General features: G+C 46.6%; 6 protein-coding genes and 1 long non-coding RNA gene across 16 annotated transcripts; 4 read left to right on the top strand and 3 right to left on the bottom strand.

The window, feature by feature from the left end:
• Positions 1 to 371: 371 nt before the first annotated feature.
• Positions 372 to 9,384, bottom strand: LOC310684329 (interferon-gamma-inducible GTPase 10-like). 3 transcript variants are annotated; one of them, XM_083455303.1, is made up of 3 exons: positions 9,190 to 9,384; positions 4,281 to 4,983; positions 372 to 3,538 (listed from the first exon to the last, which is right to left on the bottom strand). In XM_083455303.1, exons 2-3 carry the CDS (start codon positions 4,973 to 4,975, stop codon positions 2,371 to 2,373), a joined length of 1,863 nt encoding a protein of 620 aa, XP_083311429.1. In that variant the 5' UTR covers positions 4,976 to 4,983; positions 9,190 to 9,384; the 3' UTR covers positions 372 to 2,370. The 3 variants fall into 3 exon arrangements, with proteins under 3 accessions (XP_083311429.1, XP_083311430.1, XP_083311428.1); XM_083455304.1 differs by lacking the exon at positions 9,190 to 9,384 and adding an exon at positions 8,719 to 8,843; XM_083455302.1 differs by lacking the exon at positions 9,190 to 9,384 and adding an exon at positions 7,615 to 7,655.
• Positions 9,238 to 18,621, top strand: LOC310684292 (interferon-inducible GTPase 5-like; the record flags this gene model as incomplete). Of its 3 annotated transcripts, none has more annotated exons than XM_083455186.1 (4): positions 9,238 to 9,508; positions 10,254 to 10,881; positions 14,112 to 16,668; positions 17,981 to 18,621. In XM_083455186.1, 3 exons carry the CDS (start codon positions 9,238 to 9,240, stop codon positions 15,313 to 15,315), a joined length of 2,103 nt encoding a protein of 700 aa, XP_083311312.1. In that variant the 3' UTR covers positions 15,316 to 16,668; positions 17,981 to 18,621. The 3 variants fall into 3 exon arrangements, with proteins under 3 accessions (XP_083311312.1, XP_083311311.1, XP_083311310.1); XM_083455185.1 differs by having other exon boundaries at positions 14,112 to 16,690; XM_083455184.1 differs by having other exon boundaries at positions 14,112 to 17,096; positions 17,330 to 18,621.
• Positions 18,622 to 20,450: 1,829 nt separating this feature from the next.
• On the top strand, positions 20,451 to 33,401 carry LOC310684567 (phospholipase A2 inhibitor NAI-like). Of its 2 annotated transcripts, XM_083455909.1 has the most exons (8): positions 20,451 to 20,895; positions 22,157 to 22,350; positions 23,718 to 23,837; positions 25,322 to 25,456; positions 27,228 to 27,368; positions 28,406 to 28,549; positions 29,450 to 29,587; positions 32,449 to 33,401. In XM_083455909.1, exons 2-8 carry the CDS (start codon positions 22,302 to 22,304, stop codon positions 32,652 to 32,654), a joined length of 933 nt encoding a protein of 310 aa, XP_083312035.1. In that variant the 5' UTR covers positions 20,451 to 20,895; positions 22,157 to 22,301; the 3' UTR covers positions 32,655 to 33,401. The 2 variants fall into 2 exon arrangements, with proteins under 2 accessions (XP_083312035.1, XP_083312036.1); XM_083455910.1 differs by lacking the exons at positions 20,451 to 20,895; positions 25,322 to 25,456.
• Positions 33,402 to 34,581: 1,180 nt separating this feature from the next.
• LOC310684537 (urokinase plasminogen activator surface receptor-like) lies at positions 34,582 to 65,875 on the top strand. Of its 5 annotated transcripts, XM_083455853.1 has the most exons (10): positions 35,295 to 35,393; positions 36,008 to 36,696; positions 54,640 to 55,095; positions 57,108 to 57,221; positions 57,921 to 57,956; positions 58,255 to 58,401; positions 59,420 to 59,557; positions 60,726 to 60,902; positions 62,075 to 62,206; positions 64,444 to 65,875. In XM_083455853.1, the coding sequence occupies exons 3-10, from the start codon at positions 55,014 to 55,016 to the stop codon at positions 64,656 to 64,658; spliced, it is 1,041 nt and encodes a 346-aa protein (XP_083311979.1). In that variant the 5' UTR covers positions 35,295 to 35,393; positions 36,008 to 36,696; positions 54,640 to 55,013; the 3' UTR covers positions 64,659 to 65,875. The 5 variants fall into 5 exon arrangements, with proteins under 5 accessions (XP_083311980.1, XP_083311979.1, XP_083311976.1 ...); XM_083455854.1 differs by lacking the exons at positions 35,295 to 35,393; positions 36,008 to 36,696 and adding an exon at positions 34,582 to 34,602; XM_083455850.1 differs by lacking the exons at positions 35,295 to 35,393; positions 36,008 to 36,696 and adding an exon at positions 36,709 to 37,002.
• Positions 39,352 to 51,810, bottom strand: LOC310684563 (urokinase plasminogen activator surface receptor-like). The gene is made up of 7 exons (XM_083455903.1): positions 51,479 to 51,810; positions 48,268 to 48,396; positions 45,822 to 45,959; positions 44,745 to 44,888; positions 43,425 to 43,571; positions 42,431 to 42,562; positions 39,352 to 40,649 (listed from the first exon to the last, which is right to left on the bottom strand). Exons 1-7 carry the CDS (start codon positions 51,525 to 51,527, stop codon positions 40,432 to 40,434), a joined length of 957 nt encoding a protein of 318 aa, XP_083312029.1. The 5' UTR covers positions 51,528 to 51,810; the 3' UTR covers positions 39,352 to 40,431.
• Positions 65,876 to 74,006: 8,131 nt separating the features above from the next.
• On the top strand, positions 74,007 to 87,179 carry LOC310684081 (protein RoBo-1-like). Its single transcript, XM_083454547.1, has 5 exons — positions 74,007 to 74,392; positions 81,511 to 81,630; positions 82,310 to 82,465; positions 83,987 to 84,130; positions 85,558 to 87,179. Exons 1-5 carry the CDS (start codon positions 74,347 to 74,349, stop codon positions 85,758 to 85,760), a joined length of 669 nt encoding a protein of 222 aa, XP_083310673.1. The 5' UTR covers positions 74,007 to 74,346; the 3' UTR covers positions 85,761 to 87,179.
• A 7,018-nt stretch (positions 87,180 to 94,197) lies between these two features.
• Positions 94,198 to 101,238, bottom strand: LOC310684941. Its single transcript, XR_014514990.1, has 3 exons — positions 101,162 to 101,238; positions 97,233 to 97,379; positions 94,198 to 94,554 (listed from the first exon to the last, which is right to left on the bottom strand). It is a non-coding gene; the product is annotated as an uncharacterized lncRNA (long non-coding RNA).
• Between the last annotated feature and the right edge of the window lie 14,030 nt (positions 101,239 to 115,268).

The following is a 115,268-nucleotide window of genomic DNA, read 5'->3' as shown; positions in this document are numbered from 1 at the left end:
GGAAGACGAAAAACTCGCAAGACGAAAGAGTTTTTCGTTTTCTGAGTTGCTTCGCAAGACGGATTTCCCTATGGGCTTGCTTCGCAAGACGAAACGTCTTGCGCCTTTTTTTTTTAAACCGCCAATGCATTCCTATGGGAAACCATCAATACACATTGGTGCTTCGCAAGACGAAAAAATTCGTAGAATGAAAAAACTCGCGGAACGAATTAAGTTCGTCTTGCGAGGCACCACTGTACATCCCTAGCTAGCAGGACCAGTGGTTAGGGATGATGGGAATTGCCATCCAAAAACAGCTGGAGACCCAAGTTTGGGAAACCCTGGTGTAAAATTAATAACCAAGTAAAGATTTCAATAATGAAACATCAACATTTCCCACCATTTCACAACTTTATTTATCATATAGGTAACAGCAAGCGATGCCACATAAACAACAGTTCTTGCATTGAGCTGAGCAAGTGCCGGATGAGAGACTCGCGAATAAACAGCTGTTTGGGCTCCACCCCAGCATCAGCATCCTATTACTGAGCAAGCAATTAATAAGGAATGGCAGGCCGTTCTAGCAGCATCTTGCAGCATGACTTAACAAATACATAACATGCCATAGATAATGAGTGGCTGGCTAATAACTCTTCCTTGTGCCCATCAACAACTTGTGTTTGCCTTTTAAAAAAAAAACCAGTTAGTTTGAACAACACAAAGCCTCTGAGGCTCCATTCCCAATACAGGCACAGTGGCTCTTCTGTTCCTCGAAAGAACAAATACTTCTGAAAAGGAAGAGCACATGTCAATCCCTCTGGGTGCATAGATCAGGGTCCCAGAAGAAAAGAAAAGATGCACACCTAGTTTTGTGCAAACAAAGAGGTTTTGCACTTTCATTCTCCCTCCCACCTCCACTCCTTGTCTGCCATTCAAAGCCAAGCAAGGGTTGGGCTGTGATTTAAGGTATTTGTTTGTTTCTAAACCAAGGGTTTCTAAACCAAGGCCAAGCAGTGCTCCTAAGGCAACTTGCTTTTTGCACGTTGAAAGTTACCCTCAATCAGAACAATTAGTCAAAAGTTGCTCTTCGGAGGGTTCTTGAATTCACAAGTAAGTTGTGGCTGATGGTGCCCACTGGGGATGGAAGGCAGCGAGACCAGCAGTAGATGGAGCCTGAGCCAATGAGCACCAAATAAAATTGTCTTCCTCCTCCTCCCTTTGTTGAGTTACGCAAAGCCAACCCTGAAACTGAGGAGAAGGAAGCTGGCAGCCATGGACTGCTTGAAAAGGAGGTGGCAGGCAGGTGGGTGCACTCAACGTTAGTGAGGGAGTGCTCCACTTGACCTGTGCCAGCCTCCGCTGTAATAAGATTATTGAAACAAGATCACACAACAAGCAACCAAAGACAAGGAAATACAAGGAGAGGTGGAAGGGAGGGAACAGGAATCCAGCTGGCTCTGCCCTGTGGCTGAGGCTAATATGTGCAACATTTCTGCCTACGTGGTTTGAACTGGGCAGCAAGGAGCGTTTAGACAATCTTCCCCTCTTCCATTCATTACAGTCCTAAAACGAGAACCGGCACCCTTTCAGGGGGACATTTTCAAGGCGAGACCAGTGTGAGCCCAATGGATCGGTAAGCACTGCAAAAGGGCAATGAATGACTCTCACAGGCAATGCTTAACAATGCATGAGCTGAGTTCAAAAAGGATTTGTTTTGAACTGGCTCTGTTAAAAAAAAAAAAAATCATGTAAGATGGTAAAGTTGTCCTTGTGCTAGGCTTGCCGTATGTCAGGAACATTCCAGACATGTCCTGGTTTTCAGCTGTAAAAGTGGCAAAAATCTTGAATCTGCAAAATGTCAGGGAAACCAGGGATGTATGACAATGCAATGCAATAAACAGCAAAAACAGCTCAAAAAGCGTATCTTCGGGGGAGGTTTCCCCAAAGAAGCTCAACAATTCTGGGGTTTCAACAACTTTGTGCACACTGTACCACTGGGGGCTTACAGAACTGACTCTTCATCCCCTCCCCTCCCAACAGAAGGCTGGTGTTGTCAAGAAATTAGCATAGCTGCCTCAGCAGATAGTTGCGGTGAATCGTGTGACACCCGTCTTCCCTGCAACCCAGTTTGTCGCTTCTCATCTCAGCGACAAATAGACCCCCCCCCCTTTTCATAGCCAAGTTCTGCCACAAGTCTTGGTCTCAGATGGTCATGATGGTATATAACCAAGGCAGTTGGACGCTTCACTTTTTAAAATCCATCATAATGCCACTCTCCTTGGAGAGCCTTGGTCTTGTTCCATCTCGTCCTCCTTATGCTCTACGTTGATAGGTTATATTGTTAAGGGTGGTGTGCAGCGTCGCACCCTCTAAATCAGTTCCTACCCAGTTCTATTTCTCTGTGTAGGCCAGCAGCAGCACCGCCTCTGCATTCTCAGACAGTTCCACCACAGCTCGCCTCAACATCTGGTAGGTGGACTCAAAGGAGATTTCGGGCTCCACCTTGACACCCCGCCCCAAATAGGGCACATAGCTCCATGCCCAGCTGGTCAGGGAGGTCGGCTTGGTGATGAGGCTGTGCACGTACGCAGGGTCCAGTGGTTTAGCAAAGGGGCTTTGGATCACTGCCTGAAGCAGCCGGCGGGTTGTGCCGGTAGCCTCGGCAGTGTACTCTAAGGAGGCCTCATCCAGGCCAAACTCTATGCAGAAGCTGGCAATGGTGGTGGTGAGGCTGTCGACCACGTCCGGCTGGGGATGCTCCACACAGAAGAGGCAGCTCTGAAGGGCCTTCCCCCACACATCTTTCATCAACACTTTGGCTTTCCGCCTAACCACTCGGGAGAGGACGGTTGGCAGGGCTTTCCTCAGAGCTTTCTTCTTCAAGTCCGGAGCGTTGCTGCTGAGGGCTCCCAGGAGGAGCGGCAGGTCGAAGGCATCTGGCTTGAGGCAGGAGACCAGGAAGACCTGTGGGGAGTCCACGCCGTCCTTCTTCAGAGCTTCCTCGCAGCTCTTCCGCACCTGACTCTGCACTTCCTCTTTGGCGACAGGTTGGCTCCCAGGCCGGGTCTCCACATCCACATCTATCTTGCTCCTCACAAAGAAGAACTGCTTCCCTGCTGAGGTGATGGCTCTGGCCAGGCAGCTGTGGGTGTGCTTATAGCGCTCGGAGGCCACCAGCAGGAAGAAGTCGTAGCGGCTGAGATCCAGGTGGCTCACGTCTTCCTCTGTCAGCCCCACTCCTGGCAAGTCCCAAAGGTAAAGGTTGGGGACAGCTGGGAGCAGGTAGGGCACGGCTTTCTTCGTCATCTCGGTCACCCCAGTGGGGGCCGCATCTGGCTCCCCACAGCCCACCCCCCTCAGAACATTAACCAGCGAGGACTTCCCTGAGCCAACTTCACCTATCACGGCGACGTCCAGTCGTATTTGTGTGGGGTCCGTCAAAACGGATGAGATCACAGTTGGGACTTCTGACAAGGTGCCGTCCTGGCAGATCGCGTACAGCTCCTTGATCTTCTTCTGGCTCACTTTGTTCAAATCCTCCAGGCTTCCATCGTGAGTTCTAGAGAGGAGTGAGAACAGAATAATAAATATCCACAGTCCGGGGCTGCATTTCCTCAGGAGTTGCACATTGGCAGTTGGCAAGGCCGAAGCCAGTGGTGTAGTAGTCTGGGGTCGGAGGGGATGGCCGACCCATCGGTATTTCTGCAGCAGAGTCCCAGCACTCTCCCTGTCTCCAGCTTCCTAGGGCCACCCAATGAGAAGGAAAGGGGAGCTTTTTAGCTACGGTATGCTCCAAAGTGAGGCACTTAGGAACACTGAAAAGGTAAGGTGCTCCCATTTCAAGAGAATGGGCTGCAAGTACAATGGGACTTTGAGGAAAACACAACTCCAAAAGAAGATACTGGAGGACTCCAAATCACTGCCCGTGTAAATAGTGGATCTAGCTAAAAGGCAACACATAGGAGTTCTGCATTGATTGTTGCAATGCATCCCTAATTATGATTATTATTGTAAAATAATTCTAAGATGGTGGCATAGTCTTAGAAGAGAGCATGGCTGTGAGGGGACATCTTCAAATATCTAATGGCTGTGACAAAGAAGAAGATGGAGCAAGCTTGTTTGGAGCAAGTTAAATAAAAAAAATCATTTTTTGAAAAAAAACCCATACTTGGCTGTTCTTGCACTCTTTTTATTTTAGCTGTTTTTAAGGATATCTCTGTAAATTGCTTTGGAGCGTAGATATTGGTGGCAACTCACAAATAAATAAGTGAATCAAGAGAGGCACCCTCTTCCCGACTCACCTCTTCAAATTGAGCACCTCTCCTTCCAGGCTGTCTTCAAAGCGTGCAAACTCATATCTGTCCGTCTCCAGCCCTGACACCAAGAATACCTTCTTGGGGTCCATCCCATGCTTGGTCAAGACACCTGCCAGTTCCTTCCGGATCAGCCCCAGCTGCTCGGATGGATTGTACCTGGATCTGAGCCGCCGCTCGGCTGTGTGCAGGTCCAAGTCCACCTTGGTGCGTGCCAGGATGAGGCCTTTCCCCTTCTGCTTGATGGCCTTGAGGACTTGGAGGTGGCTGTCCCTCAAGCCTCCAGCCCCGACCACCACCACAAAGCAGCTGAATTTGCTCAGGTCGCCCAAGCGTTTGAGGTAGGCGGACGGCTTCTCCGACACCTCGAAGCCTGGCAGGTCGTGCAGGGTGAGGTCGGGGAAGATGGGGTGAGCGTGGACAACCGGCTGCTTCGTGGTCTCAGGGGCCTCTCGGAGATAAGCCCATGGATCCGTCACCCGGCGGGGCTTGTCCAGGAGAGCCCCGACCAGAGTGCTCACCCCTGAGCCACGCTCTCCCAGGATCCCGACCTGGATCTTGAGGGTGTTCACACAGTCCACCAGAGCCTGGATTTGGGAAGCGGCACCGCTGGCGTTCTGGGCCTCATACTGGGCCTTCAGGATCTTCAGGTGCGATTCGTCCAGGACGGAGGAACCGGCCATGGCTGGAGCTGCAAAGAGGACGTGGGAGATTACAAGGGGTCAAAAAAAATGGATGTACCGTGCTATATTAGAAGCAAAAAAACTTGTTTTGATGAATTGGAAGAGCCGCAAAAAGATTCCTTTGAGCACATGGATTGATAATATGGACAGATTACCATATTTTTCGCTCTATAGGACGCACCTTGTTTTGGGGGGGAGAACAAGAAAAAAAAAAAACTCCCCTCTCTGCTCAGCATCCCTTCAGCGAAGCGGCAGGAGAAACGGAGCCCCTTCCATTTCTCCTCCCGCTTGGCTGAAGGGGCGCTGCGCAGCTCTCCCTCTCTGCTGAAGCCAGGAGAGTCTTGCTCTCCCGGCTTCAGCGAAAGGAACCTGAAGCCTGCGGAGCGCAGCGGGAACTCGAACTGTGCTCCGAAGGCTTCAGGCAGCTATCCCTGAAGCCTCCAGAGCGCAGAGGGGTCGGTACACACCGACCCCTCTCGCTCTCCAGGCTTCAGCGAAAGCAACGCGAAGCTTCCAGAGCGCAGAGGGAGCGATCCATCTGCACTTTGGAGGCTTCGCGTTGCTATCGCTGAAGCCAAGGAGCCTGTATTCGCTCCATAGGACGTACACACATTTCCCCTTAATTTTTTGGAGGGGATAGAAGCTACAAATATGAGTCTGACCAAATTGCAGGATGCAGTGGAAGACAGGAGTGCCTGGCGTGCTCTGGTCAATGGGGTCACGAAGAGTCGGACACAACTAAACGATTAAATAACAAATAGAGCGAAAAATACGGTAGCTACATACGAACGAATTGCATGTCGACGCAAATTAAAAAGGGATAAATATGAAGAAATCTGGAAGGAATATTTAAGCTATAACGTGGATAGTGGTGGGAAGTAGGGGGAGGAGAGAGTGGTGGGAAAATATTGTTAAAAAGGTTTAGTCATAGGTATACCAGTGTATTCAAATCTGAATTGTCAAATTGTGTTATTAGTATTATTATGGTTTTGTTGTATGTGTCTTTTGTGGTTGTTGTTTGTATTGAAAAATGATTAAATAATTTTTTTTTAAAAAAAAAGAGGATGGAGGAAAAAAAAGAGAATGCTAACTGCAGTTCTCAGTGTGCTCTTTAGGGATGCATGGGCAGATGCTTATCTCTGCCTGCCTCCCTCCTTCCCTCTCTCACACATATATGTATTGACCATCCATACAGTGAGTTGAGGAAGTGGGGGGGCCATCCATTTGTGATCTATCTCAGAGCCACTTCCTTGCTTACCTTAATGGCCCATGCTTTGAGGGCCATTACCTCACCAGGAAGCTAGCCTGGGCTATTCCAGGAAATGAATGTTGTGCTGGATCCAGGAATTAGGCGGGCGCTCAAGCACATATCCTACCCTACGCCCCCAAAGGAAAAAATCATAATATATGCTTATGTTTGTAGTATGGTTAGATTCCTCTTTGTAGAGTGCTCTCCCCAAGGAGGCTCACCTGGCGCCTTCATTCCATATCTTTAGGTGCCAAGCAAATAACGTTCCTGTACAAGGTAAAGGACTCCTGGATAGTTAAGTCCAGTCAAAGGCGGCTATGGGGTTGCGGTGCTCATCTTGCTTTCAGGCCGAGGGAGCCGGCGTTTGTCCACAGTCAGTTTTCTGGGTCATGTGGCCAGCATGACTAAACTGCTTCTGGCGCAACCCGACACCGTGACGGAAACCAGAGCGCACGGAAATGCCATTTACCTTCCCGCCACAGCGGTACCTATTTATCTACTTGCACTGGTGTGCTTTCGAACTGCTAGGTTGGCAAGAGGTGGGACAGAGCAACGGGAGCTCACACCATCACAGGGATTTGAACCGCCAACCTTCTGATCGGCAAGCCCTAGGCTCTGTAGTTTAACCCACAGCGCCACCTGCGTCCCTGTACAACCAGGCCTTTGGCCAATTAAACAATCTACGGTCTTTAAAACTGTGAGGGGAATCTATTGTTTTTGCTTGTTGCTATGTTATGTATTTGTTGGTGTTTTCATATTGTAAGCTGCCCTGTAGTCCTCGGATAAAGGAGAGGAAGAAAGGCAAATTTATATAAGTGACAATAATAACAACAACAAAGAGTTGCTAGGCACTGTCTGCAGTTAAAAGCTCTGCCAGCAGGCTTATAATCTAATAGCAACCAGAGTCAAAAGGGAGGAAACTGGATAGTAAGGGATGCACCAGTCCCCAAACGACAGGGGAAAAGTGCCTAGAAAAAGAACCCAGTAAGTCAGCCTATATAAAGAAAGACGACTTTGGCTCCAGCATCTGACCACTAAAAATATGTCCCAGTCAGGAGTCCTGTTTCCAAAGCAAAGCCACCTCTGCCCACTTTAAACAAACAAAGCCAGCCCACGAGCCCAACAGAGAAAAATCAAATATTTGGTTTCTTTCTTCCTGTCAAAAACTAAGGGCTGCATCCAACCTCTACTCAGAGCAGTTCCGATGAAATCAGTGGGCCTCAGTTAGCCACATCCCATTAATTTCAATGGGTCTCCTTCTGAGCAAACCAGCACTGGATAGAACTCTAAATTTTGTTAAAGGAACACTCCTTAGCCCCTGGGGGAAACCTAGAGGTTGTAAGAGAAGAACTAAGAACTACTCTCCTGGATCAGACCATGAAAGGCCTACCTTGTCCAGAAGCCTGTTCCCACATTGGCCAACCAGACACCAAAGGGAAGCCTGCAAGGGTGAAGTGAGAGCAATAAGCACAAGAATGGGCCTTCTCAGTTGTGGCTCCCCAGTTATGGAACACTCTCCCCATCATTACCTATATTTAGGCAACAGGCCACAAACCTTTCTTTTCTGCCTGGTCTTCAGCTTTTAATTATCCGATGCGTATTATATATAATATGTACGTGTTTTCAGCTTAAAGGGGGTTAATCAAATTAATGGAGGAGAAAACTCTCAGTGGTCACAATGGTTATATGCAACTTTCAGGATCAGCAGCAGAATATCAGTTCTATGAGGGATTATTATTATTAATCCTTTATTTAGTTATCAAACTTATCGGTCACTTAAAAAACAACAAATGAAAAGCAACTCAAAAAGCGACTTATACATTAAACCAAAACAGCCCCTAAAAGCCTGATTTCTTAACTAGTGCAAACAGAGTGTTATGTCACTTGGCACCCGCAAGAGTGCCAGTTCTGCAGATCAAAGCATTTATGGGATGAGGTTGACCCTGCAGGTAAACTGGCCCCAAGCAGTTAAGGGGCTTTATGTGCTAATAGTAACATGTCAAAACTAACCAGTAGCAAACTGGCTGCCAGTGCAGATCACAGAGCAGAGGAGTTATAGGCTGACAGGGTCTCACTCCTGTCAGGAAACATGTCACAACTTTCTGAGTTGGTGGCCAAATCACGCTCCGAGCTGTTGGTTCATAGCTCAGAAGCGCCTACACTGACTGGCAGCAGCTATCTAGAGGACATTCCCAGGCCTACCTGAAGACGCTGCCAGGCATTGAACCTAGGAATTTCTGCCTGCAAAGCAGATGCTCTACCAGCTGAGCTACAAGCCCTTCCCTGTGACAGCAAATGCTATAAGAACAGGTGTGTTTTGCTGGAGGCACATCTGGGGAACTGCTAGGCTTTCCCAAACATGGGGGTCAGCCAACGGCTTCTTTGTCACAGAATCCTGGTTGTAACCCAAGACCTTGAGAGAGACGTTTAATAATCAAAACAAGCCTGCCGGCCTCCATCTTGATAGATGCAGGCCTTTCTGAGCACAACACACCGTCAATAATTGCCCTTGTTCGTTTGACTGCTCTCTTTCCGTTTGTTTTTGAACATCAAGCCTGATGCGGAAGAACGCCGAAGAGCTCAAAAGCTTGCTCACTATTTTGTGATCTTTTGCGGGGTTGTTCCTAATACAAATAAAGTAAAATCAACGTGAGGATTTTGGATCCTGGACAAACGCGGCTATGATATTTATATTTTAATTTATTTTTTAAAAAACAGATTTAATTAGGCGCTGTGTGCATAAATATGCTCTCTTTTGCGTGTCCCGGATCCCCACCCCCGACTCCGGTTTTGGTCTTACAGGATAGGGAGAATGCCTGCTACAAAAGCAAAAACACCAACTTCTCCGTTTCCCCGTTTCCCTCCAACAAAAGGAACCCAGGAGTCCTGGATGGCTGCCAGCCAGCCAACCCCACCCGGCCGCCCCCCAAAATGAAAAGGGAGGCGTCCCAGGGGCAAGACCTACCCGTCCGTCGCCCGCCTCTCCGGGTCTTCCGTGCGCGGCGAGGCTTGGATGCTGCTGCGCCCCTGCGCCCCGGCTCCAGATGACGCGCAAAGCAAAAGCTGGGAAATAGAAACCTATTGGAGGTGGGGCGGAGACGGCGGATCCTCCTCTTCCTCCCGGCTGGCTGTGCTTGTCAGGCGGAAAGGCTCGTCTGACGTCTCTGGGATGCGCAGGGAAAACAGATCAGAGCAACGGCAGGCGGGTGGGAAGAGGAAGCAGCCAAAGGGGGACAACGCCAGGGAAGCCGAGCGAGCGGTCCCGGGGCGCAGCCTTGTAGCGGGTAAGCAAGCCCAGGCCGACGGGTGTCTCCCCATCTTCTTCAGCTTCCCAAAAACGAAGTATCAGACGGCGGGTCGTTCTGACTGCCTGAAGATCTTCTCCCCGGCCTGATGGAAAAGGCAAAAATACTTTCCGGCCTCTTTCCGTATTAGTGCGCCGCTGTGTCTGCCAGATCGCTTAATTCAACCTGGTTTCTTGCCTAAGAATCAGCAGCCCTCTTACGCCATAGGCTCAACCCTTACACCAAAACTAGGATAGGAGAAGGGTCGCGTCTTTTGCTGGCGGGGGGTGACCGACTTCAGGGGCTGGTGATTTCAAGGCTGGATTACTGCAATGCTCTTTTTGTGGGGCTTCTCTTGCAACTTGATCTGGAAGCTGCAGAATGCTGCAGGAGTGAGGCCCTGTTAGCATATAGCACTCCTGCTCAGTGATCTGCACCGGCTGCCCGTTTGGGGTGAAACCGCCCCCCCCCCCAGCATATAACACCTTGTTTGCGGGGGTTGTACTGCTGATCTGCTACCCAGGTTCAAGAGTATACCAGCTCATACCATTCAGGTCCAGGTTACCTGGGAGATACACCATGGCTGTGGTCCTCAGCTTGAGGCCAGGCTCATTCCATTTTGGTGGTTTATGTGTGTGTGGACTTAAATTATATACAGCCAAGTTCATTGTGTTTAATCACAGCCTCTGAGTAATGTTGTTTTTCTCTCTCCTTCCATCTCTCCCCTTTCCTTATGTTTCCACAGCATCCCTCAAGAAGCCCTGTTTCCCTGCACCCAACATGGCTCTAAAGGCCCCCCAGGGCTCTGCGCTGAGCTCCCCAGAGCAAGGGGATGTCTCCGTGGTCCTTGTGGGAAAATCTGGGGTAGGAAAATCGGCCCTCCTCAATGCCTTGCGTGGGATGACTGAAAACGATGTCGGATGTGCCCCGCTGGAGGCCCCGCCCAAATCCGGGGGGCCTGTCATGTACCCCGACCCATCCCACCCCAATTTACTGATATGGGAACTAGCTCTGGATTGTGATGGGCAGGCCGACCGGTGGCTGAAGGAGGCTGACGTTTTTGTCGTGGCGACAGACGGCAAGTTTGACGAGACTCATGCCCACCTGGCCGGGGAGGCCCGGGCGGCTGGCAAGAAGGTCTATTTTGCCCGCACCAAGGCCGATTTGGATCTTCATACCCTCAAGCGGTTGATGGGGGAGTGCTACAACCGACCCGAGGCCCTGCAGGCCCTGCGGGGTGTCTGTGCTGAGTCGCTGGGGGCCCACGGTCTCGGGGAGCCCTTTGTCTTCCTGATCTCTGCTTTTGAACCCTACGCCCTGGACTGCCCCCAGCTGCGAAAAGTGTTGCTGGAGGACGTCCACACGTATGAGAGGTAAGTCAGGCAAACCAGCTTAAGCAAACCGTAGGAACATAGAATCATTATCAATGAATGAACATGACTAAGATTCATGACGACGATAATAATATTGCGGAGCTAGAAAAGGGTTGCCGAAGTAATCAAGGGGATGAAGCCACTCCCCTATAAGGGTCGGGGCTTTTCAGTTTAGAAAAAAAGGTGATTAAAGGGAGAGGACATGATAGAGGTGAGTAAAATTAAGTGTGACACAGAGAAAGTGGATATTCATAATACAGTCGTACCTTGATTATCAAATGCTGTGGTACTTGGATGTTTTGGCTCCCGAACGCTGCAAACCCGGAAGTAAGTGTTCCAGTTTGTGAGCGTTTTTTGGAAGCTGAATGTCTGTTTTGGCTGTCGGCATTGTTTCCGGGGCCAATCAGCCAATCGGATCCACCAGGGCTCTTAGGTTCTTAAGTTTAATGGAAGAAGACCTACAGACACTTTGTGAACAGAGTTTTGAGGCCAGGTGCCTGCGGGCACGGGCACATCTTTCATAAGGACAAGGGCCTCTGGCTGATGTTCTTGTAGCGTGACAAGGAATGTAAATTACAGCCACAGGCCAATATTTATATCCTGGCGGCCTTTGCTCGAGTGTCATCAGGACTTTTGCTCGGAGCAAAGCAACCAGAGAAGTGGCCTAGTTGGTCTCCGTTTGTGCCTCCCCTGTGGAGAAAACAGTGTTTGTTTACAAGCAACAACCCCCACTGCCAAGATGCTCCTGTTACCCAGAGTTGTAATCAAATGAAACTGTGCAAATCTGGTGTAGCGTAGTGTTGACTTTCTCAGAATTCCAAAGGTGTCCACTGATCCAAAAAGGGTGGCAACCTTTTACAAGGCCACCACATATGAAAGAACGTTACCTCTACCTCTTTGGACCTGTAAAATGGTGAAAGAGTATTGGGAAATGATCCATAATGAATTGAAAAGTTTCAAAGTATTCCCCCCACCCCCAAACCAAAGTCCTTCCTGTCAGGGATAATTCAGACTGAAATTCCAAGGTGTCAAAAAAGGTTAGAATCATAGAATCATAGAGTTGGAAGAGACCACAAGGGTCATCGAGTCCAACCCCCTGCCAAGCAGGAAACACCATCAGAGCACTCCTGACATATGGTTGTCAAGCCTCTGCTTAAAGACCTCCAAAGAAGGAGACTCCACCACACTCCTTGGCAGCAAATTCCACTGTCGAACAGCTCTTACTGTCAGGAAGTTCTTCCTAATGTTTAGGTGGAATCTTCTTTCTTGTAGTTTGTATCCATTGCTCCGTGTCCGCTTCTCTGGAGCAGCAGAAAACAACCTTTCTCCCTCCTCTATGTGACATCCTTTTATATATTTGAACATGGCTATCATATCACCCCTTAACCTCCTCCTCTCCAGGCTAAACATGCCCAGCTCCCTTAGCCGATCCTCATAAGGCATTGTTTCCAGGCCTTTGACCATTTTGGTTGCCCTCCTCTGTACACGTTCTAGTTTGTCAGTGTCCTTCTTGAACTGTGGTGCCCAGAACTGGACACAGTACTCCAGGTGAGGTCTGACCAGAGCAGAATACAGTGGCACTATAACTTCCCTTGATCTAGATGCTATACTCCTATTGATGCAGCCCAGAATTGCATTGGCTTTTTTAGCTGCCGCGTCACACTGTTGGCTCATGTTAAGTTTGTGGTCAACCAAGACTCCTAGATCCTTTTCACATGTACTGCTCTCAAGCCAGGTGTCACCCATCTTGTATTTGTGCCTCTCATTTTTATTGCCCAAGTGCAATACTTTACATTTCTCCCTGTTAAAATTCATCTTGTTTGTTTTGGCCCAGTTCTCTAATCTGTCAAGGTCGTTTTGAAGTGTGATCCTGTCTTCTGGGGTGTTAGCCACCCCTCCCAGTTTGGTGTCATCTGCAAATTTGATCAGGATGCCCTTGAGTCCATCATCCAAGTCGTTGATAAAGATGTTGAATAAGACCGGGCCCAAGACAGAACCCTGTGGCACCCCACTAGTCACTCTTCTCCAGGATGAAGAGGAACCATTGATGAGCACCCTTTGGGTCCGGTCAGTCAGCCAGTTACAAACCCACTGAGTGGTAGCATAGTCAAGACCGCATTTTACCAGCTTCTTTACAAGAATATCATGGGGCACCTTGTCAAATGCCTTGCTGAAATCAAGGTAGACTACATCCACTGCGTTCCCTTCATCTACCAGGCTTGTAATTCTGTCAAAAAATGAGATCAGGTTAGTCTGACATGACTTATTTTTCAGAAATCCATGCTGACTATTGGTGATCACAGCATTCCTTTCTAGGTGCTCACAGATTGTTTGCTTAATGATCTGCTCCAGAATCTTCCCTGGTATTGATGTTAGACTGACTGGGCGGTAATTATTTGGGTCCTCTCTTTTCCCCTTTTTGAAAATAGGGACAACATTTGCCCTCCTCCAGTCTGCCGGGACTTCGCCTGTTCTCCAGGAATTCTCAAAGATGACTGCCAGTGGTTCTGAGATCACATCTGCCAGTTCTTTTAATACTCTTATTAAGGTTATTTATTGATGCAACAACAACTGCGGCCCATGTATTGTTAGCTCCCAAATGGAAAACGAGTGAGGTCCCAGCCAAAGAAGAATGGCAACTTAAGTTGACAGAATAGGCACAACTTGCAGACTTAACATATAGAATAAGAGAACAAGAAGAACATGCATTTAGAGAAGATTGGAAAACATTTATTGAATATATGGGAAATAATTGTGTACAGCTGAAAATGCTGACAGCTTTAAGATAAATTCAACAGTGTACCGTAAATAAGTTTTGATGGATGCAATAATGGAATACTGAATGGAATATTTTTTGTAAAATATGCAGGGATTTATGATACGTAAAATGAACCAGGGAAGAAGGGAAGTCATTGATATCTTAAGGATGTAAAAATGAGTGTTTAAAATTGTAAAATGGAAAATTTAACAAAAGTTGTATACAAAAAATGAAAAGGGTGGCAACCTCTGAATGAGCTTAATTGCTGTGGAATGCCTGCTGACCAATGAGAAATGGAAGGGGAATGGGAAATGGAATGGAGCACTCCACAATACAACTTTAATTTCATATGATATTAATTCTAGTCATTGGATACTGATGATGTTAATATAATAGGATATCAATTATAGTTAACAATATTAATCCCAGTTCTTCCTCCCTATCCTTTGCCGTGTCCTGTTTACCCTCACAGGGTCCTAAAGCCCACTCGCTTGGACTACGAGGTGATCAGCGAGCAGGAGATTGCAGAGATCCAGGAGGCCTATGAACTGGGAGGCCTCTCAGAAGTGGTGACCCGCATTCAGTGCAGCCTGGAGACCCTCTGGAATGCCCAACTTGACATTGGCGTCACGGGAGAGTCGGGCGCTGGGAAATCCACCTTTGTCAACGCCTTGAGGGGTGTGGGCGATGAGGAGGAGGGAGCCGCGGAGACGGGCGTGACGGAGACCACAGCCCAGCCTACGCCGTATCCTTACCCCGGCCACCCCAACGTCATCCTGTGGGATCTCCCTGGCATTGGCACGCCCAACTTCCAGGCCGAAAGCTACCTAGAAGCGGTGGAGTTTTCTCGCTACGACTTCTTCATCATCCTGGCCTCGGAGAGGTTTAAGGAGAACCACGTCCGTTTGGCCAAGGCCATTGTCAAAGAAGGCAAGCGGTTCTATTTTGTGCGCACCAAGCTGGACAACGACCTGGAGTCCATGAAGAGGCGTAAGAACCCTCCAACTGAAGAGGAAGTCCTGGAGGAGATCCGGACTGACTGCCGGGAGAAGCTCGCCAAGGCCGGGCTGGCAGACACCAAGGTTTTCTTGCTCAGCAGCTTCGAGATTGACAAGTTTGACTTCCAAGTCTTTGAGGAAACCCTGGAGCAAGAACTTCCGAGCCACAAGCGCCACGCCTTCCTGCTGTCGCTGCCCAATGTCTCCTCGGTCATCATTGACAAGAAGAGGCAGCTCCTTCACCAGGAGGTATGGAAGGTAGCTCTGATCTCCAGCTTGGTGGCCGCCGTCCCTTTGCCGGGCCTGGCCTTCACCTGTGATGTCTCCATTTTGCTGAGGAAGCTGTCCACCTACCGCCAGGACTTTGGCCTCGACGCAGCGTCCTTGACCCGTCTGGCCGAGCGGTCGGGGAAACCGCTGGAGGTCCTGAGGGCCGAAGTCCACAGCACTCTAGGCCGGAGCATCAACAGGGATGTGGTCATTGGGTTGCTGGGGAAGGCCACCGGGACAGGCTTGGTGGTGGCCAATTTCTTCATCCACCGGATCCCGATTTACGGAGCCCTGGCTTCCGGCGGGATTTCCTTCCACACCACTTACTACATGTTGAGCCAGTGTTTGGAAGAGCTGGCCAATGACTCCCAAAGGGTCCTCATGAAGGCCTTTGAAAGCGAAGTCTGAGGCAGCTGGAATAAGGCGGCAGTCCCTAGGCGCCTCTGTGACTCTTCCTCAGATGCCTTAGCACTGTTACGTTTCTGCTTTAGCTTCATCATGGCTGAACTCCTTGCTGATGTTTATGGAGTCATGGGACCATGATCTTGTTTTGGAACCTGGTTTTGACGAATGGGAGTTGCATGAGGCCGCCATCCCCCACTGGAACGAGAGCAAGATTTAGACGAGCAATTTCTGTGCAATATCCCAGAAAGCTCCACAGTACCCTGTTACTCAGGGGCGGCCAACCCTTCCAAATGTTGCTGAACCCATCACCGCTGCATGTAAGCCAGGGTTTCCGAAACTTGGGCCTCCTGCTGTTTTTGGACTACAACACCCATCATCCCTTGCCAGCAGGACCAGTGGTCAGGCATAATGGGAATTGTAGTCCAACACTGCTGGAGACCCAGGTTTGGGAAACCCTGGTGTAAACCATGCTGACTTGGGCTGATGGGAGCTGTAACCCAACGCCTGGAAGGCAATTGGTTCCCCGTCCTGTTTTATGATAAAGTTACATGACTAACCTGTGGCCTTCTGGATGCTGCTGAACCGCAACTCCCATCTTCCCTTTCTATTGGCCATGTTGACTTGGGGTGATGGAAGTTGTAGTCCTTTAACACTGTAGTCCGTCAACATCTGGAGGACCAAAGACTTGTCTGTTCTGTGCCGTTAAGCATTCAGTGGCAGGTTTAGTAACAGATGTGGTAGCTTCAGCTTTTGGAAACTGGAGCTCACTTTGCCTCAGATACGTGACATAATTTGGAATGTTTCCTAGAGATATGTCCATGGACATGGTGGAGGAAAGGAAACTAACGTATTATCAAACTTTCTACACCGTCTCATGCAGCTGATGGAATCGGACTCTGGCCCTCACATGCTTTTTTCCTGGCCACAATAAAACGTGTTAAGTGCTGTGATGCTGCTATGTTTTTACCTATTCTTACTTTTGTCTGTAAGCTTGTCTTGAGTCCCCATCAAGGAAAAAGGTGGGGTATAAATAAACATAGAACAAAAACGATACTTTTTGCAGGTTTCAAAAGTGGCAAACGTCGCACTGCTAACACTTTTGGGATTTTCCCATGTGGTTGTCCTTATAAATGCACATGGTTGAAATGTTGCAGAAGTTAAGGCTGGTGGAATTGGAGGGATGCAGCCTGGCCCTTTAAGAACAAAGGGCTGGTGTCTATGTGCTTTGTTTCCTTCGAAGCAGTGGAGTCAGAGCACCACCTGGTGGAGGGGAGCTCCATGGCACTTGAGACAACGCGGTGTATTGCAGCAGCCCAGTCCACTTGCTGGTGGAATCGAAAGAGTGGCTTGATGCAAGTATGGAGCCCCATGAAGCCTGGTCGATTAGGGTGACTGGCACACTGCCCTGCTCACCTCAAATCAGCACCCTGTTGGTCACCTCCTTATTCTTATTTATTTAATTTGTTTACCCGTGGATATCACGGCAGTTCACAACACAGCCTTTTGGGTGATGCTGGCTGTCAGCTGCCTCCTCTTTAGTTTTCAGGGGTTCCCTGGTGCAACTCAGCAGGGAGGTTGGTGTGGGTCAGACCTGGGATTAGTCGGCTCCACCTCAGCTGGATAGCTCAGGTGGTTCGAGCGCAGTGCTGATAACACCAAGGCTGCAGGTTCGATTCCCCGAAAGGGACAGCTGCCTATACCTTCATTGCAGGGGGGTGGACCTCTGGGGTCCCTTCGGGCTCTGTGATTCTATGAAAATAAGCTGTACACATGTTTCTTATTAGGTAAAGGTAAAGGTACCCCTGCCCGTACGGGCCAGTCTTGACAGACTCTAGGGTTGTGCGCCCATCTCACTTAAGAGGCCGGGGGCCAGCGCTGTCCGGAGACACTTCCGGGTCACGTGGCCAGCGTGACAAAGCCACATCTGGCAAGCCAGCGCAGCACACGGAAACGCTGTTTACCTTCCCGCCAGTAAGCGGTCCCTATTTATCTACTTGCACCTTATGTTTCTTATTAGGAACCTGCTATAGGCTCTGACTTTGCCTCCTGTTGGGCTCCCTTCTCCCTGCCCTACCAATTCCAGTCACTAGTGGATGGAGCAATCTGTCTCTCCTCCACCTGCCTGGTCACTCGATCTGCATGGAATTCCCGGTCACTTGCGGCGACCAGGCTAGCACTAAATTATAAGGCTGGGCTAGAAGATCCTGGGAAGCAGAGCTTTCAGTGGCCTCGCAAAGGAGCTACCCATTGGGGTAGGTGGCGGCCCATATGGTTGGAGTCCAGCTGTCATTATCCCTGACCACTTACTGGGACTGCAAGTCTAACAATGAAGTCATCTTAGCTTGGTAGAGCACGTGACTCTCAATCTCGGGGCTGTGGGTTTGAGCCCCACGTTGGGTGAAAGATTCCTGCGTCGCAGTGGGTTGGACTAGATGTTCCTGTTGACATTTCCATTCCACCTTAAGGAGCAGACGTGTGGAATTGTTGCGTGTCACATGTCTGTTTACATTCCAGCACAGCTTGCTGGGAACCTCCGTTGTGTATAGCTTTTGCTTTTTTCTCTGAGATGACGAGAGAGAGAGACATGTTTCTTTGTCCTGATCTATGATTAATAAATCTGTAATTGTAGTATGCTTTCACAAGCCTCACACCTATTCTGTGTGTACAGTTCAATCTGCTGATAGTGTGCCTTGGCTCAGAAGCCTGGATCACTGATTTACGTCGGAGCAGAGGTGATGGTCTTCGCAGCGGGATGGCTGGAAGGAGACGGCCCAGCCGGGGCTAGCCAGCTGGCCTCCTGGCCCTCTGCATGCCGACAGATCCTCGTGGTCCCTTCCAACTCTACCCTTATGATTCTATGATCTCGGTGGGCCCACAGACTGCTGACTGCAAGTGATGGACATTGTCGGAAAGCGGCTCATTTTACAGTGTGCAAGGAGGTGAGGGAAAGGGAGGGCAAAATACTTACCTGGACCATGAGATCCCATATGATCATTTCAGAATGCAATCCAAGGCATGGGCTGGAGGTTGGGGAGGAATGTTGTGCCTCTAGCAGCAGTTTCCCTAGTATGCCACTAGAGGGCAGGGCCATGCAGTTTCTGGAATAACACCTGCAAAATTTGCACTTGCAATCCTTTGCTTCATTGGAAGGAGAGAGAAAGGGGACTGTGTTTGTACGTGAGAAAATGCACGTTGAGGAAATTGCCAAATCAGGCAGTTTCTAATCACGTAGCTCCCCTTTCCCCATTTTCTCCTGTGGTGAAACACTCATATTTCCCTGCTACCATTAATAAAGTTGTTAAGGCATTATCTGTTGTCCTCATGCTTATTTGTGAAGTCTCTTGACTGTTTCTTTGGAGCTGTTTAGGTGTGGAAAGCTTTTCTAAAACCCTCAGTTACGAATAGCCATTTATAACCAAGCAACACACTTTAGCCTGTGAATAAGTCCATGAAAGTTAGTAGCTGACAGCAAAACATAATGCTTAGAATTGAGCCAGTTTGGGGTGTGCTGATTTCAAGGGGGGCGGGAATCCAATGAGAATCACATCAGCCATAAACTGGGAGGGTCTGATCTGATTTGGTGATGCTGTCATATTGCAAACCCTAATGGGTTACATGATTCCTGACTGGGCCACTTAGTAAAGAAGAATTTTTCTTTTAAAAAATGTACACAAAGCAATTATTGAGAGAGGCAGCCAAACAAGTGAAAATGAAATAAATGCAGGACTTTTTTTTTTTAAGGGAGAGCATTCAAGGTTCCTGTAACACCCTATTCTGGCATCGAAAATGCCCCTGGAAACTTGGCTAGGCTCCAGTTATTTACCTGCCTATGCTGAATCAGTGGCCTCAAAGAATCGCCTACAATTTCCATAGTTCCCTTCGTGGAGGAATTCATGGCTAAACTGCTCAGGGAATGGGAAACGGGTATCTCCTGACAACTCTCGGCACTCATAACAAACTATAAGTCCCATGGTTCTTTGGGGAAAGCCATGTCTGCTTAAAAGTGATATGATGATGCTTTAACTGTAAGGTGTGGATGTGGGCTGAGATTCAGCTGTCAGCCCACTCCACTTCTGTCTGAGGAATTCACTATTTTGTCCTTCACCTCAGATACCAAATAGTTCTGCAAAGGCCCTGTTCATCACAGATGAGCTAAACACACTACTTTTTGCTGTAATTTATTTGTAGATGACATAGGGCATACACGCCAAAAGTTATTAAGAACTTCTTTTACAAATTGATTTATTGGTATTACGTGATCTGTGCTACCTGCACCAGGGGCCTCCCAGCTTACATTTTTGGGGGACTTTCACTTCTGCCTCTGCTTTAGTACCATCAGCACTGACGAGGCCCTAATTTTAGACACAATTAACTGCTAGAGCAAAAACTGTGATGGTGACACAAGCACTTATATGGCCACCTTGCCCCGATTGCCCCACTCTGAGGACCCCATTGGTCCTTCCTAGAGCAGGGGAGGAGCTGGAGGTGGAGAGCCTCGCCTCTGGATTAAATTTTCTGTTTTTCCATTTCAAATACTCATTTTACATCCTTAAGATATCAATGGCATCGCTTGTTTTCGTTCCATGGTTCATTTTACATATCTTAAATCCCTGCATATTTTACAAAAGCTATACCAATCAGTTTTCCATTATTGCATCCATCAAAACTTATTTACACTGTTGAATTTATCTTAATGCTGCCAGCTTTTTCAGCTGGGCACAATTATTTCCCATATATTCAATAAACGTTTTCCAATCTTCTCTAAACGCATGTTCTTCTTGTTCTCTTATTCTATATGTTAAGTCTGCAAATTGTGCATATTCTGTCAACGTAAGTTGCCATTTTTCTTTGATTGGGACCTTGCTCGTTTTCCATTTTGGGTCTAACAAAACACAGGCGACAGTTGTTGCATACATAAATAACCTTTTTTGACACCTGGGGATTTCAGTCTGAATTATCCCCAAAGTACTTTTTTGGGGGAAGTACTTTTAAACATTTTCCCCCAATTCATTATAGATAATTTCCCAATACCCTTTTACATGTCCACCCCACCGCCTGAGGTCTTTGCCTCAGTCTGCCTAATAGAAGGGCTGGCCAACTTCTGTAATCCCGCAACACCACGAGGGCCACACTGGGCCCCTGACCTGGGTTTACATTTTAAGGCCGCTAGAAAGAGAGTTGGATAATTAATGACTGTTGGTCTGTGGCTGCTAAACAGAAACTGTTCTGATGAGGTTTTTCAAGATTGCCCAGACTTCCCAATCCTCGTGTGTTGGCCAAGTGGCGGCACATGTTGCAACAATCCAGTTCCTCAGAAATGACATGTTCCAACTTGGTGCAGTGAACTCGGTCGTATTTGGATATGATAAACGTTCTCGATTCATGGAAGTGCGGGAGTGGCATTGATGACGGGGAGGAAGGAGTGTGGGCCAGATGGCCAGGCCCCTGTGTGGATGGGAGGCAGAAGATAAGGCACGGAGATAGGTTTGGCATAAGCACATAACAGCATATGAACCACAAGGCAACGAGACTGACCTGCAGGGAGATCCATTTGTGCCTCTGCAAAAATCAGCCAATCAACTGGTAAGTGTTGGGGTGGAGCTGATCAGCGATTAAGTCATTTTCAGTAGCATTGGGTGGTATCCTGTTAAGTTTTACTCAGAGCAGACCACTGAAATTAATTTGCATGATTCTATTAAGCCCGTTAATTTCAATGGGTCTGTTCTGGATAAAACTTAGAAGACATCACCCTCTTCATTTAATTTAAACTGTGTAAGTGGGGATAGGCAAACTGGCCAATTACATTTTCCCGTTTCCCCACTCTTAAATTCAGTTCTCTGCATTTCTACGACAGTCTGCAATTAGAAAACCCAGCAGCATTTTAGTATGTTAGCTTCACTAATAAGTGCATTAGTGAATGTACACTTTAGCATATGCATTGTAAAATTAAAATGTGGATGGGTGATTGGTTTTCGGAATGCATATTGTTTCACAGAGTTTGATTAGTTTTGCCTTCAGATGCAAACTGAATCCAATTTCTCCCTCTTCCCGAAGTCTTAAGTGAACAGGTACCACCTGAGTCTGAAACGGAAGGTGTTGCTCAATGTCTCTTATTTGAGAAAGCAACTGTTGGGAACTTTCTCTACCCAAAGTTCTGTAAGGAGGGTGAGGAAAATTAGCTGGGGAACCGGATTTCCCTGTTGGGGGTGCTGTTAGAGGGTGACCCTTTGGGTCATTTCCATGGACCCTCCCTGTTGTAAAATGTAAAAAATAGAAAGTTTTATTTTGCTTACAGAGTGTCTGGGGGCACTGCAGGTAGGCAAGACCTCAGCAATCCGGCATCTTAATTTGCCCAGATGCATCTATGCATCTAAAAGGCCCTTTGCAGTGGTGGTTCCTTGGTTGTGGAATGACACCCCCCCCCCCGGTGCAGTGTACCTTGTCTCCATTATTACTAACTTCCAGGAGGAATCTGAAAACACCCCTGTTTACCCAGGCATTTGGTGGCTGAGGAATACTATTCCTGGCAACCTTGAGATCATTGATTGGAAGCGTGTTTTTAATTGTAACTGCTTTGAGAGGTTTTTAACTGCAATTGTTTTTAGAATGTCATCAACTGTTCTAAATTTTTTTTTTTGCATTGTTTTTAAATTGTTTATCTGTTTGCCACCCTGGGCTCCTTGGATTGGAAGAGCAGGATATAATTGCAATCAATCACTAAATCGGTGCTTGAATGCAAATTTGTATCATTCGCTTACAGACAGAGTCATCTGTGCATCTTTGCAGCGCTCTTCCTTCCCACAATAAAAGACCTAAAGCGCCGGTTTCCCCCTGTTCTTTCCAGCTCTTCCCTTCAACATCTGTTCTGAAGGTTTCAAACACATCCTTGCCCAAGCTTCATTCTATGTTTCTGAAGTCAGCTCCCTGACAAGCCCTCACCTCTAAAGCAAGCCAGGTTTGCTCCTCCTCATCTGAACATCAAAGCTGCCATGAAGTTTCAGGTGTCCCTTGTGATCTTCATATTCTGCCTTGGTGCAGGTAAGTCTCAGGTGCATCTGGCTGCATGTGCACATTGTGTGATGTGGGAACTGAGTGGGTTGATCTACTGAGAGCACCTCTTCGGCCAAGCCCTGCTAACTCCAGCAAGGCTTGCATAGAGGGCAATTCAGGTGGATGGGGACTAAAATGTCTGAAAGATATGCAGCTATGCAATATATTGCAATTAATTCTTTAGCCCTCTAGAAGTGGACTTTTGTGGTACTTAGATTACAAGGAAAGAATGGCTTCATCTGCCTTGCCTTTTGTGTTGTCTCGCTGAGGCTGAAATCCTATATACATTGAAATGAGAGTATGTCCCATTGAACTCAATTGGACTTCCTGTGTAACCAGCTATAGGAGGGGGTCATAAATATGGCAAAAACTTGTGGGCCGGAGAAAGGGGCCATTGGATTTTATTAAGGGCTCCTCTATTCCGGCTCTCCCCACCCCCCACAAAATTTGAGCTTTCAACTTTAGTTTGCAAAAGCCACAGTAAATTGGTTTGACCGCCATATAGCTAACTTTACAATGCAACCATATGCATGTTACTTTTTCTTTTCCAGAAGCAGCACTCACAGTGCTTACTCTCAGATGGTGCATAAGATTGAAGCCGTCATTGAGCTCAGATCCTACCAAGATCAGAGGGGCGGGGTTGAAACATTAGTTGAAGCAGAAGTGGTGGTTGGTTTGCATTGGACTGGTAGGGCAGAAGGCAAGGAGCCCAACAGTAGGTGGTGCTAGAGCCCAATACAGGAAGAGTCAGAGGCAATGACAGGCAGGGGCAACTAAGCCAGCTTTTGCCCATACCTTTCTTCTTCCTTAGAGGAATTTGAGACCAAGGAGGAAGAAATTGACAAGCAGTTCTTACCCAGAGCCCTGAAACTGTCCTCTCTTCCTCCTTACATCCCATTCCTCCAAATGCCACTTTTAACCCAATTCCACCTGCCTCTTCCCCAGTTCCTCCCTTCGCTTTCCCCCCTGTCCACAGAAGACTACAACTGTCACACACGCATGGACCTTTCTTCCTCTCCAAGTCACTTACTACAGATATGGATCCCCCTACTTTTTCTTCCTGCCCCTCTTCCTTTCCCCACCTTTAGAACCTTGGGAGACAGCCCATGAAAGCAGGGTGATGACAGATGGGTGCAAATGTAGTATAAAGAGAAATATGTCCGTTCAGACGGCACAAGCTTATTCTGTGATGAAATCAGTTAACTATATGAACAAGCTACTACTAGCTGTTCTTATGACTTAGCATCTCAAAAGCTGGAAGTGGCCTCTCTGGGCCTCTAAGAGGGCCTGTGCATCCCCAGCTCAGGTTAACGTAGCATGGAAAAAGCAGACATTATCTTTGTGTTTTTCTCCAGCCGACAGCTTGACATGCCAGAAGTGCTTGAGCAAGAATGGGAAGTGTGCAAAGAACGAAGTGGAGGTTTGTGGCCAGTCTCAAGACGCTTGCTTCATTGAGACCAAGGACTATGCTGGATGTAAGTGCATACCCTCCAACATTCCTCTGGTGAAAATAGGGATGTCCCATTCCATAATTCCATAATAATAATAATAATAATAATAATAATAATAATAATAATTTTATTATTTATACCTCACCCACCTAACTGGGTTGCCCCAGGTGCTCTGGGCAGCTTTCAATATATAAACATAATAATAAAAAGTTAAACATTAAAAGAAACCTACCCTAGACAGGGCTGCCTTCTAAAGGTTGTATAAAAGAGTTTGGATTTGATATCCTGCCTTTTCACTACCCTAAGGATTCTCAAAGCGGCTAACATTCTCCTTTCCCTTCCTCCCCCACAACAAACACTCTGTGAGGTGAGTGAGGCTGAGAGACTTCAGAGAAGTGTGATTGGCCCAAGGTCACCCAGCAGCTGCATGTGGAGGAGCGAGGAAATGAACCAGGTTCACTAGATTACGTGTCTACCGCTCTTAACCACTACACCACACTGGCTCTTGGCTTGGGGATTGCATAACCCCATATCCTCCAACATTCCTCTGATGAAAATAAGGACATCCTAAGAGAAAGAGGGACATTTGGGTACCAAATCGGAAACCGGGATAGCTTCTGTAAATCTGGGACTGTCCCTGGAAAATAGGGACAGGTGGACACTTATTCAGACTGTGACAGGAGATCAGAAGTGCATTAGCGACCATTTGATTGGGGCTCATGCCTCTCTATGGACATTCCTCAAAATTTAACAAGAGGCAGCAGCTGGCCAATGTCTGGTGAGGAAATGGGGTTGGGCAAGATGCTCTACATTGCTCCAGGATCATTGATGGTTGGAAGCAGTAGGCCTCTGAGCATCTATCATGGAAGGCTATAGAGCAGCAGTAGGGAATCTCAGCCCCAGGGGGTGAATGTGACTCCCCTACTCTCTCTGTTTGGCTCTTGCAACTGTTCTCAGGCTACAGCCCTTCCAGACTATGCTTGAGTGTGTCTGCCCTGCTGGAATGTGTCCTTGAACCCTGATAATGCTTCCTCGGGTGAAGGACAATGAAGCGTGTGTGAATGCATGCAGAAACTTGCCTACTGTACAAAGGTGAAATTTGCCTTTCTTCTCCACTCACTTTTGCCTCTCGCCCGATCCACCGCTGGCATGTGACCTGTGGAAGGTTACCCAGAATGCGGTCCTCTGGCTGAGACAGCTTAGTCCCATAATTCAAGCATTTCCCATAATTTAAATACTTGCCATCATGTAAAAAATCCCTGTACTTTAATTAAAGTACATCTCACCACAGAGGTGAAAACTGACCAGGGGACCTGTGGACCTGCCAGTCTGCTCACCAGCAGTGGGGAATTTCAAAGCCCCACTTCTTCTTCTTTGAGTTTATTTACAAAATTGTTTACACTGGACCTGGACCAGACATAACATCCTTTGCAAATCTAAAATGGCACTTGCAATAGCGTCCGACGCTGGCAATGGGTTAACTCCATTGTTTGATCTTCTGTTTGCAGTGGATGCAGGAACGGTGAAAGTGGGCTGCGGCGACTCGAATTTGTGCCGCCGCTACCGGAAAGGGAACAGGGGATCTTTAAGCTGGTCGATGTTTTGTTGCTCCTTCGATCTATGCCAGCCTCTGACACGTGATGGTATGTGGTACAGAAATGGTGCATGCCCATGTTGATGTGATCTAAATTTAGCTGTGAGGCTATGTTGGGGGCAGTGATAAACACTTTCATGAAAACATCACCTCAGTGCTTTGCCAGTAACAAACAAACAAACAAACAAACAAACAAACAAACAAACAGTAAGCCTATTCAACTAATGAATGAATGAAATTATTATTTTGGTCACAGACCAGTTCCAGCCCACATACAAGATCAAGGAAGTCATAAAACATGATAGGGATACATTTGAATTTGCAATTAGGTATAACAGGGACAATACAGATATAGCAACAGTATATATATATATATATATATATATATATATATATATATATATACACACAGTCATCTATTCAACTAGTGGACATCCATGCAAGGACTTCTGCTAGCAGAGTGGGGCTTGCCCCTCCTTTTCCTTGGTGTGCTCCCTGAAATTGGCTTGCAATCTGTGGGGGGCACAATAGTATTCAGGGGCAGGAGAGGGAATAATGTTCTGTCAGAGCAAGCTGGAATATTTGTGCTGATGGAACGTTTTCCTTAATGAATTCCTAATAATAAAACAGCTTCTTTTTCTTCTTCAGCATGTTCTCCTCTTTGCACAAGTGTCTCAAAGTGACAAAGCAAAGCAAGCTATATAGAATATGAAAAACAAAACAATTGAAAGCCAAAACCTATTGCGTTGTATCCAAAGCCAGTCCTACTCTGAGTAGACATGCTAAAATCAATGGAGAACTTGCGACCCAACCCCTCCATCCCCCTAACATAGGTCTGGCCACCACAGAACAGCTCCCCAAGGAAAAAGAAACCAATCACCAACTGCTGCAAAGAAAAAGGTTAACACTGAAAAGTTATCAGTGTTGGTGCCCTGCAGTGGCGTAGCGTGGGGGGTGCAGGGGGGGCCGGCCGCACCGGGTGCAACATCTGGGGGGGGCGCGTGCTCGCACTCGCAGCTCTCTGCCCCTACCTGGCTCACTCACTCTCTCTCACTGCAGTGCTGGCTGCGCAAATCCGATCCGAGCCGCCGGGTCGCCGCCCACTGTGGTGGGGAGGGTGCCAGGCGTGCGGTGCAGTGCGGAGAGAGAGCGAGGGACTATCTGGGGGAGGGACAGTGCAGCGGGGGGCGGGCAGCGCAAATTACTTGCCTTGCCCCGGGTTAGGGGGCACAAATTACTTGCCTTGCCCTGGGTGCTGAGAACCCACGCTACGCCACTGGTGCCCGGCAAGTCTTCATGGGGATAGTATTCCACATACTACGGAAAAGGCCCATTCTTTCATCATCACACATCATCTGCCAGAGGGAAAACACATCCCTCAATTAGGGGATGTGACAGAGCCAGCCTGCCCATGAGGTAGGGTGAAGAGTCTGCCTGATGTGGCAGAAGTGCAAGAGGCAGCATTTTGCCCACCCCAGTGCACAGTGTTGCTGCTTATCTTCCCCAGGTGGAATGCTTTGAGGAGCACCCTGGCTCCTGCTGAGTTTGGTGACAGCCAGGGTGTTCCTGCATGCCATGTTGCTTATCAGGTGACCCCTCCCTGGGGCGGGGTGGGAGGAGCTGAATGGCAATACTCTGAGGAGTGCTCTGGCTTTTGCCAAGTTTGCTGAGAGCCGGGAGGAGGCGGCAGAAATGGTGGGCAAGTGGGTGAGAGGGGGGGGCGGTAGGTGGCAATTTCCATTTTGCCTCAGGTGGCGAAATGGGCTGGAATCTGATGATCTCTGTCTCTCCCCCTGCTTGCCCACTGTTGCTTCCAACAGTTCACAGAAACAGATCAAAAAATGGTGTGCAGTGTCAAACCTGCATCGGGAGCGCAGCTGAATGTGGCCACAATGCGCCCAGAGCGCCATGCTATGGGAGTGAAGACCAGTGCGTGCAGATCTCCCAGCGCCTCCTGCCAGGTATTGCCAAGTGGGTACCAAAGCATTCAAAGCGCACAGGGATAAGGAGAGACTAAAGCATCACTAAGGATGTGATGGTCACTAACCAAAAGGTGCAGGGAAACCTCTGCAACCACAACCTGCTGCGTAATCACCATTGCAACTGATGCACATGGTGTTGGAAAAACATATTTCGAGGTTTTCTGAGTTGCTCTCCTATGTTTTTAAGACTGTGTGTGTTTTGCAATAAAATGCAATTGTAGAGCTGGTCTTTCTAGGCTGGACAGGCAAAGCACTACGAAAACCTTTAGAGGCAACTGTTCCTTTAATTAAATGCTTTCTGTTTTTTTTTTTTTTTTGTTCTCACCATTTTACTTCTTCCTGCTGGATTCATGATAAATTGCCCCTTCTTAGAGGGCTTCTGTTTCCTGCTTGGTGGGTCAGTAGTTTAATTACTAATTTCCTTGCATATTTTTATACTCCTTTTATAGTGAAAGAGAGCTATTTAGCCATAAAAGAAAGGAAAGAAAAAACAGGAAGCAAATAATTTGCTACTCTCCTCCGCTACAGTGGGGAACGGAAACTGACAAATATGGGGCAATTAAGGGGCAATGCACCACTAACCCATATCCATGCAATGAAATGAGTGGAGCCAGCTAACTGGAAACTTCAAATTACAAGAGACCTTTGCGGAAAGGGGCTTACTTTTGAGTAGGCATAGATGGATCTTGGCCATTGGCATTGCTGGATAATATAGAACTATATTAAGTTCTGTGTGAAATCTGTTTTAATTGCACTTCCAGCTAATTGCAAAAAAGGAACAGTACCTCAGTGCTAAAGGGCAGTGGATACTGTGGAAGCTGTTCCACAGAACAGCAAAATAACACCCACCATGCAAATTTAAACATACACAGTATATGGAGAAGCTGTAATATGTATTTAGTGAGATAATAAATGGAGTTAAGAGTGTCCATTGGAATACAATCTACTAGCTGCATTTCTTAGATCCAAAAATGGTCCTGTTGTGTGTGGACATCACCTGATGATTGCTTCTCCAGGTGAAGAAACAGAACCCATCATAAAGGGATGTGGAGGCAGTTCCTTTAAGGACACATTGGTGGCGTACCAGATCGGGAGAGATTTTGCCTTTGTTGAGCAAAAGGTCTGCCGCAGTTCCAACTGCAACAACAGGAGCTTCCCAGGTAAATGACAATCGCCGTGCTCTGATAACCTTCTGTCAGGTAGGTACCACCTGGGTGTAGGATCCTGCCTGTATGCCAAATAATAACAATCTAGAGCACAGTCTGCAGGGAAGTCCCACATCACCAGTGGCGTAGCGTGGGGGGTGCAGGGGGGGCCGGCCGCACCGGGCACAACATCTGGGGGTAGGGTTAGGGGCGCAAATCCGCGGGTTAGGGGGCGCAAATCCACGGGCTAGGGGGCGCAAATTACTTGCCTTGCCCCGGGTGCTGACAACCCACGCTACGCCACTGCACATCACAAGCCCCATGGGAATGAAAAGGGGAGCTGCAGGAGAGTCGTTGCGCCTCTTCCAAATTAATATTTTGAAAAATAGGAAATCCACGGAATGTTTAGTTTAGGTAAAAATTGTACTCATTTTTCAGAAGTTAGAGGTGCTGTCTTGTGCCCCAGATTGAGGGGGGTCCAGCACATATCACACACTGGTGCGCATTGCATGCACTATTTCTGTAAGGGATGCTTTAGATGAGATTGCTGCATTGTAGGGGGTTGGACTAGATGACCCGTGGGGTCCTTTTCAACTTTACAATTCTGTGTATGATGTTGCATCATCGGGGGGGGGGGGAGTCTGAGTGCGGAGTTCGGCGCAGAGGAAAGGGCCAGCAGAACCCCGCTGGTGTAGCATTGCATAAAATAGATATATAGGAAGCTGTTCCATATTGAGTCAAGTTACTGATCCATCTTGTTTAGTATGTTGGAAAAGCTCAGCCAGTAGAGCATGAGACTCTTATCTCAGCGTCATCATTTCTGTAAGTCGCCTTGAGGCATTCTCGAGAAAGGTGACTTAAGAAATTGAATAGATCATCATCACTAAAGTCCCCCCCCCTTTTTTCACTCTACAGTCATAACTTCCGGACAGCCCAATGGGCTGCAATGCTATACCTGCCAGGAGTCCGGGCATGGGGAGTGCGCTCAGGACAGACTGCAAGTTTTAAATTGCACAGGAGTCATGGATCAGTGCGTACGTGTCATCGACAGAGGTAAGGAAGCGGAAAGAGTGCGTAGACAGAGACTGGGAAGCATGCCTGTTGGCCTGATCAGATGCTAAAGAGGGCACAACACCTTATCTCAAAGAGTTAGAGAGAATCATGGGTCAGAAAAACTGCTGCCACAGGAATCCATCCTTTGGGACACACTAGTTGGGGGCCGTGTGAAATTATCTTAAACAAGGCGAGTCTCCATACACAGAGGACGTTATTTGTTACATCTTTGTGCCAGCTTTGATCCCTCCCAATCAGTATCTACAGTGGTATCTCAGTTTTTGATCGTCTCCGAAGCGGAACGTTTCGGTTTTGAACACCGAAAACCCAAAAACCCAGAAGTAAATGCTTCCATTTTTGAACACTCCTCGGAAGTTGAACGGCTTCTGCTGAGCTTTTTTCTCCACTGAATTTGCAGAATGCCCTTTGCGCCTCGGTTTTCAAACGTTTCAGAAGTCAAACGGTCTTCCGGAATGGATTACGTTCGAAAACCGAGGTACCATTGTGCCAGGAGCAATTAATTCTGCAACACCTCTCCGTCAGGTAGGAAATAACTCCTGACAGAGAGGATGCAGCCAAGCGACCTGTTCTCAGGGGAGGTGCCCCATCGCTTCTCTGTTTGAGTCACTGTTCTTGGTGTCCCTTCTTTTATTCACATCTGAGCTCGGTTATTCATGCAGAGACACAAGGAGCCGGGTTCCTTTGAGGACAGGAGATTCTTGCTTTTGTACCATCCACACCATGGATTTAAAAGTGGTTTTAACAACCAACCCTTTTACTCGGGCCACTCTGGGAATTGTAGTCCTGTGAAGGTGATTGGAGGGGGTCTCCTAATAATTCTCAATACCCTTAAGAAACTACAGTTCCCTGGATTCTCAGCGGGCGAGGGGGAAACCTTGACAGTTAAAGTGTTATAAAAGTGTGGGTAAACAAACATTCTGGAGTCTTCCTTTTTGGATGGATTTGGTGTGCCTCTCCAACATCAGAAGTGTAGAAAGCACCAAAGCAAAGGGTTTAGGTCGCCCTGATCCCAAATAAGCCTTCCACAGTGAAGCATGGTCAATTCTGGTCAATTTCACGGCCCCTATAGAATAATAGAATCATAGAGTTGGAATAGACCACAAGGGCCATCGAGTCCAACCCCCTGCCAAGCAGGAAACACCATCAGAGCACTCCTGACATATGGTTGTCAAGCCTCTGCTTAAAGACCTCCAAAGAAGGAGACTCCACCACACTCCTTGGCAGCAAATTCCACTGTCGAACAGCTCTTACTGTCAGGAAGTTCTTCCTAATGTTTAGGTGGAATCTTCTTTCTTGTAGTTTGGATCCATTGCTCCATGTCCGCTTCTCTGGAGCAGCAGAAAACAACCTTTCTCCCTCCTCTATGTGACATCCTTTTATATATTTGAACATGGCTATCCTTGAAGACATCCTTTTAATTGTACCTCCGTATTGATTTGTGCTCCTGATGCTATCAAGGCGTTTGCACACGTTATTCCATTTTCAAAAGATTGAGCATGTATCTGTTTTGGGGACATCACACTGCTTCACTTCCAATGAGTGCCTATCTCCGTAACTATTTATGCCACAAACATTCTGGTTTATTTTTGTCCTGCTTTGGTTGAGTTTTAAAGCCCCTCCGGACAGCAAGGATGTGGCAGCATTGGGGAGGCATCACAGAGCAAATCCACCACAGATGCACCATCCTTGTGTTAAGAACATGTTGCAGAATACACCTGCAATAAAACATCGTTTCTTGGAGGGCCCCTCAACTTCTCACTCATTCTTTACTTGTAGGAAATGTCTTAGTATAAGAGGACCATTTCGCCCTCTAGTGTCCATAGGTGGAATGTGATGCAGGTTTTACGCTGCTCTAAAAATCTCCAATTTAGGAGTGGGGAGCCACCAGGTACAGTCGTACCTTGGTTTTCAAACAGCTTAGTTCCTGAACGTTTTGGCTCCCGAATGTCGCAAACCCAGAAGTGACTGGTCTCGTTTGCGAACTATTTTTGGCAGTGCTTTTTTCCTAAAAAAATGTTTAGGGGTACTCTCCTTTTCCTACTCATATTGAAATGCTTCTTACGTTATAGACGTAAGAAGAATTTATCGTGATCTGATGTAACATATCTTACAGTTTTTACTTTTTGGATGAATTTTTGTTCGTTATTTCTTTTTAATTTCAATAAAGCATTTAAAAAAAAGAAAGAAAGAAAGAAAGAAAGAAAGAAAGAAAGAAAGAAAGAAAGAAATACTGCCCCTCAATGAGGCCAAAGTTAGATACACAAAATGTTTAGGGGTATGTGTCGTCCCACGTCCCCCCAGAAAAAAGCACTGGCTTTTGGAAGCTGAACATCTGTCAGGGCTTCTGAGGCTTCTGATTGGCTGCAGAAGATTCAGAAGCTGCACTTTGGTTTTCAAATGTTTTGGAATTCGAACGGACTTCCGGAACTGATTCCGTTCGACTTCCAAGGTACGACTGTATCTCTATTTGGCCTTCATAGAGTCACAGAATTGTAGAGTTGGAAGGGACCACAAGGGGTCATTTAGACCAACCCCGCTGCAATGCAGAAATCTTTCTCCTTGTGGGACTCAAACCCACAACCCTGAGGTTAAGAGTTTCATACTCTACAGAACTCTCCACGTCTCTCTCTTTTTTGCCTGTCCTTGAACTTTGATAATGGAGAGGGTTGTTTAAGTGTCGGTAGAAACTAGCCTACCGGACAAGGCAAAGCTTCCATTAGTTGCCCCGCCCACTTTCCCCTCTGGCTCCACCCACTGCTGCCATGCGGCCCTCAGAAGATTGCCCAGAATGGAATATGGCCCTCAAAAAATCCAAAAAACCTGTCTTCCTTCTTTTCCAGAGAACAGAACTGTGACCTTTCAGAAAGGCTGTGCCACTGAGACCATGTGCAGCAGCTACGAGGATATCTATTCCAAATTGATGGGGCCGGATTCCTTTGTTGAGTGTTGCAAAACGTCCTTCTGCAACCAGGCTGGAGAGCATTCTGGTCCACAGATGCTACTGATGGTGGCGGCTTCTGCCTGGTGGCTGGCATGGATGGCTTGACCACAGTGGCGGCTGTCTGGGTGAGCCTTCAAAAAAGGATCGGGCCAGTCTTTGAAGGTTGGTTGCATACATGGGAATAGGTGCTCGCTGGCTACTGGGGCTCCTTTATCTGCCTGGAAGGAGGTGGCACTGAAGCACTGCTCCCCTACTGTCTATATGCCATGCCAAGACGGGATTACTGCAATGCGCAGCATGTGGGGCTTTCCTTGTGCTTGATACGGAAGCTGCAGTTAGTGCAGAATGCTGCGGCAAAAGACTTAAGACCCCGGTCAACAGAGGACACCTTTGTTCAGAGGCCTGTAGTGGTTACCAATTTACTGCTGGGCCACGTTCAAAGAGTTACTATTGGTATATGAAGCCCTTAACAACTCAGGACCAGTTTACCTGCGAACCGTCTTACCCCCCATATTGTATGCCTGCTTGACTGCTTCGATTACAGATGCCACAAAATATTTGTAAGAAATTGACCTTTTCCTGTGGCAGCATCCCTGCCTATTGAAATCAGCCAGCAGCCTTCATTGTACTCTTTTCAGAGCCTGCTAAGACCCTGTTTGCTTAGGCAAGTCTACCCAGATATGTAGAATGTCAAAGTGTGTTTTAATCTTTTTTTTAGCTCATTGTTGATTTTAATTTTTTTTGGAATATTTTAAATAACTCTTTTTACTGATAATATTGTTGTTTTATTCTTTTTTTTAAACAATCAAGTGGTATGGGATTTTTAATGAACTAAATAAACAATAAACAAAACACACAATGTCAAAATAGGGTGCTTTTGGAGGGGCAGTTCCCACACCTACAGTTCCCACACCTGCAATGCCCTTTCTTGGCTAGAAAAAGAAGAGTTTGGATTTGATATCCCGCCTTTCACTCCCTTTAAGGAGTCTCAAAGCAGCTAACATTCTCCTTTCCCTTCCTCCCCCACAACAAACACTCTGTGAGGTGAGTGGGGCTGAGAGACTTCAGAGAAGTGTGACTGGCCCAAGGTCACCCAGCAGCTGCCTGTGGAGGAGCGGAGACGCGAACCTGGTTCCCCAGATTACAAGACTACCGCTCTCAACCACTACACCACACTGGCTAGAGTGGGCATTTGATTTTTAAGCGTCTCATCTTCTCACTGCCTGCATGAGGGACATCCATGCAGGCTCACAAACACATGTCTCAAACGTGGCTGTGTTAAGGGACACCTCAACAAAAACCAAAGCCTGTAGGTTGGGAAGACAAAATATTACCTTTTCCAGGTTCGCAATCCTTCTCATGATTTCTGTTGGATGCTTCTACACTATATTTCTGTTGGATGCTTCTACACTATGGAAAGGACAGTTTGCTTAACTCCGGATTATTAGAAGTCTGGAAAGCTTCTATTCCACAGGCCAAAAGCAGAACAGCAGTGATTGTGTCATTCACATCTAGAAGCACCCCCTGTTCCATATTGCCAACAATTAAGAGATTTAGATCCTGATAAAAAAAACCTTCAAGTTGTCAGAGAGGGCCATTCTGAGTGCAGCGTTGCTTGCCATCAAGTCCCGTTTTTGGAGAGGCTTCAACCATCCCCCCCCCCCCGAGAACTGAAGGCCACTTGAAAGAAGGATCGTTGGTGGCAGTGTGTACTTTTGCCTCTTATTAAACGGGTTGCGTTAGTTTTTAATTTTGCAGCTCCAAAACCCTGCAAAACCAGTTTCGCCAGAGTGACAGCGAGCCTAAGGAATTATGCATATATATTATGGCAAGCGAAACCTGACGGAGACGCCAGCCCAAGAAATTAGTTCTGCAAGTGTGTATGAGGTAAGAAATAAGTGTGTGTGTGTGTGTGTGTGCGCGCACGCACACATAGAGAGACAGGGGTGTGTGTAGAACACGAGAGGTTGCTTATGCCAAGAGACAAACCATTGACTCATCTCACTCAGTGTTTTCTATGGCTCTGACTGGCAGCAGTTATCTAGGGCTTCAGGTAAGTGACTTTTCCAGCTGCACCTGGAGATGCCAGGAATTGTATGCAAAGTGGATGCTCAGTCACTGAGCTGCAGCCCTTAAATTTCTTAAACGTGTGTGTGTGTGCATGCATGCACGCGCGCACACACAGAGGTCTGCACCATCCCTACTAACATTTGGCAGTGGAAAATAATTACGACTTGTTTGTGTTATGTTAGCAAGCCAAGAGAAGGATGTGTTCCCATGGGATCAGATGCGAGCTTTTGCCAAAGACCTTCGGAAGTATTAATTTCAAAATAGGCTCACCTACAGCTACAAACGCACACCTCCCTCCTGTTTAGCATCTGCTTTGCATGCAGAAGGTCTCAGGTTCAGTCCTTGCCATTTCTCGGGAGGCCTGGGAGAGAATCTTGTCTGAGATCCCAGACAGCTGCTGCAGAACCATCAAGTTATATAACTGCAGAGTTGGAAGGGACCATGAGGGTCATCTGGTCCAACCTCTGCAATGCAGGACTCTTTTGCCCAACATGGGGCTTGAACCCACAACACTGAGATTAAGAGTCTCATGCTCTACTGGCTGAGCTATTCCAACATACTAAGCTAGATGAATCAGTAATTTGACTCAATATGAAGCAGCTTCCTATAGTCCTACTTTATTAAATGTTTCTCTCCCCCACTCCCACCCAAAGGGTATGTTTTTGGATTTTCAAAACCCAAAGCGCACAAGGACTCTCCTAAATCTCTGGCAGAGCTTTTTCCCTGCCTTGTCACTTGGGATCCTTTCTAGCTGGCTGGGAGAGAAGAATGATGGTGGGGAGAGAGACATAGCTGTCAACTTACAGATTTGAAAATAAGGGACCAGCAGCCTTGAAAATAAGGGACCAGCAGCCAAAATAAGGGACCTGCAGCCTCACCTGTGCCAGGCACTCCAGTCTTCCTGTCCTCCTGCAGTCTGGTCAAACTCATGCTGGTAGCTTCGAGAATACTATCCAACCAACTTTGTAACCAGAGGTTCAACTGAATAGAATCTGAGTCACATGCACCACAAGGCCTATGCAGCCTCAACTTAAGATGGGTCCCCAGCCTGGCTTTGCACTGCAAAGTTTGCAGCAGCACGTGCAACAAAATGGTGTCCAGCATTCAAAAACCCCCTCAGCTTGCATTAACTAGCCACACACAAGACATGCAAGCTCCACCCCCCAGTCGTTCTTAGACTTCTTATTGGGTGAGCAACACAGCCAAGCAACACAGTTGGAGCCTCCCTCCTCCCTGGCCGGCAGGGAGGGAGGGAGAGGAGCTGCTTCCTTTTAAATTTAAGGGACATTAATTAAGGGACATTTAAGGGACATCCATCAATAAGGGACAGCAGCGGGACATGGCGCTGGAATAAGGGACTGTCCCTTCAAATAAGGGACACTTGACAGCTATGCAGAGAGACCCAAGGGCCAGAAAGAGAGACATGGCAGGTTGCATTCCACACACACCCTGGGCGTGAGGTTCTCCACCCCAGCAATAGGACATAAGGAGAGTTCTGCTGGACCAAACCAAACCCCATCTAATCCTACAGTTGCCAACCAGATGCCTATGGGAAGCCGAGAGGCTGGGCCTGAGCACAACTGCAATCTCCGCACCCATGCATCTCAGAAGCTGGCGTTTAGAGGCATACTGTGGGTGTAGAACAGTCACCTTGGCTAGCAGCCATTCTTAAAAGGGCGAGAGAAGTTGATTGGGAGGTCCTGCGTAACAAACCCGCTTTGGGTTGTGCAAGAAGGAAAGTGATGGGAAGATGTCCTGGAAAGTGACTGACACTTCCTGTGATGCAATGACATCTCACCTCCACACAGAAAGGATGCTCGTTAAGGAGCCAACACAGTCTCCAACTTCCCCGTAAACAAATCAGGGTGGATGATCGACAAACAATTTCTCTGGAAGCACCCGGCATCTAACCACGGTGTAGTCTTTGCGCAAGCAAGTCAGGAGTAGCCTTAATGCGTCGTCTCCCATCCCTCTGGAAGCTGCTCCTTCGCTTACGGATGTGAATTAAAACCATCAGGGCTGAGCTGCAGCCAAACAGCATGTTTCATAAAAAGGCCGTACCCTCCTGTGATGCAAGGTAATTAGGATAATAATGAGGCACAGCAACCTGCTGGCTTTGGGGAGGGCCCTCGCGGACTCTGGAAGATGAAAAATGACTGTGGGAAGCATGCCGAGAGCTTGGAATTGGAGCAGTGTTTTCTGGCAAAGCAGAGCGGAGTTGGCTCCGGAACAGTCGCCAGCATCTGGTTATTTTTAGGGCGGTTTCAGCCCTTCCTCCTCAAAGGAGGAAGGAACGCAGGGAAGTGGGAAACTGAGTCACTCCTGAAGAGAAGAGGATGGTATCTCCAGCCAGAAAGCCTTGCATCTCAAAGCAGAGTCCAAGGTAAGAGGGAGACCTTGGATAGGGAGGAACCTAGGGCGCTGCTTCCCCCAAAGAATTGTGGGAGCTGTAGTTCGTTAAGGGTTCCGAGAGCTGCTAGAAGGCCCTCTATTCCTCTCGCAGAGCTACAATTCCCAGAGTCCTCTGTGAAGGAATGGATTGTTAAATCACTCTGGGTATGGTCTCTTTGGGAGGGGAGCAGCTCTCAGTACCCTTAACTGACAACGGCTCCCAGAATGCTTTGAGGGAAGCCATGGTTATTTAAAGCTGTATCAAAGTACTTTAAATGTATGGTGTGAATGTGGCCCTTGTTTGCCCTTAACAAGGAACCATTGACAAGCTTATGAGGACCGCCCAACCCCAGTTCTGAGGAACAGACACAGAAAACTCTAAAGCATCAGGCTTCAAAGTCAAGATCCAACCATCAACCTGCAATATAGCAACTGCTTTAAATATTGTTATTCCATGTGCTGTTTTGGGTTTAACCGGTCACCTTCACCCCCCCTTCTCTCTGGGTGCTTCCAGATAGGTATCTATCATGGGTGCTCCTCATGTGTGCAACATTTTTTTAAAAACAGCATCTGCAGGACATTGTTGGCAATTTAATCTGAATTTACCCATTCCAGGAGAAATCAAGCAAGGCTGGCGTTTTACTGTGGATGCATTCTGCAACACAGTCTTGACACAACAATAGTGCAATTGTGGTGAATTTATTATTGCTGTCCAGAAGGGCTATGGCATAACAAAAAGCAGAAGGAAGGCAAACAAGAACATTTGTGGTGTAAAAAGTTACGGGGTTTCACAAGGAAGTTGCGGGATAGGCACTGCTTAGAAAGGAAGAATTATGACCACCCCAAAACCTTGGGGGCACAACCAGTGTTGAAAGCACAATTGCGTATGACCACCCTGATAGCAGCACGAGCGCAAATTGTCGTAAATGTGCATGGATATTCTGGGGCCCTCGGTTAAAAACAAGCAAACTTTTGTAATATGTGAATGGCCCTTTTACTGTAAGTTGTCTTAAGCCATTTTTAATGTTGCATGTTAAAGGTAAAGGTACCCCTGCCCATACGGGCCAGTCTTGACAGACTCTAGGATTGTGCGCCCATCTCACTCAAGAGGCCGGGGCCCAGCGCTGTCCGGAGACACTTCCGGGTCACGTGACCAGCGTGACATCGCTGCTCTGGCGAGCCAGAGCGGCACACGGAAATGCTGTTTACCTTCCCGCTAGTAAGCGGTCCCTATTTATCTACTTGCACCCGGGAGTGCTTTCGAACTGCTAGGTTGGCAGGCGCTGGGACCGAACAACGGGAGCGCACCCCTCCGCGGGGATTCGAACCGCCGACCTTTCGATCGGCAAGCCCTAGGCGCTGAGGCTTTTACCCACAGCGCCACCCGTGTCCCTATGTTGCATGTTAAATTATTGCAAATCACCACCATCCCCTGCCTGGAAGTGACCTCTGGTCTCATCCAGATTTCTGCTTGTTGTGTTCCATCCCCACCCCCCGGGAAAAAAACACTCTTCCCTGCTTGACATTTGCTCTGATTCTGAGCTAAAGAGAGGGCTTTCCCTGGAAAGCAGCAGGGCAAACAGAAAACTGCTCAGATCCATGACTATAAAGCACAGGACAATCGGAGAACTACTTGGACCCAAGCTTTCGAGGCATGGGACAAGAAGGAGTGTGGATGCGCCCTTAAGTCCGCTTCCTCTCTGTATTTCTCCATCTATTTTCATTCATTTATGCAGTTATATTTTTCTCCTGTCCTCCCACTATGGCGCACAGAGCACTGTTCATGGTCTACCTCCTGTTTTATCATTTCAACAACCCTATGGGGTAGGCTGGAATGAAAGTGAGAATCTGGCCCAACATCACCAAATTTGCTTTCAGGAGGAGCAGGAATTTGAACCTGAATTGCCCTGGGACTCCCCAATCATCCCCACTTTTCCTTTGTCCCAGAGATGCTTTTATGATGTACAGTCATAACTTGGTTCCTGAACGCCTTGCGAGTCAAACGTTTTGGCTCCTGAACGCTGAAAACCCGGAAGTGAGTGTTCCGGTTTGTGAACGTTCTTTGGAACCCGAACATCCGACGTGGCTCTGCGGCTTACGATTGGTTGCAGAAGCTTCCTGCAGCCAATCAGAAGCTGCGCCTTGGGTTTCTGAATGTTTTGGAAGTCGAACAGACTTCTGGAACAGATTCCATTCAACTTCTGAGGTACCACTGTATTCTGATGACCCATCTTCAGTAAGATTGCAGCTCATTTGCCTGTGCAATCCCTCAACAGAATAATTCTAATTCTAATTCTAATTCTAATTCTAATTCTAATTCTAATTCTAATTCTAATTCTAATTCTAATTATTTGTTATTTCTACTCCGCCCATCTGGGGTTATAACGAATGCTATAAAGTTTTTTTGGGGTGTGTGTGTGGGGAGAAGTAGGGGGGAAATCCTCCAGGAAGAGTACAGTAGTATTTCAGGTTACAAAAACCCTGGGTTACAAACACTTCAGGTTACAGACTCCGCCAACCCCGAAGTAGTACCTCAGGTTAAGAACTTCACCGCGGGATGAGAACAGAAATCGTGTGGTGGCAGTGCAGTGGCAGCTGGAGGCCCCATTAGCTAAAGTGGTACCTCAGGTTAAGAACGGTTTCAGGTTAAGAATGGACCTCCGGAACGAATTCAGTTCGTAACCAGAGGTACCACTGTATATCAAAAGCCTTGCCTTTTCTGGCCAAACTAGAGACACTGCAAGGTTGGAAATTGCAACCTGCTACGGCTGAAGATGGTCCTGCCAACAAACAGACCAGCCACTGGCGTGAAATCTGCAGAAATGAACTAGAAATTAATCTCCCTCGATCCGAGGCTGGAACTAACCCAGCTGCGCCACTGCTTTCCAAGCCATTTATTTGGTTTTCCACTTGCTTATTCTCCCCCTCCCTCTCAACCTTCTGAGATGAGTTGAGAGAGGCAGCCGCTAAAAAAAAAAAGGGGAAATACAAAACGTGACGTTAAAAGCCCTTTGTCACACTCAAGGGGGTGGCTCAGGGGCCATGAGAGATGGCCTGATTTTTCCATTATATAATCTTATTAAAGCTCCGGGAGCAAGTAATCCCGAGTGGCTGCACCGGACGTGGGTGGAAAGTTAAAGAAGCAAACAGCTTGCCCTCTTGCGGGCTGCGTCCTTTTAAGTTGTTGTGGGAGGGTTGGCAAAGTTCAGTGAAACCTGGCAGGGATAAAAAGGAAGGCCTTATGGGTAGGAAGACTTCCAGAAGTCCTGCTCCCATCACGTTCCCAAAGAAAGACACACCTTGGTGACGCAGGTGGGCCACTGCCAGACCTGGGATAGAGGGATTGCCTTTCCGTGGAGGCTGATCTACAGGAGTTTTGCATTTGGGATGGGGGCAGACTGGTGAAGAAGGCATTTGTGGTTCAGTTTAGGGCTATGAGCAATGAGGCTGCCAGGAGGGCAAAGAGGATGCCCTCGCCTCTCCTTCCACCCAGGCCCGGAGCTCTGTTGCAGAAGGGGCCCTGGCAGCAGGTCACGTAGCTGACGGGGAGCTTGGGCAGCAGTGTTCCATAGAAGACCGTATCCTGGCAGAGCTGCTGGTTGGCGCAGCCAGCTCGGAGGGTGGCACCGCGGTCGTAATCTGTGTTGGAAGAGAGGAGAGGAGGGAAGGGAGTTGCATATCTTCCCAGGACAAGGGATCAGATCATATGAGGAGGGGGATAGGAGCGTTGGTCAATTTCATTTCTCTCCATTACTCATTTCCCCAATCTTGAATTCAGTTCTTCACATTTCTGCTGCAAACACACACACACACACACACACACACACACGGAAATTCACCAGCATTTCAGGGCAAATTTCTCCTAACAAAGACATTGTTCCAGGCACTTTTGGCTAATGTGACACATTTTGGGCAAGCGATTCCCTACAATCTAATGCATTTTTGTATCCAATGCATTTTATAGCTTCATTTCGATGCACACTCTCCCCTAATATCTGTACTCTTATGAACATTGCTTGATTGGAGAACTGCATTGAAAAATTCAGATAAGTTTGAATTTTGTAGGATCGCTGTGTTTCGGTTTGCGTATTGTTTCAGAAAGTGCAAATTTGATTGATTCGGCTTTAAATGCATCCTGAATCAAATTTCTCATCCATCCTTCATCTGAATCCTAATCATGCATTCCTTGTGTTTGGGGCAAATCAACTTACTCATAGTTTCCTGTAACCAGAAGCTGGAAGGGCCAGGACTGTGACAGGACTGTGAGGAAGGGCCGTACCTCATCTGCTTTGCATGCAGAAGGTCTCAGGTTCAGTCTCTGACATCTTCAGGTAGAGCTGGGAATGTCTCCTGGCTGCCCTATGGGCTCTCCTGGGCTCTCTGCACCTGCCTGGCATGATTCAGAATGGGCCCTTTTCCCGCTGTGAAAGTCTTTGACTCTCACATCCCCCACTGGATAAGGCTGATTTGTCTCCCTGATTGCTCCTGATGTAGATCTTCACTCACACTTCCTTCCCTGGGCAGGAGGTGGGAGGTACCATTTTGTGGTTTGCTTCAGGTGCCAAAATGTCTTGGGCGGCCCTGACTGTAGGATCATCAACATCATCATAATTTATTATTTATACCCTGCCCATCTGGCTGGGTTTCCCCAGCCGCTCTGGGTGGCTTCTAACAGAATATTAAAAACACACACAAAAAATCAAACATTAAAAACTTCCTGATACAGGGCTGCCTTCAGATGTCTTCTAAAAGTCAGATAGTTGTTTATTTCCTTGACATCTGATGGGAGGGTGTTCCGCAGGGTGGGTGCCACTACCGAGAAGGCCCTCTGCCTGGTTCCCTGTAACCTCATTTCTCGCAGTGAGGGAACCGCCAGAAGGACCTTGGGGCTGGACCTCCGTGTCCAGGCTGAACGATGGGGGTGGAGACACTCCTTCAGGTATACTGGGCCAAAGCCGTTTATTATCATGCTGTATATTAATTGGTGTGCATGTATGCTTTGTGTTCTTAAACCATTTGGGCTTTCCAGTGCTGCAAGTAAGCCATCTGTAGGCCTTAGGAACAGGAACTGACCTTGGCTAGTACCGTGACTGGTACATGTGAGTTGGACCTAAGAAGGTATTTTAGGATCACAACAAAGAGGAAACCAGCCTGGCCCAATCAACTGGTGAGTGAAGGCACACCTGCTCTGGTGCTTGCTTTCCTTTACCCTCCCCATTCCCTTTTCCTTTCGTATCATGCCTATCAGATTGTGTGCCTGTGGGCAGGGACAGCCCTATCTTTTAGTATAGGTACAACACTTAGAAAATGTTAGGCACTTTAAAATGGTAAGATAATAATCATTACTATCACCTGAGGAGGCACCGCCTATTCAAAAGCCTCCATCCACCTTCTGCCATAAATCTTTCACCATCTCTTACCTATGACATTCATGCAATGGTCCATGTTTCCCACGCAGTTCATGACTTGCAGATTCCCTGCGCTGCATTCATCATTTCCTGTATCTAGGCAGCTGTAACACACCAGCCCGTTGAGTTCCCTCACAGAAAACTCTGAAAGGTAGGAGAAGAAAGTCTTTTTCAGTAAGGGCCAAGTTAGGTGTGACAATTACCATGATTTTGTTTGTTTGTTCTGCAAAGAAGCAGCTGTTAGAAGAGCTGAGCAGCCTCTGGACTGTGGGAATGAGGAGTTTAACTCTTTCTCTTCCAGCCCCAACACAAACCTCATCTCCCCAAAGCTGCTATTTGCATTTTTTGAGGCCAGAATGACGTGGGACAACATTTGGAATCAGAAATTCCTGGATTCGATTTCTGACACAGTCATACAGAGACAGTGAGAGTGGAGGAGCTTTGATGTAATGCAGGACTTTAAAAAAGACGGGACAAATTCATGGCTATTATTCAGGGAAGACCATATACTATTTCCAGGATCAGAGATGCAGGTGGAAAAGAGAGCGAAAGCTATTGTGTTGGATTCTTGCCTGTGTGCCTTCTTGTAGGAGGGTAGTTAACCCACATTTGGGGGAACTGCTTTGCCCCCCCTCAGTTTTCTGGCCCTTGTGGGATATAAATATATTATTATTAAATATAATAACAAATATTGTCTTGTTCACAGATATTTACTGCCTAATAACGCTGCTTTTTGCGGGTGGGATATTTTTATATTGGGGGGGGGGGCATGTGATCCAAAAGGACTTTAAAAATACATCCATGCAATCCAGAGATATTTTTTTTTAAAAAACCGGACTGCAGAGTTTTTGCAATTTTCAAATTTTGGTTTTAAAGTCCTCAATTTTAAGCACAAAGCACCCAAAGTTTTATTTTAATTTTGGCATGCGCATTTGAGTCGAAATTGGCTCGCGACTCCTGCCGCTCCAATTTGGGTCATCCCAAGAAACCTGCAACCCAGAGTTACCTGTGAAAGAGCTGTTGTTGCACCTGGAACCTTCACAGACACGAATGGCCACGTAGCTGATTTTGCCTCCTATGCTGTATGCCAAGAGTGTTTCCTCCTTGGGGTAATTCCCGCAGCCTTTGATGATGGGCTCCACTAGACCTGTTCCTGTAGAAACAGAGGAGGGTGTCAAAGATCCTTGCCAATGGCTGTTGGGGAATGTATTTGAGCGAAGGGCTGGACTATTCTGTATGCCAAGCACACTGCAGAGGAGCTCAATGGCATTCGGGCTGCGTTTGCAGTGAGTAGACAACCACGTAGGACTCCTTGATCTTCTCTTGCACTACAATGTGCACTTACGTACAACCAGGCAGGAGATGCCTCCGCCTCTCAATGGCTCTGGCTCCACTTTCCATTGGTCTCCTCTCCCTCTGCTCCTCCAGTTCCAATGGGCATCAGGCACCACCAGCACACTGCCAGTTCTCATGGGACATTGGAGAGGCCAGGCCATTGCCCCACATGAACTGAGAGTGCGCTCTAGAATCCAACCTGAGATCTTTTGCAATGCACACATGGCTTCTGCCACAAAAACCAGCAGGGATTCTTCAGCAGATACACCTCTGCTTCTATCAGGGCTGGCTAATCATTTTTGGGCAGGGCCACCAACATACCAAAGTGCAAAGTGAGTGTGGCTTTTCTTTTCTTTTACACTCTGGGGAGTTGGGGAATCACAAAAACCTTTCGGCATACCAGAACCTCAGCCGAGGATCTGCAGAAGTGGTTGGTAAAATGCGTACACGCACACAACTTTTAAACTTTTTTTTTAAAGTGCAAATTCTGGGGTCTCCCCCAAGCCTTTTGGCATCACAGTGGAGTACTGAGGGGAGCAGTTTAGTAATTATTATGATTACAGTGGAACCTTGGTTTTTGAATGTAATCTGTTCTGGAAGTCCGTTGGACTCCTTAAACGTTCGAAAACCAAGGCTTCTGTTTGGTGCAGGCACCCTGGAAACAATAGCCGACAGCTGTATCGGACGTTCGACTTCTGAAAAACGTTTGAAAACTGGATCACTTACTTCTGGGTTTTCAGCATCCGGGAGCCAATTGGTTCATCAACTAAGCCGTTTGAGAACCAAGGTTCCACTGTCTTATTATTTTAAATGGATTTTTTTCTCCCAGCAGGGCTTGAGGAGGTACAAAAATACCTTTTGACATCAAAGCGGGGGAACCATAGAAGCAGTTATAGCTTTGGGGCAACTGTGCCAGGGGTAGGGTGGGGGACTGAATTTTGAAAGAAGTGACAAATTGGATGGGCATAAAAACGCCTCTCAGATAGATTACCTGGCAGCCACTGGCGAGAAATTTCCACACAGCGGTTCTCTTTGCCTCTGCACTGGGCTGTGGGAATGCTGGTCCCATTACACTCCTCCAAACTGCCGATGCAACTGTAACACTCCACTCCGTTGCGTTCGGTGCTGTACGTGACTGTGGGGAGGCAAGAAAAAAGCAGGGTCACCAATTCTGAGGCCCACGAGCACTGCTTGTGGAAAGCTTCAGTAAATAGCACCTCAAAAATCCACATTCTAAGAGGCCCTCTTGGTGGTTCCTCCTCCCTCAGGAGCCTGGGTGGCAGCAGTAGTCCAGAAGGTGGTCAAGGAGCCCATGCCAACGTTTAAAGCCCTAAAAACAATGTAGGCCCCAAATATCTAAAAGGCCACTTCCTTTCGCACAGACCCTCTTGGTGGTTCCACCTCTCTCAGAAATTTGGGGTGAGTGTGACCCGGCAGAGGGCATTCTCAGCAGCATTCCCTGAGCATTCCCTACTCTACTCTTGCGATTGTAATTTGTTTCAAACTGTTTTGGGTGTTGTTGTTTTAAATGGTTGTGACCCATTTGGGGACTCCTGATCAAGGATGGGTAATAAACCAAAATACGGTAACAACAATAAATATTTGACATCACTGACTGTCCCATACAGAGAGCAGGAGATAGGCCACATTCACACCATAAATTTAAAGTATGATGATACCAGTTTAAGCAGTCAAGCCTTCCCCACATAATTCTGGGAGCTGTAGTTTGTTAAGGGTGCTGAGAGTTGTTAGGAGACCGCTATTTCCCTCCCTGAGCTACAGTTCCCAGAGTTCTCTGTGAAGATGGAATGATGGTAGCTCTGTGAGGGAAACAAGGGTCTCCTCTTGGCACTTTTAAATCACAGCTCCCAGAATTCTTTGGGGGAAGCCCTGACAGCGTAGAGCAGTATCATAGTGCTTTAAATGTATGGTGTGAATGTGACCATAGTTAGTGGCTCATGAAAGTAAGCAAGCCAGCTCTTTTTCCAGTGTGTCACACATGTCTCTGCAGAGCGCAGAGGTCTGATCATTTTCACTTCAGGGTTGACCATACTCCAGGGACTCTTACCATTGTAGGGGACATCGTTGCAAAGGTCTTCGGAACAGCAGTAGATGCTTCGTGATATGAAGCCCCTGCGGGTGGAGAAGTAGGACTGGCAGTACTGGAATGTGGTGCACCCTCTCTTCAGAGTCTCACTTATGGGGCCTAGAGAAGGGAAGGCACAGCAAGATGGCAGCTAAGGTGCATGATGAGCCTTACAAACAAGTAACCCACTGATCACTAGGGAGGGGGGGGAGGAATTTGCTTCAATTCATGTTTAAATGTGAGCTTATGAAATCCACACTTTTTAAAAAAGGAGACGAAACACAGCCATCCTTCAGAATTTGCAGTTATCCGAATTTTGCAATGCAGTTACCTAATGAAACAATACTTAAAAAAAGGCATCTATCAGGTAGGCCTGCCATATGTCCATTTTCCTCCAGACATGTCCGGGATTGCAATGGCAAAATTACCATCGGGGGGGGGGGGATTTTCAGAAATAGGCAAAATGTCTGGGTTTTTTGAAAACAGAACCAGGAAGTGTTGTTTTTGGGCGATTTCCCCCAAACAACTTTTTGGGCGATTTCAAAAAAAAAAACCTCAACAACTTTTTGTGTCCAGATTTTTGCTTTTTGAAATACAGTTGTACCTCGGCTCCCGAATACCTTGGGAGTCGAATGTTCCGGCTCCTGAACGACTGAAAACCAGAAGTGACTGTTCTGGTCTTCAAATGTTCTTTTGGAAGCCTAACATCTGATGGGGCTTCCACGGCTTCCGATTGACTGCAGGAGCTTCCTGCAGCCAATCAGAAGCCGCGCTTTGGAAGTCGAATGTTTCGGAAGTCAGACGGACTTCTGGAATGGATTCTGTTCGACTTCCGAGGTATGACCGTATGGCAACCCTATATTAGGGGTAGGTATGCATAGCAGTAAGTCGCAAAACAAGATGTGCCACCCCAGCAGGGAAACCAACTATAGGTGAAGCCAGAGCCAATGGCAGGCAGAGCCAGCTGATTCTGGTTTTGAACCCATCCTCCTCCTCTCTGTTGAGTTCTGCAAAGCGAAAAGTTCCAAGAGGTAGTGAACTAGGCCTCTAGACTTCTCAGAACTGACCTCTGTTTTCCTGCCCGATGTTAACCTACAGCAGCGCCTTCTCCTACTTAGTCATATGCTTCCTTAAAACAAACACATAAACCTCTGAAGCAGCAAATTGAATGTTAAATGCCAGGCCAGGAAGCCCTTAAACGGGCAGCTAATGGCCCTCCTTGCCTGGAGACAAAGCTAACCAGCCAAGGTCACACATGGTTGTTGTTTTTTTTAAAGTGATAGAGATCTGAGATAAGACTATTCCAAGTCGGGCCTGCAGAAATTGTGACGCACCGGGCAAAACACAGCCCAAACACAGGCTTGACGAACCCGTTCATTAAGGGCGAGTGGGGCACCTAGAGGGAATGATGTCCAACTTTTCCTGTTGGGACAGCAAAGGGCTACTACCTTTTCAACGTGTCACTGTGCCTGTGCAGCGGCTGGATTTATTTTGTATATTATTGCATTTATGCCTTCTTCAAAGAGCTCTAGGTGGTGCACATGCGAAATCCCCTTCTCTGCATTATCTTTGCAACAGCCCTGTGTGAGGTACTTTAGTTAGGGTGAGATTTGGGGTGACTACTAGCTCAAGGTCACCCAGTGAGCTTCACGGCCCTGTGGGGATTTGAACTCAGGTCTCGCAGGTCCCACTCCCACACTCTGACCACTACATTGCAGGCAGGTGGTGATGCACAACTCTCTGCAACATTGTTTTTTTTTAAAAGCACCACATTCTGCAGATCAGGGCCATCTTAAGCATATGTGGCGCTAGGGTTGTCAACCTTTTTTTAGGGCGGGCCTGTGAGATGTGCAGGGCAGAGCTGGCCTGGCCAACTGCCTCAGCAGCAACAGAGGAGCCCAAGGCAGCAGTGGCAGCGACTGAGCGAAACAGGCAGTGGCATAGCGTGGGTTGTCAGCACCCGGGGCAAGGCAAATAATGTGCACCCCCTAACCCATGGATTTGCGCCCCCTAACCCTAACCCCCAGATGTTGTGCCCGGTGCGGCCGGCCCCCCCTGCACCCCCCACGGTACGCCACTGGAAACAGGGCACCTTGTGTGTGCAGTGTGCGCTGGGCAGACCTCTCGATGGTCCACCAATCCCTGGTGCGCAGGAGGGCAGAGCCGGCCGGCTGCCTCAGTGCCTCGCTCACCTGCAGCAGAAGAGCTGCGGTTCTCCAACAGGCTCTGCTCCACTCAGCAGCGCCTGTCGGCTCTTCCCAATCCCTGGACTCCAAATCTCAGTCCTGGACTCTTGGCCTGGCACCCCTGAGAGCCCGGCGCCCGGGTGCCCTGCACCCCTAGCGCTTATGGGTAAGATGGCCCTGCTGCAGATCAAGGGACATGTGCAGGCCAGGTCAGTTGGCAACCTCTTCCCCAGGCCACGTACCGTAGGTAGCTCGGGTTTCCTCCATGCAAAGGGTCTCGTTGCTGCCACAGAGTTGCTGCTGGTTCGTGCAATTCTCACGTGTCCCCAGGCACTTGTGGCAAGACAGGCCACGAGCTTCAGGAAGCAAAGCTGAAATGACATTTTGCAAAGGAGTCTTTCCCCATCAGGGCATATTTCCCCATCAGAGTGCTTGGATAAGATGTCCCTGTGGAACTGGGCACCCCTTAAATCTGGCGATGGGGAACCTTCCTGGGGCAACATTGGAAGGGACCTCAGGGGCCATCTAGCCCCTGCAAAAGCAGGAATTGCAGCTGAAAAAATCCCTGATGGATGGGCACCTAACCTCTGTTGAAAGCCCTTCTTCAGATCAGCTACCAGCCAAGAGGTTGCCTTTCTTTGGGATACTTTGCCTTCGCTTTTAGAAAAGCAAAAATGAATATAAAAAACCCACATGCCAGTGGTGGGTGAGGCCAGAGGCAAAAGAGGGTGAAGCAGTAAATGTAAAAAAAAATGCCTTTGTATAGAAGGTGGATTTGCACACACACAAACATACTCCCACCCCGCTCCCTCCAGCCGAGCAAGAAGCGTGATCAGAGTTCAAGGACAGATTCCAACCAGAAAAAACAATTTCACAGAGGGTGTGAAGCAGGGACAGTGAGGGTGTGGCTGGGGAGGGAGGGAGGTTTGGAGAGTGTTGTGAGGGCCAGACCGAAAGTGCTTCAAGTGCCACATTTGGGACCCAGGCCTCCGTTTCCCCACCTCTGCCTTAAATGTACATGGGCCTTCTTAGGGTCTAGACATGCCTACCTTACAACCCCCCCTTTTTTTAAAGGAACAAGGATTTCCTCATCTCTCTGTGTTTTATTGAGGGCAAGGATTGGGCTGTTTTTAATTTTTTTTTTAAAAAACCCCCACATTTGATTAACTTTTAAATTTTTATTTTTTAAAAAGCATATGCTCCTCTTCATAGAAGTTTCACAATGTTCGGAATGATACGCACCAGCAAATAAATCACAACTCAGTTTTAAAGCAAAAAGGGAAGGAAGCACTCCAAACAACACCAAAATGCTATTAGAACAAGTACCTAGTAGAATGATGGGACCGTAGCAAAAAAACCAAGCGATACCTGTGGAATAGGCACTTCGAGCAACAGTAAAAAGCAAGTTGTTCTTTAACAGCATGACCCTAGCTATGTCCACTCAGAATTAAATTGGCTTTGCTGCCTGGCATGCGGGGCTCGTATTACAGCCTAAGGCCCACTGAAAAAGTGTTGATGGACTTTGTGGAAACCAAGAACCCATGTATATTAAATAAGCACCAAGCTGGCCAATAAGCCCATTTCAGCCCAGGGCAGTGGAGGAACGGAGGAGGAAGAGTTAACTATCTTTCACTTGAAGTTTTCCCACTGACTTGTGTGGGTAGGTTGGTGTTTCTGAGGTTGTACGGCGATGTGTTCATATGCAAGGCAGGATGCAGGCTGAGATTCCTGAGTTGCCTCCCTGAAACCATTCGGCAAGAGAAGCGATTGGAGCAGGTAAAGCCAGGGATCCTGGATTTTAATTCCATGGTGGTACCATCTGAAATTTTGGTGTGTGTGTGTGTTTGTGGCCGGGGGGGGGGGGTGACTCTGTGGCAAGGCACCTGCAGGGAGTCCTGCAGAGGGTTTCTTTCCACCTGGTCTATTGTTGTGCGTTTGTATGTGTTCTGCAACACGTCGTTCATGCAACAATAACAGTTGCGTGAATGGTGGATTTATCCTGGACTGTCCGCACATCATTCTGCTTTAGACGTCGTCCAGTATTATTGCATTATTTCTATCTGGAGGGCTGCTTTTGCGGTGTAGAGCAACAAAAGTGGGATGGAGAAACAAATCAGAGCAATTACTGTACAAACCTACCTTGGAAGCTGAATGGAATCCATTCCAGAAGTCAGTTTGACTTCTGAAAAGTTTGGAAACCAAGGTGCACTTTCTGATTGCTCAGGCACACCGGAAGCAATAGTGGAAGCCACGCCAGACGTTCAGCTTCCAAAACAATGTTTGGAAACTGGAACACTCAATTCAGGAGCCAGAACATTCGACTCCCAAGGCATTCGGGAGCCAAGGTACGACTGTATGAAGAGTTTCAGGATAACAGAGGGAAGTTCTGGTACATGTCCTGGTTTGGAAGCCATGCTGCGTGTCTGCCCTGAAAACTCTGAAGGCACAACCTGTATTGAAAACTGCATGGAAAACTACATTGTTGATACCTTCATGAGCACAAATAATTTTGAATGCACAATGAATAGGATATCTGGAATAGGCAGGAGTGAAAATTCAGAATTTTCACACACCTATTTTGAATGCTCTATGTCAAAAGAGAGAATGCAAATGAAGATGGGGGTAGTGACCCTTTGCTAATTTTGGCACCCCTTGGCAAGTGCCTGACCTTACCAAGCTCCGGAGCTGGCCTTATTCCCCACCTGCTTTTGAGGGAAAGAACTGTGGGTCAGAACCAATTTGGGTCCACTTTCCACCTGGAGGAAAGGAGCAGTAGAATCGAATGGTGCGAACAGGTTCAATTACGGGTGTTGCTAAAAGCCAGGGATACACATTACTTTTTCCAGCTCGGAAAGGGACCGATAGATGATAATTAGAAGATGAGCCTGTGGCTGGTCGGATTCCAGTACATGATTTGGGAGAGGAACCGTGTGGTTAAAATTGGAGCCACGGGTTACTGTATTTCTAGTTGAGAATTAGGCGAAGGAATAAGTAAGGCACTGATACAAAGAAGGTCCCTTACTAAGGGTGGAACCATTAATATTGGAATGGAAGAGGGAATTTTGTGGGGGACAGCTTTTCTCCACTCTGTAGCACTGTGAGAGGACAAGCTAATGCCCACCGAAATTCCATCTTCAGTGCAATTGTTTTAGGTGCAGAAGCTGTTGTCCCTGATGCTCTCAAGCTGCATATGTGCCATACTTTTAAAGCATACCTGCCCCAAAGAATCCTGGAAACTGTAGTTTGTTAAGGGTGCCGAGAAGAGGTAAGCTACAGTTCCCAGGATTCTTGGAAAGGGGGGGGGGGAGAGAATGCTTTAAGTCCATGGTATGTGTGCAGCCTCGGTTACTCTACCTGAGGGAGCCGGGAGTCAGAACGACTGCCTTCTCTCTTGGGTGTAAGGGGAAGAAAGGTTATTCGCAGCAGCAGGGAGTTCCCCCGGTGGCAACCCACCTGTGGCCAACAAGGCAATCGGGATGGTGAGCTCTATGGCCGCCTTCATTGTCTTCCCCCCCTTTTTAATCACTTCTCCGGTCTGTCCTGTTCTCCGGCTTGGCTTGGCGAGGTGTACACTCCCAGCTCTCTGTCCTGATTGCCTCTGGTTGGGAAAGGCAGCTTGGTCCTAAAACCTGCTCGGCAGGGGAGAGGACAGGGTGATGCAACCCATCCATTCATCAACAAGATGCTGCCCTGGGAACCTTGGCCAGTTCCCTCTGGACCAGATGAAATCAGCACTCTCGGGGATGGGATGGAATGGACGAGCTGAAATGTGAAAAGGGGGAAGAGCAGATAGAATAATAGAATTATAGAGTTGGAAGAGACCACAAGGGCCATTGAGTCCAACCCCCTGCCAAGCAGGAAACACCATCATAGCACTCCTGACATATGGTTGTCAAGCCTCTGCTTAAAGACCTCCAAAGGAGGAGACTCCACCACACTCCTTGGCAGTAAATTCCACTGTCGAACAGCTCTTACTGTCAGGAAGTTCTTCCTAATGTTTAGGTGGAATCTTCTTTCTTGTAGTTTGGATCCATTGCTCCGTGTCCGCTTCTCTGGAGCAGAGAAGATGGGCTGCAGGGCTCCTAGGGAAGTGGTTCGGAAGAGAGGGAAAGGTGGAAGGTGCAGACAGAACTCAGTGTTAGAGCATCTGCTTGGCATGGAGAAGGTCCCAGGTTTGATTCCCACCCGCCATCTCCAGGGAACACCTGAAATCCTGGAGAGATGTTGAAAGCAGTGGAGGCTGGTCTACAGTGTCCCCTTAGCCAGCCCCACACCTGCCTACATATCTACTTACCACCTGGCCAGAAGATGGCCCTGCCTCCTCCTCCTTTAGTCTCCTTGTTGCCCTGGTAGGACTCAGCAGGGAGGAGGATGGCTCCAGAACTGGAGCCTGCCTTTGGCTCTTGCTCCCCTTACTGTTTGAGCTCCCAATGGGCAACAGCCAACACTGAGTGCCACTCAGTGTAAACAGTGTAGACCAGGGTTTCCCAAACTTGGGTCTCGAGCTGTTTCTGGACTACAGCCCCCATCATCCCTGACTACTGGTCCTGCTGGCAAGGGATGATGGGAGTTGTAGTCCAAAAACAGCTGGACACCCAAGTTTGGGAAACCCTGGAATGCTGAACTAGATGGTCCAATAGCTAAGAGTATTCTGACTTTCCAGGTGGGCGGCAGTGCAAGGGGCTTCTAAGGCCAGTGTTTAAAAAAAGAAGGCTGGAATCATAGTTTGTGAGCAAAGGAAATCTGTAGCCATTGCATAATGCAATGCACTCCAGTTGCAGAATGATTTGTTTCCCTGTCACACAGTTGCAGAATTTCGGCTTCCCGGTGGCATGGATTGCAGTAGCAAATAATAACAACATAGCTCTTGGAAAACACCAAGCAGATGGGCACAGCAACAGCAGCAAGCAGACTGTGTGGAAAATTTTGGTCACTGAAGGTTAGGGAGTGCAGCCTCAGTGTGGGAGCTGGCTGTTTTCCAACTGAAGCTTGTTAAAATTTATGAGGCATAACTTCAGAAATATACTGTGAAACACCTAAGGTAATGTCTCGCTTCATCACCCACATGGCTTCCTCATAAATGGAGTGTTTTTCACCCCCTGGATGGCATTGCCCAATTTTGCTCAGGCTTCCGGGGAGGTGTGTTGTGTTGGGAGGCAGTTTTTGTTAAAAAAAATGCTACAAACAGTCATATTTGCTTTAATAGTTAATAACATACAGTCCAGTGGCCCATCTAGTCTACCATCCTGTTCCCACAGTGGCTAACCTATGGGCTTGTGAGCTCACAAGCAGGACCTGAATGCAACGACATTTTACCTACTAGTGAATCCCAGCAACTTTTATTCAGGGGCATATTTTCATTTTCCATTGTTGTTGTGTGCTAGCCTCAATAAACAGCCTCTTGTTCTGGTTCGACAAAGTGAGTAACCTTGCCATATCTATCTATATAATGAATTGTAAGGATGCCATCACGCTGAGGACTGCATAGTTGCCGACTGGTGAATGAAGCAAGGACAGGTAGCAGCCCCTAGTATTAAATAAGAACTTAACAGGGAACTCTCCTTCCTTGGAAGAATTTAAGCAGAAATTGGATATCCATCTGTTGGGAGTTCAGGGGTGGGGAAACTTTTTCAACCTGGGGTCAGCCCTGGAGGCCTGGGAACCCTATGTTGTATCCTTGATGTGAGAATAGGGTGTTACAAACATGCTTCTGTTTTTGTTTTGTGAAATGTCGGAGGGCATGTGCTTGTGTGTACAGCAGTATTTCTTAAATGGGAGGCTGACCAACCCCAGAGGTGGAGCATGAGAGACCTTCATGGAAGGTCAGGTGTGAATAATTTTCAGTTGGCCCATCAGTGGCTGGGCAGCTGCAGTTTTCCTTACTTGGGCGGCTAGCTTGGGGGTGTGCTGGCCTTCTTGGCTTGGGAGCAGAAGGAGAAGGGCAAAAAAAAGCTTTCTTTGTTTCAGCCTCCAGTGCGGTCTGGCAGCATCTCCATTTGCCCCCAGACTCCAGTACGACAGATCTGATACTTTGATCCCAGCGAAAACCCATTCCAGAGCACTCTTTGGAGGACAGCAGTGGGAAGGGTGTCCCCAGAAGCCTCAGTGCACTGTGGTTATCTGAACCCACTTTTTGACTCTTTCCCTATGGTTGGGTACCCAGAAATTAGACTGCGTTCAGAAGGGGCCAGCAAGTCAGGAGAACCGAAATCTTGAAGAGCAGCGGTGCATTGCATGGAAAGTTAATGGGCTCAATGTGCCCCTTATGTTTCTGCCATAGCTGGTCAGGGAGATTCACAACTGTAAGTTTCTCTTATGCTTTCATTCATGTACGTTTTACCTAATTCCATTCAGGTTTGCATTAATTCCTTTTTTATTTCATCCCATTTTTCTTTAACATTTTCATTTGAAATATCTTTGTTTAAAGGGACATGCTACGATCAGCCAGGGAAGATTAGCACTTTAAGCTCGTTTGCATCACAGCCTGTTTGGGTCTGAGTTGACTTCTATCGATGTCACCTTTGTGTTACTTCTGCACTGTCAAAATCTTTTGCCCTGATGACTACATATACAGGTGAATGAATCTAAATCTTACGTTTCTGTTGATTTTCCAGGGGATGAAAGGAGGCTGCTTGGGGAATATCTCTGGAGTCTGAAGTCCACAGAAATAACCCTTCCGTTTGCTATGCAGTTAAAAAACCCCCAAAGGTTGTGTTAAGCTGGAATCTCCAAACAAGCCTCCTGTTTGTACTCTGGAAATCAATGGTGGTGAATTTCCCAAGAGAAACATACTGTATCTTGCACCTTGTCTTCTGCCAAACCCAGCCTCTTTGGCTTTGGGAGAGTGGATTGCAGGAGTTCCCAGAAACCTCCAGTTGGCTTTAGGTTACAGGACGCATCTTCCGGTTAAACCTAGCCAGACGCGACTGTTGCAAATACACTTTTCACTGGAAAGGGAAAACAGCCACTTGCCTAACCCACGAAGAGGATGGGAGAACGGGAGATGTCCCGGCACAGGAGCCAGGCTGTGCTGGCGATAGCTACGGTCTTCTTCTCCATGTTGGCTGCAGGTAAGATCTATTTGTTAAGTTGCTTAATGGTGGATTTTTGCTGTGGAATAAGGCAGAGCAAAGCAGGGCTTGGGGGGGGGAGGCTTCTATTCTTTCCCTCCCCCCCTCTCCCGCAGAATATTTCTTGCAGGAACACAGAAAGAGTTTTTTATACTGAGTCAGACAAATGGTCCAACTACCGTATTTTTCGCTGTATAAGACTCACTTCTTCCCTCCTAAAAAGTAAGGGGAAATGTGTGTGCGTCTTATGGGGCGAATGCAGGCTGCACAGCTATCCCAGAAGTCAGAACAGCAAGAGGGTTCGCTGCTTTCACTGCGCAGTGATCCCTCTTGTTGTTCTGGCTTCTGAGATTCAGAATATTTTTTTCTTGTTTCCCTCCTCCAAAAACTAGGTGCGTATTATGGTCTGCTGCGTCTTATAGCATGAAAAATACGGTATCTCAGGATTGCCTACACTGACTAGCACCAAAGGTTTCTGGCAGAGGGACATTCCTAGCCCTACCTGGAGAAGCCAAATAATTGAAACCAGGATATTCTGCCTCCATAGCAGATCCTCTTTGGCTGATCTGCCAGGCAACCCAACCCGCCCAAGACCAGTGCAAACAATGAAAAATAATGCCATTGCCATTGTCTCCCTCCTGCATCTTGTACTGGGGGTGGAGGAAGGTTGCGTGGAGATTTTGCTCTCCTCCACCCCGTTCTACAGGTGAACGGATGGAAGGAAAAACCTGTGCACCACCAGGCAGTACCTTTGTTTTACTATTTTCAGTGCTTGCTAAAAACATTTTTGTTCCAGCAAGTCTATCCAGGCATATAGAAGTTGACATGTGTTTTAAGCTGTTTTAAAGCTCAACTGTTGATTCGAATTACATTTTGAATTTTCCAAACACCTCTTTTTAAACTTTTATTGATAATTTTAATGTTTGTTTCATGATTTGCAAACCGCGTAAAGGTTCTGCTTACAATCAAAAAGTATATAAATGTTGTAAAAATGAACAAACAGATGATTTGTGCTTGCTGTGGTATCACGGTGGGCATATGCAATCCCACGCTCATTACTATTGGCGCCTTCAAAAGTTTTGGGGCAAGGCAATTAGTAAGGGGGAGTCAGAGCCAATGGCCGGCAAAGCCAATCAATTTTAGTTTTGGTCCCACCCTCCTTCCTGCCAAATTCTACCTAAGTTAGTCATGCCCATTAATTTCAATGAGTTTACTCTGGGCTGACCCACAATTCCTTTTGTTCTGCAGCTTTCCTTCGAGGGGAACCGCTCTTTAGTGCATAACTGAAGCAAATGTCAATGGATTTTCTCCAGACTGACATTTGCTCCGATTTAGCGCTAGAGAGCGGGTTTTCCATGGGAAAGGAGTGGGGCAAGGGGAAAACTGCTTAGGCTCGTGCTTTCCAGGCATGGGACAAATGTGAATAAGCCCTCTGAATTGAAACAGCATTGGACACAACCCCATAGGCCACTCCTACAATGTAAATTCAAAATAAAAACAACAGTAAACCATAAAATAAAGTTTTAAAATACAAAAATAGATTTATTGCAGAACAGGACAGGATCATTATTTCAATAAACATTAGTAGGACGCCCCTTGGTTAATTTGGGTAGAAGTAATAAAAAATGAGGAAAGAGTGTGAGGAAGTCTAACAAAGTTCTGATTTCTACCCCATCATGGCTACTTTTAATGCTTTTTTTATATTAAAAAATGTCAAATGTAACCCCCACCTCCCATATCGTTTTTGTTAGCCCTAAGCACAAGCTTAGTCTGCCTGCTAAGTCATCCAGCGCTGAACACTGTTAAAACACTGGGATATAGAAAAGCAATTATAAATCTACAAGCAGTTTGAAAGCAACCAGCAACTGCTTCTCCCTCCCCAGAGAGGAAATAACATGGAGGTCTTGGGGGTCACATCCTGTGGGCTATCTTAGCAGGGGCAGAACCCCACCTTTCCTACCATCAGTGTTCATGGTTGTTGTTTGGCTAATCTATTGTTTTCACCCTTTCAGCCAACAGCCTGCGGTGCTATCAGTGCGTGGGAATGTTCCATGAATGCGTCCAGTCCGAGCAGCTCTGTACACCCAGGGATCGCTCCTGCTTCTCATCCACCATCAAGCTCTTCTGTAAGAGAACAAAAAAGCACGGGTCTCCTCCCAGACCTAGAGTTCTCAGAGTCCTCTGTTGACTGTTAAACCACTCTGGGAATTGCAGCTCTAGGAGGGGAATCAATGGTCTTCCTAACAACTTTTAGCACCCTTGACAAACTACAGCTCCCAAAATTCCTTGGGGGAGGACTGCTTAAGTGGTATAAAAGTGTTTAAACTTTATAGTGCGAATGTGACCTACAGGCCCCATCATGCCTGGCCATTGGCCATAATGTCTGGGACTGATGGGAGTTGGAGTCCAGGAAGTTATGGAGGGACATAGGTTCTCCATCTCTGGTGAAGACGTTGGGTTGCCCCCAAGATTGGGGGGGGGGGCTGGCACATGAGGTGTACGTGTGATGTCACACATGTTGCACATGTGTTATGACGCATGTGCAAGGCACGCTTGACGCAGGAGGCCGAGTGCTCTGGAGGAGCTGACCGCTGTACCTGTGACACACATTGTGTGCCACGCATGTGACGCATGCAGGGGCACCTTAAGACTGAGGGGGTTCAGCTCCCTTAAAACAAATACTGAGGGGGCCAAGGTGCCTTTGGCCCCCTAGAGTTGGCACACCTGGTGTGTAACGTTCTGGTAGAACAAACGAAAGAAGCAACTCTGCCTCATTTGAGCCCCAGACCGCTTTACTGATCATCTGCCTCCCAATTGTCTTCCAGATACAAACAACTACGCTGGAGTTTTTATGCTGCCAGGTGAGTCACACTGCTTGCTTGCTTGCTTGTTTACTTAATGAAAGACACCGAGACTCAAACCTGAGTGTTGCTCTTTCCTGCCACGATGTTTACACGACTGTTTAAAGTGGTTTCATAGTGCTTCAAATGTTATCGTGCAGATGGGATACCTAAGTAAACATCCTGACATGGTGAGGAGCAGATGCTTCAAGAACTTTCAGGCTATGGTGCCTTATTTCCTCCAGGGCTGTTGGTTATAAATGCACTGATCTGGCTGTTTCTCTCCGTATTTTCAATTCCCTGCATTTTATGTCCCCAGACCTGGAAATAGCCGAATACGTCATGAAAGGCTGCTCTGGGGAGGGCGTGTCCAACCGCACAGCCAATGTGTACTCTGAAGATGACCGAGAGGTGCACAATACTTACTACTGTGACTCAGACCTCTGCAACACCCGTTTCACAGGCGGTGAGTGGGGAGAAGCAAAACCCTTTGGGGAGTTTTCTTGTGGGGGGTAGCAGGTCCCGAACTCAGGACCGCAATACCTGGAGGACTGCCTCTCCCCATATAAACCGCCCCAGACTCTGCGCTCATCACTTGAGGCCCTTCTTCGTGCGCCTCCTCTATGTGAGGTCAAATATTGAGTCACAGCATCTGGGGTCATAACCTGAAACATCTGGATGTGTAGCCCCAAACATCTGGAGTTGAAACATCTCACATCCTCCTCAATGAGATCCACTGTTGTTATTGACCTCTTGACTGATGCAGTAGTGCTTGGATCCGAGAAAGTGAGGACAATTGAATAATCGAGAGGAGGGGAATTTGTTTAAAGCGTTCTGTTTTCACTTATAAATGCTAGGAACCAGAATATCATGCAGAAAGAGACCCAAAGCATCAGCTTAGAGGTGATGAAATCATGGCTGTTGAAGAAAAATGAGATTTTTTTTTAAAGAGATGACACACCAGCAAAAGTGGGGCTCACTTAGTCCAGGGATGAGTAGGGCACAGATTTGAGTTTTATCTAGCTACAAATTTCTTTCCTGATATGCAGAGTTAATTGGCTACTGTTGGGTTATTCACAGTGGTTTCTTGAGAGAGAAACCCTACTAGGACTGGAACATGATTTATTTCTCAAGTGAGTTTCATTTGTATGATGTGCAACAACTTGCTTCCTGTGCCCTCGCTAAAAAATATTTACATTAAAAGCAGTCAGCTGTTTAGGGACTTTTTAAATGTTTTATTGTGTTTTTAATATTCTGTTGTGAGCCGCCCAGAGTGGCTGGGGAAACCCAGCCAGATGGGCGGGGTATAAATAATAAATTTATGATGATGATGCTTTCATTTTGATCGGGTGTTTTACTTAAAGATATTGAAAACTGAGTTGCATTGTATGTTGGTATCTGACCTGGCATTACAAATACAATGCAATGCAATACAAAACAATACAAATCACACAGTAAACTGTCGCCCTCCTCTGCCTTTTCAGTTCCGGCCAGTTCTCCCCAGGTGCCCAATGGCATGGAGTGTTACAGCTGCTTCGATCGAGGCACTGGAGAGTGTGCTCCAGGGAATGCCACCCGGATAAAGTGTTTGGGGGACATGAACCAGTGCATGGATTTTACTGGTAAGCTGGGGCCTCCTTTGGAATACGTATATCGGAGGCTATTGAAAGGACAGAGTGTGAATGGGAGGCTGTTTGGGGCGGGGAGAAAAAAAGGAACGTGAAAGTGGTTTGGGAAGAAGGAAGCCCTGCTTACAATACATATTGAAAGTGCATCAAGTTGGTCAAATCCTGCTTACTCCCTGCACCTTGTAGATCTTTGCACAATCCAAGGCGCTCTGTTGGCAGAAGTGTGCCCCCCACCTGCTATATAGTAAACATGGGTGTATGTTTGTGTGCGTAGACTTTCAAAGCTTTGATATAGTGTTAAGGAATTAACCCCCCCTCCTCAAAAAGGATGTTGCATTTGCTGGGAAGGAATTTATTAGCAATAGTGCTAGACCAGCAGGGGTTAAGGGATGCGCTTTGAGGATGTGGGGAGAATTTGTCATACTGAGAGAGGATCGTGAATATGCAAAACAGGAGTCCCACAACCTTTTGGTACCTGGTGATGGGGGCACATTTGTAACTCGGAGGAACTGTTGTGTACACCACAAAATACACATTTTGCAGAAGCGAAATGGGCGACACTCAAGAGACTAGGAATGGCAATTGGCTAGGCTGCTATGCTGTCACAGAAGGTATGTGGCTGGCAGACAGGTCTCTGGCCTCCACTGGCCTGCACTGAAGACCTAGGCAGGTGAGGAAGGTGTTTAGGAAGCAAAGGTAGAAGCAGCTGGGCCCTAGGAAATGAAGAGGCAGTGGACTGAGGAGGAAGCAGCAGTGCCTAATAATAGAGGGATGGAAGAATGAGTGGTCCAGAGGAAGGAGGGGAAGAAGCAAAGGCTGGAGGGAGGAGGGGAAGTGAGAACTGGGGGAGATGATGGGCCAAAAAGGAAGAAACAAACCACACACAATGGCCAGGAGAGCCTTTGTCAACCTGGTGTCCTGATTTTTTTTTTTTGACTATAAACTCCCAGCAGGCTGGGGCTCTTGGGAGTTGTATGTAGGCCAAAGCATTTGGAGGTCACTTGGTTGGAGAAGGCAGGCCAAGAGCCTAAAGGAAAGCTGAAATTTGTACATTGGCTTGCAGTAGGCAGGCAATGAAGCCATAGCCAGTTCTGAGACCCCCTGTTCTAAGATGTTTGCAGGCTGCAATGTGCTATTCTTATAAATGAATGTTGCTTCCCAGTGACCGACGGTGCCTGGAAAATGACCTACCGGACATGCGGCCTTGAGACACTGTGCCGCCGCCAGTACGTACTCCCAGAGCTCTCAGGAAGGCTGGACATCAGTTGCTGTTCCACCCCGCTATGTAATGATGGCCGGCCAGGACAGAAGAGCATCTGCAGCCACTTTTCAGAGCAAGGTAACATTTGTGCCTTTGCTGGATATATTGCAGATATTAACAGTGTGCAGCTTGAAGCAACTGGATACATAAAACCCAACCCATTTTGAAAATGAAGCATTGTCTAGACCCATTAGATGTTATTCAAACCCTTCCTTGCAGAACTTTCTTCTAAACAGAACAGAAACACTAAACGATACATCCAAACAGTTCCATAAGGCGTATGTCTGTCCAAGGCATAAGCTCAGCATCTTCCAAAATATGACATAATTTCAACAGACCTAGAAGCAGAGGTCTGTCTCTCACCGAATCCTGCAGTTTGCTGGAGGCTGGTTACCTGGAAAGCTTCATTTGCAACCAGTGTGGTGTAGTGGTTAAGAGCGGTAGTCTCATAATCTGGTGAACTGGGTTCGCGTCTCCGCTCCTCCACATGCAGCTACTGGGTGGCCTTGGGCCAGTCACACTTCTCTGAAGTCTCTCAGCCCCACTCACCTCACAGAGTGTTTGTTGTGGGGGAGGAAGGGAAAGGAGAATGTTAGCCGCTTTGAGACTCCTTAAAGGGAGTGAAAGGCGGGATATCAAATCCAAACTCTTCTTCTTCTTCTTACTGTCACAGTCTGAGAGCAAAATACTTCAGCCACCACTCTTCCAAGATGGCGAATTTGCAATTCAACACCTCTAGTGTGATCTTAGGTTAAACACTCACATGTTAGCTAGCAGAAAACAACAGTGGTTAATAATCCACTCATCAAGGCAGCAGAGAGCCCTTTTTGCTCTTAATTTAGCCTAGCATACTTCAATGGCATCTTCCACTTAACTTTTTCACCAATACACACAGCCATTCCCATTTCAGTGTGAATTAAATCAATTATACTTAACAGGATAGTGACAGCAAACTGGCTAGAACAGGAGGCTTGCTCTTTGCATCCATGCAGACTGGCCCTGCTGTCCTGAAATTGGCTTCTAGGATGGACTGGTGGTGGTGCTCAGCCCTAGGTTTGGAGGGGTGGTCCTCAGGCACAGAGGCCCCATAACCTGGAAGGAACTTAAGGACACAGGAACCTCTAGATATTGTTGGACTCCTACCAAACCCCACCAGCGTGGGATGATGGGGAATGTAGTCCAACAACATCTGAATGGTCAATGGGTTCCCCTGATCTAAGTCAAAGCCCAGTTTCCTCTTTGTTTCCCAGGAGTCAAGCGGAAGCCTGAAAATGGCCTGGAATGCGCCAGCTGCTGTGACTCAGGAGAAGGGGAATGTGCCACAGGGAACTGGACTCATGTCAAGTGCGTTGGGGACCAGAACATGTGTGTGAATGTCACAGGTGAGCTTTATGTGTGTGTAGGTACTAGGAAGCGGGTGGAATTGAGGTGATGCCATTAGAGACCTTATAGTTATGCAATAATAATACAGTGGTCCCTCGGGTTACATACGCTTCAGGTTACAGACTCTGCTAACCCAGAAATAGTACCTTGGGTTAAGAACTTTGCTTCAGGATGAGAACAGAAATTGTGCTCTGGCGGCATGGCGGCAGCAGGAGGCCCCATTAGCTAAAGTGGTGCTTCAGGTTAAGAACAGTTTCAGTTTAAGAACGGACCTCCGGAACGAATTAAGTACTTAACCCGAGGTACCACTGTAATAATAATCTGGGATGCACTGCAACAATCGGTGCAGGTTTCCTTTATGAGATTTTCATTAAAGTTTTTCATAATACAATAAAATAGCGGCTACAAAAAATACAAAGAGAATAAGTCAAATACAGAGTCCTCTCTTAAAAATAATTATTAGCCCTTACCACTCACAGAAGACAGTAGCTCATGACAGCTCTCACAGGGGATTTTTCCATTCTCCCCCTCTGCTTCTCGTCCTGGGAGACCAACCTTCACCTGTCTCTCACTCAGGGTCCTCCATCGGCGACCTACCACCCCAATGAGTATGCAATCTCAGGACCTTAATAAGGGCCCCAGACATACAGCAGATTTCCATGCATTGCCTTTCTGATAGAGCTACTATTTTCAGTGCACATAAATGGGCAAATGATTTGGAGGGCTGCTCTAATGTCTTCTTTCAGAGCAATCTTAAGTTGTGTTTTCCCTGTACACAATGTAAATTCTCTTGAAATGGAAGCACCTTGTGTTTTCAATGTTCCTAAAAGGTCAGCTTTGGTGCAGACAGTGGGTACAGAGCTTCCCCTTTGTGCTGTTTGGCTGGCTGTAGCCTGCTGGAGACTGGGACTCAGTTGTAGAAATAGCAACTGGTTTCCAACTCACTGCAAGTCCTGGGCTGCTACACCACTGACAGATTCCAACCAGATAAAACCACTAGAGGACAGTTCTGAGCAGGACCAGTGAGAAGTGTGGATTTTGCAAGTGGCATTGCCCCATGGGCCACACAGAGAGGCCCAGGGGGCCACATTCAACCTGTGGGCTTGAGGTTCTCCACCCCTGCAATAGAGGATCCTCATATAACACCAATCCTGAAAGACCTACATTGGCTCCCAGTACATTTCTGAGCACAACTCAAAGTGTTGGTGCTGACCTTTAAAGCCCTAAACAGCCTCGGCCGTGTATACCTGAAGGAGCGACTCCACCCCCATCGTTCGGCCCAGACACTGAGGTTCAGCTCCGAGGCCTTCTGGCGGTTCCCTCACTTTGAGAAGTAAGGTTACAGGGAACCATGCAGAGGGCCTTCTCAGTGGTGGTGCCCGCCCTGTGGAATGCCCTCCCACCAGATGCCAATGAAATAAACAACTACAGTGGTACCTTGGGTTAAGAACTTAGTTCGTTCCGGAGGTCGGTTCTTAACCTGAAACTGTTCTTAACCTGAGACACCACTTTAGCTAATGGGGCCTCCCGCTGCTGCCGCTGAAGCAAAGTTCTTAACCCAAGGTACTATTTCTGGGTTAGCAGAGTCTGTAACCTGAAGCGTCTGTAACCTGAAGCATCTGTAACCCAAGGTACCACTGTATTTGACATTTAGAAGACATCTGAAGGCAGCCCTGTTTAGGGAAGTTTTTAATGTTTGATGTTTGATTGTGTCTTTAATATCCTGGATATTAAATGTAGTTTGCAATGGATACAAACTATTAAATGTAGTTTGCAATGGATACAAACTACAAGAAAGAAGATTCCACCTAAACATTAGGAAGAACTTCCTGACAGTAAGAGCTGTTCGACAGTGGAATTTGCTGCCAAGGAGTGTGGTGGAGTCTCCTTCTTTGGAGGTCTTTAAGCAGAGGCTTGACAACCATATGTCAGGAGTGCTCTGATGGTGTTTCCTGCTTGGCAGGGGGTTGGACTCGATGACCCTTGTGGTCTCTTCCAACTCTATGATTCTATGATTCTATGATTCTATGATTCTATGATTCCTGTAGGGAGCTGTCCAGAGTGACTGGGGAAACCCAGCCACATGGGCAGGGTATTAATAATAATAATAATAATAATAATAATAATAATAATAATAATAATAAGTTATTATTATTATTACTACTACTACTACTACATGATCTGCCAGTCCCCCCTGTGCCTCTATACTGGACGTCTCACCTGTGTTTGTTTCTAGAGGAAGGCCAGACGTTGCTGCGTGGCTGCAGCTTGGAGAAGCTTTGCTGGGAGAAGCCACAGCTGCTGGGCCTGAGCCGGAATGCCTCCATCCGATGCTGCTCTGGCTCCCTCTGCAACCGCAGCACGGAGCTGACCTCGGGGGCTATGCTGCTGCACTTGCTGCTGCCTGCTCTCCTGATGATGATGATGATGATGATGATGCGGCTGCTCTGACGGACTCCTAAGGATGCGTGGACTACACCGGAAGGGCCAGGAGAAGGGCAGGAAGCACTTGACCAGCACTGCATGCGCAGTTGCCTTCTTGCAGCCACTGCGGCATTTTTGTCACCTGCGACGTTGCTCTGGTCTGCCATGCATCGCGGGTGCCTGTGCAATTGCGGCATCTGGTCCAAGAATGTGGCAGTGTTGCAGGCAAGGCTGGATTCCACGGCACCCTCTGTGACTTCTGCTTCCTACTTCCCAGACTGGAACTTTCAGGGAAGGGTCAGTTTCCTTGCGAGGGAAGAGAGGATCTGTTTACAAACGATGCCAGGGTGGCGGCAATAGGTTGGCAGAGACAGCCAGACTCGTAGTACCAGTCCTGAAATAATGTCAGTCTTCCCCAAAGCGACCACACACCCTCGCATGTGCTTCTCGTCTGCCAACCTCAGAAGCCTTGGCTTCCTCCTCTCTCGCTGCCCTGATTGAAACTAGAGAACTGTTTCCTCCATTCCAGGTGTGGTGGCAGGACACAAACAACAGTAACTTGGCATGGCTACTGTCCATGGAAGACCTTTAAGCAGTCACCTCCATCTCTTGCCTGCTGCACCAAAGCCTAAGAAGAGTGGAGTGGTTATTGAGCACCTATCCTGATTTGCTTCTGCAAAGCTTAATGCAGAAGTTAGACTATGGGTGCCATACTCCCTGGGGCCCTGGGTGCCCAAGCACTCACAAAAATCCCCATGAAGGGGCTGGGCACCCACAAATTTCTGTGCCAGGGCCATGCAAGCTGCGTGGCACCCGCTGCCCCAAGCACCCACGGTCACGGGGCCAAGTTGGCACTCCTGATGAGTGTGTTCACATTAGCGCCTTAGAGTGTGGTGAAGTTGTCCCCTGCAGTGTATTCATCTGTTCCCTCCCTCCAGGCCTTGTTCACATCAGCACAGCTTCATTAATGTCAGATTCGTTTCTGTTTCTATACACAACCGGGGGTATTGACAGGGCAAAGTTTGTCTTTACACTTATGCAAAGGTGGTCCGACCTTGGCTAGAGATGAATAAGGACCAGCTTAAAGGACAGCATGAAGCTCATTTGAGAAGTAACACATCACACAGTAGTGTTTTATTACAAAGTACAGGGTATGTCTTTTGGACAAGGGAGTGTGAATTCCATTAAAAACCCAGCCCTGGAAATGCAGCAAGTGCACAGTAAACTGGGGCGTCTTCATTGAACATTTGTTCTGATTTGCTCGTGGGGGGGTTAGACAACAAACAGCAACCTATCCTGACTTGCTTGGCTATGTGTCTTCTCATTCATCTTTTCCTCATCCCACGCTTGGAGTTTGCTTTTCCCGTCATATTCCTAACCACAGAAAGTGTTTTCATTTTTAATTGGATCTCGCTGCCCGAGGACAGCAGTGTTTTAATACTCGCATAAACCTAAATGTCCTGTCTGGAATGCCTCCCACAGAATACCAACAGTCTGTATCACCACGCAGCATGCTTTTGCAGCCTCCTGCGCCTGGCTGTTGTTGTGGGTGTTATTTCACTCGCTGCTTCGGGGTTGCGGGCATTGTTCCATGCCACTGTTGCTGCAATATTTCACCTGTGCAGCAGGATTCCATTGCACACCTGGGAGCAGCAGGGACTGATGGAGTAGCAGTGGAGGCTGCCCATAGCAGCAGCAGTGAAGAGGTCTTGGGATTAATAATAGGGGATTAAGAGGGGAAACCCTCCACCTGGGTACTGGATTTCACCTTTGGTCAATCCGGGCTGGTGAAGCCTTTTGGCTCCAAAGCATAGAATCTAATGGCTTCACAGTTTCACTTCAAACTGTAGTAAACCAAAAATAGCTTATCTCCTGAGTTTATGCCAATAAAACTCGGAAACGCGAGGAGTTAGGAGTCCAACGTTGTTTATTGCAAAGCAATAGGTTACAGTCGGATCGTTCCGCAAAACTGCAACCTTGCCCGGTGGTCCAGGCAGTGGTATTTATAAAATTTCAAACAAAGCATTTCAATTTTCACCAATCATATACATCATTACCTCATTTCATATTTAATACGCATGCGCAATAAGCACTGGCAATTTCTGCTGAATAAGTTCTGATTCTCACCGTGTTCTGTCACATTGCGTTAGTGTGCGTGTTGGGAACCCGTGTTACGTGTAGCCATTTGCACCATGTGGCAGCTTATGTTGTAGCTTTGAGCTGTATCTTTGTGACTCACATATTAGCTGTATTTCTGCCCCAATGGGACGGTAACTTGCAAAACCATCAGTTTCATAAAGTAACAGGCTACCATAACTTCTCTATTAGAAGCACACTCAAGGATTCACAGGGATACACATTATCCCATTTATTGTGGCCCTCTGGGCCACTGCCATAAAATGACAAGGGAATTTTGACTCATCATTAGGAAGAAAATTGTGATAGTATTATGTGACACTGGAACCAGTTTCCCTAAGAGGGTGGTGGATGAGAGTTGCACCTTTGGTCTGCCAAAATACAGGACAGGACTGGGTGGGGGGTTGCACACCCCACAAGTGTCTTAGACTGGGACACCCCACATTTTAATCATGAGTGCATGGCGGTCATTTTGGTTGCCATGATCTCACACAATTTTACAGTGCATTTCACCCCCCCAAAGCCTTTTTTTCTCAGGGCCGCAGTTTCATGCAGTGCCCTGAAAACGCATATTTGTGGGCACTGTGCATGAAAAAGCACTTTTGGGGGGAACGAAATTGCACACGATCATGGCAACCAAAATGGGCGTCATGCTCTCGCCACAAAAAATGGCAAGATGGCATCCCGGATTTGGGCTTCAAAGCATTGGAGGGTATGGGGGAGAAAGACTAGAGAGAGAGAGGAAATAAAGGACAAACTGCTTCCTGTATTGAATCAATACAGGACATGGCATTTTACATTGAAATATGGGACAATCCATATATGGGACGGGTGACAACTCTATGGTGGATTCTCCTTTATTAGAAGTCTTTAAGGTGGATGGCCACCTAGCAAGAATTCTGTAGTAGATTTCCTGCACCAGAAGAGGGTTGGTCTGGATGACCTTTGAGGTTTCCTTTTCCCCAGCTCTATGATTCTGATTTGCATCATATATCCCCTTTGAAATTTGTTGCTTAAGGCTCCTGGACATGGGCTACTCTGATGGAACTTCTCTGCCCCCTTGTGGTGGGTAAGGTACGTTGCTACAAGAGGAGAAAGAAGATTTTAAAATTCTGTCTCTCTTTCTTGCTATTGTCGCAGGACTAGCCTGCCACCTACACAACAGGAAGGATTCAGGTTTTACTTTTTTCTTATTTCTTTGACTAAGGAAGGGAAATATTGCTGAATCTGTAGGAAGAGCAATGCATAGGAATAGTTACGAGCTGTAGGGAGTGTGTGTGTGTGTTTGCATCATATTTAAGGAGTCACAGGATTCAGCAAAGAATTACACAGAACATCAGATTCTACTCCTAAGCCATAACCAGAGAGCAGAGTGGGGAACTTCAGGCCTTGGCCCCAAATGCAGCCCCCCCCAGGCCTCTCCGTCTTGGCCATTGGGTCTCTCCCAGAGCCGGATTAAGACCTTTAGAGTCCCTAAGCACTTAAAAGATTTTGGTGCCTCCATCTATATCTAATTCAAAATATAAAACATCGATAAACCTTAAAATAAAATTTTATTTTTTAGAAATGAAACAAAATCTACAGCATGATGGAAAATAATGTTTGTTTTGGTATACTCCCATTTTCTTTATACTTGAATTTTCCCCCTCCTGCTTTTTCTAATTGCAAAGTCTTTGGTCAGATCCTCAAAGCTAATCTTACAAAACACACCTGCTTCTATACTGAGTAGAGATAAGGCACCAAGCCTGCCTTGCTGCATAGTTATTCTGTTAGGATTTTCTTTACATATACTTCAACTGAGAAAATGAACAATTTGTGACCATTGATGTTAAAAATCTGGCAATGGAAAATTTCTGTAGTGCCTCCCCTTCCCTTGATGCCCTAAGCAAAGGCTTATTTTGCTTAATCATTAATCCAGCCCTGGTCTTTCCCCAGGCCACACCCCTCTAGTGTGCTTTTTTTACCTGATCAGAATATACTGTACTTTTCTGTGTATAAGACTATGTTTTTTAATTCCAAAATCATGTTCAAGAATAGGGTTTGTCTTAACATTGTGGGGCCGTGGGATAGGTTGCTGCCGTGAGTTGGAGATTGTTATTGGTAGCTGTTGCAAAGGCTGTTTTCTTTTCCTTTTTAAATATACATTTTTATTAGTTTTTACATATATTTTCCAAACAGAACATATCATCTCATTTTATACAACATTTTGGCTATTTTAGCCTGAGACTTCCATCAACTGCGTCTAATGATTTTCAAACCTCATTTCTTAAACTTACATTTATTATCCTAACTATTACTTTTAATAATCCAAAACTTAAAATCCATTATCACAAATCTTTTCTGCAATATTTTGTATAGTTCTCCTTACAAAACTTCTTGTAGTCCTACAAGCGTAGTCAGTTGGTTACAATTGTCTTTCAAATGACTTGTATATTTACTCCAATCTTTCAACAATTTCTGGCCCTGCTGGTTTCAAATTCTCCCTGTCATCTTATCCAATTCTGTATAGTCGATCAATTTAATCTGCCAGGGCTGTTTTCGATTGGGCGGCTGATTTGCTGTGTTTTTCAGCAATGGGACAGAGGATAGGTTGCTTTGGCGATACGCGCAAGCTCAACAACCCTCCCCCCAACAACTGCTCACAATCCTCCCTAAAAAAAAAAGCTCAACAACTTTGGGGAATCTCCTCCCCCCATTTTCTTAATTTTGAGTCCCCAAAAATCGTATGTGTGTGTGTATGATGCACAGGCATGTTATATACAGAAAAGTACGGTATCCTTGAACTTTTGCTTCTTGGATGCAGGGTAGAGAGGGGCGTTAGAAGGAAACTAGCCTAATGTAGGCACCCAAAGGTGACATTGCAGACACCCAAATGTGGAATTGTCTCAGTGATCAAATGAGGGAAGAGTGCAAAGTTAAACTGCAGAACTCACTCCCACAGGAGGGAGCTGTAGGGATACTAGGCTGGAATCTAGTAAAGGTAAAGGTACCCCTGACCGTTAGGCCTAGTCATGGACGACTCTGGGGTTGCGTGCTCATCTCGCTCTATAGGCTGAGGGAGCCAGCGTTTGTCTGCAGACAGCTTCCGGGTCATGTGGCCAGCATGACTAAGCTGCTTCTGGTGAACCAGAGCAGTGCATGATAAAGCCGTTTACCTTCCTGCGGGAGCAGTACCTATTTATCTACTTGCACTTGACGTGTTTTTGAACTGCTAGGTGGGCAGGAGCTGGGACCAAACAATGGGAGCTCACCCCATCACGGGGATTGGAACCGCTGACCTTTTGATCTGCAAGCCCTAGGCTCTGTGGTTTAGACCACAGCGCCACCTGCATCACATATAAAAAAATGCGGATGAAAATGCTTCTGAATACCAGTTGCTGGAAACCGCAGGAAGGGAGAGGGTTGTTAGGTCCAGCTTGTGGGATTCCCACAAGCATCTGGGTGGTCACCTTGCGAACAGGATGCTGGGCTTTGATGCTCCATGGCCTCATCCAGCATTGCCAGCCTTAGGTTCTTATTAGAGGGGGACTTCTCAGCTACCCAGAGGAAAACATACCTGAGTAACTCGAGCTGATGTCACAGGTGTATATAGATTGCATCTCCCAAGCCAGGAAAACGATGGGCTCTTTTTTTGCCCAAAGGTTAACCCAGCCTCATCAACAGCTTCTAGCCAAAAGGGGCGAGGGAAGGTTTGTAATGCATGTGAGATGAGAAAGGTGGATTGGGCTGAATTATATTCTTGCATGCTGGGAGTTTCTGCTGGAACTAATCTACTTTCTGAGCATACGGGAGAAATTCACCTCCAACTCACAGTTTCCTGCCAAGCTCTGGTGAGCACAGACGACTCCAAATGCATGTGAAAGTAGGGCTGCATGTTCAAAAGCCTCCCAAGGTTCTGTAAGTCTCTTTCTTCTGTTATGTGAGTCTGCTCTAACTTTTAAAAGCGGATTGCACGCCCCCGCTTTCCATTGAAGCCCCACATAGAACATAGGAACCCCAAGGAATCAGATTCTTCCACCCACCTTACAGACTCGACCTTGATTTGCCCAGACTGGTATAGAATAATCTTTCTGGTTGGACTGGTCCACCCAGATTCTCGGTTATCTTCTGCACCGCTGCTTTATTGGGGAGGGGTGGCTTCATCTGGAGCTGTCAGAGACGAAAGGCTTAGGTTTCATCATCTGAAAAAGAACTCAGACTTCTCTAGAGTCCCGATGGAACAGTCTGTTCATTGGGTCACGTTGCAGGGCAGCCTTCGAATTTGGGAGCACCAATTTGCTGTCTTGTGCCCTTTGAAAGGGCTCATCCATGCTTACCTTTCCTCTGCTCTTTCCAGGCACAGATTTAAAGCTCAGTGACCAAACACCCCCCTTTCTTTGCTCTGGAGCTTTCCCCACGAAAACCCGCTCTTTAAAGCTCAATCGGAGCAAATGGCAGTCCACGAATAAATGTTTGCATCAATTCAGCTTTAAAGAGCAGGTTTTTGTGGAGGAAATCTCTGGGGCAAAACCAAAAGGAAACAAACCAACAACGCCGCTTGGACATGGAAATATTAAAGCACAGAAAGAGTGGGGCAAAAGGTAAGTGGGGATAAGCTTTAAGACTATGTAACAAAACAAAACTGGGTTGACCAAGGCAGGCGTTATGCCTTCAATATAAAACCAGAGTTCAGGTTGTCTCAAAAAGCTTGCTCAGTATTTTGTGATGTTTTGATTGGCCATGAAGGTATTTTTTTATTAAATCAAAGGGCCAATCACTTTGGTGAATCAGATACCGGCAAGCGGAACAGCACAACAGCCTTCATACCCTCCAACACGACACATTCCGAATCTGGCACACCGTCTTCCAGGTCCAAAATCCTACGTGTCACGTGACCTGCACAAAATTGTGGACCCAGAAAAAGTTTTTGGTGGGTGCGGTATGGTGCGCTAAAGCACATGTGCTGGCATGCCATGTAAGATCGTGGACCCAAAAAATGCTTTCTTTGGGGTGAGATCTTGGCTTGAAATCATGTGAGAGCAAGGCACCCCCAATGGCCATTGTACTCTCGCACAAAAATGGGATGTTTGGGTTTTTCTGGGGCAGTTGATGGTTTTGCAGCACTCTGCCTACCTGCAATTCCCAGGAACTGGTATTCAGAAAAATTACAGCCTCTGACTGTGAAGGCAGAGAATAGCCATTGTGTCTAGTAGCCGCTGATAACACTATCCTCCTCATGTCAAACTTGCAGGAGTGCATTCCATTGTTTAGCTGTGCGCTCTCTAATCCAAGTGCTTTGCAGTGAGCTGGCATAAACAGTGCAGTGAAGAATGTGAGTCTCAGAAAGGAGTGGTGCCAGCTTTGGGGGACTCTGATTCAGCGCCTTGTCAGTGGATTAAAAGAGATTAATATGTTGGGTGATGGGAACATGATTTGGTTGTTTTGGCTCATGACTCCGTGCAGTGCATGGAATTTGTAAGATTTATTTTCCCAAGAGAAGAACTGGGTGTATGAAATGCAGCTTGGCAGTGACAGCCCATCTGTGTCTGCAGAGTTAAAAGTGAGAGGGGCCATGCTACAATCTCAGGGAAAACACAATGAAGATGATGTATAGATAGCATCAAACTCCAGAAAAACTTGCTAAAATGTATAAGCGTCTCCATCCCCATCGTTCTGCCCGGACACTGAGGTCCAGCTCCGAGGGCCTTCTGGCAGTTCCCTCACTGCGAGAGGCCAAGTTACAGGGAACCAGGCAGAGGGCCTTCTCAGTAGTGGTGCCCTCCCTGTGGAACGCCCTCCCATCAGATGTCAAAGCGATAAACAACTACCTGACATTCAGAAGACATCTGAAGGCAGCCCTGTTCAGGGAAGTTTTTAATATGTGACATTTTAGTGTATTTTTCATCTTTGTTGGAAGCCGCCCAGAGTGGCTGGGGAAACCCAGCCAGATGGGTGGGGTACAAATAATAAATTATTATTATTATTATTATTATTATTATTATTATTATTATTATTAATTATTATTATAACAGATCACCTCTATGTTGGAGATGTAATAAAGAAATTGGGTCTTATTTGCATATGTGGTGGAAATGTACAGATATTTGTGTTTTTTTGGAATAATATATATGAAGAACTTAAAAAATTATTTAAATTAACATTCAAAAAGAGGCCAGAAAATATTTTTATTAAGCGTTTTGCCAAAAGAAATCAGGAAATCGAAAAGAACATTGTTCATGTATGGAATAATGGTGGCCAGAATTTTAGTAGCAAGAAATTGGAAAAACACAACAATACCCAACACGGAAGATTGGCAGATCCTAATGGTAGAATATCTGCAGCTAGCGAAAGCGACAGGAAGAGTAAGAGGCCACTCAAAACAAAAAAGTCTGTAAGGATTGGGGAATCTTTAAAGAATGTTTAGAAAACTATGGAATAAAAGGAAACATCTTGGTAGAATTAGACTGATCCCTGTATTGTATAAATATGAGGTCGTAGGGAGGTAAAAAGAAATTATATAAGAAATATGTAACTGTGCAGTATAAAGTAATGGATAGATAAAGTACAGTGAGATTAATTGGAAGTCAGTTTTAAATTTCTTCTCTATAAGTTTTATAATTGTGTTCAGTATCAGGTGTATGTATGATTATAATTATATTAATCTTGTATCTTATAGTCTGGTGGTTTGTTTCATTTTTTTGTTTGATTGTATGTTTGTTTACTTGTATGTACATCTGTTTTCTCATAAATGTATTTATTTTAAATTAATAAAGATATTTTTTAAAAAAAATGAAAATGAGAGGGGCCAAACAAACTCAAGTGGCTCAGAGAAATCAGAAAACTACGACTATTGCAGCCCAATGGCTCCTGCTAAGGTCTGTACGCCAAGCTGCTTTTAGAGGCACATCTACAGAGGCCTGCTGAAAAAAGCAGGCAACCCTAACCCGTTCTATGTCATACTCTCCAGCATTCCTCTGATGTAAATTGGGACATCCACCTTTTGGTGCTGTGCTGTCTCAGGAACCCGCTGATTTGTGCGAGAGTGTGGCACTGCTGCAAACACCAGCACTCATTTGGGAAAGTCTAAGAAGGAAGATTTCTTTCTACTCACTTGCAACAGCTTGTCTAATAAGACAATAATGAAAAAGGCATTCCTTGGGTGTTACACAACAGCATTAAGCAGTAAAGGACAAGCATTAAGCATGCATTCTGTTTTAATCTGTGACTTTTTGAAGGGAGGGGGAAGCAGATAGTAAATGTGACCTCCTTAGAGTGACGCATTATGGGGAGGAGGGTGGCTGTAAAGGATTTAAGAAGGGAGGTGCGATTTACAGAAATTACATTGGATGCTGGCATCTAAATGAAGAGAAGCCTTCAGGGAAGTGAAGAGGAAAGATGGGAGGGGCAGCTTGACAACTTGAAAGGCCAAGGCTGGTTTTGCCCAGGGCATCACAAAAGCACACTGTTGCTCAACCCAGCTCTGTGCCCTCGGAGTAACACAACCCTGTCCCTCCCAGTCCCAGCTGTATAAACTCCCCAGAGGACAGGTGGCTTCTGGCTCAGGTTCCTGAAAGCTGAGGCGATTCCACTTTGCGGCACCATGTCTCTCTTGGCTCTTTCCTTCCTGTTGGCTCTGTTCGCTACAGGTAAGTCCCAGTCCGGATTGATCTTTGCAGAGTGTCTCCCCTAGCGGTGAAGGGGTTACTACTGGCCCCTCAAAATAAAAGGACCCCAGTTTCTTCCAAGTGTGAATTCTCTGTGTGGTAGGTTGGCTTACTGCAGGACTCCTGCACCGTTAAGAGTTCGGTAGCATTCCTGCAGGGGTGATTTGATCATGCAAGTTTCTGTTACAGCTGCAGGTGCGTTCCAGATTTCCATCTTCGGTTTCTCAAAATGTGTGCCTGCGCTGTATTTGCCTGCTGAGTGCCTGGCCAGGGTCGCCTATTTTTGGACGGGCTCCCCCCTTAGTGATTAGAAGGTGTTGAATGTTTGTGGGGAGTGGGGAGCTTCACCTGCTGATTTCATCTGTCGAACCTCCCCCTGAAGGCATAGGAGCAAGCTGGAGTCGTTTCCCCTGGCCAGTTGGCAACTCTAGTTGAGAAAGGTTGTACTTTGACCCTGTCCTTTTGATGCAGGCTTAGTGAGTGAAGGTATTAATCTGCTTCAAGGATTGTGGGAATGGAGCAGAATGGGCGATAGCAGTGGTAATTCTCTGCTTGGCTCAACACAGTTAGCCATAAGGAAGCTGTCTAAGGCAGCTGTCTAGGAGTGTGGAAGAGTCCATGCTCTCAGTTCCATTTCAGTATGGGCGTAATGAGCCACAGAAAAAGGGTTGCCATCTTTTAAATCTGGCTTTCTTCCATGCCTTATAGAATCACCAGGGACCTTGTGGGTCATTTGTTCCAACCCCCTGCAATGCAGGAATCTCCGCATGCAGTCCCCCATCCAATCTGAAACCATACCGGACCCTGCTTAGCTTTGCAAATGTGCTAGCAAGGTGTAGTAACAGCCTGACATGCATGGAGCCAAACAAGTAGGAAAGACTTCGTTTGTTTAATTTATCACTGTCAGGCTACTGTTGAAAGGGACAGGAGCAGCACTGGTGAAAAATCTGGCAGCTGTCCCATGCAGGGGTGTTTTAAGGACATTTACAATAATAGTTGTGAAACATTTTAAACACTCCAGTGCGGCAAAAAAGAAAAGAAAAAAGGAACCTAACCATTCTTGTTTTATTTAAGTTACATTGGGGTCCGGTCTGCACTGTACATTCAAAGCAGTATCATGCCACATTAAACAGCCATTGCTTTGTCACAAAGAATCCTGGGAATTGTAGGGGTGACTCCTATTTCACTCACAGAAATACAGTTTTCAGAGTAGTTTAACAATCAGTCCCTTTCTCCAGGAAACTCCGGAAATTGTAGTTCTGTGAGGGGAATAGGGGTCTCCTGGCAACTCTTGGCACCTGTAACAAACTGCAGTTCCCAGGATTCTTATGTTTAGAATTGTTCAGCATTTGTTTGCAAGAAACGAGATCTCATTTCTAAGTGAATGGGGGGGGGGGCACACCAACATTTTAAAAAATTGTGAAGATTCAAGAAGAGAGGGTTGCCAACTAACCAGGGAGAATACACTGTGTCATGCTCCTGTGTCATTAACAGCTATCTGCTCAACAGAATCCAGCAGGTGCTTTTGAAGGCAAAGGGATAAGGCTTATCAGCTGCTATTGCCTGCAGACCAAGGAGCTATTAAAGGCACAGAAGGAGGGACTGGTAACTTTCCAACACTAGAGCCTTATTCATGTGTTCGCCTTTAGCATATGGTGGGAGAAGTGTTGTAATGCAGGTTACCTTTGCGCATTGAACAGGGATGGTTGAAGGTGGATTTCCTGTATGCACGATGGATTGCACATTCATCAGGATGTGCAAAGGACTCCTCTAAGATGACCCAGAAATTTTGCCTTCATCCTCATTTGCTTGCACAAAGCTTATGCAATGCTTTGACCATGGCCACATTTATACCACACATTCAAAGCACTATGATGCTACTTTAAACAGTTGTGGATCCCCCCAAATAATTCATGGAGTTGTAGTTTGTTAAGGGTGTTGTAAGGGGACCCCTATTTCCTTCCCTGAGCTACAGTTCCCAGCTTTCCCTGTGAAGCAGGATTGATTAAAAGTGGATTTGTTGTGCTAGGGTGACAGAGCACTTTATTCCTCTTCAATTGCTCGGCTCTAAACATCAAACATAAAAAAACTTCCCTAAACAGGGCTGCTCTCAGTGCTGGACCTCTGTGTCTGGGCTGAATGATGGGGGTGGAGATGCTCGTTCAAGTATACTGGGCTGAGGTTGTTTAGGGCTTTAAAGGTCAGCACCAACACTTTGAATTGTGCTTGGAAACATGTTGTTGTTGTTGTTTAGTCGTTCAGTCATGTCTGACTCTTCGTGACCCCATGGACCAGAGCACGCCAGGCACTCCTGTGCTTGGAAACATACTGGAAGCCAATGTAGGTCTTTCAGGACTTGTGTTATGTGGTCTCGGCGGCCACTCCCAGTCACCAGTCTAGCTGCCACATTCTGGATTAGTTGTAGTTTCCGGGTCACCTTCAAAGGTAGCCCCATGTAGAGAGCATTGCAGTAATCCAAGGGAGGTAACCAGAGCATGCACCACTCTGGCAAGACAGTCTGCGGGCAGGTAGGGTCTCAGCCTGTGTACTAGATGGAGCTGGTAGATAGCTGCCCTGGTCACAGAATTGACCTGTGCCTACATGGACAGCTGTGAGTCCAAAATGACTCCCAAGCTGTGCACCTGGTCCTTCAGGGGTACAGTTACCCCATTCACACCTCATGCATTTACATATCTCCTGCAAAATATTGGCAGTCTGTCGGCGCCCAAAGATTCCCTACCAGATCTTCCTGCTTTATGGGCAAACGTCAAGAGTGCTGCCAGCTGGGATGGAGGCATTTGGGCATGGCTAGCATGTAGGGTCCCCCTTCTTCTTCCCTGCATCCTGGGAAGGAATCCACCTTAACATAGGAGTCAGACCATTATAATAATAATAATTATTGACATCTTTCCGCAGGGCCTGCAAGACAGAGCTGTTCCACCAGGCCTTTGGTCAGGGTGCAGCCTGACTCCCTCCTTTGGCAATCTTTACAAAACTTTAGTTTATGGTTGCCATCAATTTTGATTTTAATTAATTTTTATAATGTTTTTATAATGTTGCACTATTTTAGTGTTGTTAGCTGCCCTGAGTGCGGCTTCGGCTGGGGAGGGCGGGATATAAATAAAAATTATTATTATTAATAATAATTTATTATTTGTACCCCGCCCATCTGGCTGGGTTTCCCCAGCCACTCTGGGCGGCTTCCAACAAAGATGAAAAATACACTAAAATGTCACATATTAAAAACTTCCCTGAACAGGGCTGCCTTCAGATGTCTTCTGAATGTCAGGTAGTTGTTTATCGCTTTGACATCTGATGGGAGGGCGTTCCACAGGGCGGGCGCCACCACCGAGAAGGCCCTCTGGCAGAGGCTCGCCAGGATTTCAGACAGGGTTCTCTGCCAGCCCTGCCTGGAGATACCAGGGATTGAACCTGCAACCTTGGTTCAAGTGAACCTTGAGGAAAGCCCATAGCTCAGTGACAATTGCTTGACCACTGAGCTATGGCCCTTCCTCAAGGCGACAGACCGACAAGGGCTTATGCACAGCCATTTCAGCCACAAATCAGCTCAATTCACATAGAAGTCAGTGGTGGTGCTGCTGGTGCTGGCTCCACTATTTTTATGACATGGAGCATATGGTGGCACCCTATCCTCTTTCTTACCTCTCTGTGCATTTCTTGTTGTGTAAAGAGCAGGCCTTCCTTTGCTTTCTACGTGCTCTTTTTCTAACCTCCATCCTGGTTCAGTTGCAGGGTAGAAGAATTTCTAAAACTAAGAACAGATAAGATCTGCTATACACATGCAGGTACAAAGATTGCCATGTTTCAGCCTCTGGCTTCATGGACTTTTCCACCGAAGCAAAACTTTTTGCTCCCAGCCTAAGTAACGCTGCACCTTATCAGAGTTTAGATGGGGAGCAGCGTTAAGCTGTTGCAGCAAATGCAATGAAGGCTCTCAAGTGTGGCTGATGGTCAGGCATCTGCTGAGGGTCCATGCCTCAGTAACGGGCCTCACTGGCGAGAGACCTCCTCTGTACTTCTTGCAGCAAGGAAGTACACCCACATGGGTGGGTGTCAGAGGTGGTTTTAGGGTGTTACAACTTTTTTGGCCACACTGGGTGCTGCAGGGAGTGCCACAACAATGTTGTAGAATGCGAGAGGCAGTGGGGTGGGCGCATGATGACTTTTAGCACCACACAGGGCATTGCTGAAATCTGAGAGCCTGTGAAGTCCTCCATGGTGTGTCTTTTGCCCAAGGAGCTTCCAAAACCTGGAGCCAACACTGACCTTGTGGCTCCTTGAAGGCAACTGGATTTTGTGTGGCATAAACTTCTGTGGGTCCAATACACCATATGTGGGTTGGGCCCTCCAGTCCACTTACGAAAGAGGGCACAGATTTGCGCAGGCTGCAAATCGGCATCCTCTTATTCGGGTGGAGTGGAGGGCACCGAAACCAAATCAGTGGCCTTACAGGTAACAAAGTGTCTGACAGGCAGAATGTAAGTGGGTGAAGCTTCCCACACAGTTTGTATTTCCGAACTAGAAACGGCTAAACCTGTTGAATTTTGGCCTACCACGCAGCTGCTAAAAGCACTAAGCTCCTTGCCATCCCTCAGTGCCAACCTGCATTTGCAGGTGTGAGAATAGGAGGAGCAGGAGACTTTGGGGGCAGTGCTACTTCTTGCAGGCCTGCTCTTTGCTCCTGTGTTGATATTAGAGCTGTGCAAGTTCTCCGGCCAAAGCTTGGATCCTGAATCACATCGAGCTGATTCAGGTTGACCCAGAATTCAGTGGATTATCCCGGGTCTCGATCATCACCTTGTCATGGTGAGTGGGCTTGCACATTCCCATGGCCCATGTGAGCAAAGCTGTCGGGAGTCTCGTACTCCCAACAGGGTCACCCAAGGTGGCAAGGTCAAAAGGGAGGAGCTAGACAAAGAATGATCCAAGAAGTCCTCAATGGCAGAACAGGCGAAAGATAGCAAGCGGCATGTTACAACGGCTGTGAAGGTGGATGAAGGCTACAGCAGATAAGAATCTACCGGTCGTTGTGACACTCATACCATCAGAATAGAGCCTTACTGCTGGGCTTGATGGGAGAGGAAATTGCAAAGGCAAATCAAAGATTCTTTATGTGTGCAACGACTGCGTCGAGAACTTTATTAGCCCCAAATTGGAAATTACAGGAGTTACCAACGCTGGAGGAGTGGTAGACAAAGATGATGGATTATGCGGAACTGGCAAAACTGACCTGCAAGATCCCAAACCAGGAAGAAACAAAATTCCAAAGAGATTTATTGACTATATAAATAATAACTGTAGAAGTTTGAAGACATTAGCAGGACTGAAATAAATCTTACGACGTGGATTTCTGGAAAGGACAGGAAACTGTGAGATCTAGATTGAAAAAGAAAGCCTGTGGCCAGGAGGGAGGGAATTCATTGCTCGGCAGAGCATGGGAAAAGGAGTTGCATAGATGAATGTGGAAATTTATTGTTTGTTGTTTAAAGTGGAAATTTAATAAAAATGTATTTGAAAAAAAGGAATAGAGGCTTACAGCAAAGACTGTGCGTTGGTCAGCGCACACTGATCTTCACACATAAAACAAATTCATGCACAGGCGTCTTCCAAAAACCCATCCTGGGTCAGAATGGGGCCAATCCCAAGAATCAGATCAGGCCCTGAACTAGATATGCAACCCAAATTGATCTATACAAGGACTAATACTGACCGAATACAGCTTCTTTTCATCTTCAGATGTGCATATAACCAGGTAGCCGTGCCCTGCACTGTTGGTTGTATGGCTTAGTGCTGCAAAGGACAGCACTGTAAAAGATGAAGAGAAGGTTGCATGGGACCTTCCGCCATCGTGTCCTTTGAACTTTTCAATCCAGAATGAGTCGTCTAATCCTTGGTTCAGCCATGGGGACTGGTGAGCCAGCCTGGTACAGGGCTTGGCCCAGTTCCTGAACAGCAAAGGAATGGGTGTGTGCTTGCTTAATTAGTGTGATTAACCTCTCTGACAAGTCATCCATTCAGGCATATCCTATTTTTCAAAAAAGAATAAAAGGGAGGACACTTCTTTCTTCCGCCAAAGTTCACGATCCTTTAATAGCTGCATGAATGAGCAGAAATTCAGCACATAAAGCTTATCCTGGTGTGTGGAGCCAAGAGAGAGAGAGAGAGAGAGAGAGAGAGAGAGAGAAACCAACTATTCTGTGGTGAGAAGGCTTGGTTTGGAATGTCAATTTCAGTTCTGGATACTGTGAAACAATGTGAAAGAGAATGCTTCTGAATATGCCAAAAGTGCATATTTCAAAGCCATCACATAATGGTGCCATATATATCTCCCATATGTATTTGATCTCAGAGGCGTCTTTCCTATTGGTGTTAGTGGTTCATTGCGCCAGGGCACTGGCCTCTCAGGGTCACCCTAGCGAGTGGAAGAGCCGCACGGCTTTGCCGGCAGCCTCCCCTTTCCCTGCACGCCCACCAGCTGTGCCCTGCCAAGTATATGGCTGGCGGGTGTGCAGCTTCCTTCCCAAGCCTCCGCAGGAGGAGAGCAATCCCCGCAGAGGCTTAGGAGGTAAGCTGCTTCCCTCCCAAGCCTCTGCATCTGCTAAAGACGGCCCTGCTCCCGGTCATTGTCCTCCTCCTGCTTCCTGGTGAAAGGCGGCGCACAGCCTTCCTGGGCACCCCGACTCTGGAGAGCATGTCCACCAGCACGTTTTCCTGCTTGATAACCACCACAGCCGGGGATCAGGGCGGTGGGGAAGGCAGAGGACATTTTCTACCGCCCTCTCCCTTGTTTTGGAGTTGCCGGGGGGGGGGGGCGCCGGAGAGATCTTTCACCACGGCGCCGTATATGCTTAAGATGGCCCTGTTTGATCTAATATAATATCTCCCATATATTTTGGATCTAAGAAAGGAAAGGCTTTGGGATTTGTGAGGGTGTGATTTTCAGATGAACTTGAGCTCTACCCCAGTTTCACTTCTGGTTTATAGTTTTTGGTTCAGGGGGAAATTGGCATGTGATTGAACGGTTCTGCTGTCAGCCTCAGCCCTAATGGCTGCACTTTCCCCTCTCTGTTGTTCCACAGGTGATGCTATCTACTGCTTCAACTGCACCAGCACTGAAGGTTACAACTGCAGTACAACCCCACAAAAATGCACTGACGCAGTCAACAGCTGCATCACCATTGCCCGGGATGAAGACACAGGTAGGGTGGTTGTGAGTTTGCGCCTTAACCTTTCTCTGCTGCCAGGCTTCTGAGAGCTACAAACCATTAAAGTTTACATCTAGTACCTCTGTTGTTTTTAGCACGCAGATGGGCTGATTCTCCTGTTTTTAAAATGTATCATGATCCTCACCCCAATTTCTCGAGTGGTGAGATGTCCCAGTATTTATTGTCTAAAGTTAAACACTCTGAGATTCTGCTCTGCTCCAGCAGTGTACCATTACCGACAATGTGCAGGGTCTTTAGGAACATCTGTGGGGCTTTGAAGCAGGTGTGAAGAAATTTAGGCCCTCCAGATGCTGCTGAACTATAATCCCCACCAGCCCTGGTCATTGGCCATACTTGCTGGGGCTGATGGGAGTTGTGGTTCAGAACTATCTGGAGGTCCAAAGATTCCTGACCCACCTTTTAAAGAAAGTTCTGAGTTGCATCCAACTAAATTCTACTCAAAACACACCTACTGAAATTAACAGATCTGATTAAGCCATGTCCATTGATTTCAACGGCTCTATTTTGAGTAGGACTAGCATTGACTACCACACGCAACTATTTCCCCATGTCCAGTTGTTACAGTAAGGGGCTCTATCCTTCTCTACCTCAGAGAAGCAGATGCACAGATAAGGGGATGCCTTCTCGGTCTAAAAGACTTTCCCATTCTTAGGGTCCCAGGACATAGAGAACCCAACTTATGAAAAGAAATGCAACTCGGACGATCGCCTCTGCAACAAGTTCTATGGGCTGGTGGCGGGGGACTTTCGCATGCGCTGGAACTCCAGCTGCTGCCGGGCCGACCGCTGTAATGTCAACAACGTAATTGGTAAGGAACTGGGATTGTCTCGTGTCAAAAGAACCAGGACTTCTGTGTGGGGCTGGTTTAATCGGTATGCTCACTAAACCTTGGAGCAGAGTTCTAGTACAGTTGGAAAGCCTTCTAGGCTATGAATATCTTGAGTCCTTTTGTGTAGAATGTGGTCATGCTCGGGGTCCAGATGTAGGCGCACACCCTTGCAAAGAAAACCACAAGGAGGTTCTCTAAAACCATTCCAAGGATATTTGTCCCACCTCAGAAAGGATATTGGACAAGGTTAAGAAAAGGTAAATGATAAAGGGGATGGAATGACTCCTCTGGGAAGAATGGTTGCAGCATTTGGGACTTTTCCATTTACAAATAGCATGGAGAAAGTTGATGGAGAAAAGATTTTAATCTCTCCCACAGTTGGAGGCAGCAATGCTTCTGAGTACCAGTTGCTGGAAACCACAGGAGAAGAGAGTGCTCTTGTGCTCGAATCCATAGCTTGGCCACTGTGAGAACAGGATGCTGGACTTGATGGGCCACTGGCCCGATCCAACAAACTCCTCTTATGTTCTTATGTTAACTTTTGAGATGTTGACCAAAATGGTGAAAGCACGGGCAAGGCAAAGGTCCTTTCCAATTGCTTTTTAATAAATAATATTTTTTTTAATTTTTTTTGAGGGAAATATGAAAGTATTTGCAATACATATCTGCAATACGTATTTGCAGTATATACGTGTCCAAATCTGAAAGGCATGTGGATTGTGGACAGAGCTAGGCACAATCTGAAATTCACTGGCTTTGAAGAGTTACTGGGCAAGAACACAGTTTTACATATTAAGACTGACAACATACTGACTGTGGTAACACTAATGCATGTACTGTCTTAGCTTTCTCTGCCCCTTTTCATGAAGTGTGGCCTATATATATGTAAGGTAAAGGGACCCCTGACCATTAGGTCCAGTCATGGCTGACTCTGGGGTTGTGGCGCTCATCTCTCTTTATTGGCCGAGGGAGCCGGCGTACAGCTTCCGGGTCATGTGGCCAGCATGGCTAAGCCACTTCTGGCGAACCAGAGCAGCGCATGGAAATGCCGTTTATCTTCCCACCAGAGTGGTACCTATTTATCTACTTGCACTTTGACGTGCTTTTGAACGGCTAGGTTAGCAGGAGCTGGGACCAAGCAATGGGAGCTCACCCCATCGTGGGGATTCGAACCGCCGACCTTCTGATCGGCAAGTCCTAGGTTCTGTGGTTTAACCCACAGCGCCACTATATGTAGAACCTAATTAAACCTAACGTTTCTGTGTGGAGAAGGGTGCCATGAACTCCATTCTTCCTTAACCTGGCACCCTTCAGATGTTTTGGACCACAACTCCCATCGGCTGTATGAGCCTTAGCCAGCGCAACTGATGGGAATTGTAGTCCAAAACATCCTGAGCTTGAGGAAGGCTTCCCTCTACTCTATCATATGTAAGGAAACTAGAATTTAGAGATGTTGAACGTGGCAGGAGATCTCATGCATTTTCTCTCCTCCATCCACAGTACAAAAAGCGTCACAGCAGCCTAACGGCGTTCGTTGCAATTCTTGCTTTGTCTTTGGCTCTGATATTTGCCTGAACAACACGGAGCTGGCCTGCACTGGGACTCTGACACAGTGCATGCACTTTGCCACCACTGCCAAAAACGGTAAGTGGGGAAGTAATACTGGAGGGGTAATCGGTATTGGGCTAGATCGGGGTAGCCAATGCAATGGCCGCCAAATGTCAGTAGTCTACAACTTCCATAATCTCTGACTGATGGACATGACGGCAAGGGCTATTGGGAGTTGGCGTCCAACCTTGGGAGGTTACCCTATTGGCTACCCCAGTATCCCATGGTTAGATGACGACAGAAAGGTTAGCTCCACCCTAATTGCAGAGTACTGATTGGCAGGGTGACACAAGGCAGGGCAGTGTTGCTTACCTGGCTCCCCAATGCTGAGTGTTGCTGCCGATTCCTGAGAGGGAGCTCAACGCAGGGTAGGTGTGTTGCTGCTGTCAATGTATCCGCACTGCGCTGAGCTCCTTGTGCCTCACATGAAGTTGCCCATCAACACAATTAGCACCTGGATGGCAGACTGAGTGGAACCTAGAGGTCACCTGGGGACAGTTTACAGTGATATTGTATTTCTATTTCAGTTTGAGGCTGCGTACACACATAGTTGTTTGTAGGACAAAAATACAATTCTTCTCAGTACAGTGTCATTCATACTCATCCCCCAAATGCTGCTTTCAGTCTAGGTTGAGTGTAGATCCTGCTCTCCATGCAGGTGGGTATGGTTACTAGGTATGTGTTCGGAAACCCTCCCCTTGCAATCTTTGCATACTCCCATCCACAGTGCCATTGGATACCCCCTCCAATTTGCTGGGACCGCCTACGTCTGTTTTCAAACATATATGTCATGGGGCAACAGAATCAATTGCAGCAAGCTTTCATTTTTGGAATGAAACCAGTTTCTCAGGAAGCTCTTTTCAGGAGCAAGCAATGTGCAGCAACTCTAGATTGTGTTGACCAGGTTGGGGGGGGGGGGAGAGAGACAACTTGCTCCCCATTGATTCTAGAACAAAACGTTGCACATACGTAGCCATAGGAATGATTTCTAAATAGGCAGCACCTATAAATTAGCATGACGTGGGTGGCGCTGTGGGTTAAAGCCTCAGTGCCTAGGGCTTGCCGATTGAAAGGTCGGCGGTTCGAATCCCCGTGGCGGGCTGTGCTCCCATTGTTCGGTCCCAGCGCCTGCCAACCTAGCAGTTCGAAAGCACTCTCGGGTGCAAGTAGATAAATAGGGACCGCTTACTAGCGGGAAGGTAAACAGCGTTTCCGTGTGCAGCTCTGGCTCGCCAGAGCAGCGATGTCACGCTGGCCACGTGACCCGGAAGTGTCTTCGGACAGCGCTGGCCCCCGGCCTCTTTGAGTGAGATGGGTGCACAACCCTAAAGTCTGTCAAGACTGGCCCGTACGGGCAGGGGTACCTTTGCCTATAAATTAGCACATGGAAGTTCTATGCAAATCTGCACCCTCCTTTTTGCTTGGCCAATTCCGCCACTCAACTTTTCTGTCCTTTGTTACAGAGGAATCCAAGCACCAACAGGTTGCCTTCACAGGATGCGCCACCAAGACCATGTGCGAAATGGGAGCCGACGTACTGTTTGTTGCTGGCCGCAATGTCAAAGTCAAGGTCAACCTGTGCAGCAGTGCACCAGGAGTCCCCTCCCAATATAGTCTGGCCCTGTCTGTCCTGGCAGGGTTACTCGTTCTTGCCCGTTGGTCTTGATTCTTTTTATATCTTCCCTCCCACAACTTTCTTCTGTTGGTCCTCTCCTGCTTTTTCTTCCTCTCCTGTAAATTTTCCTTCAGTTCTCCACCCCAGACATCCATTCCAGCCAGGAACGGGAGAGGAATTCAATCCATTTTGCATTTAGAAGCGAACCTACTTGATTTGCAAATTCCAAAACAACAAGCAAACCAAAACACAGCCATTCTGCGAGCTTTTGCACTTCTCTGAATTTTGCAGTGAAGTTCTCCAGCCCAGTAATGTGTGCCGAGATGCATGCGCTCAGGTAAAATGTGCATAAAATGCACCTATTCGTAAAAACAGCAGTCAAAATGCATCACGTAAGGGAAAATTGCTTTGCAAAAATGTGTACGTTATTCAGAAGTGCAGACAAATGGGTGTCTATTTGGATGAAATTTGCAATAAAATGCAGCTGAATTTTCACAAGGCCTTTTTAAAAACAACAACAATGAACTGATGTGGAGAACTAAACTTAAGGCTGGAAAAATGAGAAATGAAGAGAAACTGAAGCCAACGTATTTGCTCACCCCTACTTATATTTCCCCTCTCGGAATATTTCTGCATGTTGCCCTACATCTTTCACTGATGCTATGGACTGAGTAAGGTCAGAAAGCTCTTCACAGCCCCACAACATATGCCAATGTTCACTTCAATCTAAGCCCACCACACCTTGAAGGAAGGAGCTTTGTGTTGTGTCCAGGCCTTCTCCACCTATCCCCTTTATGTAGGGTGTATTGCTAATGACTATGGGGGGGGGGGGAGACCTTAGTCCTACGGAAGGTCAACAAACTCATCTCATACATCAGAGCCAGCACCACTGTGATGAACAGAGCATAGGACTTGGACCAAGGTTATGCATAGGCACCTGATTGGCCAGTGTGAGAAAAGGACGCCGGAGTAGATGACCCTTTGTCCTGACCCAGCAGGGGCTTTTCTTATGAGACCTGGGTTCAAATCTCTGCACAGCCATGGAACTCACAATGTAACTTTGGGCCAGTCACTTGCTCTCAGGGTTGCTATACCAATAACACGAAGGAGAAAAGGGCCTCTTGAGAAACGTTTGGAGGAAGTGCAGAATCTCTGGTTGGTTCAGTTAGGTATAGGCTTTGGATTTAATGGAAATGTGTATCATTTCACTCACCAGATTTTAAAGCCAGTCAACCCTACTGTGTTTGGGGACCCTGGTGCTCATTTTACAGCATGAGTCCCCAGGCTTCTTCCCAAATGTCTTGCCCTGATGACATCACTGGGCGGGACAAATATTGAAAATCAATATGTGCAGCCAAGGAAGTGCAAAGCTAGAAAAGTGGGTTAGATTCCACTTAGTAGTAGATTCCCATGGCAAAAGTGGTGCATGCTCTGTGCCTCTCCTCCCCCCCCAAAAAATGTTAGTAACAAGGAAATAAAAGGAATTGGCCAATCAGGTGGCAATATATATATCAGGCACACTTTTGCATCTGTTTGCTTCTTTTTCATAAACTCAGCTATCGGCAAAATATACACAAATATATATATATTTTCCTTTTTTTAAAAAGCAATGACTAAAAGAAGGGATGGCTATACAGAAGGTAGATTTATTGCAGCACAAGGGTGTGATATGCAGGAATGAAGGAACAGAATCCATATAAACCTCCTGCTACTGGCAGCCCATCATTTGCTCAAAGATCACACTCAGTACTGCAGAAATGCTGTCCTTCTCTTCTCTGTGTATGTCAAAATTACATGTGTGTTAACTTTCATTTTTTTTAAGCAATAAAAGAAATACCAGCCAGATTCTGTTTTCTTGAAAATCTGTCAAATGTGCATTTTATGTATATGGTGAGGCATGGAGCAGGGATGAGGAACCTATGACTCACCAGGTATCGTTGGATAATACGTCATATTTGCCATACCAAGAGTGCCACCGATTCCTGACACCTGGTATTACACCGAGTGAAATCAGTCTGTAGGAAAGGAAAACCGCCACTCACTAGAATGGCTTCTCAGCCTGTCATAAATTTATTGGCCTAAGTTAATGTGTTTTGAAAGGCTGTGCATCTACTGGAAACACAGCAAACAATTTCCACACCAATAGCCTCTCAAACCTGCAGAGCCAGTGTGTATTTCCTGATACACCAGCCTCCCAAAAGCATTGCAGAATACAAATAAAACAAGGAAGCTCACATTCTGTGAGACAGTTTAATTCTGCACCAGTTGGAAGTCAATGCCTCCCCCCACTTTGGATGAATGGTGTGTTAATTGGTTGTTGTGCTCTACAGAATCTCTTTTGACATTGCCATTGTATGGTAGGGTACTTTCAATGTACAATTGCACAGCCTTCTCTGTTGTCCATTCAGACAAGCAAGAGTCATTATGAGAGGTAAAGGACCCCTTGACGATTAAGTCCAGTCAAAGGCTACTATGGGGTTGTGGCGCTCATCTCACTTTCAGACTGAGGGAGCCGGTGTTAGTATAAGGGCATATTCCAGCCAGGCCATAACATTCAAGTTGGAGGTGAAGCAAGGCCATTGAGGGGTGTGGCTAGGGAAAGGTCTAGGGAGAATCCCAAGGGCCAGGCAAAGAGGCCCAAAGGGCTGCAGTTGGTCCTTGGGCCTGAGGCTTCTCTTGTGCATGTTGTTGAACTCCAACTCCCAGCAGCCCCAGTCAGCATGGCCGGTTGTGAGGGATGATGGGACTTGTGCCACCCATGATGATGTTAGAACCACAGGTTGGCCACTGCTCCACTCGTTCTTACAGATCTGTGTAAAACCTGAATATGTCGTTCTACTTTTCTGGGAATGGATTAAGGGCTGTTCCCTACTTCCTTTGGAGCTACTGCTTCCCCGCCTCTCCTGTGGGGCAGCCATGATTGCCCAGTGTGGTGTAGTGGTTAAGAGCGGTAGACTCGTAATCTGGTGAACCGGGTTAGCGTCTCTGCTCACAGAGTGTTTGTTGTGGGGGACAAAGGGAAAGGAGATTGTTAGCCGCTTTGAGACTCCTTAAGGGGAGTGAAAGGCAGGATATCAAGTCCAAACCCTTCTTCTCCTCTTCTTCTTCTCTGTTCACCTGCTGGAACGTGACATTTGGCTGACATTTGCGAAAACCGATTGCTGCCTATGTCATAATTAATAAAGTTCTTGGAAGGAAGCCATTTCCTGTCTGTTCCACTGAGAAGGTTTGGCTGGATTTTCTACAATGAAGCAGCAAATGGCCAACATTCTCTTGCATGGGTGTTTCTTTGAGCTGTGGAGAAGGTGAGGCTGTTGTGGGGAAGGGTCAAAGCCAGGTGAAGCAACATAAAAATTTAAACAATTAACAGTGTGAAATTCAGAAAATTCATAACCGAAAAATTACACAGGAGTAAGGTGGGCCCTGAAAATACACCTCACAGGTGTCAAAGACACATTGAGACACCTCATGGGTCTCAAAGGCATAGAGATGAGCATTGTCAACATTTGCCCAAAGCTGTACAGCAGAACCTTGGCTCCTGAACGCCTTGGGAGCTGAACGTTCCAGCTCCCGAACGATCAAAAACTGGAAGTGTTTGTTCTGGTTTTCGACCGTTCTTTGGAAGCTGAATGTCCGGTGCGGCTTCTGATTGGCTGCAGGAAGCTCTGCAGCCAATCGGAAGCCACGCACCTTGGTTCCTGAACCGTTTCAGGAATCAAATGGACTCCCAGAACAGATTAAGTTCAGGAACCAAAGTTCCATTGTATAGTGATTGATTTGAAAGCCTTAAAAAAAATTCTTTAAAGATTTATGAACTGCCACCTCTAAGTGGTGTACAAATAAAATTATAGCTAAAACAAAGCTGTGGGTAAGGGGGACAAGAAGCTGAGGCAACTACAGCTAAACACCCCACTAGCCAGCTGGATGTAAGACAAACCAGCGGGCATCTTGAAGTAAGAACAGCAACGAAAAGTAGGAACCATTTTCTCTTCCCAGCGGGTCCTTTGCCATATTATGTCATGCTCCCTAGGTGAAAGGTACACCAATTTTTCTGCAGAATCCCCCCTCAGAATGATGCTATGCCGTGTGACATGGCCATTCCAATGGGCATGGAGGTTATTATTATTATTTATTGAATTTATATATGACCCTATACCCAGTTGGACAGGTCAGATACCTCCGACAATTCCCCCTCCCCCCACTGAAATTTATTACCTCACAAAAATTATACTCCGCTTGATTGTAATAGAAACGCAAAGTGGTTTACAAAGAGTATAAAACAACAAATTTATCAGAAATTGCCCCCGCCTTCAATATGTGGGCCTTGCTTTTCAGATTTCAAACCCAAAAAGTTCGTTAAGTCTGTGGGTGGGGAAGTTCCTTGGCACAGTGGTTAAGGACACAGTTTGCATGTGGGCAGTACCAGGTTCAGTTCCCAGCACCTCTAGGTAGGTCTGGGGAATATCTTTATCTGAAACCCTGGAAAGCCGTTGCCAAACAGTATTGACAGCACTGAGCGAGATGGAGGAGCAGAGGTCTGACTCACTATAGAGCAGCCTCCCAAGTCAAAACTTTATGCTGAGATCCTTCTGCTGATGCCAAAAACCTGTTGACTGTGACCGAGGTGCATTAACTGTTGCTACAAGGCTCCCACACCCATTTTATCTTCTCTTGGCTTATTCAAAGGCAGCAGCCTTATTCATTAAAAATTAAGATTTTATGTCCCTCCATCGCCAGGTCAGAAGAGTCTCAAACGGTGCTCATAGCTTCCCTCTTCAAAGACAATCATGCTGTCTTAATTATAATACCCCTCAGTTGTTGCTATACAGATGATTGACAGTTGGGGACCCTGTATATTCTTATCTACGTCACTTGGAGGTATTTTAAGGGTTGGGAGCTGCTTATTAAGCTGTTCTGTAACAAATGTTTTTATATCCATTATTATCTCCGATCCTTCAAGCCTTTCCAGAGGTGCGTCAGCCACCAAGGATTGGCTCCAAGGGTCACTCTTGGAAGTAGGAAGTATGAAGAAGTTGTTGTTCTGTGCACTCCAAAACTAAGCGTTTAATAACACTGACAATGCAAGGTGCTTCCGTTTGAAGACAATGACATGTAAATTTTGTCACGTTCAATGGAATTTCAAGGAAAACGCAACTTAAGTCACTCTGAAAGATGATATCAAACCATTTGCCCAGATAGGTGCACAGAAAAGAGAAGATCTAGCTGAAAGCTAACACATGGAGATCTGCATTGATTGTAATACATTCCTAATTATTATTATTCCATAAGATTATTGTATAATCTTAGAATAATAATAATACTTTATTATTTGTACCCCGCCCATCTGGCTGGGTTTCCCCAGCCACTCTGGGCGCCTTCCAGCAAAATATTAAAATACAACATTTCATCAAATATTGAGTTTCCCTAAACAGGGCTACCTTCCGATGTCTTCTAAAAGTCAGATAGTTGTTTATTTCTTTGACATCTGGTGGGAGGGCGTTCCGCATGGTGGGTGCCACTACTGAGAAGGTCCTCTGCCTGGTTCCCTGTGGGCGTGGCTATGACTATCATGGAGGGACCCTGCATTTCTGAATTTGCCACTATGCTACTGGTTCTGAATGTGTATTGAGATCACCCTATATATTTAAGCTCTACAAAGAAGAGTGATATCTCTTGTGATATCTCTTGGATTTCATAGTCATCCTGCCTGCTCTTTCCATTCTCTCTCTCTCTCCCTCTCTCTCTCTCTCTCTCTGTGTGTGTGCGCTTGTGTGTGGAATGAGTTCAAAGCAGAATTAAAGTGCTGGCTACACTTAAAACATCCTTATCCACTCATACTTTGGACAAGATCCTTTTGCAATGCTTACCTACAAAAGTAAGTTCCAATCACCAAAATATCTTTCTAAGTGGCAGGTTATGTTCATTTTATTACTTCCTTAATCTGGGCTAGGGGATTAGCCTCTAAATCGTTCCTGCTACTTTCTCCTCCTGAGTGGAGTGGAGGCAGAAAAGAGAGAGGGGTTTAATTATGGGTTTTCTCTCTTTTGTTGTGTTTGAAAAGGCCAAGCAGCACTAAGAAAATAAAAAAGTGAGAGGAAATAAGAAGGTGGTAACAACCTCCCTGAGAGAAACTGACTCTGGGCCCATTCAGACAGGTTGATTTATTTACGATATTTATGGGATCTCAGAGCAGAAGACAATGAGCCTGTGTTAATTCTTAACATCGCTGACAGTTGCACACAATTTTAAAATAATGCCTCAGCTCCATCCAATTCATTTTAATCAAGCCCATTTCACAAGGTCATGCTTTTAAATTAAAATGTGCTTAGTTTTTTCAGCACAACCAACCATAGAGAATTTGGGAATCATGATGCTGTTTTTCAGAACCCTCCCAAGACATTCACTAGAGGGTGCTGTAGCACCATAAGAAACCAACTTGGTTTATTATTCTGGCTGGAAGTATTTTATGCATTTCAGCTTGTGTGCCTGGCAGCCTTGCTCGCATTGATACCCAGCTAAAAACGCACCAGGCAGATAGAAATGTTTCTATCCTGACTCTGCTACCTCCCAAGTTGGAAAGAAAGGATGTAGGAGTCTTGATTCTCACTTCCCAATCTTCTGAAACCCACTTTTTTCACATCTTTTAGAGGAGTCCTGGCTCTGTTCTCTTGTTCCAGCACCATCACCCCGGACCCTTCCTCCAAAAAAACCAAGGATCTCCATGTCTTTAGGGCAGGGGTGTCCAAACTTTCTTCAAAGAGGGCCAGATTTGATGAAGTGAACATGTGTGAGGGCCGACCATTTTGCCTCACTTTCTTTGAACCATTAAAATTAAATGCAAATTAACTATTTTATGCAAAGTTTATTGCGAACGGCATACTTTTCATTTCGTCACATGCATGACAAATCACTCTGCCTTTCATATCTGAAGGCCAGATGAAAAAAAATATATCCAGGAAGCTGAAAAATATGTCAGGAACATTGTAAAGTACATTACATATTATTGGTAATAATAATAATAATAATAATAATAATAATAATAATAATAAATTTTATTTATACCCCGCCCTCCCCGGCCAAAGCTGGGCTCAGGGCGGCTAACAACAATCAAAATAATCCAACATTCTAAAAACCTTTCATTAGAAAAATTAATTAAAATCAAATTGATGGCAACCATTAAGCGAGATTCTGTGCAGATTGCCAGAGGAGGGGGTCAGGCTGCGCCCTGACCAAAGGCCTGGTGGAACAGCTCTGTCTTACAGGCCCTGCGGAAAGATGTCAGTTCCCGCAGGGCCTTAGTCTCTTGTGGCAGAGCGTTCCACCAGATTGGAGCCACAGCCGAGAAAGCCCTGGCTCTAGTTGAGGCCAGCCTAACCTCTCTGAGGCCTGGGACCTTCAGGATGTTTTTATTTGCAGACCGTAGGTTTCTCTGTGGGGCATACCAGGGGCATAAAGGTTGACGGTGAACTTTTAAGTTCAAAAAATATTAACAGGAACACAACACCAGGTATACATGTTGTGTTCACAATATGTCATCAAGCAAGCCATTCCATTAGTCCTAGTTCTCTGTCCCACCTGCAAAATTGCACATTCCCTTAGACATGCATGGTTCTAGTGTTCAACAGCCTTCTTTATGGTCCAGCTCTCACTTCCATACACCACCATAATTCAAAAGCATCAATTCTATTTGGTATTTAACACCAATAAAATTAGCAAAGATGTATAGAACTGCTTCTAATGCATGTTGGAAATGTAAAGAAAGAGAAGGCACATTCCAGCATATGTGGTGGACATGTAAGATAAAAAAAGCATTCAGGGAAAAGGTATATAATGAATTGAAGAAAATGTTTAATATAACATTTACGAAAAAACTAGGGGCTTTATTATTAGGTGCTTTAGGAGGCTTTTTTTATTACGTGTTTATTGTGGCGGCGCAGAAAAGCCCAGCCCTGATCACATGATGCAGTGGACAATAGCAATGAATATTAACTTTGAGGGCGGAGCCCAGCATCCTCAAATATTTTATTGTGGGAGCCAAAGCCCCTTCCCCTGTAACCTTCACCCAACTCCTCTGCGCCTGCCTCCTCTGCCCACATACCACCCCCTTTGGGGCCCTGTCCATCCCTGACACTCTGTGAGGGTAATTGAGGGGGGGTCTCCTAATAACTTTCAGCCCCCTTAATAATCTAGATTTCCCACCATTTTTGACGATACTGGTGTAAATTCTGCATCCCGTTATACAAGACTCACCAGTACTGATGCTGACTCCATAGTAGAAGCAGCGATCCTCCTTATTTTTATAGTTGAGCCACACAACTATCTGACATGAGGGAGAAGCAACTTGGGCCTTGAGCCCGTTGGGCATCCTTTGCTCATACTCAGGCAATGTCAAATAACCCTTGCCGTTAGTCTGCTCAGCATATTTCTTTTGCAAATGCAATCCCCCAACAAATGTTGCATTTGGAAAAAACACACGATACAACACTCATCATTGGCCATATATATTTATTTTGGACATGATTCAATGACCTCATTTGAACATGAAAGTCAAATACAGCCTGTCTTTGAGGAGGAGCTTCTAGTATTCTGGAAATAAAGGCTGGGAGGCTTCAGGCTGAGACCTCCCCTGCTTCAAGCACAAGGCAGTCGATTTCCTTAAATTGTGAGTTGGAGATTTGCTTTCTCTCTCTCAGCTACAGTTCATAGACAGAGTGTTTTGCTATGGAGCACTCTGCTCTAGTGGTCAGGATGCTGTAATTTTGAATCGCAATGTCTCTTCCACTGATGAAGTTACACATATATGCCGTCGTACAGCCTCGGGCAGCAGCCTTTAGCTTGGTATTCCCTGTTGGAATGAAACACACAGGTGCTTTTTGTGGGATATAAAGCTGCAAGTCAAGTCCAACATTCCGCGAGAGGACTAACTGCCTCTATGTGGCAGGCAGTTTTGTCAGTTGGTTTGTTGGTCGGTTGCTGCAAGGAGTCTTAACTGGTAACTGCTCGGATGCAGTCTTCTCATGATTCACTACTATCTAGTATATAGTTTAGGGACGCGGGTGGCGCTGTGGGTAAAAGCCTCAGTACCTAGGGCTTGCCGATCAAAAGGTCGGTGGTTCGAATCCCCACGGCGGGGTGCACTCCCGTTGTTCGGTCCCAGCGCCTGCCAACCTGGCAGTTCGAAAGCACTCCTGGGTGCAAGTAGATAAATAGGGACCGCTTACTAGCGGGAAGGTAAACGGTGTTTCTGTGTGCGGCTCTGGCTCACCAGAGGCAGCGATGTCACGCTGGCCACGTGACCTGGAAGTGTCTCCGGACAGCGCTGGTCCCCGGCCTCTTGAGTGAGATGGGCGCACAACCCTAGAGTCTGTCAAGACTGGCCCGTACGGGCAGGGGTACCTTTACCTTTAGTATATAGTTTATCTGTTATGTAACCTAAGCCTGCCTTCAGGAACAACTCTGTAAACCTGAATGAATCTGATAGTAAAGTAGCTTATGTTAATATGATTCAGATTCATGCTTGTTTACTTTAAGAGGGACAGAAAGAGATTATCAACCAGGAAGGTATAATTATTGATAGGACTCAAACGAGTTAGCAACCTGCTTGTTGCTGCATAAACTCAAACAGGGAATCGTTTAAACTCTGCTAAATTATATAAACCTTCCCACACTTTTGGAATCCAAAACTCTCTCCCTCAAAAAGAAGGGCAAACTACTTGCTGTCGGGGGGAAAACCAGAAACGTGTGTGGGCAATCCAGTGAGCACAAAGCATTCAGGTAGGGTATAAAGTGGGGCTTGTGAGGGGTGTGGCCTAGGGAGAGGAGGTGTGGCTAAGTAGGATTCGCAGGGCCAGAGAGAGAGAGTCCTAGAGGGACGCCTTTGGTCCCTAGACATGAGGGGCCCTCCCCAATTAAGATCCAAATTTTAGGATGTGTTTTTATTTAACAAAATCAATATACCATGTGACTGCAGTAAAAACCACTAGGGGTTTACAAGAAATATTAACATTAGCGATGCAAGCAGTTAAAACTATTAAAATATTTAAAACTCATTAGAATGAACAGCAAAAGGGAATAGAGTGCGTCCAATCTACATGTCTGGATAAAGTAAAGGTAAAGGGACCCCTGACAATCAGGTCCAGTCGTGACTGACTCAGGGGTTGCGGTGCTCATCTCGCTTTATTGGCCAAGGGAGCCGGCATACAGGTTCCAGGTCATGTGACCAGCATGACTAAGCCGCTTCTGGTGAACCACAGCAGCACACGGAAATGCCGTTTACCTTCCTGCTGGAGCGGTACCTATTTATCTACGGTACTTGCACTTTGATGTGCTTTCGAACTGCTAGGATGTCAGGAGCAGTGACCGAGCAACGGGAACTCACCCTGTCGCAAGGACTCGGACCGCCGACCTTCTGATTGGCAAGTCCTAGGCTCTGTGGTTTAACCCACAGCGCCACTCACGTGCCACATGTCTGGATAGGCGTGTCTAAACAAAAATGTTTTAAGGAGTTGCTGGGAAAAAGTGGAATAAACAACTACAGGATTCCAGGCAGAAATTCATCAAGGTTTATCGACAATCTTGTAGTTTTCAGAACAGCACAATATGGAACACTAGTTCGATATACATCTGGCTGTCACCAGTATGTTCCTGGCAGCTGTCCACCACCATGGGGCACATCTACACTTGCTCATAGAGCAGTCTATTCTGCCTGCTGCACTTCAGGTTCCAGTGGAACTCTATGGTCCAGTTCTTAGTTCAAGCTAAAGCGATGGAGAACTAAGATTGTGGATTACAAACTCCCAGCTTGTTCTGGTATTGGGGGTGACAGCCTGGGGCTGATTACAAGCTACCTAGGTTTTGTGAGTCACAAGAGCTCGTCTTGCTCAGCAGAGTAGCATTAACCAACCTCCCTTGGCTAAGCCTAATTTCCAGAGTGGTTTAACAATCAACCTCTTTTCCAAGAAAATCATGAAATGGTAGCTCTGTGTCCTGAACGCACCTAGGGCTCATCCATTCTGCTGGATGTGTAAGTGGAAAACCAATCGGAATTGTGCTTTCTAGGCATGGAACAAGTGGAAGTGCAGGGAGATCCACAGTTTCCAAAGCTATGACTCTCTCTAGGAGCACCACAACTTCTCCAGACTCTGAGGGAGGGTGGATGGATGGGAAGAAAAAGGGATGTTCTGCAAATCTTCTCCTGGCTCTTTCTCCTGCTTTGTATCCGGCTTCCTGGTCTCCTCCTCCTGACTCCCCTCTTTCACCACCACCAGGAGCTGCCTCACGGGTGGCACAGAACCCCACAAATCACTTGCGCCTCCCCTGGATGCTCCTCCACCTGCCTCCTCTGCTCACCCATCCCTCCTCCTTGGGCTCTTGACTATCCCAGACACACTGTGAGGGGAGCAGCGTCTCCTAATAACTTTCAGCACCCTTGCCAACATGTTTTTTGGGTAAGCCATGACAGTTCAAAGTGGTGTCATACTGCTTTAAATACCCTAGCTGCACTCACCGGATGCAGAGACTTACCAAGACTGATGCTACCCCCATAGTAGAAGCAGCGGTCCTCGTTATTTCTGCAGCTGACGGTTTTCTTGGACTGGCACTGATCGCTTGTGAAGGAGTAGCAACTTGGGCACTTCAGCCCATTGAGCTCCCTCTCCTCAGACTCTGGCACTGTAAATCAATCACCACAGCACCCCAACCTTGCAGTTAGTTTGCAGCTTCAAACCACATCTGGCTGTATGTGAGGGGTGGGAATTGGACTCCTCCTTCCAAGAGGGATGTGTACCAACTCCCAGCACTTCTCCAAGTACAGTGCTCCAGCCTTGCTCCATTCATCCAGGGCTACGTTAAGGCATGGTGCAAGAGATTTCTGACTGGGGCCACATTCACAGCATACATTTCAAGCACAAGGATACTGCTTTAAGCAATTGGGCTTAGCACTGAGCACCATTGGAGGGCATTCTGAGAGACTAAATGGTAGCCACAGATAAGAAGAAGAAGAAGAAGAGTTTGGATTTGATATCCCGCCTTTCACTCCCTTTAAGGAGTCTCAAAGCGGCTAACATTCTCCTTTCCCTTCCTCCCCCACAACAAACACTCTGTGAGGTGAGTGGGGCTGAGAGACTGTGACTGGCCCAAGGTCACCCAGCAGCTGCATGTGGAGGAGCGGAGACGCGAATCCAGATACACACAAGATGGTGATGAAATACTACAAAATGACCCTCTTTCTTAGAGAGGGGAAGAAAAAGAAAACTCTTAGCAGTTTCCTCCTTAAAAAATCTTTTCTGGAAAAAGATGTGCTTAGTTCTAGGTGCAATTACAATTTCACCTAGGAAAAAATGGTAGATGATGATGATGATAATAATAATAATAATAATAATAATAATAATAATAATAATAATAATTTATTTATACCCCGCCCTCCCCGGCCAGAACCGGGCTTGGTGCGGCTAACACCAATAAAATTACAATATAAAGTAAAAGAAAAAGAAAAAACAGTTAATGAAAATACAGGTTAAACCTGTAAGATCCCTCTGTGGACCTTACCTACAGAAGCACAGGCAGTTAAGAAAAAGAATATGGATGGGGAATGGGCCACATACTGATTATTAGTAGAATGACAACAGGATGAACATATACTGAAAAAATATGAAGAAATGAAAGGGCACCTAACAGACTGGCTGCAATATTTTAAATTCATCAAAGATTAACCATTGATAAAAAAGCAGGACTTGCAAAAGAAACATCAGAATTTGAAAAAGCATTGATACAAAGTAAAGGAAAATATATCTTTCGTGTATACGACCCCCTATTGGAATGGGAGGTAAAGGAAGAACAAGTGAAAGCTGTAATGGTGAGATGGGCGCAAGATTTGGGTTATAATATTTACATGGAAGAATGGGAAAAATTATGGTGGGAAGACATAAAATTCATGGCCTGCTACCCTCACCGGTTCTGGAAGGCTCCTATAGAAGGGTCCTGTACGCACAGACTTTGCACCTGCCCATTAGGGGAAATAGGAAGCCTCAAACATATATTTTTTAGATGTCCTTTTTATGTTGAGAATCCTTTGCTGAAGAGGCTCGCCGATCTTTCAGACAAGTCTAAACTTAATTCTCTCCTCTTAGGCAAAGATCATAAGACGACCTGGCTGGTAGCCAGATTCTGCACCCAGATTTGTAGGCACAGATCATCCTCTAGAATAAAATAGCTTACTAGGGAAATGCTGAAGTTGCCCTTTGAGGCGCCTCAGGGTCAATTTTTTATGGTAGCCCAAATCTCAGTTGTACGGGTGTATGTATATATCACAATTTTAACTCATGAGCTGCAATCTGCTCCAATTGTATATTTTATCTTTATGAACACTGTTTTTATTGTGTTATGTTATGTGAGCTGGTCTTTGACCGTAATAAATTATCTATCTATCAGTAGGTTAGGGAATTCCAAGGCCCAGCCAGCCACCACATCCAACAGGCCTGACAGGGTGGCTGCTGCTGCACTAGGTGGTCAGTACACCAGCCAGACAGCCAAACTCTCCTTGGTGCCCCACACTAGGCCAACACGTTCAATGCTGGAGACTGATGGTGATAATAAGAGCTATTTTGTGGGGGTTGATTGCTAAAACGTAGCTCTGTGAGGGAATAGGGGTTTTCCTATCAACTCTCAGCACCCTTAACAAACTACCACTCCCACAATTCTTTGTTATAGTGCTGTAAATAACAATATACACCAGGGTGGGGGGGATTGCTAAAGGGAAGTACGTAGTGCTGCGTGTGTGGTAATTCTCTCTCCCCCCCCCCCGCCTTTGACACTTGTTTCCAGCCTCCAAGGGGTGCTCTACTGTGTTGGTGGCAGCAGCAGAAGGTAAAGCATTCCTTGGAAGCTGTCTCTATTGACCCTGTGGATCCTGCTCCCTGAGGAGGTCATCTCACCTTGCCTAATAATAATAATATTACTCCGCCCATCTGGCCGGGTTTCCCCAGCCACTTTGGGCGGCTTCCAACAAAATATTAAAATGCAACAATCTGTTAAACATTAAAAGTTTCCCTAAACAGAGCTGCCTTCAGATGTCTTCTAAAAGTCTGGTAGTTGTTTTTCTCTTTGACATCTGGTGGGAGGGCGTTCCACAGGGCGGGTGCCACTACCAAGAAGGCCCTCTGCCTGGTTCCCTGTAACTTGGCTTCTCACAGCGAGGGAACCACCAGAAGGCCCTTGGCACTGGACCTCAGTGTCCGGGCAGAATGATGGGGGTGGAGACGCTCCTTCAGGTATACTGGACCGAAGCCGTCATGCGTGGGCTGGCTCTGCACCTGGACTAACTGCTTGATTTCCTCTTCCTCCATAGGGCTAATAGCGGCTTAGGACAACATCTTTAAATTGGGAAAATGGAACAAGAGGTGAGGGAAGGATTTGTGTAGGTGGCACAGAGCCCATGGTATCTAATATAGTTTTATTAGCATTTGCTTTAGAAGGATGCAAACCTGAAGAAATTAAATTCCTCACACAGAAATGGGAAAGGAGTCTGTCCTGCTAAAAATAGCTCTAAAAATGCATCAGAGAAAGAGGAGTCTAGGTTTTGGAGGAAGGGTTAGAGCTCTGGGAAACCAATGAGACAGTGTGATGTAGTGGTTAGAGGGTTGGACTCGAATCTGGGAAACCAAGGTTCAAATCCATGCTCAAGCCATGACGCTTGCTGGGTGACCTTATGCCAGCCACCATCTCTCAGCCTGACCTGTTTCACAGGGTTTTTTGAGATTAAAATGGTGAGCTTTTTGGAGAAATGGGTAAATATCAGAAGTTGCTACAGGAGAGGGACTTTGAATAATATCAGGAGAGGGGTGTTTCTTAGACTAAGTTAAAACTGTCAGGCTCCCTGGTTATTTTTGCTAAGAGGTGCTGCATACTGTGCAAGTGATTGTGCTATATTTATAGTATTTAAACATGGGTTTGGGTTTTTTATATTTGCTAATTTTTACTATGTTATTATGTAATGCAGATATCCTCTTAGAATGCACAGATCCCTTGGCAAAGGCTGGAGCCCATGTTGCGGATTGTTGTAGAAGGCCTGGCCAATCCAGAGGCATCATACTGCCTCACCAGTCACACCTGAGGAGGCCTCAATATGTAGTTCAGCCCAGCCTAACTTCAAGCTTTGGGGTTCTCAGTTCAAATCCCAACCCAAGCTCGCTCTCTAATTTGGAAAAGGGCTGGAGGCAGGAGGGAGGGAGGCAGACTCTGCTGAGAAGCCTGCCCTTCACGTCCATGGTGTCCCCGCCTCTCTTCCTCTCCTCAAGGGGAAGGTGAGTTGCCCCTGCCCTGCCTGGAAACGGCTCCTGTCAGGGCTGGGTGGCAGTGATGTTGGTGGGGTCTGGGGAGGGGTCTTCCCAGCAGGGAGAGGGAAGCGAATGCACCCGGGGCGACCAGCCCACTTGAACCCTGCTGCTGCTACTTACGTTCAAGAGTTTCACTGTTGCACATATCTGTGTTGCAGCAGTACGTCTTGATCAATATGTACATAGCTGATGTTACGGTGACACTGGAATAGTCTGTGTTGCAATACATTGCATAGATACAGGACTTGAAAACAAATTTGCTCCCAAAAATACCTATAGAAGAAAGAATTGGAAGAAAATAACTACACCTGGAGATATGGCTCGCCCACACAAGAGAAAATATTCCTCAGGGGCAGCCTCCAATGACAGCATTGCAGGCTGCTGCCACCTTTGCAGCTGTGGTTTGTTCCTTGGAGGCCAGATCTGCCACCTCCTCGGCAGCCGCTCCAAATGCTGCCTCTGCAATGGTCTCTTGGCAATTAGGAGGTGCTTCTGGTCTCCTCCCAGCCTTGTTGCCAACACACATCTTATTCCCACATAAAATTCCAGTGCAGATCCCCATTCCCACCCCCTTGTTCCTGATGTAGATCTTCAGTCCCCCCTTCTCCCCTGCCTGGCCGGTGGGCAGCATTTCATGGTTCGCCTGAGGTGTCACAATATCTTGGGCTGGCCTGGCCTGGAGTGGAGAGAGTTTTATCTATTTGTTGAACGTGAGGCAGGGATAGAGAACTTTTGAAAAGTCCGCATGAAAATTCACCAGCATAGAATGCTGTTTCTATTCCAGTCAATACCAGTGATAGGCAAGACAGGACACCTCAAGGAATGGCAAAAGGGTATTTCTAGATTCATCTGGCAGGGGAGCAGACCTAGAATAAAATATAAATTACACGACTGGACAACTGGATTGCAAAAATGGGAGAAGTGTGGATGTGGAAGGAAGGCTTTGTTTGGCTTTCATATTGTTTTGGAAAGAGCCAAGTAGGTAAGCTCACCTTTAAATGTGAACTGACTTGAATTTCCCTCTGGTTCCTACATGCAATACAGGATCTAGAACACTGCATTATGAAAAGCCACATCCTGTGGTTTATTACTAAGATATGGCCTTAGAAAGTGAGTCTGGGAATTCAAGTTTTGGTGATCAAAAAGGCTGAAGCTTCTTCTCACTTACCCATTTTGGCGTCTCCAATGCCAGATACGCAGAACCGATATATGTCTGTATTACACTCCTGAATGGTGGCGTTTTTGCAGTCTTTTCCTCGACTCAGACATAACTCACATGTCAGAGAGGCCACTGCAGACATGGGGAGATGGGTTTACAAAACCTTAGCACCATCCACATATGGGAAATGGGTACATTAAGGTACATCAATACGACAGTTCCTCCTACAAAGCCCATCTCATGAGAGGCAGTGAAGGCCACCAACTTGGATGGCTTAAGAAAAGGGATGGATAAATTCAAGGGGGTTAATAAGTCTGTTGCTGGCTTCCAGCCTCAAGAGATATTTTCTCTCTCTAAGACTGTAGGCACTATTAGATCCTGCTTGCAAACTTCCCATAGGCATCTGGTTCACCATGGTGACAATAAGATAGTGGACCAAACGGGCCATTTCCCCCCTTTGCAGTGCTGTCTATGTATGTTTCCTCTGTAGTTCTTAAGCTGTGTGTGAATGGGGGCTGAGTCTTGGAGAGACCAGAGAATGATTGTCCTAGGTGGCTCCTGCAGTCTGAGAGAGAGAGGACCTGTAGGGCAGGTGTGAGGAAACCTTTGGCACTTCACAAGTAACTGAACTATAACTCCCATCAGCTCCAGAAAGCATGACCAATGGCTCTGTATGAGGGCACTGGAGTTTGTCAAAGATGCTCCACATGTGCACTAGCAGAACTTAAAAAGGAAAGGTATATTTATTTGAGAAGTGGTGAGGAGATAAAACCTCATGGAGGAGGTTGGGGCGGGGCTAAGCTTTAATATGTGAGTACCTGAAGGATGAGTTTTAACATATTGCCTATTGAATTGAAAATGAATTATGGGCAAGCAGCTCAGTGGAACTGGAATAACTAGCTTTCACCTTTTCCCTTGCCTGCCGAAGAAAATCAACCAGCATGACCAAGGCAGTTTCAGTCCCATGATATGGCCTGAATCCTGATTGGAAGGGATCCAAATGGTCCGCATCCTCCAGGCATGCTTGGAGTTGTTCAGCAACCACCCGCACAATCACATTGCCCAAGAATATAAGATTTGAGACTGGCCGATAGTTGGCCATACTGGCCGGGTCTAAAGATATATTTTTTTAAGAAGCGGTTTAATGACCACCTCTTTCAGCGGGTCTGGGAATGCTCCCTCTCAGAGGGAAGCATTCACCACCCCGGAGAGCCCATCGCCCAGCCCTTCACGGCTTGCTTTTATTAGCCAGGATGGACAAGGATCAAGGAGTCAGGTGGTTGGTTTCACTTCTCCAAGCAACCTGCCCACATCCTCAGAGGTAACAGATTGGAATTGATTCCATGCAACTCGACAAGACTCTAGCACTCTCCCGCCCAACCCTGCTCCCACAGTGGAGTCTACCTCCTTCCGAATCTGAGCAACTTTATCTGCAAAATACTTTATTGTTGTAGGAGATCTTGGGGTCTTTACATGGCCCTAGTGGCAAAGATGGTTCCGTTAAACTGCGAACCACCTGAAAGAGTCTCCTGCTGCAACTTTCTGCAGATGCAATAGAGGCAGTGAAGTAAGTCTTTTTTGATGTTGCTATCGCTGCTTGGTAGGCTCGACATTGAGATCTAACCTATGTAAGGCTGATGATAGTCAGTCATTAACTCATTAAGAAGGCCATTAAGAGAAACTCTTTGGGCCAGATAGAAAATGGGGAAAACACTTACCTGAGGTGAGTAGCAGAGACAAAAGGACAAAGTTTCAGAGGAAGTTACAGAATCTGAGTGGGCTATGAGGTAAACAAACAGAAAAAAGTGCAAGAAACATATTCTTTGTTGTAGATGAAAGCTAGGATTCTGGTTTATCCAACAGTGGACAACTGCCTCCCTTACTCCCCCAATGGACTTTGGGATACTAAACCTCTCAGTATGTATTTGGTTAAATAAAAACAAATATAAATATTGGGAACAAACAATCTATCATTGAGGATCCCTTGTAGCTTGACCATATGGTTTATTCCTCTACTTTTCAAAGGAGCCACAAGTTCTGGTTCCTTCCTTTTCCTGCTTTAATGGCTGACACCCCCCCCCCCGCTTAGTTCCTTCTTTGAAACATGACGAACAGCACAGCAGCTGTGGTTCTGCTCACCTGGATTCAGAAGGGTGAAGAGGAGGCAGGAGATCAGGAGTGTCTTCATCATGCTAGAGAGCTGAAGAGCCAGGAAGGAGTTCGAGAACAGCACTGGGCCGAACAAGCAACTGATGCATGAAGAGGCTTCGTTGGAGGAATTTGTAGAGGATTGCAAGAAGCACTTTGCCAGCACCCAGGAACAACGGATTCAGGACAGTGTCATTAATTGCTAGAATTCTAATTGTGCTATACCATAATGTAAAGCACAGTTCTGAAAACAAATTAAATATCTTCCCCCTTCCAAGTACTCCAAGGACACGTCCCTGCTAATCTGTGCCAGCCTCAATTTCATGTCCCTACTAATCTAGATTCTATTATCTGAGACAGAGAGAGAGAGAGAGAGAGAGATTGCTTGTGCTTTTGTAATTTAAGAAAATCTTCAATAAAAATTGAAAAATTGAAAAACAGCTGCAGACCCAAGGTTGGGAAACACTAGCCTAGAGGACCACAGCTTCTCATTCCTGATATAGGAACTCTTTAAAGTCTGCTCTGATTTTCATCATCCTGAGGAGAGGCAAAAACCCCATCAAACCTGGCCAGCTCATCAACATTTTGGCACCTGCGAAACATTGGTAGAGTTAAAACAACACCCACCCACCCCCTATTAAAACCATGCCAATGATTGCAATAAAAACATTGTGGCACCAGCTCTTCATTTAAAGTAGTCAGTTCCCAAAAGCCCATTGGAACAAATTACATGCTTTATTATCCCTAATTACATCTATACATCAGCTGTTTTGCTGTCTTGAGAAGTCTGGAGGAGGAGAGAAACCTGGGGGGTGGAGTTGGAAGCAAAGTTTGAGAATACGACTGTGGGACGATCACAGAATCACAGATTTGGAAAGGACCTCTGTGGGGCATCTGGGCCAACCCCCTGCAGCTGAGGTACCTCAACTCAAGCAGCCTCAACTTCAAAGAACATAAGGCTTCCCTGCTCCAATTTGACTTCTGCAGTTCCTGGCCATCAGGGACATGCTCTCGTTCACGTTCAACTGCCTGGCTCTGTGCCAGCTCCTCTGCCACTCCAGTTGGCCGAGGGGATAAAAATCATCTCACCCCTCCGCATCTTGCCCAGCAGAGAAACCGCTCACCTTGCACCCCCTTCCTGGACAATGGCGTGCTGCCCATCCGTGACTCCTGAGCCTCCCCTGATCTCCTGCCCCCGACCCCTTTATTTTGAGAGTTTCACAGGGTGCGACAGAAGAGCTTTGCACCTTGCCCAGCAGAGACATCGTGCGCCGCTCCTGGGCAACAGCAGACCACCTGTGATCTCTCAAAACGAAGGGGGGAAGAGACAGGAAATTGGGGGAGGCTCAGGAATCATGGGTGGGTGGCGTGCTGTTGCCCTTATACCACACCTCAAGCACTGAGATCCTTTAATTGGGGCAATTCTTGTAGCTCCCTGCACCCCTGAGGTTTAGTCAGCCTTCAGTTCATAGGAAGCCGTTAGTGCAACAGGACAGAGAAAAGCTGTTATTCCTTTCTCACAGTACTAGAATTTGTGGGCAGCCAATGACAGTGAATGTTGGAAGATTTGAGAAAGATGGAAGAAAGTGCTTGAAATAGCACATAGTTAAACTCTGGAATTTGCTCACAGGAAGTAATGATGGGCAGCAACCTGGATGTGTTTGGTTGAGGATTAGAAGAAAATAATGGAGGATAAGGCTATCAATGGCTACTAACCAAGTTGGCCATGTTCTTCCTCAAGTGTTGGAGACAGTATTCCTCTGAATGTCAGTTGCTGGGAACCATAAGGGGTTAGAGTGGTGTTGCTGTCCAGTCCTGCTTTGAGGCTTTGCACAGGCACCTGGCTGGCCATTGCGACAACAGGGTTCTGCAACAGCTGGCCTGGTTCAGCAGGCTGATGTAAGCTCTAGTCAGTGGAAGCTTGTGGGAAATCTAACATTTGCCCAAATCTTGATTGCTCACCCAGTGTACCCACTGAAGGCGCGTGGATCCACAATGTACTTGCTGAAGAAACACGGTTTCACAATTTCTTTCTAAAATCACCAAGCTGTTCATTTGGCTGAGTCAAAGAAGCCAAAGGAGAGATAAAATTGGGAAAGTATGGAGGTCTTTAGTAATCTATACCAGGAGTGGAGAACCTCTGACCTGGGGGCCAAATGCAGCCACTGCCTGCCTCTCCACAGGGCCCATGAGACTGGGGGAGCAGTCAGGACATCGTTCCTCTGCTTGGGGTCACAAGGGGGACCTCCAAAAATGTTTGCTGCTTCCTCTTCTGCCAACATGCCCCTGCTTACTTGTCCCCATGGAAACAGAGAGGTGGCGCTGAAGTCCTGGTGAAAGATAGCGTGACTGGGCAAGGTGAGAGGTGAGTGAGAAGGCAGACATTCCTTGCTACTCCTGCAGGTGATTTGCTCTGCCTTCTGAGGGGACTGCCACCTGCCTGTGAAGTGTGAGATATTTACCATGCAGCCAAACCAACAATGCATGTTTGCTAGATAGGCAAATGACAGGAGCTGAAGCCCTCCAAGTTTCTTCCTGAAAGTTTCCCAGAAAGAACTCCGAGAGACACTCCCACTGTGCCCCGCTTTGGGGAGGGTGTAGGCACTTCCTCTCCCTCTTTCTCTCTCCCCATCCATCCATCCATCCATCCAGCAATGTAGAACCATCTGCTTGTCTGAGCTCTAAAGCTCAATCCCCATCATCATCTTGACCAAAGTATGTCTTTGTAACTGGATCACCATTTTAAGCCTGCCTGGACAAAGCTGCTGTATCTGTTACTCTTGAACAAGTATTCTGAGTGAGTAAATGTTATATTTACCTTTTACAAGCAGTAATCTGCGTGATTATTAAGAGGAGAAAAGGGTAAAGGCTTTTTCAGCTGCAAGGGGATGAACTCTGCTGAACTCACAAACCATAGCTTTAACTATACCTTTGTTGGCAAGGTGATGTCTCTGCTTTTTAAGATGCTGTCTAGGTTTGTCATTGCTTTTCTCCCAAGAAGCAGGCGTCTTTTAATTTCGTGACTGCTGTCAACATCTGCAGTGATCATGGAGCCCAAGAAAGTAAAATCTCTCACTGCCTTCATTTCTTCCCCTTCTATTTGCCAGAAGGTGATGGGCCCAGTGGCCATGATCTTCATTTTTTTGATGTTGAGCTTCAGACCATATTTTGCGCTCTCCTCTTTCACCCTCAATAAAAGGTTCTTTAATTCCTCCTCACTTTCTGCCATCAAGTTTGTGTCATCTGCATATCTGAGGTTGTTGATATTTATTTCGGCAATCTATTATCCGGAAGGATAATATCCAATAAATACATCATCTCCTAGCAACAATACACATAGAATCATAGAGTTGGAATAGACCACAAGGGCCATCGAGTCCAACCCCCTGCCAAGCAGGAAACACCATCAGAGCACTCCTGACACATGGTTGTCAAGCCTCTGCTTAAAGACCTCCAAAGAAGGAGACTCCACCACACTCCTTGGCAGCAAATTCCACTGTCGAACAGCTCTTACTGTCAGGAAGTTCTTCCTAATGTTTAGGTGGAATCTTCTTTCTTGTAGTTTGGATCCATTGCTCCGTGTCCGCTTCTCTGGAGCAGCAGAAAACAACCTTTCTCCCTCCTCTATGTGACATCCTTTTATATATTTGAATATGGCTATCATATCACCCCTTAACCTCCTCTTCTCCAGGCTAAACATGCCCAGCTCCCTTAGCCGTTCCTCATAAGGCATCGTTTCCAGTCCTTTGACCATTTTGGTTGCCCTCCTCTGGACACGTTCCAGTTTGTCAGTGTCCTTCTTGAACTGTGGTGCCCAGAACTGGAAACAGTACTCCAGGTGAGGTCTGACCAGAGCAGAATACAGTGGCACTATTACTTCCCTTGATCTAGATGCTATACTCCTATTGATGCAGCCCAGCATTGCATTGGCTTTTTTAGCTGCCGCGTCACACTGTTGGCTCATGTCAAGTTTGTGGTCTACCAAGACTCCTAGATCCTTTTCACATGTACTGCTCTCCAGCCAGGTGTCACCCATCTTGTATTTGTGCCTCTCATTTTTTTTGCCCATCTTTACTTGAAGGGCAGCAGGTGATGGCATGATGTGATGTTGATGTCATGGCATCACATTGTGCCTGTCTGTGTGGGGCGGGGCGGGGCCGGGTGGGGTGGGCACCCACAATCTGGGGCCCAAGCTGGTGCCTCTGGTTACAGGTGTTTTCCCCTCCTGCTGCAAAGGCTCTTCCCCTTTGTCCTCCCACTGGAAAAAACCCAGGAGGGGCATAAAAAGGACAGAGGAAATTTTAGCTGCTCACAGTCTCAGGCTTGGAAATAGCCCTGGAGAGGAGGAGACATAGGCAGATACGGGGTGTCGGGGAGGTTTCATCTTGGCAGTTGATTTCATGGAGGAAGACCCACAGGGAATGATCTGCTGTGCTCATTAGGCCTGACACTCTGTGAAAATTGTGTTTTTCCTAAGAAAGAGTTGGAACACTACAATTTACTGACTATGACACGGACACATGTAGCAGTGAATTTGGAAGGTGAGAGATTTTTCTCTGTAGCTTATATGCATGGAGTGGAAAACAAGGAATGCTAGAGTCAAGGCAGATGTTACTTCCTTGTGGAACCTTTGCAGAAGAAAATATGCTGTACTCGTTGATTGATTCTTAAAGAAATTACTGAAGTATTAGCTTACTTATCAAAATGATGCATTCTAACATATTTTTGGCCAAGAAAAGAAAATGCTACTTGATACTACCTGTTCATATTCCTGTTTAGTTTTTGTAGAAATTAACATGTCATCTACATACACACATATTTTTGTTACAGTTTGCCCTTTCCTTTATGAACACACAATTGTCTGCCTTTCCTTGTGAAAAACCAATATCCAGCAATTCTTTTGCTAAAGTTTGGTGCCAATTCCTTCCACTTTGGTGCAGACCATAAAGGGATTTATTTAATTTGCATACCAAACCTTCAGCGGCGTCTATACATTCAGGGACATGGATAAAAATTTGTTCTTTTAAATCTGCAAACAAATATGCAGTTTTTATATCGAAATGATAAACAGAATGTCCACGTTGTGATGCATCTTTTAACAAAAGCTTAATTGTTTCATATTTTACACTTGGTGAATAACACAAATCATAATCTTTGCCTGGAATTTGTTGAAAACCCCTAGCAACTAATCTTGCTTTGTACCTTACAACTTCATTTTTGTCATTCATTTTAACTCTATAAACCCATTTTGAATCAATAAGTCTCATATCTGGGGTTTGTGGTACAAGAGACCAAGTGTTATGCTCATTTAAAGAAACTATCTCAGAGTTCATAGCTTTATACCAATTTACAGCTTGGTGCTTAGGTAAATTCTGAACATCATTGTAGCTTTTTGGCTCAAAAACCACCTTATTGGCATACACAGTATTAAAATGTTCATCTGCAAATCGTTGTGGCTTCTGCCTCTTTCTATCTGAACATCTCAGTTCGGAAGGAGAGTCAGACTCCTCAGACTTAATGGGACTAAGGGAACTACTAGTTTCAGGTTGTAAATCATCATTGGCAGACTGAAGAGATGCCTGTAGGCTAAGCTCACGGTCAGAGAACTCAAGAGAATCTAACCTCCCCTCGGGTGCCTGTGACTTTAAATCATCAAGCAAATTATCAGATTCAACAGGCTTTTCGACTTTTTCCATTAATTCAGGAGACCATTTCCTGCTGCTGCTGCTTCTTCCTCTTCTTCCTCACTATTGTGTGGTGTAGTGGTTAAGAGAGGTAGTCACGTAATCTGGGTAACCGGGTTCGCGTCTCTGCTCCTCCACATGCAGCTGCTGGGTGACCTTGGGCCAGTCACAGTCTCTCAGCCCCACTCACCTCACAGAGTGTTTGTTGTGGGGGAGGAAGGGAAAGGAGAATGTTAGCCGCTTTGAGACTCCTTAAAGGGAGTGAAAGGCGGGATATCAAATCCAAACTCTATTATCTATACCGTTAGTATCTTGGAAAACAGCAACTCCATTCCAATTTACAGTTTGTATCATGCTTCTGGTAATATGAAATTTGCCACTTGCTGGTATGTAAATTCTGTACGCCCCCTGCTAGTAGCCCATTAATTTTCCCTGAACACTACGCTCACCCAATTTCTGCTTAGCGGGATAATGCATAATTACATCTGAACCCCAAATGCGTAGGTATTTCAGATTAGGGTGTTTTTTAAACAGCTTCTCATAGGGGGTGACATCTAAACCAGAATGATAACTGCGATTTTTAACATGACAAAAAGCATAGACCTCTTCAGCCCAAAAATCTTTGGGCAGATTAGCATCGTGCAGATAAGTTTTAACCCCTGCCTGTAGGTCACGCTGCACAACTTCAACAAGTCCATTTTGCCAGGGACTTTGGGGGCAAGATAACTTATGAGTAGTCCCCTGCGCTTCCAGTAAATTCTCAAAATCCTCAGAAACAAATTCCCCGCCCCGGTCAGAAAACAGGTTCTTAATAGGTTTGTTAAAGTGTGTTTTTACCCAGTTGCAAAAAGCTTTGTACTTCTCAAAAGTTTGGGACTTCTCAGCTATTGCATAAGTCCAACAGTATCTACTATACTGGTCTATCAAGGTAAGCCAGTACTTAGAACCTCCTAATGATGGTGGGAGTGGCCCAACTAAATCACAATGTACACGCTCAAATGGCCCAGTTACTTTCCTATCTGAGCACCTACCCTTGCATGCAACCTTGATCTTATTCTTGCAACAGAATAGACATTGCATAAAGAATTTACATGGTTTTAAGTTGAGGCCATTAACAATATTCTTTGTCTTAATTACATCAGCAATATTCAGATGCCTTAGAAATCTGTGTGCCTCATGGACACACCCGAAATGTGGCCTTACATTCCTCAACCCCTGGTTTGACTGTACTGCTCTGCAATTTATAGGCGATTGTGAGTAGGTGCAAAAATACAGTCTATATAAACCATCAGAGTCCCGGGCATACAATAGACGTTTGTTCCCATCAAAAAACTCACACATTGACTTTAAGAAACGCAGTTATGCCTTGACGAGCAAAGCATCTTACTGAGAATAAATTGTCCACTGACGGGAAGTAAATGCAGTTTGCTATTGTAATGTTTAAAGAGTCAAGTTTAACAGTACCCTTGCCAAGCGACTGCAAGACTTGTGAATTGGCTAAATGTACATTACCAATTTCTTCTTTGAAAGAAATAAACAAGCTTCGATCGTTGCAAATGTGCTGGGATGCACCTGAGTCCATAATAAAAGAATTCCACTTGGCACCTTTAATTTTTTTACGATCTGTTGTCCGAGCATGAAAAGCTCGCGGTTTGTGTCTGTCTTTACGGTATGATGTTGGCTGCTGGGCTGACGACCGTGACTGATGAACAGAAACAGACTTGGGAGTACTTTGCTTTCTTTTGGATCTGCAGTCCTTTGCAAAATGTCCTTGCTTATTGCAGAACCAACAATGCTTGGCAGCTTTAAATGCAGTCGTATCACCACATGTTTGCATATGGCGTTCCTCATTGTTTCTGGAAATAGGAGTGCTTATGGCACAAGCCTCCCTCCTGTCCAACTCGCCCATTAATCTAGCCATTACCCCTTCCACAGTTAATTGTGCTGGTGGAACGGCAGATATCTGGCTAGATATACCATCAAAGTCCTCATTAAGGGAACAAAGAATGATAAAAACATACTGAATATCAGGTATCTCCATGTCCATTCGAATTAATTCACAGTGTATCGCCTCCAGATGTCTCAAGTGTGCTGCCAAATCACCACCAGGCTGCAACTTCGTCTGGTACAACTGCTTGAAAAACGTCAATGTAGACGCTGACTCTTTTCTAACATGCACTGCAGCAAGACTGTTCCACATTTCTTTGGCAGTTTTCTTATTTCTTATATAGACTACTAGCTGATTGCTGACTGCCAAATTAATTATTGCCCTGGCTTTTGCATCTCCTTTTGACCAAGCATTAGTTACAGGGTTAGGAGGGTCATCAGTTACATAGGTCCATACTTCTCTAGAGGTCAAAAGTGCCTCCACCCAAAAAGACCATAAACTATAGTTCTCATCTGTCAGCTGTGGGAAGACCAGAGCCTTCTCAGCTTCTGGAACCCAGTCAACCATTCTGGAACTCTTCCAGACCCACAGAACTACGCCAACAGGAGGAGTTTTCAAACCTTTCTCAGAGTCCAAAAATATGCAGTCATCCACTCAGCAGCTGGGCCCATAACCAAAGATGTTGGCTATTTGCAGTTTAGTAGTGCTGCAGAGAGCTTGCTGGGGAGACCATGCATTAAAAAGGGACTCAAAAATAACTTAAACAAGGTTTTAATAGCAAAAACAAAAACTCCTTTTACACTAAATACATCAACAACAAACCAGACCCAACCACCAACCCATCCCCCAGGGTAATGGGAGAACTAGGTGCTGCTCCTTATATACTATACCCAATTGCTGACACAGCTTGATTAACACAACCTGCTATGTTTCACAGCTGTAAGACTGGGTCTCGTTATTGGCCCTGGCCCTGGCCCTTAAAGACATACACAACTTGTGAAATAATAATGAACCTTCACATTTTAAAGTGACCATTCAACAGGTGCACCCTGCACTCGCTGGTGCCATGCCCCCAGGACGTGCCTCTACAGGCAGTGTGCTGTGCCCCTGGGATGCGCACTAGCCCTGCCCCTGCCTGCTCTCTACCCCCCTGCCTGCTCTCTACCCCTCCCCAGTGCTGGAGCATGAAGGTCCACAAAAAGCCCCTTGCTGCTCTTCTCCTGTCTCCTCCTTCTCCTGGTCAGGAGAAGCCTCACGGGTGGCACAGAACCCCAGAATCACTAGCCCCTTCCCTGTGATGCCTAGAATAAAATATTGTGGTGGCCCAGGCAAGCCCCGCCCTGCATAATTGACCACATGATGGAGTACACAATAGCAATGCCCATTAACTTGGGTGGGGGGTGGAGCCACCTCAAATATTTTATTGTGGGGGACAAAGCCCCCACTGCTCCTACGAGTTAGCTCCTATGCCCCTTCCCCATATCCTCCACCCAACTCCTCTGCGCCTGCCTCCGCTGCCCACACATCACCCCTGACAAATGTTCCCCCCAACAAATGTTGCATTTGGAAAACACACACGATACAACACTCATTATTGGCCACATATATTTATTTTGGACATGATTCAATGACCTCATTTGAGCATGAAAGTCAAATACAACCTGTTGTTGAGGAGGAGCTTCTAGACTTCTGGCAATAAAGGCTGGGAGGCTTCAGGCCGAGACCTCCCCTGCTTCAAGCACAAGGTAGTTGATTTCTCTAAATTGTCGGTTTTTCTGTGAGTTGGAGATTTGCGCTCTCTCCCAGTTACAGCTCATGGGCAGAGTGATCTGCTTTGAAGCACTCTGCTCTAGTGATCCAGGATCTGATTCCTTCATTCACAACCTTTGCCACTCCATCAATGAAGTGACACATACTTGCCGTCGCACAGCCTCGGGCAGCAGCCTTTAGCGTAAAAGCCCCTGTTGAAAAAAAAACCACACAAACATGTCTGTGGGAAATCCAGTCAGGCCAAACCAGATAGGTATAAAATAGGGCTTGTGAGGGGGAGTGGCCTAGAGAGAGGAGGTGTGGCTAAGGAGAATCCCAAAGGCCAGAGAGAGAGAGAGGGTCTTAGAGGGATGCCTGTGGCCCCTGGGCCTGAGGGTCTCCATTCTGGCCCCTCAAAAATTAAGGTGCAATTGTTGAGATGTATTTGTATTTTAAAAAATCTATTGACCACTTGATTGCAGTAAAAACCTCTAGGGGTTTACAAGAGATATTAACATTAGGTATAAAAGCATTTAAAACCATTAAAATATCTAAAACTCATTAGAATGAATAGCAAATGGGAATGGAATGCATCCTGATCTACATGTCTGGATAGGTGTGTCTAAACAAAAATGTTTTATGGAGTTGCTAGGAAAAAATGGAATAAACAGCTACAGGGTTCCCGGCAGCAATTCATCAATGTTTATTGATGGTCATGCAGTTTTCAGAACAGCACAATATGGAGCACTAGTTCCATATGCATCTGGTGGTCACCAGTATGTTCCTGGCAGCTGTCCGCCACCCTGGGTCACATCTAGACTTGCTAACAGAGCAGACTTTTCTGCCAACTCCATTTCAGGTTCCAGTGGAACCCTATGGTTCAGTTCTTAGTTCAAGTTCAAGTGATGGAGAATTAGGATTGTTCCAACTTGGTCCGGCTTTGGGGGGGGGGGGGTGACAGCAGCAGCCTGGGCCTGACTACAAGCTACCTAAGTTTTGTGAGTCACAAGAGCTCGTCTTGCTCAGCAGAGTAGCATTAACCATCCTCCCTTGGCTAAGCCTAATTCCCAGAGTGGTTTAACAATCAACCCCTTTCCCAAGAAAATTATGGAAAGGGTAGCTCTGTGTCCTGAAGACACCCAGGGCTCATCCATTCTTCTATTTGCTCTGCTGCTTTACCCTGGGGAAAACCCTGTGGTTCGGTGCAGAATTGGAACAATAAGCAATTGGTTTTTTGCCTGCAGATTTCCTGGGAGGAAAGCAGTGGGGCAAGGCAAAACCAATCAGACCCATGCCTAGAAAGGATGTTGCACATGGAAAACAACTGGGAACTGTGCTTTCTAAGCGTGGGAAAAGTGGAAGTGCAGGAAGGATCCAGAGGTTTCCAAAGCTATGACTCTCTCTGGGTCTCCAGAGCTCTCCAGACTCTGAGGGAGGGTGGATGGATGGGAAGAAAAAGGGACATCCTGCAAATCTTCTCCTGCCTCTTTCTCCTGCTTTGTATTAGGCTTCCTGGTCTCCTCCTCCTGACTCCCCTCTTTCACCACTACCAGGAGCTGCCTCACGGGTGGCACAGAACCCCACAAATCACTTGCTCCT

This window comes from Podarcis tiliguerta (assembly GCF_965153285.1).
Source record: "Podarcis tiliguerta genome assembly, chromosome: 8".
Lineage (NCBI taxonomy): Eukaryota > Metazoa > Chordata > Lepidosauria > Squamata > Lacertidae > Podarcis > Podarcis tiliguerta.
The sequence above is the reverse complement of the archived record's forward strand: the minus strand, read 5'-3'. Positions and strand labels throughout refer to the sequence as shown.

What these genes read in the sequence shown, in the direction of transcription:
- LOC310684563 (XM_083455903.1), bottom strand. Translation starts at nt 51,527, where the DNA reads ATGAAGGCGGCCATAGAGCTCACCATCCCGATTGCCTTGTTGGCCACA. An exon ending in CAACGATGTCCCCTACAATG is followed by an intron (nt 44,889 to 45,821) that starts GTAAGAGTCCCT and finishes GCCTCCCCACAG; the next exon opens with TCACGTACAGCACCGAACGC. An exon ending in TTCTCGCCAGTGGCTGCCAG is followed by an intron (nt 43,572 to 44,744) that starts GTAATCTATCTG and finishes CTGTTTCTACAG; the next exon opens with GAACAGGTCTAGTGGAGCCC.
- LOC310684537 (XM_083455854.1), top strand. Translation starts at nt 55,014, where the DNA reads ATGGGAGAACGGGAGATGTCCCGGCACAGGAGCCAGGCTGTGCTGGCG. An exon ending in ATCCACCATCAAGCTCTTCT is followed by an intron (nt 57,222 to 57,920) that starts GTAAGAGAACAA and finishes ATTGTCTTCCAG; the next exon opens with ATACAAACAACTACGCTGGA. An exon ending in CATGTGTGTGAATGTCACAG is followed by an intron (nt 62,207 to 64,443) that starts GTGAGCTTTATG and finishes GTTTGTTTCTAG; the next exon opens with AGGAAGGCCAGACGTTGCTG.
- LOC310684567 (XM_083455909.1), top strand. Translation starts at nt 22,302, where the DNA reads ATGAAGTTTCAGGTGTCCCTTGTGATCTTCATATTCTGCCTTGGTGCA. An exon ending in CATATTCTGCCTTGGTGCAG is followed by an intron (nt 22,351 to 23,717) that starts GTAAGTCTCAGG and finishes GTTTTTCTCCAG; the next exon opens with CCGACAGCTTGACATGCCAG. An exon ending in CAACAACAGGAGCTTCCCAG is followed by an intron (nt 28,550 to 29,449) that starts GTAAATGACAAT and finishes TTCACTCTACAG; the next exon opens with TCATAACTTCCGGACAGCCC.
- LOC310684329 (XM_083455302.1), bottom strand. Translation starts at nt 7,639, where the DNA reads ATGTGGGAACAGGCTTCTGGACAAG. An exon ending in GGAACAGGCTTCTGGACAAG is followed by an intron (nt 4,984 to 7,614) that starts GTAGGCCTTTCA and finishes TCCTCTTTGCAG; the next exon opens with CTCCAGCCATGGCCGGTTCC. An exon ending in GAGGTGCTCAATTTGAAGAG is followed by an intron (nt 3,539 to 4,280) that starts GTGAGTCGGGAA and finishes ACTCCTCTCTAG; the next exon opens with AACTCACGATGGAAGCCTGG.
- LOC310684081 (XM_083454547.1), top strand. Translation starts at nt 74,347, where the DNA reads ATGTCTCTCTTGGCTCTTTCCTTCCTGTTGGCTCTGTTCGCTACAG. An exon ending in GTTGGCTCTGTTCGCTACAG is followed by an intron (nt 74,393 to 81,510) that starts GTAAGTCCCAGT and finishes GTTGTTCCACAG; the next exon opens with GTGATGCTATCTACTGCTTC. An exon ending in TGCCCGGGATGAAGACACAG is followed by an intron (nt 81,631 to 82,309) that starts GTAGGGTGGTTG and finishes TCCCATTCTTAG; the next exon opens with GGTCCCAGGACATAGAGAAC.